This window comes from Colletes latitarsis, chromosome 5 (genome assembly GCF_051014445.1).
Source record: "Colletes latitarsis isolate SP2378_abdomen chromosome 5, iyColLati1, whole genome shotgun sequence".
NCBI lineage: Eukaryota > Metazoa > Arthropoda > Insecta > Hymenoptera > Colletidae > Colletes > Colletes latitarsis.
In genome coordinates, this window is record NC_135138.1 from 37,609,130 (window position 1) to 37,753,308 (window position 144,179).

Sequence of the window (144,179 nt, forward strand, 5' to 3'; positions counted from 1 at the left end):
GTCGAGCTGGCACCGGTGTGTCGCGAACGCGAGCCTTCGTTCGCCAGTTACGTACGCCTCCATGTTTATGTCCGCGGGATTGTGTTCCGCGAATATGCACGAGACCGTTTATCAGTCGGATTTATAGCGAAATCTTAAATTGTCCCGACATGGGATTTTACTATCTAATCGAATCGTCGGTGACACTCGGTCTATATGCCTTTCCAAGTAAATGAGACCGTTTTTTTTTTAAATTATGTGGTACTGTGCGTCCGCGAGAAGTTAGCTAGCGAAAGGAATGCGAGTTTGATTGGTACAATTCGTCTTGTAACTAGTTCATCGACGGTCCACGATCAGAGAAATTGTCCGGAAGGAATAGAGGATGTTCTAATTGAGCAGAAGTATTCCGCGAGGAATTTTTACGGCGCGACAACAATGCAGACAACGGGGCCAAGATGTGGCGTCGTTTCGCGGTTCCACAACAAGTACTCGAAGAACAAGACGCCTCGCTGCTCGCAGAATTACCCTGTTACGTTTGCAAGCTCGCAGAGAGTCGGGAGCACTCATTCTTCTTTGAAGAAATAGCGAACTTTCTCGAACGCCTCCAACTCTGTCGCGTCTCTGTCAGTCGTTCTCTGTGCGCCCCTCACCCTGTCCCTCTCTTAGCTACCACCCAAAGAGAGTTGCGCAAAGTTGGAGCATCGCTTCGTCTGTTCCATCTCTCTTCTTCCTCGCTTGTACGTACAGGATATAGTTGTCCCTATGAAAAGCTTACCACTGGTACGTACCGACTTTCATCGTGGATTAAGATCTCCGAAATTCGCTCGCGTTCAAGATATACGACCCGAAGCGAGTCGGGTCGCTGCGTCGAGCGTACAGACGCATACACTAGCACACACTCTGCCTTCTCTATTACGAGGAGCGTCTGGAAAATTAGGATACGATTAAAACATCTACGAAACTGCCGTTGGGAAATTGCGGAACGCGTCGAGGCAAAAAATTTGAGAAACGATGACGATATTCCGGAATTTTTAAATTAAGATCTGCGAGGAACTTCGATGAAACCAAATTTTATCCGAAAAGTTTTTTCTACCGAAATATTAAAATAGGGCACGCTGTAGATCCCGGACGAGTCGTGTTCGCGCGAAAGATTCAACCGGACAGGAGCGAGACCAGGGTTGAACGGTCTTTGTAGAGGAAGTCACGGGGCCGTGGCACTTTATTGCAGTAGTGTTTCAATTTAGCACCCGTTAAAAGAGTTTCGGTGCTTTTATCGCGAAAGTTCCGCGCGGCCAGGTAGAAAATAAGGCAAGAAAGCACGGTCGAGTCGAGCAGAACGAGGTTAGAGGACAGGCGGCTAGGTCGAACTCGGAAAAGAGGAAGAAATGGGATAACACGGTACCGTGCCGTGACGAGGCACGAAAGACGAACTCGCGCCGATTAACACCTGCCCGCGAAATTAACTTTCTATTGTACTAATTGCCCGGGGTATCTCCTCGTCGGTGTTCCAACTCGACGTTCTCTGAAACGACATCGTTCTGGCCGCATATCGAATGCAATTCCTGTGCAACGCGAGCCACAGTAGCTTCAATTTCACTCGTCTCACTGCAATTCCGATCAGTCAGAATTTTGTTATACCATAGAATGCGATATTAGCTGTGGAAATTGGTGGTCAACTGCGAAATTTGTAGAAAATTCAGTGCTTAGGAGCCATCGACGTCGTTGGTGAACGAATTACCCGTCCACTATACGATCGATCGTCGAATGGCGTTAATGCGCGGAGGAAACCGACGATTGGGAATATAAGTGCGATTTTGTGTCAGACGAATCTTATCGATTAATTGCCTCCGGAGTTGCGCTTCTACAAGTTGGCGGTATGGTCTGGGGATAATGTTTAGGGACCGACGTCATCTAGCCCCTGGCGAATTTCGATATTTCTCCGGCCAAATTTGCGGCTGAATTAATCCGTTTTAACAGGAATCCGGGGCAAGATAATGCGCCAGGTCCCGCGATAACTGTTCGCCACCGGCGTGTTAAAGCTCGCGGAAAGTTCGAAGACTTGGAGAGATATCCGCCGCGGAGCGAACGTGTACGTTTATCGGCCGAAGCTATTCCGCAACTTTTGCCCCAGAGTTTCCCGAAATAAACTTCTACCCGACGCGACGTTCGTTCACGGCGAACGTGCTACTTTGCATTCAATTTCCTGTCTCATGGTTTACCTATCGAACAGAGAAAACAAACGATAAAGTTGACTCGACAAGTTTCCTATCTCTTTTTTCGCCGGATTCGAGGCATTCCGCCCCGTTCCGGACAGAAATAAAACAGTTTTCGCGAAGAATCGGTGAGGGCCGCGAGTGAAACGTCGATCGCAGGTTCACGATTAATGTTTTATTGAATGTATAATTAGAATTTAATATTTACATTGACTCCATTTAACTCGGACGAGCGACGTCGACGATCGCGTACGCGTTAAGCTCGAAATCTGCGACGAATCTCCGCTCGTGATCGGAATCGATTCGTTGTATCCTGATTTCTCTGTTCAGAGAAATCGTCGAACGTCTGGGAGATTCCGGGAAGCGTCGCGACGCGTACGCCGTCCGTCTCGAGTTCACGCAGCAACTTATATCCTATGTGTGTACACAAATACAGGGTGTTCCGATTTAATCTTCCCCATTTGACAAATTTTACTGTGTTTCATTTTTTAATTTAGCTATGGTGCATAACACCAGAAAATTGAACGACCTGTAACGTGGGAGTCGAAGGAGAAGTAGGGCACGAACGGTGGGACTCGAACTCTTGACCCTAAGATTGATGAACAGACGCTTATCCAACGAGCCACCATCGATTTCTTGGTGTTATTGATTCCTTTTCTGTTCGAGTACGAGGGACCAGATCTGACAGTAATATTTGAGTTATTCGAGGCATCGTTGCATATATTTTTATTTCGATTTAAAATAAACGGAGATCTACGATAATAATAACGATAACTTTATACAAGAAGTAATATTTTCGCCTATTAATTTCTTCCAAATTTAAGAGTGACATTTTTTTAACACGTTGATTGCTGTTTAACCGGAAAAGGTAGTCTTGAAATCCCGAAAATACCACGGCTCGGGACAAAACCGCACCGACCGCACGATATCCCCCTGTAATCACGTTGAGTTTTATCCGAATCATTTCCCCGAATAACCAGTAGTTTGGAAGGTAATCGTGTGGAAAGATTAAACCGGTACGCCCTGTATATGCGTGCTTTTCGCGTACGTAACGAATATATATGTATTTATACATGTATAATGCACGTACGAAGAAAACAATTCACTCACCACGCACACGAAAAGATATCGACGAGTGAAAAGTCGTCCTCGAGCCGGGAGTTCCCACACGCGACAGAAAGTAGGACAGAAAGTGGAAGGAACTTCCGGTTCGTACGAGCCTCTCGACGTCACATTCTCTCACCGTTCGCAATACCAACGTGTTTTATCGCGCCGAGTCCTAGATCAATTCCAGAACAAGAGGATAATCGTTATTCCGAACGCGCCCACGGTCTCTCGAGGCAAAGAAATTGTCAGATTAAAGGGATTCCGGGGGCCGGATAGGGCAGCGGGGGAAAACAAGTATTGAAAATAAAGATCCTGGCCCGCGAACGAACCCTCTCGAGGAGGGTGCGCGAGTCCTGGAGTCTCTCGCGACAGACACCAAAGCCTGGGGAACACAAAGTTTGCGACGTGCACACGAGGGGGCCGCGAGGAAGGCGTCGATTCGTAATTTTCTCATTTTAGAGTTCACGTACACGTACACGGACGAGTCAGGCTCTTCCTTGTGGGCTCGAGTCAGAGTTATGGATGGAAAGACGACCCCCGAAGGTTTGCACGATCCTCGGAGTCGTCCTCGTGGAAGAAGGTGGACCGGGCTGTGGCGCCGCGACTAACGACGCTCGTTCCCGCGTGTTCAGCGGTGATTCACGTCGGGTAAAGGCTGGTGAAACTCGGTATCCTCCAGCTGACGGTCGCTAACAGGGACACTAAAAAGTTGCTCGCCAAAATTGCTGGGCTAAGGTTCCTTCTGTCGCCGCCGTGCATCGCCGCCGGTTTCTCCTCCTCTGAAACCAGATTAGAAACCTCGATTTTAGGAAATCACTTTTTAAGCCCGTTTTTAAAGGTTGTAGGCTTTTTAAAAGATTGCTAGATATTCGAGATACAAAATGATCTTCGTAGTTAGGGGTCGCTGGCCTAGCTGGGGACCTTGAGAGAGGGAGAAAAGAGAGGCTCTCGAAAAGGAGCAACGAGATGCCCTCGGGGGCGACTACCGCGTTTCAAACGAGCTCCAACCGCTTGCATGCTGCAAGTCGAAGCACGAGACCAGACTTTCCTCGTTACTTTGTCTCTCTTTTGCGACATTCAACGTTGCAGTCCGATCACGTGCTGGACGATCTTCAGAGACGCTGGGCTCTGCTTGTCGTACCCTTCGCTAGCCCGGATATCTATTAAATCTCTGAAATATCGTCGCTTTTCTGTTTTATTTACTATTATTTTAAGAACCCGTAGATTTTCTAATTTCCAGTAACAATCGGGATAGCTCTCGGAGGGGATTAAAGTGATTTCGCTTACCCTCGATCACGTGAACCACCACGTATGCAGGTTTTGCGTTGCTCGGCTCGCACGTGTAATTTCCTCCGTGCGACGGCTTCGTTTTGTTGACCATTAAAATCGATCCACTCTTCGTCAGCTCGACTTTCACGCCCGGCTCCTCGTCGTAATTGATCATTCGGCCCTGACGATACCAGAAGACGTAAAGGGGCGATTCCGCGGCTGCCATCAGTTGACACTCCAGCCGAAGGCTCGAGCCTTGCTTCACATGTAAATCGGGCGCGCCAGGTATGATCGAGTACGCTTCCGTGATTTTCAAGCGCACGAAGTTCCGTTGCACCGGATGCGACGTAACCTGAAATTTCGACGCGACTAGTTGCTTCGTCAGGATTGCGGCTTGATTATCGCGTATGCTCCGCGACGTGTAAATTTACGCCGTGGAATCGTTCTAGAAGACCGTCCTAATATTCTATCGGAAATACTACTCGCGAGCTTCTGATAGGGGAAGCTCGAGACATCGTTCGGTCTTCTCGGTGAAAATTGTGGCATGCTGTTAATCGTCATACCGCACTGGGTTCACCAGAGAACCATCTCGTTATTGCAGTAGTAACTCGTTGACTCGTTTAAGCATCTATTTTAGCTTCCATTAATTTTATGCAGTTTTAAGAAATCAACTTTCTTCACTCCTCAACTAGACAGAGTTCTTAAAGTTACTCAGAGTGTTGTTCTTATGGCTCGAATGAGGGAAAAGACACCTTTGATCTTTTCTGACCTTAAGCTCCTATTGACCCGTATTACCATTATTCGAGATGACATTTTAAGTGATATTTCCGATACGTCGCGCGACCGGAAATGTTCGGTTATTGCGATTATTACGTTTCGTTAATGGGATACGAAAGGAGTAATTAAAAAATCGCGACGCGGACACGCGTGCATTTTATTCGTGTATTTAGAGCGCGCCTTCGTTCTGTTTTCTGGCTTTGTGCGCGTAGAAAGAAATGTTTCATAAAAGTCAAAGTAAAATTGCGTCGTAAATTTAGTATACGGTCACGGTTTTACGGCCGAGTGAATGATATGCACGGCAGAATGTTGCAGGGCAGGGAAGCTGTATCGCGGCAAAGAAACGCGCCTTTTATTGCGCGTGGGATTCATTGCTGAGTATACCTGACACTCGTATATACCCGCGTCCTGCAGAGTAACCGCTCGTATCTGAAGTGCCCAATCAGTACTCGAATGCATTACGACGAATCGATTGTCGATCGAATGAGTACTAGTGCCGACGGTTAATAACCGCCTGCCGTTCCGCTTCACCCATGTGATCTGTAACAAAAAAACAAGCAAAAATCACGATGAAATGCGTATACATATATTTTTTATCACATTTCGCAGACATAAATTGGTACATCGCCTATGAAACGTGCTCGAGTAGAACGAGACTGCTTTGATCCGTGCAGAGTCCTGTCTGATAATCGGATAGTATACGCTGTAAGACGCGTTCCAAATAATTTGGGGCTGTAAACGAGTAGTGGCGAGATACATGTTAAAAGCGTTAGGCCATTTACGGTAACAATGTATAGGAAACAGCGCGTATTATATCAGGCAATGAGAGGGGGAGAATAAGCCACGCTTGCGTCCAATATTAATTACGGAGAGGCCATTAGCGTACCCTAATTTCGGGGCAATTTTCATTGCTGACCGTACTGACCGCCAAGCTTTACTCAATTTGTCCGACATCCGTCTCTACGCTGCCGTATCATCTCAGTATTCCTGAAACTACCGTCTTGATTATGGTGTGTCGAATTCACTGTCGATCTAATTTCCTTACGGCGAGTATCGAGTGAATTTTCATTCGTGCTGTGCCATTTCAGGTTCGTTCGAATTATTTTATTCACACGTTCACGAGCAACGGGGGTTATTTATAACAAACGTTTTAATAAAGCGTGTCAAAGTGTCGATCATCGGTGGCCGAAACGTCATTCACTTTGAAGTTCATTGTTTGCTCGATTCAAAAAACCTTTACTGCGCAACAAGCATTGTTACAGGAAATACGGGTTATTCAAAAATTAATTTCTGTAAAGTCTATTAAGTTTTCGTGTTCCTTTGTATTTACGTCCTGGCGAAATCACGGCATCAGTATTCTTTCAGTTGTTCGTTACACGAACGCACAGATTATGAAAAAATGAGAGAAATTGACTTTAAAACAGATTTCACGAGCATGCGAGTCAAGCTCGGCTCGTGCTAAACTTGCGGAAGTCCGCGTGCATGTTGGAGTACACGCTATTCGTAATACTGAAAGCAGCAACGAGTTTCCTGTGAAACAGACGCAGCTCGACTGCAAATATGTATATCAAAAGTACCGTGGCACGGTCTGAAACTTACGACGAGCCACGCTCCGAATTTTCGTGAAGCTCATGCATCACCGGCTTCTATTAATTCTGTCGAACGAACGAGCAACGCGACATCCATTTTTTGTTTCCCCGGTTAAACGACGATGCCGATGTAATTCGATATTAATTCGTGTTTATTTCATTTACCCGGCATCGCGTTACGATTCTACGATCCGCCACTTTATTCTCTGATAAAATAAACCAACCCTTTGACACGAAACGGCTCGTGAAATTTTAATTTGAAAGTTAATTATCGATACACGCGTTTATTATTTTAGTAAACGAGAACGAAATGTACTTGTTTGCTAGGCAGCGTTGAATATCCATGTAAATGAGAGTCGAACAAGAAAAAATTACATCACAAATTTCAACATCCCATTTCGATACAAGAATTAAATATGTCACAAAGTAAAATCCATTTATTTATATTCTCTCTGTTCGGAACTAACCTGACCAAAATCGTTTCCTCTCGCGTGTAGTATGCTTAGAATTCATGTCTTTGGCTCACCGTTTCTGCCCGTAAATATGATCGTCTAACCCTGTTTCTCTATGGACACGGTTGGCTCAACGTGACACAAAGGTGGATCTTACACCTCTGTCCTCAAGTGTATAATGTCTTCCACTCAGATACACGTATCTACGCAACGCGATACGCCTTAACTCTGGATTCCATGCCAACGACTCTCGCAGCACGCAAGTTGGATTCCTTCTGTCCATTCCTGTCTTTCGCCCCATTAAATTCTCTGGTTCCATCTCGCAAGTTACACCTAGCTATTTCATTATCATACCCGCTCTTATCCGCTCGATTCAACTATTTGGTCTTTCATACACTCGGTTTAAACCTCCACCAAAGCCATCTCTTTTTATTTCAAATAGAAATTCTCGAGACGCTGTTATTATTGTATTATCTCGAAAGGAATTACCATTTTCATCCCTCGAAAGGCACGATCGAACGTTAAGCAAGTCTCACGGTCGGTGATTCTCGATTCGTGTTTGCGCTTTAACTAGCTAACTCCTTCGTCTTCCGCAAGACGCTCGAAAGTCGGATAATAGACGTTCCAATCAGAATTAGATGCGATCGTTATCAATCAATCTATCCCTGGTTCGTAAACCGCCTACAATGACCCGCTTTAATGCTTAGCCCGCTTTAATCGTAGTAATTGCTGCGATTCCATCTAATTCGTCCGAAGGAAACTAGTTCCCAAGGATATGACACTCCAGAAACCGCCATAATCCTGGATGCTTCCTGTAATCCTGGATTTCACCTGAAAAGGACCTATCTCCTTGTGCCTTCGTACGATTCTGAATCCAATATTTCGATCGAATACACACCGCTCGCGCGTGTATATGTGTGCACCCGACTTTCGCATTTGCCAAGTTGCTACGAGTTATCAAGAACTTCAGTTTCCCTCGATCAGCAAGAAGTTATGCGAAGTTTGTCGGTGTCTTTCCGAATACATCGGACACGAAGTTGAAAAGGCAAAGACAAACTCTCGACAGCTAGCCCTCAGTCGTTTTAATCGACATCGTAGCCAACTGAATTAAGTGCAGGTTTGTTTGCAACTTTCGTCGAGTCCACTTGCTATATAATTCGGTTAGTCTAGCAAGAAGCTATCGAATTAGATACGCTTGATCCCCAGATAACCGACATAGAATCGAGTTTTCTCTTTCCACTTCTTCCGCGTAGATCTTTCATAGCGAAAAAACATATATTTTTCTTTGTAGGGTGGAGAATTTCAATGATAGCCGAATTAATTGCGACGGTTTCTGGCCAGTGTCCCAATTCAGCATAATATATTGCCCGAGGAGATCGTGGCTGATATTCGGATCTATTAAAGCCCTCGGCGATATGCAAATCGCGTACGACGCTAAAACGCCGACTTCATTACGCGACCTCTAATTTCCTTTGACATTGTTTCAACCATCGGTCTTCTTAGACGCGAATCGGGCAACTGATGTTCCGAGAATTCTCGGGGGAAGCTATTAAAACGTTCTGCAACAAGAAAGTCTTTGTATAACGCTACCTGTACGTACAGTGCACGTACAACGAACGCAGATGTGGATCTACACGCAGCTTTTCGAGGGGAAGTGGCACTACCAACACCGGTGAAAGCTTAATTGGAAACGGTTATCCATAGCATCCTCTCCTCTAGCTTCACCCCCACTCTCCATCCTCCATTCTTAATCTCTCGAATGGGAATTGCCATGAACTCGTAGAGTATGTCTCCTCCGCGATCAAGGGATAACGTTATGGTCGCGTTTCGTATCTGGGCTGGATCTTAACAAACTAGTTCGGAGAGCTAAGAGCCCGTTCGACGGCGCCATTATAGCCGGTGGGACGTTGCTGAAATTTCGCTTCGGTTGAATTATATACTAATTATGATAAGGTTTCCTTGCTTTAGGGGAACAAACAACCGAACACCAGCGCAAACACGCTTCAGCTTATTTGCTGATTAAACGTTTCTTTAAATGTAATTATACAGGGTGTTCGGCCAACCCAGGGAAAAATATTAATGAGAGATTCTAGAGGCTAAAATAAGACGAAAATCAAGAATACTAATTTATTGATTGAGGCTTCGCTGAAAAGTTATTAACAAAATTATTAATAAAACTTGTCCACCAATATGAATTTTTTCCTCGAAAGTGCGTAGGATTTCGCGGGTATGTCTACTCACCAAAAATGATTGAAATTGACCCCCGCAACTGAAAATAATTTTTTCAGAACGATTTAATAAAATTTGAAAAATTTCAGTGAAACATATCAATGGTATGGTCAGACATTTTCGGTAAGGAATTTTTTTCTCGAAACTGAGTAGGATTTCGAGGGTATGTCTATTGACCAAAAATGCTCGTAATTGACTCCCGGAACTGAAAATAATTTTTTTAGAAGGATTTGAAAAAAATTTTTTTCGTCGAAAAATTTTCCGGCCAATATGGAATTTTAAACGTTAATAACTTTTTAATGAAGCCTCAATCAATAAATTGGTATTCTTGATTTTCGACTTATTTTGGTCTCTAGAATTTCCCATTCAAATTTTTCCTAGAGGTGGCCAAACATCCTGTATACGGGGACCCCATAGAAACGTTTACAAAATAAAAAAGTCAAAGCGCGATTCGATCAAATACTCGTTTGTTGAGAAAAATCGCTTTGCAAGCTCGAATCGTGTGGCGCATTGATTCCTTCGTTTTTTTTTTTTTTTTTTGAATAGTTGTCGAATTATCAATATTTATTTTTGAAACGGTTTTCGACGCGAATCGAATTTTTGATTTAAAATTTAACGATTTCGCGATGAACAAAGCTGCAAATACTTTAATACAGTTCGCGACTCGAGCGTAAAATAAAACCACTATCCAATTACGCTGAAACAATTACTATCGTCGCCCGACGCGCGCTCCACATAATTCGCTCGGGAACATTGAAAGTTCAGCCGGTTATCAGGGGAACGGTTTCAAAAGTATTCCAGTAACGAGGAAAGTTTTCTCGCTCGCCGTTGAGAAATCGCATACACACATACACGTACCAGCGCGAACAAAACGCATGTGGTCACGTGCTGTGTGCATTACGATCGTCGTAATTTCGGGAAAGCAAACCCCTTTCAAAGGGTTAAGGACGAACATGTCGTGTCTTCGAACGACGAGTCTTTCGATTATTCGGTCCACCCACGGTTCAGGCATCTATGCATCCATGAAATCGACGAAACTGTTGCAAACTTGCGATTGGGGAGCGAAACAGACATCGATCTGACAGATTACACCGCCGAGACTGCTTTTTCGTTTTAGCATTCGTTCCGCAATCGTTCAGGTTCCACCTGAGAATCGATGTTGAGTCAGATACGATTTTCTTAGACAACAAACTTGATCTCTTAGCTTCAGTTGCGAGAATAAGACAGAACGAAGACAAAAGGAGGTGATTACTGCACACGCGCTTAGCCGACTCTCGTTCCACGGACGCTTTAATTTCTCAAAGTGCTTATTGTGTACAAAGTTTAATGAGGTCAGCTTGATAAGTATTTGTTCAGCAGTCCTGCGCAATGGTCTTTGCGAAACAGTGGTGGTCGAACGAGAATACACCTCCGTAAGAACCATCGTGTAGCAAAGTTTCCGGAGGTCATTGTATTACCTTGTACTTCATCCTCTTTCCGTAAATTCCAAGCTTGAGATTTCCTTCGTGTCTGTAGACACGTTGGGCATAATCGTTTCCTACGTTTAATCGTTTAATTGCCGAGTAAGGAGGTGAGAAATGCCTTACGAGATAATGCTCGTGTACTACAATACTGGCTGTAGTGTGTTTCTCTTATCTAACGATGGCGCTGCGGGGATTACGCTGACAGCGTAAAACGCGAAGGCGCTCTAACGGCAGATGACAGTTATGATCTTTACTGCATACGGTTCAGCACTTAACGTGTGATTTACCACCGTTGACGTTGTGTCGAACCCTCGACCCCCGTTTCGCGGTTTTCCAGTAAATCGGCGTGCATTAACCGTATACATTGAATAGGAAACGACAGATTTATGGGACGATAAAAGTTGCTTTCCCATTCGGCACCGGGCAAAAAGTTGTACGCGTATTTTGTGGCGTTGATTCGAATCAATTCCGACGCATCCGTTTTCGACATTGTCTCGTTTTCCGCGCCCAGTAACCTTCGAACTCTGTTACAGCTCGCGTGTCCTTTAATGTTTTCCAACTATGAATTAGCGTTCCGAACGTGACGTCGGGGATACATACATCGATTTTATCCGAAACAAAACAGTGGCTCCTCGTGCACAAACATTATTATGTTCAATGTTTTCGAGCGACGCATTAAGCCGTGCTCACGCAACGAATACACACTGTACAAACTAGAAGCACACACTGCATGCAAAGTTTGTGTACACATTGTCGAAACCTGCATCAACCGAATCAAACTCTACACTCGCATTGTAGTGCAATACTGGGTACGTTGGTCACGTTATATTCAAAGTTTATGAACCAGTCAAATTGCTAAAACTTACTCCTATAATATTAAACGTTCACGAAGATCTTGCAGAATTGTCCGGATCGAGCTTGTAAAGTTAATCCACGAAGACAAATCTGTTTCGCGAAGAAAGGAAGCCAGTTATCCGCAGTAACGTTTCAATGGAAAGGAAGCTCCGTTCGGACGATTTAACGAACGGCCTTTATTTCATTATACTTTTTAACTGTTGTTACGAGAGCAGCGTATCCGGCGTGGCAATTCGGAAAAAATATCCTGGCAAAGTTTGCCGGATAACGAATTAAGCACAAGCCGCGGAGTTCTCGCGTGCTCTCTCAAACGCGAATAGTAGTTCTCTGGAACAACATTAATCAACGTTACTTTGACCGGAACCCACTTAAGGCGTCTGTTCCTGGAAATTCCCTCCGGAAATCCGGCCATGGATTTCCCGTGATCGAGCAAATTATTTCCTTCCCGTAGTCCTGGGATGTTGCGTTTGTCTAATGTATAGATAAGGGTTCCTTAGTACCCCCATAATATTATTGGACGCAAGAATTCGACCGTAGATCCTCCTCGAATCTCGGAGTAGGAAGATCTTGCTCGTATCTTCGCTGACGGGCGCGATCAAAATTTCATTATTTAAAACTTGTCGAACATAGCGCCGAGATCGATAAACTCCTCGTGATTTCAGAATATCTATACCTGTACGGTTGTCGACGATTGACGCGTGCATCTGCGAACAAGGAGCTCGGGACCGTCAACTTTCCTTCGGGAGAAACATTTTGTTCGCCATTCTTTCTATACTTTGGCCGCGCAAAGTTTCTCGGTCGACGCGTGCCACGCGGTTTACGGTTCACTGCTTCCCGGGAATCGACTTTCGAAATTGTATTTCACAGACAATCCGACGTTTTCACTCTCCTTTTTCTGCGGTTCGGCTTCTTTATTTTCCCGTTCGACGTCGTAAGTTGCACGCAATTTCGCCAACTTTTATTGTTCCGTCCCTGTTCCTAATTTTCATTGCTATAGCCGTAGGACCACAGTGAAACGTTTCTAAACTTTCAAGACGCGTGATTGTATGCCATATTTCGAATATACAAAAAAAAGTTAAAAGCTGCTATTTAATTTTGGGCAGAATCGAATGCTTCTTTCTGTAGTTTTTGGCAGATAACGAGCGTATGAATTGTTTCGCGTTGTGTTATTTTATTGGGAGTGCGGTTCAATTTGCATCGTGACACACAGTTGATGAATATCTGTTTCTTGTTTGTGTGTCCAAGCCTTTTCAAAGCAAATGTTTAATTCGGTGTAATTCGAGCGTGTTTGATATATGAATTTAAACTGTGTTCAAATGCTAGCGAAGTATCTCGTAAAATATGTGTAGCATTTGGTAAATATACGACGAACGAACGTATTGCGCAGAAGTGGTTTACAAAATTTACTTCTAGAAATGAATCACTGGAAGTCACATGCAAAGTAGACAGTTTCGGAATAAAATGCAGGATGAAGTGGATGTGGCAAGGACGCAAAGTTGTATCAAAGCAGACTCGTGGTTCGTTTATCAACGATGTTCGTTTCTTTTTCGATATAATTGCTTTGTACTAAATTCGAAGAGAATTTCCAGAACAAAATAAATGAAAGCAAGAATAATTCTGTACAAGCTTGCATTTGTTCGAAGGAGATTTTATATTGCGAAAATGCTTATTTTAATGGATAAGACGCGTATACGTTCAATATTTTTATATAAATAAATTGAATCGAATAAATAGGACGTGTATCTATGGACGGTGAAATTCGAGGAGTCGCTATATTAAAAAATGTACTCTTGCGCGACTTTCCTCCCCATTATTTTAGTCTCTAAGCATGGTTCTGCTTGTTTATTTGGGTCAACTCGAACGAGCCCGTTAACTGGTTAACAAATGTTCTCGTCGACGGTACGCGAGACTTTCTAAACCCTCCGTAGTTATTTTCTACGAGCCGAATAGCGCGAGACGCAAGATTATTTCGAAATTAATATCTGGGCGACCGAAGCTCGTTCAAGTTCTCGCTTCTAAGGGCGTTCTTCCGTTCTTTTAACCTTTCCCGTGGCCTCGTTCGACCGACTCGCCTCCTAAGGCAACACCCCTTGTTTCTCTGTCTCCGGCTCGTACACAAGACATAGATGAATTCATGTTTTATTCATGCGCTCCGCCGGTGTAGGACCTACCGACAGTATACTTGCACTCAGACGATGGACAGAGAGTGTTTTACATAAGTGCCCGTAGGTTCTCCAGGTTTCTTCCTATTTTCCACGATGAGAGTTCACGGAATTCGTAATGCATAATTCGACAGCCAATAATGTGGCGCGGCGATACAAAGAGGCGACGAGATCAACGTCGAATTCCCAATGCAGTTCGGGGCCAAAAGAGCCTCGCCACGATACTTGTATATTTTTTTTACAATAACAAGAGTCATCCGAGTAACTTTTATTGCACGGTAACGTACTAAAAACAGTATTATATTAATTGGCATTGCGTATCCGTGCTCGCGATATCGCGAAATGCTTTTATCGAAACGCGAAAGAAGGTGCAGGCTATTCATCGTGTAAGTAGATTATGATTTTTCTCTTTCACCTCGAGGGACTGTTGTGTAGTAAAAAATTTACTGAAGATAAGCAGATTTCCTCGGAAATTCTCATAAATAACTTTTCATTGCATATTCCGAAGTTTTTCGGTACCTTTGGTAGTATCTGTGCATCAAAAATATCGGCAGGTATGTTTCCCTTTGATTTCTTCGTTCGAACGGTTGCAAACGTAAAGAAAACTGCGGAAGAGCTTAACGGGAAAGTAAGAATGAAGTTTGATAAAACTTGGTAGCATTGTAGCAGCTCAGAGGACTCGAGACGTCCCTAACTGCGAGTCACTGCATCGAAGTAGAATAAGTAAACGACTAGTCAGACGTCGTATTAGAAGTAGCGCGAACTACCGAACGGAGACCGGTCAAGCGAATAATCGTCGTCGTTAAATTATCCAACGTAGAAGAGCCCTGTTCGTAGCTTCCGCGATTGGTTGCCATTACTCCGTTCCATTCAACTCGACACTGCGCTTTTCCTTTCATTATATCTGAGAACCCGAGTACTTTCAGTGTCGTAAAACGTAACCGTAGATTAATTTTCCCATTGAAGATCCTGAGGGAATCGGACTGTTCCAACGAAGGGAAAATACATTATACACAGCGCGGCTTCTGTTCACGGAAAGACTTAAAGCTTTGAAAAGCGTTCGAACATAAGACCGTTTCACCGAAGAATTACCAGCTCGATTCGACAAGAATGTATTCCTTCCTACGAAAAGCATATCGAGTATTCCTTCCAATATATATATATATATATCCAGGGAATGAAAATTTCTCGAAAATCCGCTCGACCTGATCCGTTCTATAAAGAAATCGTTCGTCGCCGCGATGCCGAGCGGAATTTGATTCCGACATCTGGCTTTCGACGCCACCGGTATCGAACGAGACGTTCTAGCTTCCCGGCGTTCTGTGTACACAACCCGGATTTTCTGTCATTCCTTTTCTTCCCTCTGGTTTTTTCTCCCGCCAGGAAACTTGAACAGAGCACCTGCTACGGTATCGGTTTAACGCTGAAACCCCGTAAAATATTCTGAAATATTCCCGCGTCGCGAATACCAGCCAGAAAGAAGGCGAGATGAACGAAAACGAAAAAGAAAAGAGGAACGGGAGCGTCGCCAGAGACAGACCGGAAAGAAAGAAAGATGACGAGGTCGGTTCGAGCCGTTGGGAGAAAATATGAGATTCAGAAGTCGAAGCTATCGAAAGAACCGCGTTACCATAGTTGTCGACGATGATTCCAGACCTACATTTGCTTAAACAGTCTCTTTAGTTCCAAGCAGGAAATTTCCTCGAGCTTGCGATTCTTTTCACGGAGAACCATTCGACGTATTGGTTTGAACTTTGTAAACATGTTCCTTTTTGTCTTGCCAAGCAATAGGAATTTTCTCGAGTACAATACACTTGTAATACTGGAAGCTGTAGGATAGTTTAAGAAGGGAAAATAGAAGTTTTCGCCGTCTCCTACCTAGATGTAACCCTGAAACGCGAAAGACAGAGCGGGGGCGATCGATGAAGCGCCGTTTGCAAAAGTATCTAGCAAAGTACCGAATGCTTTTTCAGCGTTCCGGAACACTTAACCGTGTTTCATCGGTTGCAAGAATTTCGCGAGCAATCCGCGAAGGAAGAAATATAAGGGCAAGAGAAAGAACGGTGGCGAAAGGATCGCGGCGAGCGAGAAGAGACGGGTGGACAATTTGTCTAAAAGTTCGGGAAGGTAGGAGGAAAATTAGCGAGAGCTGTGGCCGAGCTATTTGTTATAGTGGTGGCAATAATGCTTCCCCCGGCTCTCAAGCTCTCGCTCGTAGAAGTTTCAGTCTTGGTGATAATTAAACTTAATAGCGTTACGCTGCCACCGAAACCAGAAAAATTCACCGGTGAGGAGCTGCAGTTTCTGCAATAAAAGCTTGCGACATTTCATACCGAATTATTTCTCGACGCTGCGATCCACGCGATCGACACCGTTTAACTTTCTTTACGATTTTATAACAATTAACTACGTTATCGTTGTCCATTTGAATCTCAATTGCACACCTGATAAATTAGAAATACATCTAATGTGTCTAAGAAACGATGAAATTTGTTTCCGACTGTTGGAATCGAGAGCTTAATGTACGTTTCTGTCTTATCCTCAGTTTCTTTCCAAGAGGAAAGTCGTAATTCTAAAATAATAACGAGTATTGTAAGAAAACAGAGAAGTTGTCGGGAGCGTAATTGCACGTACCGAAAGAAGAACAAGAACTAACTTGATAACGATCGAAAAGTACGGGACGTAGTAGATGTTAACAGGCAGTCAAAGGAATATTACAGCGCGTTTCGTAATGAAGCTGAGAGTTGAAGTATAATAATCTGAAGCATAATAATCGCCGGAGCTACCGGGGAAGTCTCGCGTCTAAGAAAGTTAGGTGATCCCAGAATTTGGAACGGCGATGCATTATCCGGACTGCGAAATTTCGCCGGGTCCGTAGAAAATTTGCAAACGTACACGATTCGCCCGCAGCGTATCGCAGCATGACACCGAATAACGGGTCGCACATGCACCGTTCTCTTGCACCCTGTGCACTCCTACAATCGTTCGAAACGAACAACTTCCGGAGTGAAATATACCGCGCCTCGAAACCACGACAATTTTTCGCAATCCGTTAGGATAATATTAACACGCGCCAAATGTTCAGAAACTAGCGCGACCTCGAAGGCAAATTTCCGCTGCGTTCGTTCATCTTGCAGGAAAACATATACGTATAAACGATACCGTGAATGTCGTTAAGTTATTTGTGTTCCCCTTGAAATACCTTTATTATCCAAAGTTTCGATGCACCGAAAATAACCGTCCTCCCTGGCCGCATTCTGTCACCGCTATTGGTGGAATCGAGACAAGTTCTGATATCACTAATATATTTACGACCCAAATTGGTATTTTTGTATCGGACCCTTCTGTACAAAATTTAGATCGTTGACTTTTTAACGTTAAAGGCATAATTTATAGGATTATCAGGAAAATTGCTCACGAATGAAGTAAAATGCAATATAATTATTATCCAAGTGATTATCGTGAATGCAATTGATTTTGAATTACATGGCAAGGATATATTCCTTGATATTCATATTTCGAGCTTACGAAGGCACACTATGCGATTACGATATCTGATTGTACACTGTCAATTATTGTCATTTCCATTGAAATAACGAGGTCATATTGCAAGCACACAACTTGCAATTGATCATGTGTACTAATATGCACTTATACGATGCAAATAATCTAAGTGCAAACTGTAATTATGAATGTAAATATTTTCTACCTTGCACTGGTAACTAATTAATAATCTAAATGGAGACCGTAATTACGGATGTAAATATTTTATATTCTACCTTGGGTAACTAATTTGCTTCGATAGTATACATATTAATTTGAATACTCGATTTAATTTTGATACGCGGAGGATATTAAATTCGCCGACAGCGCTTTAGAGCTAATTTTAACTCTCTTTGGGTTCGTGGTACGGTTCTTAATCACGAGTAATTAAAGTGAGAATTTTAAAAATGATATAAAGTAGAAAATTAAATTTCTTGTTCCGCATTAAAGGTAGAATGCTTTCTGTTTCACGGTACTGTAGTTAACTATTATTGCTCGTACAATAGTAATATCAACACGGTATCTTTCGAGATGGTAGCAACCGTGCATTGAGTAATTGTATAAAATTGTTGACATAAATCTGTTAGGGCGAATGTATGATAGATGAAGACGATTTCACTGTGGTCCATCACCATCGAAGCACTGTTGTATTTTTTTAAAGCTTCGTTTCGACTCTCGCGCGTGATTCAAGCTGCGGATAACAAGTTTCTGTTCGCGCAGTTAACGCGATAGATACCGGGAAATAAATGCTTCCAATGCCGAGCACATCGAAACGTGTCAGCGAGCATGAACGGTTAGAGCTTAGTCGAGCCGAGGTGAACGCTACTTCTCTTCGATTCGTGCTATATTTACCGACAAGTGACGGAAAGCACGAGCCGAGCCTCACCATGCGCAAGTCACTCAGAGTCTCTGCAAGTACCGCGTCAGACTCGCCGACTGACGCTCCGTGAAAAGCCGATTTTAACGTCATCCAGTCAAACTTTCCATAGTCGCTGAAAGCTGCTACAAATCGATAACCGAGGAATATACAATTTTTTTTCATGCGAGGCTTTCGGGAAAATCGATTTTATGCCGTTCGGGTCCAACTTTGTTAACGTGTCCGGCCATACTCATTATTTCTACTTGTTTTGGCCCCTGCAAACACTCACCGACAATGATGCTCGTATTACTCGTTTTTCGTAGATTTTATTATCGTGTATCTAGTCGGAACAATATCATTGGCAACGTTTATAAACTAGAATGCTAGTAGAAATGTCAAGGAATGGTCGGACATGCGAGCTGACATATCCATGTACAGTTATTCGCGTGCGAACCAAATGAATTTTCAAAACTGATTGTTGCGAATACAAAACCCCGTGCCGTTGCAAAATGCCCCGTACATTTAAACAAACTAAATTATATTACGATCAGACACGTTCGAGAGTCAATCTCACGCGAATCCCGCGAATAATTAAAATCAATTTTCTCGAAAACGGAGCATCATACGAACAATTTTCGAGTCACTTTTCCATGCAGATTTACCATATTGCCACTTTTATCATCGGCCACCGGACACTGAATATTCTGAATAATTTTTCATTCAGGATTGCTTGCTTAGGCCATTGTTACGCTACGACCAATTTAACGCGAACCGACCATCGCTAGTGGCGTTGGGCGACCACGTCGGTGGTGTTTTGTTCTGGGGATCTACATTGATCATAGTAATTGCTGGTCATCTGTTTGCTCGACGTCGTGGGATACTGGTTACGATCGCCAGCTTCCACGAGATCGCTCGCAATTCAACCACAACCTAAGCAAACAAAATTGGAGTGTAAATTTACAAGTATTCATCTTCAGGACTGAGAGCCTCTGATATTTAGTCGATTTATCTTCTTTACTTAGGCCAGGATCTGTCAGCTGTCAATTGAGTGGACAGCTGTCTATTCTGCGATCGAAGCACGATTGACATACTTTTTCCATTTTTCCTATACAGAGTTAATCGAATGTTACAAATAATTACTGGAAGAATCTGGCGAAGGAACCCGAGTTGACTTCTAATTGATTCCTCGCGTGACGTTCGATCTATAATCCCTTGAAGGATTTACCGATGCGGTTTGTTTCGGATTCGTTTGCGAGCTTCTCGTCGACGTAATAAGCGATGCAATTCCAATCAATTCGAATACGCGCAGAATCCGGCGCGCGTTTCGTCGCGACTCGATCGCAGCGCGAGGCTCTCGAGGAAATTGAATTTATAACTCAAAAGGAGCAATTTCGAAAATAGATTGAAAGTTTCAGAGGCAATCAACTTACAGTTAGAGGAACCCGACGTGTGTATCGTGGCAATCTATCGAACAACACTAGACGAAACTTTGCTTTGCCGGTGTTCCGCTTTGATGTTTGTTCTTATCGAGTTGTTCCACAGAAACAGTTCGTTTTGGAAAACAAGTGGTTTTGCACGCATTTTATTTTTACACGGTTTTTAGTACGCTTCCGAGGAAGCAGCGTTACTTGTTTCGCAAACTTTCAACCGGCAAGATGAAGGAACGCTCGTCCGGAATTAAGACCGGGTTTTCTTAACAAATAAAGCAACTTTAAAGCCCACAACAGAGGTAGAGAGTAGTAGCATCGCTAACGGGTATCGCGAGCATTCTCGTGGGCGAGAGATCGTTAAATATGCCACGTACCTCTCGATTTTTAAGATTCGAGAGACAGTTATATTAACTAACCATGAAACCCTTTTCTCTCGACTGCTTCGTGTGTGCCGTTTGGCAAGCGGAAATTAAATGAAAATCGCTCGTCCCGCTGCTCTGACGGGAAATGAAAATTGAATGGTCACGAACAGAGAGACAAAAAGGGGATGGCTTATAGAATATCGATACATATATGTAGAAAAAAGGGGGCCAGCGTAGATGTGTACAGATGAAAGCAGAAAAGAGCGAAACGCATACGGAAGAAACTCAGGATTTACTATCGTTTCAATTTCTACTGGAAAAATGAAGTTTTCGCTTGTCGATTTTCCAAACCGACAGTATTATTGGTTACGTTATTACATCGAAGTGCTCGTCGTATTATTTCCATCGCTCTATGGATTTCGCTCAAACTGGATCGCAGTCGGATACCTGACTGTCGCTATTTTCATTTCCCTCGTCTCGATTTTATTTTTTTCCCCTCGGTCGTAGCAAGTTCTGCGAAGTATTCGGGAATCGATATCGTTGTCAAAATAATCCTCGAATAGAAATGCAACGCGATTCGTGTCCGTGTTTTCGTTGGCAAAAAAGTAACCCGTGATCCTAAAGTATCGGCAATCTCAAGCATCGGCATGGCTATTAAGTTGTTAAAAATCAAGAAACGCGTTAAACGTAATCTAATATATTTCAATTAATAATAGATCCGAGAACTGTATCGCATAACGACACTTACGGTTCCAGCGCCAGGGTCGGTGATTTTGCAGGGTAAATTGGCGGTACTTCCGCTTTGCGCGAGGACTTCCTTGATGGGACCCTCGATGACATCGTCACTTTTATCTTCGGAGCCCTTCAACGGCACCACTTTGTTATTGGCGCTTAACGATCGTTGATGCTCCGCCTGGCTCCCTGGAAAAAAAAATATCGAAACCATGTACACGAAGTGTAAATAATGTGCAGCGTTTTATGTACTGCATTAGCGATGAGCAACCTTTCGTTTTTCGACGGGCTGAAATTGAAAACCCAATAATCCGCTCGGGCAGCTGCGACCGTAATTTTGAAAAATCTGGCATATAGATTTACAAATTTATACATTTTCTTAGTTGATTTATCGATTCAAACATAAATATACGCGCAATCGGTTGTCGGTTCAACAATTCCGTTATTAGATTTTAATTGACGAATTGATTTAACAATTTAACCTATCGAAAGTTAGATTTCAAAGGTATCTTAAATTTTGTATTCGTTGTTCACGGATAAAATTTGCATGAATCTGCGTGGCAATAATAATTATTAGTCATTAATTATATTACTCGACACTGCTAGGGCTTTGGTTTCTCGATTTTCATAGCACTTTAATGTAATCGCGTGTATTGTACACATAAAGGGTTGGCTGTGATTTATAATTAGCTACATACACATGAATCGTCTGTGACTGTGATAGTGAAACTAGTGGAATTGTTTATCGTTAACCCGGATAAATTTTCAAGACTATCCGGAAGCACTAAAAAACGATCGTAGACTCAAAAGCTCCGGAAGCTGCTGGCTCTAAGGCCTAAGCGAAGCTACAATCGGAGATTAAGGGTGAATTCTGTGGTTCTTGGTTGGCAATGGGCACAATAACGTCGCGGGTCGAGAGGAATTCTCTCTCGCCTCAAGATTAATGTAACCCGCGTCCCAACGATAACGCATAACCCGGGTGCAGCGTAAGTGGCTTAAATGAATAACTTAGTCAGGACAATTACGTGGCTTTGGTCCGCGTTTACTGCAACCGTGCTGTTACAAATCTACCGGAGCTTCTGCGGGAATTCACTTTGAAAACACTTAAACATCCAAAGCGTTTTCCAGGTATCATTCCCAGCGTCGATTGCTCCGGCGGCCGCGTATCGATTGCGCTTACGCTTACATGGTATGCGCATATCTTTCCCTGAAAATGCAGGTCAGGATCGGTTTCGCGAAACCGGCAATCGAACGTTACGAAAAGTCTTTAAACATGATTAACGACGCTTTTACGCGACAGTACGTTAAGTAACACCGAGATTGTAAATTACAATCTATCTATGACGGATGTTTCGAGCGCATTTCGGTCGTCAGTCTCGATTGCATTAAAATGCAATAAGTCGCGCGCGTTCGAAGTTCGCTCGCTGCATAATAAGATTCCCGTGGATGCATACTCGAGGCTGGTTGTTGTATAACGTATAACGAGCCTCTATTTATCCCGCGTACTTGAGCCGTGTACACGATGAAAACGTCGGCAATTAGCTCTCGTTACCCTGCTCGGGGCTCGTTCGACGGTTCGTTAAACCTGACCTGCTTCTCCGAGCTCGCGAATCGTCCCGCTCTCGGGGACCAAACGCTCAAGGAGGGATTTCGTCACGTGGCAGGCTCGGGATCGCACGCGAACGCGAACGTGGTCGCGGAAACGGCGCATGTGCACGCGATCGTAGATCGAGCCAGCGGTTTTCTTCCGAGACGACTGGCTTCGTTCTTTCTTCCGACAGTTCGGCCTAGATTCGCGGCTCCCCCGGAAACACCCGCGATTTATTGCGTTTTTATTGGCACCGTCGCGCACATTCGACCGTATAATTTCCTTCGACTCCGCCCTTGGGGTGCCCGGATAATTGAAAAGTACACTGGCGAACGTCTCCGACTCGGTTTACACGCGCATTTTATCGATCCCTTGTTTGTACACTCCCCCGCTGTTTCTACACGACGGAGTCTTAATTGTCCTTCCGAGGAATCGAGATTAGCGAACGTAGGACATTTTCGAACAATAACTTGAGGGCGTTGCTCCGCGCGCAGCCCTCTGAATAATTTCTATGAAGGCAAAGTCGTTTCCGGCTTCAGCCTCGTCGATGATACTTAACACCCTGGTATTTTATGCGAGCCCCGGCGTGTCCTGTCGCGTTACGAGCTCCCTCAGCCGCTGAAAGCACCTTCTCATTCGGCATTATCGTCTTTTTACGATGTACACACCGATATTGGCGAGGTACTGCCGTGTGCGGCTCCTGCGACGTACTTTGTAGCCGCACGTGTGAACGGACAATGCACGGTGCTCGATAAACTCGCAGCCAGCTTTTCCCTGGCTGCTACGAAACCACCCCCGTGGAGCTAGACGGTGTCGCCGATATCGACTTTTAGAGAGCTTTAAAAAAATCTCTCAAGGATAGCGTAAACCCTCGCAAGCGTCACGGAGATGTTTGTGTCCCGGTGGACACCAGTTCTCACCTCCCTGCATCCGACAGTTGTGTACGTAACACCCACCGAAATGTCGCGTGATATATTCAAATTCCAAGGGGAACAACTACCGACGGACATTTTTTTAACAAATTCCCACTCCCGTTTTTCGAATATAATTTTAAAACACCTCGGGTTTCCAATTTCCGACGAATATTTTTTACCGTACAATCAACGTAAATAAATGAATATTCATCAACGACAGGTTTTATAAAATGTTCTTTAAATGTTCAGAAATATAATTAATTGGAACCTTCAACAATGCAAACAAAAGCTTGTATTTTTACCTGTACTATTAGTTAACATGTCAAAATTGTCGTAAAAAACAAAATGTTTTCTGGATTAAAACTTTGACAGCAACAGTTTCGATGTAACGAAAAATGTTTAAATGATTTTGGTTTGATATTTTAGTCCGGTATTTTATACGTATACAAACATCACCACCATATGTATTCAAACTCCCATCATAAAACAAAGTTAAACGACTATCAAGTTTATTCGTATCGCGGTACTTTTAATTGATATTTGACTTCCGTTATTATATAACGGAAAATATAAATTCGTGCTAAATGTAAAGAAAAATCAAACTTGAACTCATATGGTATAAAATAAAAGCAGCGAAACGCGTCCAAATTTTTAGTAATATGGACCAACGCCTCTAATTCTCTTGAATTTTGCGAAAGATTGCGAAAGTTAGACGATTTAAACGGGATCCGGTAACAATTGCCGACACGACGATGGAACGGAAACCGATATATTCGGTTTAACGTTACGATAAAACACAATTATCCGTGGACACGTTCCAGTAATTGCTCTTTATTTATATTTTCCGATAACGCGACGAGGGATCTATGCGCTCGCGGAGCACGAAATCGAGTTTATGGCAGCTGGCTTCGAACGCGTCAATGATAACGAATCACTGCGTCCTACAGTCGTATCGTGCACTGTACGTTTTACGAGCCTTAAATCCTTAAAAGTGCTCCTCTCGCTTGCATGAGGCTTAAATCATTCCGATCCTTAACGAACAAAGGATTACTCGGAGGATGACACAAGTATCAGATCTAGGAAATTTATCGTGTCAGAAATGAATTCGCATCTCTCTCGACGCTGTATCAAACAGAATGTAAATCCCTATAACCAACATCAAAACAAAAATTCCTAAGTGCGAATAAAATCATGGAGAATTGGTCGCAAATCGGACGCGACTCTCGAAATGGAATCGTTCCAGGATTAGTGAAATTGCTTAAAATTAATTCCGGGCAATTGCGGATCGTAAAATGGCCGAGCAACGAAGGCTACTGCGAGTTTAATTAAAGTTTCAATTAGAATCGGAGTCTCCAAGGTGCTTTGCGCGTATGTAGATCGCCGTTTCGGGAGTCCAAGGAGAGGATTAAAAATTTGCCAGTCGTCGGTGATCGATCGACGAGGAACCGTGACCGAGGACTTTCCGCGAGTAGAATCGATAAAACGATCCGATGAATAAATTCCTGGCCAGGGTAACGACTCCGGCCGAGAAACGAATGGTTTATGGCCGTCGGAAAGTTTCTGTCGGTGCTAACGAGCCGAAAGTTTGTGCGGTCTTCAAGAACACGATAACCGGATATTACTTGTCAGCCATCAACTGGCACAGTGAATTAAGTGTTTTCTGTGTCAGCACGAAAATGACTTGCTGATACGCGAACGCGGAAGAGCTTCCCGTCGTGAAAGCACACATTCGAACTTCCCACTTCAGTCGACCGTGATTACTGCGAGACGTTGTTACATAGTAGATCGGCTCCCTTAAAGCACTGTTCCCGTCTAACTGACTCTAACGCTTCGCTTAGATGTATTACGCAATCTACATATACGTATAACGCTGATTACTTCGATAACTAGTGCCTTTTCAGGTGTTATTAAATCTAATATAGGGGACATTGTCGATCATAATCTAACCCTCTCTTAATTCACGATTTTTTTGCATTTTCAAGTTCAGAAACACCAGAATATAATTGCCTTCCATCGAAACGTTGAGCAGAACGAAGGGTTTTCATCGTACTATTTCGTCCAGTGTCTTCCAAAGTACGGGTCGCAATTCTTTGACAAACAAGACAACTGTCCCTGATTTATTTAACGAATTCCACCAAGGCATTCCCTTTGTTATAAAAAACCTTCTCGTAATAGATTTCTGCTCGTAGATCTCTCCGATGTTTCTTCTAAGGTAATTCTGAGTATCTTGTTTCTTACGCTAATGAAAAACATGATAAACGACAATACTTACCAGTGAAATGAAGATGTATTTCCAGGAAAATGCTCGCTAGGATCAGGAGCGTTCTCATGGTGACAATTAATTTGTAGCGTCGTTATTTCAGACGTTCATTGTACTTGTCTGCAACAAACAGAAAGAAATACAATAAAAATGAGTCCTTCGTTTCTCTACTCGACGTTTAACAACTTGTCTTATATTTTTAATTTATTAGCTGCAATTTGTGAGTCATGGAACATTCAACTTTGAAAACAAATTTCTGTCAATTTCAGAAGATCGTAGGAGGATAGAAACGTATGAAAACACGTCAGTGAAAATACATGTATAGTCACTACCGGTGAAATACCATCGACTACAAAACTATAACAAGTTTCTTGGCTCGCGATACGTTTCCTCTGCGATTTCGCGTCTCATCCTCGAGTGCGAGTTCAAGTCTCCTGTAATCGATATGGGTTTAAGTAGAAGGGCCTGTGACCCTTAGACTCTCTCTGTTCAGCTCCAAGTTTTCTCTATAAGTAGCTCGCTATCGTCAAGTGTTTTCGACAAGAGAAAGAAGAACGGAAAAATGGATCGCGGAAAATTCCCATGGACAACAAATCCTCGTTCGTAGTAAAGCCGAAAGGGGTAGTGATTTTCCGCGCGAGAGTAAATTGAAAATTTAGAATAAAATACTGTCATGTGAGGCTTTGTTGCCTGGAATGGTTATCTCGAAAATTCGCTGGGAAAATTGCGCGACAGATTTTTAATAACGCGGTGTTGGAGTTCATAGAGAAAACAATAAAAATCATGCTCATGCGCAGAACAAAATAACTCTACAGAATATAAGTGTTTTAATATAACAATTTGGAAGATGTGCAAAATTACTTTTGGTAAATTTCTGGTTGCGATATGGAGATTGTAGCATTATAAGAATCTTGCAACAGATTATTGGAAATAATATAATTCTCGGTGCGAATACGGAGGCAAATATTCAGAAGTAGGGTATGTGAAATCTAAAATCAAATTACAAATTCGTTTGGGGTGCCGTCGAACCAATGGGAATAATCGATACTCCTTTACCCTCGGGTCCCTTTAAATATTTAACAGGGCGTCTGATAGCGTGCCGCAATGGGTTAGGCCGTGGGGCCGCAGAAATTGCACGAGTTTTCTGATACTATTTACATAGAGTTCACGATCGATTCTTCTTGTAAACACGTGGCGAAGAGACACGCTTAAACTTACCACCAACACACCGTATCGTATGTTTCATTATACAAACGCCCCTATAAGTAGAGATACACCCCCAAAGAAGGTACAGAAATCTATTCCATTTCTTTTTCCAACCCTCCCTGTACACGAAGGGCCTCGACGCCATTCGACAATAGTAATTTCCCTGCCAGTATGGTTTGTAAATACAAACGTGTTCCCGGGTGCCTAAGATTTATAGAACTCGTAAAGCCAGAAAATTCATTGCGAGGGTAGATGTTGTGGCGGCTTGTTACGGTTGATTCGACGGGCGTAACGCTAACACCGTGTACACGCTCGTCGAGTTAACGCCAACAAATTGTACGAGCATTGCCAAACTCACACGAACGCGCAGTCAACAAATCTGCAAGGATCCAATAAATTTCGATTCGAAAAAATCTCGACGAACGGAGTTCGCAGGTACGTACGCGTCTATCGAAATTCAGCGTCGATTTATCACCCGCGTCAGGCACGTTTCAACCATTGCTTTGCACTGAGTTTTCACTTCGCGGGCTGCAATCTTCTTTGGCCTCTCAATATTTTGTATCCTTCCTCTTTTCTTCGTTAACTACGAAACCATTACACGAACAAACGTTTCTTTCGTATACCTTCGAACGGGGGTGACTTTTCTCAATTTTCAAATTACAGTTCCAAATTACTTTCGGGTAACTCACGATTTCTTTAATTTAAATTTATGATTGTTCAGCGTTTGTCAACGAATAAATTGATTCTTTTGATCTGAAACCTCTGTGACACCCACGCACAGTGTGCCGATGTACACGCTGCTTTCATTAACCGATGATCAAGGGTTTCCGTGGAACAGCAAGGACATTATTAGTACAGCTCGAAGGGACAAACACTTCTTGAATTGGATATTGACAGGCGTCGAGAATATCTGTCACTGACTCTGAGAACGTCGATGAACAGGAGCAGATACGATGATATATCGAAGCTATCAAAGTCACTAGGGTGTATTCGAGGCGATCCTGAAATCGAAGCTTCAGAACTTCTCGCGTTCATTACTCGATCGTTCCAAAAGTTGTATCGGCGAACAAGGAACATTTAGAATGCAGAGAAAGTTATCTATCAGTCAGATTATATATTTAAAATATAAATAATCTCTATAATAGAAAATAAAACGTCCAGAATATCAGCCCGCTCGACAGTATCAATTTCAACACTATTCTACCTCGCTCGTTCAATTTTTGATCGCGACATCAATTATTTACTTTCTCCAATTTACCTCAAATAATTCGCCTTTCCTATTAATCTGACGGAAAAACATCGAGCGTGAAATTTTTAGTAGAAATAATTGCTCCTGTCGGCAAAATGCGTTTTAATTCAAATCTCTGCCTCTTTTCACGAGCAGAACGAACGACGATGGCGATGATAAATCGCGAATTAAAGCAACGGCAACGACACCGACACGACATTTTTCCCGGCCTTCGAAACGTCTAATCGGATTTTTTTTACTCTCTGCCCGTCTCTAACAAACGGTCGTATCCCCGAATTCGCAGTTTCCCGTGCACACAAAAGGCGTCGGTGGCAATATTCAATAGCTCGACGGGCGAAAAATATCACTGCGGTGGGAGAAAAAATAGAAAAAAAAGAAAAAAAAAGGTAACAAAATATCGCTGGCTTATCGGTGTTTGCATCATCACGGTATTTCCCGTGAAACTAGCGTGTTCCCGTTCTCAATTTATTTCCGCGTTTACCCACACTTACCGTTCGAACGTTCCCGCAACGGTTCACGCTTGCGATTCGTGCGAACTTCCGAACGCGGCGTGCCATTATATCTGGTCATTGTATTCTATTTGTCGCGCATATGCGCAATCCTGCGGTTATTCTCGCCGCTGTCGAGTAAACACTCAAACCGAGACTTTTCAATGCCGTCTAGACAATTCCACGAAACAATTCCCAGCGTTTACAGCACCGGACATTTTCATTTCACGTACATTTCGTTTGAGCGTAGACTAAAACAGATTCTCAGAAAGAATTATATTTCATATCAAACATCTCGAGCAAACGTTTCCCCCATTTTCTGTAGAAACGAAAATAGTATAAATTTGTTCGCCTACTATCAGCAATTGTTCTAACGAGCAGAAAATCTTAAACGCAATTTCGTGACGCCATTCTGCTAGATCTTTGTCCGTGTAATCAACCCCTAGAATGTTTACTGCCAGTAGATAAACATCCTGCATAAATATTATTATTATACAGAGAACTCAGCAACAGGTGTCAGAAACTTTAAGGCGTTATGCACGAAAATAAGATGAAGTCAAGAGTGACGATATTGCGTTTGAGGTTCTTTTACTTCCCGACCTATATAGCTGAAAGCTGTTTCATAATCGTGGGAGGACATTTTTCAGTCGTGCCAACAACAGTTACTACGCCGTTATATCGCATGAAAACATGTGTGCTCGCTACGACTTGATTTATATTGGAAGATATAAGATCCGTACAAAATTAGACGTTTTACGTTGTACGTCGTTTCTGCGTATAGCTCGAACGTTTATCGTTCAACGAGAACGATGGAATAAATTATTTCTTCCACGTGTCTGTTATTTCCCTGCAAGCGAACCGTGCATCCGCGTCGGTCGAGGGATTCTTATTACGGAAATTGCAACTCAAAGGGGATGAATCCTTTAATAGCAACAAACACCGTATACTAAAACGCAAGTAAACTTAAGTACACTAACGCCTTTAACTCTCTAATTAATGCGGTACGCTCTCACGCGATAACCGGCTCTTTGATTCTCTGGGCGCGCTCTTATTTAACTGACCGTTTAACGAATGTCTTTGAAGTTTGAACTTTCAAAAATAATTAAAAATTTATAACGTACAACGTATTTATAGCGTAAATTGTTTTGGAAGTGATCATCCTGCTTTTTGTGTATAGAATTAATTTAAACACAAATGCAAGTGACAAAAATGCAGAACAAAGCCACGTACGATAAAATGTTATTCTATATTTTCGCTTCAGTTTTTCACGTAGTATCATTCGTTATATTCTTTAAAATGTAGCCTGGGATTTTATCGACATCTTCGCAACACTGACTAATCATAACGTTCTTTGCCGAATATTTTCCTTGTTCTTTCAAAACCGATATCAAAGCATAAACGTTCACTCGATTCTTTGTGCCCACCGATTCCCAAAAGTTTGTCATCCAATTCAGAGCGCAACGAAGGTAGTTATCGCGTTACTTTTTCTCATATTTTTCAACCTCGCGGCGGGATCACGAACGGAGCAGTCGCCCGGTGAGCTGAAATGCACTGTATCGAGCATGCAAAATGCATGCAAGTTGATAGTCGCGCGTGTTTGTGTAGATTATAAGGGCGCGGTCGGACGTGGATGGAAGGAACGGCGCTCATGGTAATGATCTCAGTCATACGGTTTCGCGGTGATAGCCACCGCGCTATTTACATACTGATACGAACGTCGTCGCGAAAGTTTCTGTAATCAACTCGTCGCGGAGATGAACAGGGAATCCCTGCTGGATCGTCGTCGGTAGAGTTTAAATTGTACGCGTGCAAAATATGCGAAACGAGAGGATGGAAGTTGGGACGATAACGAATGCGATGGACGAGTCGGTAGGGGTAGGAGGGCGACGATGGTGGACCGGTGTAAAGACATTAAGCCGATTTCAGGTTAAACGAGCGTCCCTGCTTCCGTTTTCCCTTCGTCTTAAACGCGAGCAGGCCTTGCGGCTCTGCCGGCTACGGATTAGTACTCGTTTTATTCGCTGAATAATTTAAATGGAGCATACATTTGTACTTTTGTATTTGCGCCCCAAACAGGAGCGGAAAACTTGGCTGAATTAAAAACGGCCACCGTGTCGAAACGCACTGGAAAGTTGAGGGCTGCACCAGCTAAAACGTTACGTCGGTGAAAAAATAAAAACACGATCGAGATACTTTTTCATTCAAAGGATATACTCGTGTTCCACGGTTAATCTCCGACTGCTCGCGCGTGCCTGCGTTCACGCTCGTGGATCCAACGTTTCAAATGAAACGAATTCTGCCCTAGGCAAGCGAACAGCTTCGGGCATTTTGGGGCCTACGTATTCAACCCCTGCGCCGCGTGTTCGCGTAAAACACCGAAACTCGTACGTTAATGCTTATTCGAGTGAGGAGAAACCGACGTTCAATGTCTCTCTCCTTTACACGACCCAGTAAAGAGCGTTCGACATTGCGCGGAACATTTACACGGGTGCATTATTAACGCGATCCGCGGGTTATTTGATTTAGAAACTCCGTAATTACACGGCGGTTCGCGGTAAATATCTCTGCCAGGCAGTACAACCCTTTCGGTGCTTGATAAAATTGAAAGGAACGGCTTTAAATGAAAATAAATACTTGAGCTTGAGCTTGAAGGGTTAGAGAATCTTTAAATAGCAATTTGAATCGTAGAAAAGGAAGATACTGTACATGAAAGTATTAGCGAACGCAATGGCAACACAATTCATCCAGTACAAAAATATGGCAGAGATACATTATGGTCGTGGAAAAGGCGATTATAAACACACGCGCATCGGAATTTATATCGCGGACTGATCGTTCGCGCGACACCCCCGCATGGGAATTGTTGCGAACGCGATTGCAGTGAAGATGATAAATAAGAACGGAATAACAAATGGTACCTGGCTGGAATTCTGTTTGCAAATATTTTAATAGGATGATAGTAATATTAACGTGATTCGAATTTATTATTGTATAGAATGAGTCGATAACATTTACTGTCCGAAACAACTTGTTGTTTATTCATTTTTTAACGAACAGTAACGTACGAAACGTATTGCGTTCGTTGAACCTCATCGATCGGATGTGTTTTTTGCGTTTACCGAAATATCAAGGCACTCTCGTATATATTAACACATCAGTAAAAAAGATATTTGTAAGAAAACGTAAACCATTCGATCGTTTTACCTTTCACGATTGCGTAAACATCGTACATATTAAATGTTTATTACTTGGAAAGCTTATAATATCGAATCAACGTCAAAGCTGCGCGGTTTTTACAAATAATCGTCCGTGTACTTTTAATTTAAATATTCCGCGATTGAGGCGAACCAATTTCAAACCCGATATGCAAAGAAAGCGTTCGGAAAATCAATAAGTATGGTTGTTTTGTTGCTCGCAGAGAACTGACGTCGTTTCTCGTGTCGTTTTTCAACCTATCCATTTCAGATTAAAGCACAAAAGCTACATATCCTGCGAGCGTGAATGCGAGTGGCTGCCAAACGTTATTTTTTTTGTGACACGAGTCGCAAGTGTCGATCGATCTACCGATTAATCTGTTGAAACCTTTGGAACGACCGTCATCGGTTAGGTGGGATTACCTTAATCTCTTGTCCACCCCCTGGACGAAGATCCGTACAGTTTTTGTGCGGTTTCCGCGCATTGACAACGTGTTCGCGCCATGGTTACCGAGTTTCTTCTGCGTGAACAGTGAACTACAACATTCACTGCCGGTAGATACCCCTCCAAAGAGTTTGATGCTCCAGGACGAGTTGATAAAAATATATTCCCCATCGGATGTGTCGTAGCAGGGAAACAGAAACTCAAATGCCCAGGGGTCTACGATTCAATTCTATAGCTTATATTTAATTTTACCTTCTGCCTTGACAATCTACTATTTGTTCTCATTCGTGGTATTTTGACTATTCTTCTAAATTTCTCCGTACATATTTTACTAGTTTCTAGCGCGGTCGTGTTTGGAGTAAGCACGGTATGATCTTCTCACCAAGCCAAATACCGTTCATTACTAGGAGTGCAGTATAAATTCCTACGGTAGCCTTCAAGGCGGGTCGCACAACAAACAGAATGTTTCGCATTTACGATTCCATTTAAAATCATTTTAAGCTGTATACCTCAAAGCTTCGCGGATTGATAACTCATTAATTTTTATTTGTTTACACAACCTAAAGGTAGCATTTTTTATTTATTAACCGATATTGCGGGCAATCTAGAACGAAATTAAAAAATGAGTACAAGGTAAGCTCATCCACGATAAGCTTCGCGAAAACATTGCGAGAACCAACCGTTCGGAATCGTTCATTAAGACCTCCTTGTACGGGCGTAATGAACGCGAAAGACGACGAGATATAACGAAACTTCCCTGGCGGGCCATCTTTTCATCGCTTCTCGCGGGCTAATTAAATTTGTACATGCTAATAGGGTGTACGAGCATGCGCGAACGTTGAGAATTTGCGTTACTGCGAGGGTTGTTCGTTAAGAAAGTTGGATAAGTTCCGACGTTGCGTGCAAAGTGAATTTTCATTGGCAACGGTAAAAACTTGTTAAGAAATTTGTTACGGCGCTCTCGAAATTTACATTACACCGTATTATTTTCGCGAGCCTCACGGTGAAACAGTCGAATATAGTTTCGAGCGTGCAGGATGCTAATTTCCCGCGAAAATTGCTACGCTTATTTGTTCGCCTCCTATTCCCGCCACGTTTTTATTTTCGTAAATGTTTCCTCGGGGAAAAGGGCTCGTTCAACGGCGAAATGGCGAAGGGAATAAGGAGGATGCGTTATCTAATTCGTTGATCGAAACACGCCTAAACGTGCTTACGTACCGTTCGCGCCAACGGGCTGATGAAGCCGTCGGATGGCCGATTCTCATCGCGTGAGCCATGATTGATAAGCGAAAGCTCGCGCGTCGAAAAGAAACGAGACTGCGAAGCCTCGTTTTATGGGATACCGCGAAATACTAAAGCTCGCGCAATTTTTTAACTCGTCGTAATGGCGGTTAACAAAATGCATACTCGATCGTTTCTTTTCAGCCACGATGAAAGGACTCCAGCGAAGAGCAAAGTTTGTTAGCAAATCGGTCCTTGGAAAACGTCGGTTCGTTTTCAATGCAAACGTCGCAATAAAAGCATGGAAAATATTGTTTCATCCGCATATTCCATTCATGTTTAATACAGCGCAAGTGCGCCTATATTGTGTCATTTATGCATACATTTTATTTCATGCGGAAAAATACGAAGCAAACGATGTTTCGTTAGGAGAGAGAATAATCACTAGTTTCGTATGAAAGAATGAAAAACACAATACGATAATGTTATTGTTTCCACGAATATTGACGATTTTTCGAACAAATGAAAATCTTTTTCCTTGATCGTACCACTTGTTTTTATAAATAGCACCGTATTTCTAGACCGTGTTAGAATAGAATTTCGTATTTTCTTCTTTTAAACATAGGTAGTACGCGAGCATATAAAACATTTTGCCCCTTGAGTGATTCGGTTGTGAGGTGGCGGAGTCAAATGGAACAATCAACTCGCGCTCGACTACCCTTTAACGAGTCGAAACGGTCCAATTAAACGTTCAGACTGTAGCAATCGAGAACTCGTTATCTATCCCACGAAAAATTTTCGACAAGCGGCAGCAGTGTCCCGCGATCAAGATAGAACGATGATACCGCGAGGGTTCGAAGAACATGGACCGGGTCACGATTAATCACGGAAAAAGTTTATCAGTTGTAAGCGAAGGGAGAAGTAAAACAAACAGAGGGGACTATTAATCTCGAGCTGATGAACCCCACGGCTGGTTCTCGCGACTTTAGAATTGGAGAACTTCTGCTCCTCGTCCGACTCGTCTTTCGACGCTGGCTCTGTAATTAAAGGGACCGGTTCTCCAACGAAAATAAAATCCGCCGTATCGAAAGGAGAAACTTTCCCCCTCGTTCCATCGTCGCTCCCGTTTCGTTCCTTCTTCGCGATTTCTCCGCGTATCTATTTCTAGTTTCATCTGCTGGAAAAAATTCTCGATGGCCAAGAGATCCGTAGCCCGTCACGCTGGGCACGTACGATTTAATCGAACTATTTCAATCGGGCAAAGAATTAATTCCGCGCGATGTTGGTTCAACATCGCGAAACGCCGTGCAAGTAAGCCGATCATCGCCAGTATTTTCCAACGGTCATTTATACGATGATATTGGATCGATGACGTCGACGAGTGGGAGGAAATTAGTTGTGTCCACATTCGGTAACCGAGGAACACAAAGAGAATACAATTTAATCGTAAAACTAAAGAAACGATTCTTCTTCGAATCGCGGTGGCTTAAAATTCTAAAAAATTTCTATTCGAGTGTGCATAATTATACAGCCCCGTAGTTGCAATAAAATTGTAATCCCTTTTTTTTTAAGAGACGACTCGTGGAAATTATTTCGACGAAAATTTTCAGTCCGCGAGTCCAACGCTGCTTAAACTACTAAAGCAGTCAGGACTTATTCCAGCGTAGTTTCCACCACTATTTAAGAAAGGGGAAAACCTGCTTAACGTTATTTATTCAGAGCTCCGACCCGTGGAGTCAGAAAGTAAGATTAGAAGATAAATAATCACGCCATTACGGTGGCCCAGATTCGCGAATTAACCCAGAAAGTCAGCCAGCGGCCCACCAAAGAAATTGAAGCAATCGTAACTACATGACGGGAGAAGCTATTTCTCCGTAACCGTACGTTTCATTGTTCCATTGAAAATGGGGTTTCGCGAGCACCGTGAACGTTAGTATTATTTTTATTATTATGGTTAATATCAGAGGGAATTTATCCCGTAAATACGAAAGTAAAATAGAAAACAACGATAAAGATACGTTTATATTTTACAAAAATTGGTCTATTAGTGTTAGAGTTTTTAATTATACCGTCTCGGAAATAGTGGTTTTGAGAAAAATGGCAGGAAAGTTGGACACCGCAGCACGCGACGCTTCCGCCTTCGCAAGCAACTATTTCAGTGCACTTACTGTAATAATGTCTGCTACTTAAATTCAGTGATTAGTCTAATCGCGTCGCGACCTTTGATAAATGCGAATAAAAATCCGCGAATTGACCACGCTATTAAAAATCGCGACAGTTAATTTGCAATTTAAAAAAAAATGGAATCGATGTCGCGTCGTTAAGGCGGGAGAACGGTTTCAGGTATGAAATCTTCGCGAATAAAAGCTGGCGTTCGCACGTTGCATGGAAAGCGATCGAGATCAAATAAAAGCGACGCAAAGCGAAAGTTATTCCATTCTTTCGCCATCGTGCGATACAGTGGTTTCCTTTACATCCCGTCCAACCATCGAAGGAATTCGTCGTTCGTCCTCGCGTATGAGAAAGACCAATCGTTCCTGTAGGATTTCTTTCCCCGTAAGAGGCTCGTACGCCGTGGAATTTGTTCCCAGTCTTCACAGAGAGCCATGAAATTCTTCGAGCATACAATCGAAGAATACCGTTAGATGGTTGCCCGCTATGGAACGAAGAAAAAAGAACGAAACATCGAGATTTTTCTGCGTCGCTTTGAAATCACGTTCGCGGAACAACGATACACAAACTCTTCTGCATTCCACCGTGAAGCTTTCCGCAATTCGATGCGTTATCGAACTATTATCGCCCATCGAGTTTCGTTCAATTATCAATATAGAAACGGAGTCAAATTTTGCAGTTCCCGCGCCAAAAATTTTAATAACCTCATAGGTCCAGAGTAATTGTTAAAGTGCAATTATCTACGGAAAATATTGTGATGCGTGTATCGGTAATAGTGTACGATTGTTTGAAAAAACCTACATTCTCGCTTCCTTTTTTTTCATTAGTATGTCGAGTTGAATTTCTGCAAACACACATAAAAAAATAGTCGATGAAGTGAAAAGTGTATAGAGCGTAAACTTAATAATTTCGAAACGAATAAATGAAATGTACACAGTCAAACGTTATTTTATAAATGAATGTTGATATTTGTATCGTACGTAAAAGCATTTCTAAAAATAATAGTTGAATTTTATAGAAAACATTGACGTACATTTTGAAGCACACATGCTTGCAATTACTATGAAAATTCTGTCAATAATTATAAGCAATGTTTGTTCATTGTTTATTTGATACAGGTACCATTATTTGATTGCTCTTCGCATGCTTGCCTAACCGTGTCAAACTTTTTTCACCGAACGAATTTTACAAAAATCAATGATCCACGAGAGATATATTTATTTCCGACACGCGAGGCCAACGGGTGTACGCTCTCAGTAAAAGATACGGGAATACATAGACGCCACGAAACTGCCATAACGGCCGACACTTTCCGGAGATTGCGCTTGTAGGCTCGCCGAAGTTCCTAGGAAAATTTCGCATACTCGGCTCGAGAGACTTTCTTTCGGAAATTTCGTTGGAAACGAAATTACTTCCCCCATTTTTACCTTCTTATTGAGGTACTGCTTCGCAAACGCATTACCCTACTTTGGAACTTTAAGTAAAATTTAATGTCAGAATTCACGATCGAGCTGAGAACAGGGATCGTTGTTTCGTGTGGAAACGTTTTCGCCCGGAATTACACTCTATTTTGATTCCTCTGCAAATTTAACAGCCTTATTTAAATAAGCCTCCAAAAATCCCATTAAACGACTTAGCGGATTATTTAATTAAATTAATGCGAGCTCCGTTCGAACGCGAAACTGAATATTTTGGTTATTACAAATAGTGTATCGCAGACCCAGGGACTTCTAATTAAAATATTATCGTACCATTAGCTTAACCCTTTCACAGTTTAGTCCATTAACTATTTAGCCCACTATGAATTGCACTATTACACGTACAGATTTGATAAAATATTGCTGCTTAGGAATGTTAAATTTTAAGAAAATGCAAGAATATCGATTGTCTTTCTAACTCTCTCGAGACTCTTAAACAGCAGTGCACTTATTAACCTAAAAAATGAGGCACAGCGCGAAGCGTGTTTCTTTCTCAGTTCTTTATCGCGAACGGAAGTAATTTAGAACATAAGAGAAACACTATTATTTAAACAGTTTCTCATAACCTTGCACCGCCTCGAGAGGATTAAAGCAGATACGAACACATACGGAAGCGGAAAAGCTCCGCGTTCTTCCGGCCGTCTACTCGACAAAAATACTCCGCGGATCTGTTTTAGCTTCCAGAGTCCCGTAACTTTATCTTCTTTCCGCATCGTTTGGTGAACGGCCTATTTTCACTCACTTCGTAAACCGGGGGGGGTTTAAAGACGCGCGACACGTGAACAAAGTTGCTCGCAGCGAGGCACGAGCGGAATTCATGTAAGCGATAATCTGCCGCGAAACTTCTTCGATGTCCCTGTTCCCCGCGATCCCGGAAACATCTTATCAGCACACGCGAGGAACGTCGCACGGTCTGTGTGCGTGTGGGTGCACGCAGGAAACGAGAACTCCCGAGTATCTTCCGTTCAATGACGAAAATCCGTCGACCTACTTTTCGCATGGAACTCGAACCGGGACAGTGTCGAGCAAGGAGGGTAAAAAAAAAAATGCCAAGGGAGATTCTTCCGAACAAATTGTGGGAGCCCAGCCCTGAATTACCGAGAAATTCTTTATGCGTCGGAGCCGGTGTGTGTCAGCCACGGATCTCTCAATTCGTCGCACGACCCGTCGAAACGAGAGAAACAGTTTTTACATGCGACGAATGGCCCAACACGTTCAATGGCTCTCCGGGACACATTTTTGTCGCGAATCGTTAATTACGCCAACGCTCACTCGTCCGTCGGAACGAGCCTACTCTGACGCATAAAAAAAAAAAATCCAGCCTATAGCGAGCAATCGATGGGTGAAGCGCACCGAACAAATTCTGTATTTATATCCTTTTCCCAAATCCGGCGTTTCTTTTTTCGCCCGGCGGTGCTCGCTGGAGGGGAAAAAACATATACTGGTGCTCGCGCGCCATTAGCGATAGTCGCTGCATCGCCCAACGACCGATATCAATTCCTCGCGGAATAATATTCGGGAAGAGAGAATACGAACCTTTGGTCAATCGGGATTAACGTTGTTTTGATGTCGAGGACATTGGGGGGATGTATTACTTTATTACAACTACGTGTATGTAAGTAATTAAATAAGAACTTTTTATCGAACGAAGGAATTCGTGTTATTGGTTTTAGCAAAGAATTAATTCAAGGTTTCAGCCGTATAAAATTGCTCGTTTTTTAATGACTTTGTTGGTTTCATTGTTGTCCAGAGCAAAGGTATCGATACAACGCCGTAATAAATCCCGATCGCTCTAATCTGTATATATTGGTGCAATAACTTTAACATCATCCCCCGAAAGTTCCGACTTATGTTATTATACATGCTAACGGGGGGGGGGGGGGGTTTACGCTTCGCAAGTTCCCAAACCGCCGAGAATATCTTGAACAGCGCTCGACTAGAAGTGTATGCTTCCATAATAATGCCGATATCTACAACAATTTATTCGCGTCTTGGAACAATTCTAAGATTGTGTATTCTGGAAACCAGTAAAATAGAATCTATTGAGTGGATGTTCTGATGTGGAAAAGTAGGAATATCGATTTCTCAAGTGTTTATAGTTTTCAAAATGTGTTCCCTTGGTATGCTATAACTTTATTGTTCAAGATTTGGTTCTAGTGGCGTAAATGTACTGCGTACACAGACGGGGTTTTCATACATAATAGACCACTTGAATGAAGAAGCTCTATCAATAATAAAGCCGATTTAAGGAGATTTAACTTCACATGATTTATTAGAGAGGTGTTTAGAGGTAAATACGCAAGATACTAACGAGAATCTCGATTCTCTAACGAGGACTCTTCTCAGAAGCACTTGAACTCCGAACAAGGAATAACATTGCAAAATTTCTAGTTGTTTCTATACTTAATGGAGGATTCTATTCTTAAAATTACGAACATAAGAGGAATTAAAATTTGTCCTAAAATAAAAGAAGATGAGTTGCATCGAAGTAGATCTGACCAGCACAAGTCAGACGCGGTATAAATGATTTGAATCTTTCGCAGATATGAATTTCCTTAATTACTACAGTATTTTTTAAACGGTTCTGGTTACGTTGAAAATTGAAACGAAAGCAATACGCGGATAAATAAAGTGAGCATTTCTGGTTACCGTTAAGGCGGTCTCGTTAATTTTTGCGCGGCCACGGAAGAAACGACAGGTCTCTCGTTTCAAAATCTTCAGCTAACTAGCTTCGTTACGTTACACGCTTCATCGTCGTTACTCGGCCAAGGTTTTTCTCAGCGCGAAAATAGAAGAGACGCCAACGATGTATCACCGGAACGCGATCTCGAAACGCTGTGCGCCAAGCCGTAAAACCACTGTCCGTGCAGACGAACGAGACGGCCAACTAATTTTGCTTCGAAACGATACCGCTAACTAGACAGTCAATTAGATGAGTGATTTATCGACGATATCATTCAGAGTCGCATTTTATTTCGCACCCGGCGCGTTGATAACGGGTCAGTGAATTTTTCGAAACACGCGCCTGCACAGAAACGAATAAAAAATGAACCTTTTATTTTAAAAATAAAAATATTACAAATGAAACGAGCGTTGGATACGAATAAAAAGGAATTGATTAAATTGGGGCGATTTTCATCTCCCGATCCCGTCTTCCTCGAACCAATTTTAATTATTTTCAAATGCATACAAATATTTTTTACCGTCACGCGAAATCTCCGAAACGGGAATGTTTTCCCGATGGCCTCGAGGAAGAGTTCCCGCTAAAGGAAGTAATTTAATTTTCATCGCATCCGTAGCGAACTCTATAGAGAAACCGAAATCCAAACGTTGCAAGAGGAACGGCGCTCGAAACAGTTTCGCTAAGTTAAATCCTGCGCTCGGCGGTCTGCTTTGAGGGCGCCGTTGAATCACGGAATAAGTAAATTTCTCAAATAACGTTAACCGTTGTCCGCCCTCGTTTCGGAATCTTGAGTTAACTGGTGATCGGTGCTCTGAGTATAAACACAGCCTCGCTTTAATAAGGTTCGCGTCCAATGAATTCTTCTCAGGGACGAATTTTCCGCGAGATCACCGGTACACGTATCCTAATGAAATTCATCGCGCGAAGGATTCGGGTTTTACGAGCTCGTAAAATTCTTACTAGCACGACCAGCGTTCCAGGAAACCGCCAACACCTGCAGGGACCACTACCCAGGGTCTGGCTTCACGTATCATTAAGAGATCCTTCCTCTCAGCTATTATGGGACGACTGTTGCACGTTTCGTGGAAATTATTTCGTCCGAAGCGAAAGCACGGATTATAATATACAGAGATTAGGCAAAGTGGTACAAGCACCTTCATTTCGAGCGGGTTAAAGACGGGGGTGGCTTTGCGACGATTCGGACGGCCATACTTCTATATTCGACCGACGCCATCTTGACTGTGGGTGGTCGTAACAGTGTCAGCGAGCATTTGGACATTTTAAAGGGTAGGATTTACGATACGATCTTTGTATTAATCCCCAGCAAAAGAAAACTTTCATTTTAGTTTGAAACTACTAATTTTCCCTGACTGAAATATTATTTATGAAATAGTCACAGCTTCGGAAAACCGATTTATCAAGTTCGAAAATGTAACGCAAAGATCAGAAACACGTAAAATGATTACATCCGCGTTGCATGTCATTATCGATTCGCCAATTCGTTTCTACGTTTGAGCGGTTAGGAAAATTGGACGAACGGCCGGGGCAATTTTTTCCCCGTTAATCCGTGCGACCCATTACAAGAAAGGAGCGTTCGATTCGAACGATTCCTACGATTCCGCAGATTTCGATTAAAATTCAATCAAAGTTTATGCATCGCGAACATGCGGTCGTCGTTGTGTCCTACCCGGTGGGTCGAATTTCGATTCTGCATAGGATTGCCGACTTAAATTTCAAACGGAGGCGAAACGAGGTCGCTCATCGACCACGTTCGAACAGCCTGTCCGTCGGAGCAGTCCGTGACATACTCGCACTCGCGATACGATAGCTATCTCCCCGTAGAAGGAGGGCCCGCGAGCCCGATCGCGTGAGTTTCGCGATGGCGATCGTCCCGATGCAGGCGAACGCACTTAAGATCGCACGATCCCGCCGCGATGATCGCGAGTCGATGTTCGAGCCGCGGGATTTTTACGACTGTAAAACGACGGCCGAGTTAGAAAATTGCCTCCGGCCGGGACTAATTTCTTCGCCGCGGTGGGAAAAAGGAAAAAAGGAAAACTCGCGGGCTCACGGACGAAGGAGAAACGTAACGAATCGCGGGCGTTTTTCTGACCGCAGCGGTTACGCGGTTCCGTTTGCGACGGCCTAATTCCTCGTCGGCTCGTTATGAGCCGCAGAGCCCGCGCGCACTTGTTACCCACGGCAAATTTACATTTCAAAACCGCGCGCCGCTCGAGCGCCCCGGCGAATGCACGTCGAAATTGACGTTGCACCAGCCGTCGATTGAACTCCTCCGCGAGAGCGGCGAATTATTACGGCCGACCCGGCCGCCGGCTTATTTTTCCCAGCGCAACGCTCATTTAATCCGCAATTCCCTATACTTCGTCCCATCGCTCCCGGTAACCGTATATTCCGCGCGCGAGTCGATCGCGCCGCCATTAACGCACGACGATGCCCCGCCATATTATTCGCGATGATTCCGAGTCCCTAAACCACGCTCGAAACGTCACGCTACGAAGACCTGATTATTCCCTCTCTTGCAATAAATTAATATTGCAGGGGATCGCCGGATACGAGTTATTCAAGTTTGATGATTGGTGTCCAAGAGCCCATAGTCTTTAATAAATGGGAAAATAATTTGCGGCCAAAGGCAAATGTGGGCCTATTTAAATTTTGATACCGGTGTCAGAAGCTGAATAGCTTTTAACGAAATTGCCACAGTGCGCGTGCTAGAGAATTGGAATCCCGCAGTGGAGAACAGAGATGTTGGAACACACGGAAATAATGATGAACAGAGTCCAATTTTCTCGATCTCTCTGGCAGAGACTAAGGATTTATTGAAAGGCACGAGAGTGTTTCAAGAGCAATTACTATCTTCGTTGAAAAGCTCTATCGAAGGAAATACTCGTTTAGATGCTGCAATTATTTTGATTATCGAGGATTTAAATCGACGAAGCAAGGTTCTCCGCGTTAAAGCTGATAACTCGTAATGTAAACAATGTTTTCCCCTTTATTTGAAACGCGAACGATCAAGAACCTCCGTTTTCAATTAATTTGAATCAGACGTTAACAAATAGCAATCTAACAAACAGCGGTTAAACCGACTAAATCTGATAGTACGAATTGGAATGAATTTGGGACTCGGTTTGATTTAATTGCAAAATTTAATAACAGAAATGGCGATTCATGTTTTGACCAGTTCGGATGAGTAGCTGGGATTTAATTTCAGTCAATTACGCGATGCTTTGCGCTGCCTTCGGTTTACACGTCAGGGATGCACAAGTTTTAGGTTTGTTCAGTTTCGAAATTGCTAACAAATATCTAAACAGACTGTTACAGATGTAGAAAATGAAATTGTAAATTTATCGTGGACATCGTTTAATAAACACACAACTCCTAATAGTTTAAAATAGTGAGATCGTATAACTGATAATCAACTTCCAAGCGTCTATGCTGATTTTGAAGATATTTTGCAGGTTTGTAGAGCAGCCAAAAATAAGAGATACGTATTTACTTAGCGTCCATAAATCTAGTTCAAAGGATCAGACTTTTGAGGATAGTTTCATCGCTTAAACTTGAGATACTACCTCCGAAAGAATACATACTCCTCCGCGAGCCTTCAATGTTTTATCAAAATCAGGGAAGAGAGTTTCAGAGTGGAAGAGATCGAGCGAGTGTTTCTACCAGAGTATGTAGAGCATGATGGAATCAAACTTGAATAGGAATTTCCAAATAGTTTTAAAGGTTAGGATTTATTTCTAGCTATTCTAGATATTTTTACGACCCATCTGAATGCCTAATACAATATTTGTAAAACCGAGTATATATGATATTCTATTCGATTCGATTCTGTTCGATGTCTAAATGCGTCCTGACGGGCGGCGTGGAGCTTTTGTTTAACGTCGCCTTTTGTATTCGGAGCTGCGATATGAAAGGCTGGCGGAAAGCGAAAGAGAAGGAAAGTTTCTGTTTTTCCTATCAGCGTGTATCTTCCAGGGATTCGTAGAAAGCAGCTCGTTACACGGAATTGTTCGAGTGGTCTGTTAGGTTTAGACGCACGCGATGTACATTGGTGTATTAGGTTAAATTCGTTCCACGAGAAAGTCATCAACTTCACCATCAATTAAGACGCTCCTACCAACGCTAGTAATTTCCTCTTAAAAGGTCAAGAATCAATTTCACCCAGCGTAGAACTGTTTAAGGTGGTAAAATTAGGTACGAATTAAAGTGTTCGGTAGCCCGTATTGATTAAGTGAATAAAACTGACTTTAGGCGAGAGTTGCTTCTTAAAGTAATTAGAAAACATTTTTTATGCTACCACCATTAAATACACACTTTGATTTACGAATTGGAAACTACGACGTTCCTCAGGTATTTTTTGCAACAGCAGCATGACAGCGGATTTGAGATCCGAATGCAAGGTTGCAGAATTTACTACGCTTTGACAGTTTTTTTTTGCCCGACAGCAAAACAACAACAGATTTGATGCGACTGCAAATAACACCATCGCAGATGCTCCGATATTCGCGGCGCGGTTAGAGCGTTCCATGCACACGAATATTTTCGATGTAACTACAGAGTAGTACAATCTCTACCACCGCCGCAAACATTTTTGTTCTCAGCGAAATCTGTCGAGGCGACATCCTATTCAGGCCACAGATCGTTCGGAACAAAAACGTTATGGAATCCGGGTTGAGTTCAGCCGTCTTCTCAACGAAAACAGACTTTTCGATAATTCCCGATAATTCAATGATCCAACGAGTTCAATACCATGCGTGGCTCTGTTCTCTATCGAGGAATAAATCATGTTCCTGCGTGACTTTATCGCCTTGGCGGCGGCCGTGCGTCCAGTTAATCGACCGGTCAGCTTCGAATCAGAATGGAGATCCCAGGACAGAATGCGTCCGAACGATTGGAAGGGAGGACGCCGCGAGCGTGCAGGGTATGAAAGGGCCGTCGTGTTTTATTGCTCCGTTGATACGCGAAAATGGGGGACCGGGCTGTCGACGATCGCGAGTCCGCACAATGGTCGACTCCTATACCGTTATTAATCATCGTTTCCTCTGTATTACGCACCGATTTTCGCCGAGTGTGCATCAATTCGCGTTCAGTATGTATTGTGCGTACGCGAGAAGTTGCCTAGCAGGACTTGCTCCTCTTATCCCCATTTTCTGTGAACCAATCAGACCCGTATTCCTTTCGCTGGTCAATTTCTCGCGATCAACGAGGACACACTGGTGTAACAGAACAAGCTCTGACTACACGATTTATCATATCCTCCGAGGTGGTAGGTTGCTGTTGGTAAACTTCTTCTTTTAGTTTCCCCCCCAAAGAAAAAAGTCTAATGGTGTCAGGTCCGGGGACCGTGCTGGCCAAGCTGTTGGTCCATTACGGCCAATCCAACGACTTAGGAATTTTCTATTAAGTACCTCAACAGCTGCACATGAATAATGAGCCGGACAGCCATTACGTTGTTACCACATAATTTCACAAACACTTAACACTAGACCTACCACGACTGGAACTGGACAAAATTTGGTATCAAATTCTGGTTAGCTTACAATGTAAATAGGAAATATATGTATAGCAAAGACGAAAGGGAAGAATTTTCAGTTTCCACTGTCTTAATACAGTCTAACAACGCGTATTAAAAATGTTAAAACTTTAGACGCGTGCAGTTCCGAAACTATTAGTGTTTTATTAATTATTGAGCTACTGTTAGCAGCGGCAAAGCCTCCTCTTTAAAATGGCTTTTCGTTTTTGTCGATCCGACTTTCCGTTTTCGAGATATCGTAATTTATATGAAGTGGTAATTTTTTAAATTCCGCTCTCCGTCTTACGAAAGCCCATTGACGCGTATTAAAAGTACTAAAACTTTAGATGCTTGCAGTTACGAAACTACTAGTGTTTACTCCATTATTGAGCCATCGTTAGCAGCGGCAAAGCCTCCCCTTTAAAATGGCTTTTCGTTTTTGTCGATCCGACTTTCCGTTTTCGAGATATCGTAATTTATGTAAAAGGTAATTTTTCTTAATTCGACTATCGCTGTCTCCGTCTGACGCGTCGCGTCGGACCTCCTTGTCGCACGTTGACCCACTGACCGAGTGAATGAGTGACGTCACGTTTACTATTTACTACGGTCACGTGCGGCCAACGGCCTTGCCAAGGCCGTAGTAAACAAACTCTTCGGACCCTTATATCTCCGAAACTAGCCACCGCATCGACGCGAAACTAAAATCGCTATATCTCCGGAACTAATAAAGCTATCGACTCGTACAAACGCTCATTTTAAAGGGCATTTCATCCTCTATCAAATGATCATATCACCTACTATAATTTCTCTTGTCTTCCATGTTTATTTTGACATTTACTTTGACCCTGCATTCCTAAAGAAGTTTCAGTAATTTCTACCGATCGTACGACTAGTGTATGATACAACTGGATTATAAATTGTTTATTTAATTGAAAACTAATTGAAATTTAAATATAGGATGTTTGCGTAATTACTTTCTATTCATATAATGTAAAAATTGGAAGTACATTGCCTCGTAAAAGAGAAAACCGGGCATGGTAGGAATGGGTTACATGAAGTACTGGTAGTTTTAGTGTTAATAGCACATTATCTAGGTCGATAAAAACGTTGTGTATCAATCGAAGATAATATGTTAGACTTATTCAACGTAATAAATCGAAACACCAACGATCGATAAAGGAATAAATGGCTAAGAATCGAAGGTCTAAAAGACTCAATCGCTAGAACGTTTCTATCAAGTGTCGAGTGTTTCGAATCCTTTCGATGCAGAGATTCGAATACCCATCGGTGGTCGACACTGAGTTCTCGTGCCAGGGGAATCTCTTCTCTCCGGCAGCTTCGATCGCGTTCTTCGTTTTCAATTAGCGACGACGATGCTGAGAATTTGATCTAATATAGAGAGAAGGATTTCGACTGCAGTGCAAGCTTCCATCACCTTCGAACCGGAACGATTCCGGGATTCCAAGGTAAACGTAATACCCGCGCAATTAATGGCTCGCGCACGCAACTCCGTCGAAATTTGCCTCTTGATTAATCGAGATTCGAAATTACTTTGCACTCGTAGCAACGGATTCAACGAAGAAGATGGTCGAAAAACAGGCATACGCTTTGCTTCTTCTTTGTTAGCCGGTCGCGCTGAATTTCCTCGACATGGTCTTCTCATAAGTTCCAAATGTCTCCTGCAAATTACATTTTTTCTTCTCTATTACCGACCGGTCCGGACCTTCCAAGATTCTGGTCGAATCTTCCGACTTTATCCGTTTCTTTTCTCCATCGCTCTTCCCTCCTTTTCTCGTAGTCTTTTTTCTGCCAGCCCATTTCACCGAGTTATCGAAAAAACGATCTGCCAGGATCCACAATTTCAAGACGGATCTCTTCGCTGAACTCGAAATGAAACGAGTGGGAATCGGAATTCTTATTACCGTTCGTTTCCCTCCTTTCCGTTATATCTCTCCTCCGCTCGAGTACGATAAGGAATCTTGTCGAATTTCGTGCTTCCTATCGGTTGTAAATTTGAATGCGGTCGGCCGAGAGGACGTTTCTCTCGTTTGATTAAATTCCTCGCCATTTTAATAGCCTGTCGGTACACTTTTCGACCGTGAAATTACAAACAACTCAACCTATTAGAACTTTTACAATTTCCATAGGAATTATTTTACCAGCATATGAATAAATAGAACGAAAGTTTCGTCTAATAGTGAAGCATTGTCGAAGCGTAAGAAGCTGACATCTCAAGAAGGAAAGTGTGAGCAGAGGTTCCTACGTGGAATAACTGAATTCACAACTTCTCAAGATAATGCTTTACGACCAGTAAACGGTGAGATTCTTCTGAAACTTTCGCGAACCTGGCTAAGATCAGTTGGGTTTTACGGGGAACAGACGAATTTCGAAACAGGCAAGGAAAAACTCGGAGCTATTTCACCGCTGCAGAATTTATTTCATTCGCTATGAAGCACGTTTGATATCCATTGTTTCCTCGCCGAGATTCTCGTCGAGTAAACGCCGCGAAAGCGTTTCCGTACGCATTAGATTGTTGATTTCTAAGCTGCGACTTCCCATTCGGAATAGGCTTGCGTTCCTCACGTCATTTAATTCCCGTACAGAATCTATTCCGAGGTTCCCTAGAGACGTGTATCAGAGAAACACCTGTGCGTGGAAGACTGACTTGCTAATAAAATAAATCGGAATTGGAATTGCCGATGTCGTATTGTTTAATGCTCCCTCGTTGGATGCAGTATTTTTATAATTCTGCAGTTATAAAGGATGAATCATGAGATTCGGAAAGTAAAGACGATAGATATTTCAAGGTGCCATAAATTAGGCCCATTTTGGTACCGGGGAGGGCGAGTTTGGCAACTACGACGCAGCAAAGGTTTGCGAGGACATCGGTCTTAAGGACTTTTCCTCATGGGAATCTCCGAGTTGGAAAAGTGGGGATCGATCTTCCGCCAAGAAAGACGACGCGGCCATTCTTGGTCCGACAACCCAGATAAACGCTTTGACCATTGTGCTATGATTGAAAACATAAACGTTTCTATTTTATTTTCTTACAAGGTACACGACAAATTGCATCGTTACATTTTTAACAACACAATCGTAACGGTTCGAAACGTTTCTATGACTCGCAAAACAAAATATTTTCGTCTTCGGTTATTTGAAGCATTTACGTAGACAGTTTTCTCTTAATTGACGCGTTAGCAAAAAATACCGGGAAATCATTCAGCCTGGGTAAAGCAACTTTTCCAGCGTTTCCGTTGGAGCGTTGAAAATTCCGGGGAAAAATGATGTTATAAATTCTCGGCGACGCAAACTAGCCAGCAGTTCGTTAATCATGGCGACGATCGAGTTAATTATGTAGTGAACTTGAAACCCGTAATGCCTTGAACGATAATAAGCCGCGCGAAGATAACGTCTCGTTTTCATCGAAGCTCGTAAATTATCGTTCGCTAAAGCGCATGCGAATCGAGCAACATTAATTACGGGGATTCGTCCGCGTGTTTTCCCAATACCCGGCTCTTCTTCGTGGAAAGTATTCATCGTTGCGCAAGCAAATGACACGAGGATACATAATTAATTACACCCGCCCAACCTCGGAGAAAATCGTTCCAGCCGGCGTATAATAATCGCGGAAGGATATGAAAGTCATCGTACGTTCGACGGAATTCGAACATCGAGCATCGGCGTGTTTACCTTTTTACGCGAGCTTCGTTTCCCGGGTTTCATCGATGCTCGCGAGCAGGAAAAGCCTAAAATAAATCTCTCTTGACGGGAAATATTGCCGTCGGAAGTATCGAGATCCGACGAAAAACGAGCGAGTGTTTTTCACGAGAGATCGCGATGGATCCTTCGTCGTCAGGGAACGCCACGCGAAGAGTCGAAGTCCGAAAAGTACTCGTACCAATTTATTAATATTGCGTTATATCCTCCTGAACTCTTGAAACTCTTCGTTGCGTTTGAGTAATTGCATCGTAATAAAATTTCCAACAAAAATTGGCTTCGCAGTCCATTAGAAAACAATTAGCAAAATTAGCTCGCACGAATAGAAAATCGCTCGAAAATGATCCGCGAAACGACAAAGACAGACGTTTATCCTCTGTCACCGTATTAGAGATAGCGCTTGCAACGGGCTAATGGAGATACATATTAAAATTTAAAATATTACCTTAGCCAAGGAAATTCTATTTTCCGACGCATATTAATTTTTAATCGTTAGAGACATTTTCGTACGGTTCAGAAAATTCGATATTGGGTGGCTATTTCGAGCACAGATAGCGGATACGGTTGTAATACATGTTCAGCGAAGTTAACACCGTCTTGGAATATTCGACGTTGTAATCTGTACGAAACGTGTCTCGATTGCACTTGGAAATGTCGGCCTTTACTCGTAACGAGCGTAAATCGACTGTGTCTGCTCGAAGATTTCTCGAAATTTCCACGACGATAGCACACCGCGGGTTCGGCGACGATTACCCGAGTGTTAGTCGAACGTGATTGACCCTTCGATTTCCCAGAGGAGGAAGACCCGGAGTTTCCTCTAAGACAAAGCGGACACGTTTGTGTCCTAATTAAATCAGCACTACTCCCTTATTTCACGAAATAACTCTTAAAGCAGTAAAATCACAGCACATTTGTAATCGTATAACTAGCATAGATTTTAAGTATATAATCTTGTAAAATTAAAATCTGTACTCGTCAAAAACAAACGGGATTCGAACTTATTAGTTTATTCGCGAGCCTCAAAACTGATGTTTTAATATTTTTATTTAGATATTCTTCAATTTCCCAACGTTTCAATAATATGCCTGTGTCGCAGGCTCGTTATAAAAATGATTAAATTAACGTCATTATGGATTTTTGCTCGTTAGACTGGTGATCTTGCTATATCTGTGCTTGTTACGATAGAGTTCGACCACTTATTTATTTACCACTTTTGATTTTAAAAATTCAGAGACTAGGAAAACTTGTTATTTCTCTGTACACTACGTTGCCTAAACGAAACACGATCTGGTCCGGCTATAGATCAATTTTTTCAATATGCCGGACCGCACATAAACGCGTCGGTATTCGTATTCCATTTGCCAGGCCGAGCGGAGAGTCTCACGTAGCAAGTCGAATTGAAACCGATCGATCGACAGAGAGATAGGAATCCAGGATCTCCTTGCCGTTATCTCGAAACCTTGCCATTTGTCACGGCATAAGCCACGGGATGGAAGCTGGATTCTGAACTGCGAGCCGTGCCTCGTGAGATCTCAGGGTGCAGGTGAAATCAAATCAAACAGGATTACTCGAAACAGTGCCGAGGCTCTTTCGCGTTAATCCTTCAGCGACCCGCCATGTTGGTCTAATAAGACGAGTCATTATCAATGAATGCACACTGCAGTTCCAAACGCTATCGTGATGTCGCGTTTACCGTAATTGTCACTCAGAACGCCTATACGATATCCGATAGAATGCACACATCCACATGAAAGGATAATCTAAACAACGTGTACTTTATTTTAGTTAGAAACAAATTTAATTATAACAAACTATCGATGTAGATGACGTTGGATCCTAGATGGCAAATAAACTCTGAACGAGATTCAGATAGAGCGTTTCGAAAGAATTCCTCCTATCGCGAAGCAATAGACCGCCAAGAGGTAAACGAATATCTGAATTTCAACGTGGCGTTCGTGCTACCATCAAAACGTTCTCGACGCTGTTCAACGCGATATTCAATGGTCTCGAAGTGCGAAAAGATAAAGGTATACGAGGAACTCGAGCGATTCGCGACACGGATTCCGTCCCAGTTTCTACGTTCTCTCGTCAATTGCTTTCGCGAGATGTTTATTCGTTGTGCGTGCGAATAAAGTCGACGAATTTATTACGTCTGTCGTCGCGGGAAGGCGCTATCATAGAGATCTTGGACTAGAATTATTTTTGGTCAGAAAAGCAGAGAAAATCTAAGCACTCTGGAGTTAATTGGGGGCAACTGGTCATTGCCTTTCGACACGGATCACTACGCCCGGGAACTTTGTCAAATTTTCGGGATTGCTACTCTAGTTTCCGTTTAATCATATTCAGATGGATACCGTTGGCCAGTAATTGCGCTACTCTTCGGTGGATCCGACATTGGATTCCGCAATGGCTGGTCGATTGGTCGCGGCTCTCGAGTTTCCCAACCGCAGCTTCAAACGGTACGAGCCGATAACAATGTTCGCGTCTTTTGACATAAATACAAATTATTCGACCGCATTCCTAATCGCCTAAATTTCGAAACACAATTTGATTAGAATTATAGTATTGGTACTCGAAAAAATATTAAGATAGACTTTGCGATATTCAAGAGCAATTAAAGCTACGTGGAAACTCAATGAACTTTCGAGGGCCCTTCTGCTCGAACTGGTCAACATAAAAGAACTGGATTGAAAGTATAAATTAAGCGGAAAAATTCGGAACAGTTGCAGTCAACGTATTAAAAGAGGCCACTTTTTTGTCCTGGCTTTTCGCGAAACGATGAAAAGTAACCGTTAGCTCCGTTAACGGAATCGTATTCGAAGTACCGCTTTCCCGGTAGTCTTTTCTTCGCGCATACCGACGGCGGTATAATATCCAAATTTCATTGTCTGACTTTTGCATAGTTAAAGTTGCAGAGGAAGTCACGTCCCCGCAAAAGCCCGGCGCATACCCCCTTGGTGCTTGAAGCCCGTTTAAACAGAACGAAATCCTCTGAAAAATTCCGTCGGTTCGTTTCGCCCGGCCACCGTATTGTTTTTCCATAAAAAAGTTACGAAATCGTGTGAAAAAGTCTCACCTTCCCGGGCTCATCCAACGTTCACCCGCGCTACCAGAGACGTTGAATAATTTATAACGAAACCGCATCGAGCGTTAGAATAATTTTTTTCGAGCCGCCTTAAATCTTGGAATTCATATTTTCCAAGCGGCGGACCGTGAAAAATTAATGCCGTTCCATTTGCCATTCGGTGCGCAGCGTGAAATGGGTAGAGAAAAAAGGGGGGAGAAATGGTTGCCCCGGTACTTCTCTTTCTTTCGTGGCCGCGCGCTCTCGCTGAATCGCTTCGTCGAAATTAGAACGACGCGCTCTCTTGAAACATTCATCCTTCCATTTCGGCTTTTACCCACTTTATTGAATTAAGTTAACGAACGATCGTCGGTCCCTATCGAGAAGATTTCTCGCGCTCGATCGATTAAAGGATTCCGCGTCGGATTTTCCCGCAATTTTTCGAGCCCTCGAGGTTCGAGCGTCGCGATCGAACCGCGTATAATCGAGCACCGAACGAAGACGCGCGAACCGCGAACACTGTTTCATTCGTTCCTCTCTTTCGAAGCGCACTCGTGGCGTCGCGGCTGCATCGAGCACTCGTTTCAGTCAAATAGTCACCCCTGTTCGATGCTACCGACCGAACAGGCTGCCCCTGCTACGCTCCGTTTTAATTGCGGTTGCACGGACTCTTTAATTTCGATTCTGAAGCACCACGGACCACCGACGCTGCCTTCCACCACTTTGTTACATCCATCGGATAAATTATACAGATCGATACGCTTCAACGACCGTCTGTTTGCCGCGCTGCAACTCCATCGACGTTTTTACCGCGCATTTTCCCCATCCATCAAAGTACGATCCGCACCAACCATGTCTCGATCCAGCGCAAACCTTCGCCAGGCAATCTGCTCGGTAGATCGGAAGAATCGATGAGCTGCCGTCGTCTCGATACCAGGTGTACTCACCTACACCGGGAATCCGCATTGTTAGATTAATCACCGCGCGAATCGGATTAGTCCAGCTCCATGGAAATACGTACTCGGTTTCTATTCAGACGTCGCTTCTAAGTTTCTTCGTTTACATCGAGAATTATTTAAATCTTCCTTGAAACGAAGATGAAGTTGTACACTGGATCTTACAGTTGGACGAAGATAGTACGCGATTGATCTTATGATAATTCGAAAGTGTCACAAACTAGGACGCCGCGTCAATCTACCGAATCTAATTAGCAACGTCTCGCGAGAGGGAACAGCGATATCGTAGACGAATTTAAATTAGATGCTACTATCGATCCGATTCCCGTCGAACGTAGGCCTGGGGGGATGCAAATCGATGAAAAACTGAAAAACTGCAAACACTTCGCAGCCGGAAAACGAATTATCACTTCCCTGACGGTCGTTTGATCTTGGACGGTGAGTCATCTCTCGCGTATACATAACTACGGCGTGCTATTGCGTTACAGGGCTTTACGGATCAAAGGGAGGGAAAAGGGAATAGTACAGCATACTTCCAGTCGCATAACGTCTTCTTGGTTTCACGTATTCCGTTTGTGAATCGAGGAAAATTTGGTGAACCGGCAACTCGTTCGTTTTCAAGCGCCTGTTTAGCTTGCAGTTTCAATTTCGAGTCTTAAAAGCATTGTACGACGAGGATTATAATGATGTTCGAAAATTTTAACAACGTTAAAGGACTTTCAGCCGAATGTAACAAGCTTTAAGAGGAATTCTCTCTTGTTTCGAGCTCTAAAAACATTGTGCGCTTTGAGCATATTTAATTACAAAAATACGATTACAACAATTTTCTAATGCGCGTATGCGATGCTTGACTAGATCGCGATGCTTAACGCGAGTCGGTACGTCAAATGCACACGAATGTGCATCTTTGTGAATGCAGAAATGCATATTTCGATGTGTATCACTATTACTCATCGACTAATGACGCACTTCCATTAGGCATAATCGACAACATTACCAACGCTATTTAGGTCGGAAATTTCTTTAGAAATACCTCACTGATTATTAACAATTGACCGTGTTTACACTAATTGTTCTTTACAGGACTGATATTTTAGGCTGTAGAATATTCTGTATGACATAAAAAATTAAAGTTTCGCTGTTTCCGTGTCATCGTTAAAAACGAAGTTACAGTTCTATAGCTGGAACTGTGATTCACGCAGAGTTTAGTTTAGACTTTGAAAGAGAGACGATCCAACCGGGACGACGAAATTAAACGAGGATGTGTAGAGTCGTTAGGAAGTTTGGATCCAGAGTCAGAAATGCAATTGCTTCCACGACGATGTCAGAAGACCATAGATCATCCTGCCTGAAATTCTATTCCTCCGCGGTTGGAACTTAATAAGTTAAGATTTCTTGATAGTAGAAAACTGATTATGATTAGACTACGCATTATTTAAACTACGCAACCGATGCCAAGTAATTGTTCGTTAAAACGCTTTTCAAGGAAGAAATGGTTCACGAGTATTTTAAAGCGGTGGATTTATGCGACTCGACCTGCATAGCGTGGCGCAACCGCGGAAGAAAAATCCTCGAGGACAAGCTGAACGTCTCGCATCTTCCCGCATTTCCACCGTTGGTCCAGAAACGAGTAAATAACGCGAAATCTCCGGGGAAAACAATGCGGCCCGCATCTCCGCCGTTCAAAATAAACTTTATCATTCGCATCCCATTTGTCAAGCAATTATCTCGTTCCCTGCATTCGCCAAGGTGCATACTTCTCGAGCGGTACTTATTCTTAGATTTTCAGCGAGAAGAAAAATTTTACAACGATTCTATCTTGTTATTATAATGGTGTTGCTCGCACGAAGCAAGTTGTATCGTGAATTTTAGTAAGAATCATTGCGTTCGCGTCGTTTTTAGAGGTCGTAGACGGAGATAGTTTATGCTGAATTTTCGGCAACACGTTTAACAGCTCGACAAAGCCAATTTCCGACGTCGAAGCAAGCGGCCGCGAAGAACGTCGAGCCACCCTCGTGAAATTCCTTCCTTCTAATACCCCATTAACCGCATACCGCGCTCCGCGCCATAAAACGAGCGATAAAAAAGGAGGAAGGACTCGAAATTAGCCGGCACATCTGTCGCCCCGATAGAGAGAATCCGGGGTGTGTCCCCGGGCGAGGATGGACGGTGACCGTATCGGCCAATCGGAGCATAATCTGTTTAGGTTTGCTCATTTGACACGCGTGACTAACCGCGATTCAACGCGGGTCGTCTTTCACCGCCCCTTGGGGGCCTATGACGGGGAATCGCTTATGAGCCCGACAGATGCGCCCACGGATCATCCCCAAAGTACACAGAATCTCATCTTGCATATTTTATCTGGTCAGGGGCTGGAGCACCGCTTTGCATTGCTAACCGTAACATTTCGTAATTTGATCTACGACATGCGTCTGTTGTTGCGCTATTCCTATTAGCATTACTATTATTGCTCTAGCAGGGAGAACCTACGCGTGACATTTTATGTATTAATATCTCGATGCCCTTCTAGAAAATTAGAACGAAAGAACTTCTATGAAAAGCTCTATTTTGTAGAATTCCGGTATCTCGAATGGAGATACAGTCCATCGAGCAGAATTAAAACTGGAAGTGACCCGGTACTAACGATACAGCGATCGAAAGCGGCGGTTCATCGTCGACTTAGAAAGTGGGTCGATGTTCTATTTCGAGGAAACGCAATGTCTTTTATAGATATTAGAAGCGGAAACAACCCCGATCGCGCGGTGTTTACGGAAACGGGTGGAAGCAATGTTTGCAAAAAGGTAGAATCAAGCGACTGCGAGCTGGTAGAACGCGTATTAAGGGCACGAAAGTTGGAGGAAAAGGAATTAACAATGCATTAAGAATAAAAGGAGTCTTGCGCGTTTTCGAAAAAGGAGAAAAGATACGATCGCGTAACACGGGAGAACCGTGAACAGAAATTTTCAACACTGCTCGCGCATTGCGCTCGTTCGCCGAGCTCTACTTTTATTGGCCTCCTTTCCGCGAAAACTGCATCGCAAAATTTATTTTCATCCCGTCGCGAAGCGTACCATCCGTTACATCACGACCGTCGTTTAACGACTTAAGTCGAAACAGGGACAGAAGCGACTTACCCCGGATTTGCGCGGGCGTATTTACGTGTGTACGCGTGGCCACGGCCTCCCAAAGGGAATCCATAGCCGAGCACCGGTGAGTCATCGAAAATTTTCAACCCCTATCGGTGGACAAACGCTCGCCCCCTGCTCGCGGGTTCTAAAGAATACTAATTGCTATTTTTTATTTGTCCCGCTGAGACGTAAGCCGAACAAAGCCGATCGGCTTACCGCCGCGTGTCCACGTTTAACCGGACGAGTGCACAAATTTTCATTAATTCCGCGACCTTGTCGCCCGTATTTCACCGAAATCGCAAAAATCGAATTTCGAATGAATGTATTTTCCAGTTTAATATAATTTCGCGTCGCGGGAAAAGGCTCGAGGACACGTTCCAATAACGTAACGCGTTTCGTAGTTTATGGCATCGCGTTCGAGATAAGTTCGCGAATACTTTATAGTGTGCAACCGCTGCGATAGTTTATCGCGTGGAGGCGCGATGTGTATATATTTTCGTGAAAATTTATGCACGCTACGCCCGTCGTTAATTAAAAATAGAGACGTTTAAGTAGGTTATTAAGGAGCGAGGGCGTCGTTTTTGCAAACGTTCGGTCTAGCGATCGCGCGGATGAATTTATTTCGCTTACTTTGGGCAGATTTATTTCGGAATTCCAGCAACGACGCGACTACGGGTACGCTTTCGAAGCTATGTTGCTCTATTTCTTCGGATGGTTGCCACGGTGCGACAATTCCCCGACGCGAATAACGTCACGGAAACGAAATATTCTTACGAGTTCAAGTTTCGTATCGATCTCGCGACGCGGTTACCGGCAATGGTCGCATCGAAGCCAGAAACCCGACGTGCTCGTACAGCGTCGGTGGAACGAATGGTATAAAAGATCGATCGAATAAGCTGCGAAGGAAGATCGAACGACGGGGTAAAAGGAATAAAGTCGAGAGGCGGTCTGTTTTCCGAGAAATCGAAAGGACGCGACGAGGGCTTCCGTCAGATTTCTTCGGGGGCGTAGGCGTATCATCTTGCGCGCGTGTATCAAGGAAAAGGTAATGTATCGACAAAAGAGGGCACAGAAATTCGCGAGAACCACTCTCGATATTGAGGACGAAATTATGTTCGGAAGGGGGTGAATAGAAGGTTACACGTTCGCTTTTCCCTTAAAGTGCGATCGACTTTATATCGAAAAACCACTTATCCATCGGCAATACCTTCTACCAGGCTTTCACTGTTGCCTCGATTGACGCATATCTCTGCCCTACAATGCTTTCTCGAAACCTTAGTCGGACCAATCCGGTTAATAACAATACCCCAACGTCGTTGCTCGATCGTTGACGAAATATATCAAAAATTTAATGCAAAGTATTAAAATTAAATTTGATATGCGGTAAGGTACCTTCATCCAGAACAGGATGAGGAGAGAGATGCAGAGAGCGTCTCGGGCGTTGCATAATTCCGATCATGTTTCGCACAACGAATGGCAAAACGACTTCAAATGAAGTCACTTTCTGCGAGGTTTCCCGAATACCGAAAGAGACGTAAGCCTGATATATTTAGCGGAATCCGATAAGTCTTCTCGCACGGTTTCGAGAAAAGGGCGCAGGTAGGCGCAGGGTGGCACGAAGGGATGGTTTCCCGCTGGGAACGCCAACGTCTGACCGTATGATTACCCACGTTATACCCTCGAGCTGGTAATTACCAGTCGAATACGATATTCGTCACGCCATCTGTCCTATCTCAGGAGGTCGCCTCGCCGCCGAAGTAAAATGGCGATTCGACCGGTTCCTGGGTGCAGCGAACGCCATCGAGATACGTGAAAATGAAATTCTATGCGGCAAACTCTCCCCAGAGATCACTGTAACTGTGACTTTTCACGGAAATTCCAGCAAATTAACGATAATAATATCGAACGTTTCAAACTGAACGTATTTATCGATACTCTCATGGTAGTTTATTGTCCAGATTATTCAGAAATGATTTAAATAGAATATTTATTCGCGTAGAATATGCAAAGAACGAGTGAAATTTATGCGCATGAAATGCACGCAAAGCATGAAAAATATGCTAAATATTCGAGCGATACGTACGATATATTACGTTTACTTCGTAGAACATTATCTAAACTACGATTTTATTCTATTTTCTGGATTTTATTTATCAAACGCAAAGACTTGGCGATCCCCATCGTTGACAATGATAAATTCCGGGTACAGTGAATTATTTATCGTCAAGTGCATACTTGTCCAAACAGGGACGAGTCACGGATAATGTCGAACAACGGGTCTGTTTCTCGTGATACGAGACCGCGAAACATAAACGTCAGTTCGCTTTAAAAGGTGGTGGAATGCAGGGGTGAAAGGTCGAGCAGGGGATAGGACACAAGAAGGTGGTCTCGCGCGCAATTTACAGACAATTTCGTGTAATAACTTTTGCATATGAAATTGCAGTAATACGTTTTCCCCGGTGGGTCGGTAAGTTGGCGTACGTTATGCAAAGGCCAGTCTCTTCCTGCTTCTCTCTTTCGCCCTGGATAATAATGGCCAACGTGTACCGCGGGGTCAACCTTCCGGATGCTACTCACTAGTGCTCCGCCATGCTCCTTCTTTCACTCTCGTTCGCTTTGCATCCGTTCACGAACCACTTTCCCGATATCATATCCCGTTTGTCCCCCTTCTTCAGGACTCTAATCTCGATAATTTAATTAACAGGTGTGGCCACATACGAGGTACACGAGTAGACTTTACATACAATGTACATATTCTCCACCAAAATACGCGTAATTTGCTTTTTTAAACATTAAAATCGACCAATCCGTTCGGTAGTTATGACGTTTTAAAGATTCGTATGAAAATTCAGTGAAACATATCGATGGTATGGTCAGACATTATATTTTTGGAAATGAATTTTTTTCTCGAAAGTGGATAGGATTTCGAGGGTATGTCTAATGACCAAAAATGATTGTACTTGACCCCAGAACCTAGAAATAATTTTTTTAAAACGATTTGAAAAATTTTTTTTTCGTCGAAAAATTTCAGCACTTACTTGAATTTTTTTCTCGAAAATGGGTAGGATTTCGGAGGTATATGTATTCACCAAAAATAATTGTAATTGATCTGTGCAACCGAAAATAATTTTTCCAGAACGATTTGAAATTTTTGAATTTAATTGTTAGTAACTTTTTAACGAGGCCTCCATCAACATATTGGTATTCTTGATTTTCGTCTTATTTTGGCCCCTAGAATCCCCCATTAAAATTTTTCCCAGGTGTGGCCGAACACCCTGTATATGGAATTGTACGCTGAATTCTTTCTCGAACTCTGGATAGAATGTAAATTTTGTTATGAGTCGAATAGATCCTATCGTGGTTACCGTGAAGCATTCCTCTTTCGAAGGTTAGAAGAACGCCTCTCTGTTTGAGTTTCTGTTATCTCTATCTCTCTTCCCTTGACACCTGCCTAAACTCAGCGATTAAGTTCCCCACTAGTCACCGATACCGCTCCCCTCTTTGTTTTCGAGGCGTACATAATCGTATTCATGGTCCTGTGTCCTCACCTCTGATCAGTCTCTTTCGTGTGTTTATCGAGTGATCATCGCGACGTTTAAATTTGATCGTGCGAAGTGACTCGTTGATAGAAACTGTAGTGACTATGGTGTTAATTACACAGCACTTTGTCGAATTATTTATTTGCGGTCCCGTAAATCTGAAGAAATAAAAGAAAGAAAAGTAAGCAGATATTATTACAGAAGACAGGGACAAAATAGGACACTGGAGGCCTGGATCTAACACAAGATAAGAATATAAGATAAGAATAATAATTAATGTAATGTAAAAAATGATTGTAATTGACCCCCGCAACAGAAAATAATTTTTCCAGATCGATTTGATCAAATTTTTTTTTTGAGCATCCATCTCCTGTCGTAAGGTGTAAGGTCTACTCGCGTACCTCGTCTATGGCTGTGACTCTCCAGAAGCAAGTTCGATTTACCTAAATTTGTCGGAATAATCGTTTTGAATCTATGGCTGCAACTGTACGCATAGTGCATAACGCGTAGAGCGCTCATTCGATAAACGAAACACTCTGCTCCCTTCAGAACTGCGAAACAAAAGTTCACTGACTTCCGCGTGTGCCTGGGGGTACCATTGCATCAGAGAAACATCATTTTCTACTCGATTTATCCGCGCACAAATTAATTCATCCGTGTTCGGTTTCGAGGAGCGCTCGAAACACACCCATTAACTTCGTTTCGCAGCTCGGATGATGCGAAATCGCTAGAAAATCTGTATAATGTAGCCGTCGGTGTTACGGGAGCCACAACGCCGAGGGGAAATGCGAGACTGTTCGTTGCTTCGAGTGTTTTCAACGTTAGGTTATATTTCCACGACAGCGGGCCGAAAAGGGGATAAACGAATGGAAAGGAAATCTGAGATTCATACGGACATCGACCGAAAAGGAACAAACCGATTGTTTTCATTCGAGCGAAGGTTGCTCTTTTGTCGGATCGTTTAAAAAGCAGATCGCGAAAGTCTGAAAGGATCGTTCGTGTGTCGTTTCTCTGACAATCTAACAGTGGTTAGATGTAATTAATTTTCTGACGAACCATCGAAATAGGAATTTTCAAATTTCTGTACGCTGCAATGAAACTACAGCACCCCGGTCATTCCACAATAAACAACGTCGTGAGAAATTCCAGAGCTTCCGGCGAACGAGCGGCGGACTTGAAACGAAATTTCACGCGATGCGAAAAGGAGGAGGAATCTTTTGTCCCGTATTAACGGAAATGAAACGGGAAACAAAGGTCCTCGTTAAGAGCAGCAGCTTTTTATTCGCGTCGCGTAAAAGTTTCAACAATCAAAGCTTTAAAAAAGGATCTCGATTTCGAATCAGCGTCACAGAGGGAACTTGCCGCGAGTTGACGGTCGTTTTAACCGGCGGTTTGGTACTCGCGAAGTAATTATCGCGCCTTCTAACGTACGAGGAAACGTTCAATATTTTAGCATCGCCGTGCCGGCCGGGGCGCGAAGGTGCGTGCATAATTTTCGCCGGTGGTTTTTCGTAATTGAAACACACCGACGCGCACCGAGCGTCGCTACAGTGATTTCATTGTCTGCTCGGACAGTGGCTTGGCCGCATACGCGTTTTATTTGTAAAGCTCGTCCCGGATTCCGTGCATAATAAATCCTGTCCCTTTTCGGCCATTCGGTTCCTCTTTGCTTATAGGGCGTGCCTAGATCGCAGATAAAGAAATCTCTTCCCTTTTACATTCCTTGAAATGCTTTAAATCTTAAAAGCATTCTGCTGAATGGTTTAAATACTCCAGAATTTTCAATTGTTATTTAAAAAAAATTTCGCGCAGTATCAGTTTTTCGATAGATCAGTTAAGCTTCGTTCGCGCGTGAATCCCAGAACGGAGATGAAAAAATGTGATAGTAAAAATACTGGGGTGATCCATAGTACAAGAGAAAATGGAATGAACCTTTTGTAAAGTGAATTAAAATGTCCCCGTACAGGGCTTTGTTTTCGAGAAAATGGACTGTGAATATTGGGGGGTTGCTCTTGCGATTCGGGACGACTCGGTTAACGCGTTTAACCATTGTTCAATATTTCAACTCGTTTCGGTGCTTGAAATCATCGGCAGTGGTGTGATATTAGCTGTTTTCTGTCGATGTTTAGCCCTTCTAACTAATTGGGTGCTCAAACAATTATTACCCTACACTGGAAATAATTGTAAGTAGAAATAATCAGTAATGGTCAGACGCGTTTAGAAGACAGTGATTATACGCGTAGTATTTTCAGTTCTGCTACGACAAGCTTTATTAGCTAGTTATACAACTGATCGCACCTCAAAACGATAATCTACCGCATTCTTACTCTACTAAGCATTTCTCAAATGGTTCACTTTTATTGCAGTATTACACCTATCGGAACGATGATTTCGCATGATGGGATTATAAAATTTTTAGAGCCACCGATAAAATTGTCGGATCTTAATAATCCTTTATTTTCTACTTAATGTGGTTCGACGTTCATTTCAAATACCTTCGAATTGCTGTCAGAGTACATTAATTGCTCGCGAAGTCTTTAACGAACAAATTGTTTTTGTCTCGAAGTCGATGCTCGAATTTAGGAACAATAGAGTCGTTCATCAGTTTCACATAATACAGACACGATGGTCGGAAGGTGGACAAATTATTTCGTATCAGGACACTCGCCACAGGCATCGGACAATAACGTATGCCGCGCCATGTCGCTTGTCATAATTTCGCAAGATTGAAAGCCCCGTATTACTGTAATCTCGCTACTGAATGTTAATTATCGCTGTGCTGTGCTTGATCTATAGTCTCAAATACGTACCTAATATACTGCCGTATCGTTGGGCGACCCACGATCGCGAGAATTTTAATTTATTTTGCTCTTGATCTATTCATCTTCGCACGTGATCGACGAACGCCGCGACAAATGGCAACTCGGAGGAAAGAGCGTTGAAAAATCAAAGGGGGCAACGACACGAACGAAAAGGGTTCGTTGAATCGAGTTGGAAAACCCGTCGGATGAGAGGGATTCGCGTCTCGCCGACGCGCCCTTAAAGAATCATTCAGAAGCTAAAAGGAAAAGGCAATTCCTTTGACCATCTCTAGATACCATTCGCGTGGCTACGATCTCGACGATCCAATTGAACCGCGGCGCAGGATTCAGCGATCGGTGTTAATGCAACGTAACATGCGTAAAGCTTCATTCAGCCAACGAGATTACGGTGGCGGGGGTGGGAGCTAATACACACGATAAGGATTATGGCGGCGGATCTATTCGCTGAATGAAATAGCCGGTGGAGAAATGGAGGTCACTGTGTCGTCGTACCCGGGATTGTTCTCGTCTTTGAATAATTAAGCTTCTTTGGCCCTCGGGTCAATTGCACCGCGTCCGGTCTCTGACTTTATCAAAGATACATTATTTATTCGCGAGCCATTGAATTAAACGCTTGCGAGCGTGCAAGCATCGAGTGTTTCGTGAATCGTCCGTTAGCTGCTTTTACGCCCACGGTTTCCCTTTGCGTCCATCCTTCTTCCACCGGAATTGGAATTTCCCTCTGTGTCTCGGCCACCGTACTCCAACTCGTTCGTCGACTTCGTTGTTTTATTTAGACTTCTCCGTGGCTGCCGTTTACTCCTTTGTTGCCTCGTGTCCATTCATTCCTTTATCTTGTTTCTTTCGTGCTTTTCTTTCCGTTTTTTTTTCTCCGTTCCCTTCTCTTGGAATTACTGCGAGAGATTCCGTTTCTGCTCGTCTTTGTATCTGTCCAAAGGTACGCGGTAGTTCGTTAGCCGGACACAACTTTCTCCTAATTATCAAAGAGCACCCGAGAAGAAACACAGAGGCGGAGGATACGGAACCGCGACTGATGTAATTACAGTTACGGGAACTAATCCGCCGCAGCTGCTTGTACTTCGTCATCGTGACTTTGTAATGTAATTTCGAGCCGCTTGTCAAGCCTATTGAAACGCAAGCGAGGTGCACTGCGATTACCTGTCCAGTTTGCTTGCGAGAACGATCCAAACGTGACCGGAAATCGACGAACGATTATTCGACGACGCGACCAAGCGATTATTCTAGCTTTACCTTTCCCATCGCCATCGAGAACAGCGCCGGGAAATCTTCACCCACGCCTTCCAAAACCTTTTACATTTTTTAATATTTCGTATACGCATAGAATATTGATGCCAGTAACGTGATTATAGAAACTAATCTAGAAGCTACATAAATCGATTTCTTTCGTAAATCTTTTAAGGGAAAGGGCGACAAAGTGTCTCGCTTTCTAGTGGTTTCTCGGAGCAGATGAATTTTTGAAAAAATTTGATAAGGGCTGGATAGACATTGATATATGGGATGCCATATTTTATTTCGCAGCGTATAGTTACGTTAAGAGGCGAAGTGAGTTATTTGTCGCGGATGAGCCAACAGGAATGGAGCCTGCTTCTACTTGGTTCGAAGCTTCAACTATTACGAGCAAAAAAATTTGATGCGTTCTAAAGTAATACTCGTAGAGTGCTATTATAATTTTTAAGTAGTGACGTGCATATACAGAATGTTCCATTTTAATCTCTCTGTCGTTATTTCCGTGCTTCGTAGTTTTTTTTTCACGAGTGTAAATGTTCTTTAATCTGAAATGGGACATTGACCGACAATTTAGCTAAATGAAAAAAATAAATATTAATTCCAGAATTGTATACGATAAAAAGTATGAAGGAAGATGTCGAGAAAAAAATTACATATGATGAAACACGAAAATTTGCGGAGCTAGCATAATAATAACTACAAAAGAAACACATATCATCTAGATAAAAAATGTACACCTGCGCGAAAACGTTCCTCGGTTTCGTTCCACAGTGCGTGTTCGAAACAAGTTTCACCTTTTTAAATTCATACAGAGATTCGTATTTCAATTCAACAAACACAAGGAGGAAAAATACTGATAACATAAATAGAAAAAAATAAAATGCTTTAATGCTTTGTGACAGCAAACCATAGAAATAGCCAAAGCTTTGTAATGTTTATAAACCTGGAAAAACTTGAAATTAACTTATTTGGAACAATCTTATATTAAAAGCAAACAAATGAAATTGAAAGAAAAAGAGAACCTTGTTAAAAGAAAACGATCCGTTCGCATACGTGCTGTGGAACGGAATGATACAAAAGTAGATTCTTCGGAAGATTCTCAAATGGTTTAGCAAGATGGAATATCCTGTCTGGAAATATCCAATTTTCCGTAAAATGTAACTATCTATCATTTTGTGATAAAAAACCCTAAAGTTTTTCAGTGTCCGTTACTTTTTTACATTATCGAGGTTCTCCACAGCCGTTCTCAGTCTATTTCATGTTAAATTTGATGTGCTTATAATAAAAATATTCTTGCAACTTAGTACTCAATGTTCGTTTCGTTTCGCCAGTATGAAATTTCTCACATTTTCTACGATTCAATCTATAATTCACATTGGACCTATCCGATTTGATAAGTTTATCCCTAATCGGATTAAATCTTTGAGATAGTTAATCGGTTTAAGGGCTGGAAAAATTTTCAAAAGGGAATTTTTATAAGGCATAACTGTAAGTATAGTTTGTCTAACTAACGATTTATACTTGGTTCTGGTTAACATAATGGAAAATAGAGAGAAAAATTCTTCGTCTTCCCGCGTTAATCCGATCGTTTCGATAGATTGATTTGGTCAAGTCTATAATTTATTCTATAAATATGGTAAGCTATTATACCGTTGAGCGCGACATATCGTTTCGTGTTGAATTAATTATCATTCTACATGGATACTCTGCGTCGTGTTTAACGATGCATTTATAATAATCTGTTAACGCGGATATAGCGTATGACTCGCGCGATATCAACCCACTCTGAGCGGTTTAATAACTTATGTAGACGATCCGTCAGCGAATTAAACTCTGTTTCCCCGATTGGGCCTTTTAATAGAACGTTACGGAACATCTGTTCCCTCCCCAAAGCTTTCGATAACATCGTTTTAGCAATCTTCCATCGATTTCGAACTCGCTGAACAGCTCCAGCGAATATACGGGCGCGTATCGCGTATCGCTGAGCGACTTTGCATTCGCCCACGCAACGCATACGGTACAAAACATATTCTCCGAGTATAACTTGCGTTCCTGATGTATTATCGTAGGTTAATCGATTCAAATTTGCATGTATATTCAAATGTAGTCCACGCTGTGGAATCAACGCGTTCTTCTATCTCCGACCTAATTCGAAATAGTTGACCCGTAGAGCCACCGTGATATTATTACAGGGATTAGTTGCCGCGCATCTCTGTACTTTTCCATTACCAGGGATTTCCCTGTCACGCGTATACCAGAACTTTATTACTATTAACACGGTAGAACTTTTATCCGGGAACCGGTACACACGTTACGTCGCGTAAAATAAAACGCAAAGTTCGTTCGGTTATTCGGGCTTACGTGTACATAAATGCATATACCTCGCGTATCTGCGCTTCCAGAAAGCCACCGCGGCATCTGCGTCCAATTACACGACCAACCGAATATCCACGAAAACCGGATAAAACACGGTGACCTATCAGAAATACCGTAATTCGGTGGTACGTCCGGCGAATTTCCACGAAAAACACGACGTTGCCCGTATCCGGCCGTAATACTCGCGTTGTCCGCGTATATAAAACGCGCCAAGGTGGAACAGAAAAAAAAAAAAACGCGAGAAAAATTGCTGTCGCCTGGGCGCCATTAGGCTGACAGTCGAACATCCGGCAGTATTCTCTCAGGTGAAAGAAAAGGCATCCGGAACGGCCAAGAATCATTATTGGCTCCCGAGCGTCAACGTCCACCGTTGAAATGGAATTTTTTACAACCACCGACACCTGCGGGTCACGTTCCAACGCGAGAAAGACGACCGGAAACGACGGGGAAAATGAAAAGCACCGTTACTGCGTCGCCTTTCTTTCGCAATTTACCCAGCTGGTCGCGAGTTATTCGAAACGCGTCTATGACAGAAACGGTTAAAATGACGGCATAATCGAATAATTATTAGGTCTCAGCGAACAAAACGTCCCGTTTCTTAACTTTCAATTTAAACCCTTATTTTATTAAAATATGTTGAACGAAAGGATAATACGCTGTAGAGAAAATCATGATGAATTGAAAGAGTTTTAATATTGAAAAGAACACGTGCTTATATTGGGTTTACGTATTGTAACTCTTCCCGAATAAGGTATTATAGAAAATTCGATATAACGTGCTGAATATAAAGATAGAATAGTGTGCAAAGTATTATAATCAATTGAAAGATAATAATAATATTGCAGAAATGAATATTTAGCGAAACGTCTATTTTCACGATCTGTCCCAATGTTTAATAATTCGAGTTTTCATTTCTTGTCAGACTATTTCAATTACTTTATCAAAAAGAAAATGAATTACCTTGCCAGCATCATTTCGAAGAAGAATATAATTTCCACTGAAAATTCATTCTATGCATTTTATTAATTCTATGTATTTTTCAGTGTTTTTACAAACGGAAGAATATAACAAATTTTTGTTCGTATAATTATTTCACTATATTTTATTCGGCGATGTTTCAAAAATAATTCTTTCCTCCGTAAATTATGGAAATAGTAATATCGACCATCGTGCCCGACCATATTGAAATAATTATCGCTGCTAAAAATTAAAATTCGTCTCTGTTTTTCCATTAAATATTTCGAGTAAATGTTCCTGCTCGTGACGGGAAATTAATGCTACTCTTGCTTGAATATTTTAACATGGTTGCTTTGTTGGGAAACTCGACGCAGATTCTTTAAATTATTTGCGACCATTGATTCCCTGCAAACTGAATATATTTCTATGAATTTATTCATAGATTTCTGTGAATAAAAATCGCAAGAACGACCAAATATGTAGCACCATTTTCACGTAACTTCACCCGCGCCGTTCGATCCTGGAGAATGAATGAAAATCTCGGTACAACGGATGAAACTGTTTCGTTTAGTACTTGCTCTCTCGCAGTAGACTTTGGCGCAATCGCGGATAAATGGAATCGCAATTAACAAAGTGGCCGAATTGTTGGCACGCGGCACCGTCTACGTACCGCTCGACTAATCGTAATCAAAGTAATTAATTATCTGTCCACTGTACCCCTTTCGTGATCGTGTCGATATCGACGGATCCCAGAAACGGCGAGATATCGTTCGGATTCCACGCGACCCTTTTATCCCCTAGGTCACACGAGCTTCCGCCAAGCTGCCTACGTATTATATTAATTCAATTTAGCTATCGTCGAGCGTTGCACGATCCCAAACGATTATCATCGACGTCCAGTAATAATGCGGGATTAGCAGTTATTAAAGGCTCGGGCTATTTCCACGTTTAATTAACACTGTAATTGCGAACTCGTCGCGAAAGAACGGCCGTTATCAAATCGCGGACGACTTCGTCGGGATTCGTCGATGATTTACGTCCCGAGGACGCGGCGCGCGGAATGGAACGGAGAATTTATTAATCTCAACCTTCTGGAATTCGCTGCATTTTCACAAACATCTCCAACAGAAATTAAACGAATCAAGAGCGATTATTAAATTCGTCGGTCTATCGTCAAACAACTAACGAATAAATTTTCAAAACGTCGGAGGCTGTCGGAGAAGTTGGCTTTTCGCGTTATCAAAAATCTTCCGGGCGCGAGAACGATGGGAACGTTCGGAAAGCGTGGAAAAATAATTTAAGCGACAGCGAGGAGGACTCGTCGCGCGTTTAACAAGGGGGTCCCAGAGCGCGACGGATATAAAATAGCTTCGCGATACGGGAGCGCTAATTAAATTTCCGCGTTATTCGCAATTAGCGAGCAATTTATTTCCGCGGCCGTGGAAAAAATCAGCAAACCGACGGCGTCCCCAGGGCGAGGCGCTCGAAAACCCAGCGCGATCGATTGTTTCTAAACTCGTCGTAGAACGAGCGGTCGCGTAATCTCCTCTTGGGCTGTTGTGCGAGAAAACAGCGTCGCGGCCGATGTCCGTCGTCGAAGCATTGTCTGTATTTCGAAATAACCGGGGTTCTGTTCGATCGATGAAAAGCAATTGCCGAAATTACGCTTCGAGAATGAAGATGAATTGTTGACAAGTGAATCGGTCCGGCTCGAGTGGACGTTATGCTCGAAATCCCGCCTACGCGGAACGATAACCCCCGTCGAGCTAAACTTCCGCCCGAAAAACTGGGCCTCTCCGGTTCCATCCGCCCCCGCTTCGCTTCGCGTCACGCACGGAGGAAGAATTACTGGAACGATCCACGCCAAATTACACGGCGAGTGTCCCTCCTAACGTTTCACGGTAATTGCGTCGGCGTGACTCGAGATTACGGTATTTATCGAGCACACCGGAATAAAATCGACCGATACGAAAAGCACATCGCGATCGCGAGCGAGAAACGCTGCACGAACGACCACCCACCCTTGATTTCAATTAATTCAGGCATTAAATTGTTCAGTTACTACGAAAAGTACTACACGCGATGGCTGATATCGATGTTAACTTGACAGATTCCAAGGGAAAATGTCTTTCGTACAATCTTTGACAAGGTTTTTCGCGCGTAAAAATAAGACAAGAATCTCGTAAAAGTATCATCTGTGTACAGCCAAGCACTATTCTATTACAGAACTTTTATGGATATTCTGTAACAACTGCTGAAGAACTACATACTATTAATTTAAAAATAGCTTTGACATTTCGGAGATCGCAAACTGTTATTTCGAGATCCAGATTTGAACATCTGTAAACGTAGCTAACTTCTGTACATTGTGATAAAATTAGCTTATTTTCTGGGTCATCGGCGTTACAGAAGCATACAATATCTATAATTCTAACGTAAGAGAAAAGCATAGTCATTATTCGCTCATTATTAACAAACTATGATAAATCCATCTCTGTCGCCTCGTTGCTCTTTTACACGTACTCGAGGGCCCTACCGTAAACAAACGAATAAATAATGTTCCTGGTAACAGTAATCTCGCAACTCGAAAAATACACAATTTCTTTTTCATATTTCTAATGTCGGTTTTTAATCAAGTATTTAGAATTCGCGTTTGCACGATATTTTTGTCTTATTTTCGGTTACAGAATGCGCTGTGCAGAGTTTGCTCGGAAACCTGTAGAACAGTCTGTTTAAATAACGCTAGACTCGCGCGAATTGCTTCCGCTGTTATTAAAATGAACAAATAGCGTAGCTCGGGAAACGAAGTAAAGCAAAATTCGGAAGCACGAACAAGTGTAGTGCAAATATTATCCCTGCGCGAGGAGCGAAATATCTTTTTACTCGTCTGGAATTAGACGGCGCTCAATCGAGCGCAGTTTTTTCAGTTTCGCCTGGCTACGGGCGCGATGAAATCTCGAGACGATTCAATCCCGTCATCAGAGAAAATTTTCCGGAGTGTATACATAAATTTCCGAGTGAGTCTCGCTTATTCAGCGCGTAGGCTGAATTGCTTATTCGTCGCGAAAATTTGCACGGACCGTGATAATTCGCGCTATATTTTTCACGTAGAAACGCGATCCCTTCTTTGAATAATTCCCCAGCCCGGGGGGCGAGATTTCGAAATTAAATCACGGGAACCGACTGAGAACGCTCGCAATATCGACACACCGAGCCCGTTGCATATTATGCTAATAAAGTGATTTCGTTGTTCAGCGGGAAACAAAGTTCCGTAATTAGTGACAATGTACGCCCGCGTTACGTAATATATTTGTTCGAGTTAGGCGGAAATCGTGACTTTACGGGCAACGTAAAGCATGTAATTGCGACGCTATGTAGTTCGTACGATGATAGCAATCGTGTACGTTCGAGCTTCTCTGATTTAATATTATCGTGTAATTCGCGTATATCGGAGTAACTCGAGGTGGATGCTTTTAAACGAAACCCGAATTATCGTCGAAACGCGTTTGACGCGTTACGAACCCAAACGGTCGACGTCAGAGTGGAAATGCAGCTTGTTTCGAGCGCAAGGTTCGTAACGCTTAAGAGTTTCCGTCAAAGGAACGAGCTCTGTGCCGTTACAAAGCGTTTTGGTCGATCGAATTGCGCGAGCGTTTCCACTTGACGACTCGCCGCGAAATAGTCGTACCTTCGGGGTCTGTTGGTCGTCGTCGGCGCGTAAGATCCAAAAAGCGACGTGGATGCAGTCTTACGCGAGGCCGATCGAAGTTACGCGCACTTTTTCGCGTCGTTCACTGCAGTGACGGTAACACGTTGCAGTACTCTCGCGATGACTTCCGGTCCACTTGTATCACAGCACTGTTGCGTCGTGCACGATCGAAAGACGCATTCGATCTCTCGCGAAGTTCCGCGCACCTTCGACTCGCGAACGATCGCTTCGATCTCCACCATGGAAGGATCACCAGCGTTCGAGGACGGTTTCCGTTATCGTCAGCTCCTTTCGCGAAACGCCTCGATACTTCCGGTCAGGGTCTCATCTCAACGTCACTCGGAGGAAGGTATACACAGAAGGGCGGCGAACACCTTCGATCGTTGGATCGAAACTTTGGTCTCTGTATCACTGACGAGCGTCTGAGCGGCAAGTTCCGCGTGGGGAACCGGAAGAGAGGAGAACCGCGCGCGGTTTCGTGTTCGAGCACCCGTCGGTGCGCGCGGAGGGCACTCGACGTGTCGATGGATGCGCGAAAGCGTCGGAGAAGACTGTGTGTAGCTGGGTAAACCGAGCGATCGCGATGCACGAGCGACGCGTCGTGTTGTTGGCAAGCGACTAACCCCCGACGCCGTTCTGCACCCCCGGACGCCGCGCATGCCCCCTGCCTTAAAGAACTCACTCACCCCTCTTCTCTGTGCCGCCCCAAAACCACGGTGACTTCATCTTTTTTGACGAGATGCCTGTGCGAGACCCCTCCACCCTTTTTCCTCCTTTCGTCCAACCGTCTCTGTTCTCTCGCGCCCTCTTCGTTCTCTTCTCTACGTCCACCGACGTTCTTTTTCTTCCTCCTTATCCCACCCGGTTCATCTTTGCCCGAACGAGCTTTTACCGCTTGTTTCATTGCTTGTTTTATGCGCGCTCGTAACTCGTTCTCAAGGGTGACGATTAGCGGTGGGATCCGGTTTAATATGTACTCCTGCCTAACGATCAATTTAATACCCGCGGTTGGTTACAAACAAATAGTTCGCTTAATGTACACGGCTAAAACTTGTACGAGTTTGGGGGCGACCAGGTAGACGCGAAGTTTCGAATCGTTACAGGCGAGCGTAGAAAACGGGGCGGAAAGTGTTCGAGGGAATTTAAGCTACTCTGAAAATTGTTTTTTTTTCAGGATAACACGTTTTGGAAACCATAAAGAGAAATAGATGTTGGAAGTTGTAACGAGGGTTGCCGATGATCTTGCCAACTATGATAACGTGTCTCTAATTTCGCGAAGAACGATGCGTTGGTAACGCAGTTTCCAGGGACACCAGTTAGGAAAATGTTTCGTGAAAAACGGCGTGGAAGTTGAACACCGCGACACACGACACTCCCACCCGCGTACTGCAACAAAGTTCGCTACTGGAAGTTGGTGATTAGTTTAATCCCATCGTGTCCTTCGCTTAATGCGAATAAAAGTACCAAAAAATTAACTGAATCACCTTCGCGTTGATCCCTTAAGCAAACGCTCTTAACTGTTGATCCCTTAAGCAAGCGACTTCACCCGCGCGCGGTTACGTTTCAATTTCCATAATTTCGTTAATTTGTCCGAATTTAGGATATGTATGAACGTGTGATCAGGAGCAGAATAAATCTGATAAAATTTTTGATTACCTTCGATATAATGTTCCACTTATTTTCGCAGAAACAGAAGCCTCGTTGAAGTTTCTTTTCTAATGTTTCGCGAAACAACGTCGAAAGTCGAAGTTTAAGTCGATAGAAATGGTCAGCGATCACGGTGGCCTCAACAGGTACAAACGATGGGAACGTTATACCGCAAGGTATAGCTCTCTTTCATTCGAAATACCTCTGCGACGTGTGTCAGGCAAAGACTGCAAATTATTCTTCGTTGCTCGTTTGCGGCGAGCCGCGCGTAAGTGTATTCTCTCGTGGACGGAACGAGGAGATTTTTCTCCAGAATTCAGCGAACCGTCGAGTCTCTCTGCTTCTTCGCGCAATAAATGTAACTTGCAAAATGAAATACCAGCGTCAAGGAAATTGACGCGTCTGCAACGAGTTGTACAAAATAATTCCGCATTCTGCAGGGCCGAGTCATCTATTTCCGTTCCGCAATAACGAGCTTCCAAAGTGTGCACCGGACAAGTCCTCATTACGAGCAATATTTGCTTCGTCCCGTTAAAATGATAAATATTACGCTGAAAGCCCTAAATGACGAGCCGGGGTGAAAGGGAACGTTTCTATGCTCGGTTATTAATAATCGGCTCCCACTTGCGAGCTAAGAGCGTTATCAGAAATAAATATTCCCACTAATTGTCGATAATCCATGAAGTAACCGGTAATTCGATTAAATTGCGTTTGAGCGAGGAACACAACGCTCGAAGGGGGAAAATATCGATAAAAGCTCTTTATAGAAACGCGATTACTGGGATTGAAATGCGAACAAACAAGTTAAATTCGTAGAAACACGACCGGTGCAAGAAACGTCTCGTTCTTGTTATCGAGAGGAACGGAGCACAGACTCATTGTGGAAAACGAAGTTGGTGCTATTTCGAAATTCGTTCGAGTACTATCGCCGTGATAATCGTCGTTATAGTCGTCGAAGTTTAAAAGGCGATCGAGAACTCACGTTTTATCATCCAACTGTTCGACCAAGTTCGACGCGACCACAGCACCGAAGTATTTCGTACACGAATATCGTACGTGTTAGAATTTTCGTTCGTGCTTTACGAGACGTTCGAGGGGACCGAATTATATTTGCTCGCGATATTATCGAAGCTTCGATTAAATGGTAATTAAAGAAAGGTATACATATCGCGTATTACTCGAGATCGTAACTCGGTATTTCGCGTTTATTCGAATCTAATTTCGCGTTTATTCGAATCTAATTTCGCGTATAAATTACTAGAAGTTACTATCGCGCGTACAAAATATTTCACGATATCAGAGATTTATTAGAGGCTAACAAAGTGGGCGCGTTCAACTCTAAATACATTTTGATCGTCTATTTTTGAGTAGAAAAAGAATGACGCTCGATTTATATTTGGACTGGATTCCGCTGAAGAATGAAATTACGAGTAACGTATTTAAAAATGCTCCAGTCTTTGAAAATAGCACGACAAACGCTGGAATTACTCAATTATTTTGTGTCAAACACAACACACGAATCAAATAAAATTCCCACACCATCTGCAAGCTTTCCGATCGTGATTCGTCGATATTTTAATAGAAAGTTAACGATTTCCCTCCGTTTTTTTATTGATAGTAGCGTGAAAAGGTATTACTACCCTCGGGTCATCTCCGATCGACGCTCGTTCATTTTTAAATCCGCCATATCGATTGTAAATTTTTGAACTCCTCGCTGCCTGAATAATTTGCAACGCTTCTGTTCACTTTTTCCAAATTTGTAATCGAATCTCAGACTTCTAGATTATTTCCATATAAACGATTCAATGCCCGACCGAAGCGTGACAGGGATAATAAATGAACGTTCAACGAATTACTCGGAAGCCGTAGATTCTTCTGTAGATCTTGCTCGTACGATACGACGAACGAGGGTCCTTTTGATGAAGAAGTAAACCAAGATCCGGCCAAGGTTAAAAGAACCCGATGCACGAGGCAAGTATTTATTCAAGAGTCTTGGAGATGAGTTTACTAAAGTCACGATCCATTGAACTGGAGGTAGAGGAATAACCCAGAGGACAAAGAGACCACGAGTACTTATTCAGACATTTTTTTCATCGTTCATCGCGAAGGAGCTATCGATTCGCTCGGTACAGATACTCGCTTTTCCTCGCAGCTTCCTTTCTGTCTCACGCTGTCTCGTCTCCCATTCGCTTTGAGGTCCTCCATAATTTTTCATCTCGAAATGATAACAATGCCATTCGTTAAACCACTCTTTACATAAAATTGTCGCCTGTCCATTGTGTTTTTTCTCTTTGGCCCCCTCCTCCAGCAGCCACTGTATTTAATGGTTGCTCTCGCTCGAAGCTTTGTCCCCGAGAAGATCTCGGGGCTGTGTCGTTATTATCGCGACAATGGCTATCGCGCAACGTGGCGCTCGAATAAAGCATACCAGGCCGTGCAACGTGATTTCTCAAAACGTTTCTGATCCTCAAAACTTCGTGCAGGACGCGTCTCAGTTTTATCGTTCCCATTTCAACGTTCTTTGGATTAACTCTCGGCTGCTGGTGACACTTTTCACGAAGTCGCTCTAACAAGGAAAACCGCCAAAATAAGACGAAAATCAAGAATATCAATTAAATTCAAAAATTTCAAATCATTCTGAAAAAATTATTTTTGGTTGCGGGGCTGAATTACAATCATTTTTGGTGAATACACATGCCCCCGAAATCCTACCCACTTTCGAGAAAAAAATTCGAGTAGGTGGACAAATTTTTCGGCGAAATTAAAATTTTTCAAATCGTTCTAAAAAAATTATTTTCAACTGCAGGGATCGATTACAATCATTTTTGGTCATTACACGTACCCCCGAAATCCTACGCACTTTCGAGAAAAAAATTCTTTTCCGAAAACATAATGTCTGACCATACCATCGATATGTTTCACTGAATTTTCATGCGAATCTTTAAAACGTCATAACTTCTGAACGGATTGGACGATTTTAATGTTTAAAAAAGCAAACTACGCGTATTTTGATGGAGAATATGTACAAATCGCAAAAATATTCGAAAAGTTGGTCCTTGACCTCGAAAAATGAGAAAAACCCCATAAAAAGGGTCCAATTTTCAAACAGCCGTAACTCCTACAATTGTGAATATATTTCAATGAAACTTTTCTCTGAAGTAGAGATCATGGGTACCTACAAGAAAGTATTAGACAACTTTTCTGTAGGGCGTCAATTAAATTATGAGAAATGAAAAACTAATTTTTAAGAAAAATCGACAGGGGGTAGGTGCCTAAATTTTTCGGCAAAAAAAAATTTTTCAAATCCTTCTAAAAAAATTATTTTCGGTTGCAGGGGTTAATTACAATGATTTTTGGTGAATACACCTACCCCCGAAATTCTACCCACTTTCGAGAAATAAATTCGGGAAGATGTGAAATTTTTCGATGGAAAAAAAAAATTTCAAATCATTTTGGAAAAATTATTTTCGGTTGCGGGAATCAATTACAATCATTTTATGTCAATAAACATTTTATCCTCGACGAACGCCAGAGACTAATTTTCCTATGTCTATATTCTCGAAACTTAATTGCAAATTTATATTTAATCATTTACATTTCAATTATGTGAATGTGAGTATTTTATTCTGAACTCTATATTCATATGTATTCGAAAATGTACACCAATAAAATTAATTGTAACCACAACAGCTTTGAATTGCAGCTGCAAAATTCCTCGCCGCAGGTAGAATTGTTCAAAACTTGTCCGTCCGCAAAACACAACTAAGATTTATATTTTAATTTTGCATGGTAATTTTCAACACACCTTTCTGCGAAATTCTCCGGAGTTGGATTCCTCTTTTTAACGGTGCATATTTTGAAAGTTTAAATACAAAGTAATTAAAACTTTCGGGTAATGCTAGATTCAAATCCTGGAAACTGAGACTGACAAGGGAACATCGTAGAGTGTAATCCTTATCAAACTTCTAAACAACGTGAAATTCAAGATAGAAAAGCACACTGTATTTGTTGTAATAACGTATTAATACCGTTGTCTTCATTTTTCTTTTCGTTATTAAAAATTACGTACGTAGTTCATCGATCAAAAACCCACAATCTTCGGATTCAAACTTTCGTTCCTCCACCTAATACTTTCCCAGATATCGGACGAAATACGTTCTTCGGTCTAAACTTCCAGGGGTTGTTTTCACTCCTTCAATATAGACTATTGCCAATAAGGAACCATTCCTGTAGAACTTTCTTTAAAGAACTGTATCGTATGAAAGTTTTATAAAAATCTGCGAAGTACACATTGGGGGATTCACCCTTGCGAGTCTGAGCGATCGAACCTGCACGACAGAACATAATATTTTCTTTGGACCAGCCAAAATAAGTCATGAATAACGTTATAAATGTAGCAATGTCGCTGGGAGGGTAGGAAAGGACGCCACAGGTCTGAATAAAGTACACTGATCTGAATAGGGCGAGCAAAGTTCCGTCTACGTGACATCGAGCCGTAACAGTCGCTTTGGCAGAGTCACGTACACTTGACAGCAGCCGTCAAAGCGTTAAAAAAGACTTCTTGCACGGCGTTTCGTCTCGACGGGAAGAAAACATCCGCCCGTGAGACGCGAGGCGATAATCAATTCGATCGGGCGTAGGAATTTTCACGGTAACGTTAAGCGAGAAGAGAGGGCGCGTTCGCGTAAAAACTTTTCAATCTCTCCCGGTGCTCCAGTCACGGATAAGAGGATTCTGTATGGCGGAACGATTCGTTTTACTCCCTTTCTCCTAGGCCCTTCGGTCGAGCTCCCGCGGGAGCCACGGTCGGTGTCGCGGCGAACTAAAGAGGGTAAATCACCCCACGGCACTCGCCTTAACGAGAGTAAACGGGCTCGTTCGGCAAATCCAGAAGCTCCCGGAGCAGGTGCTATCGGCCATTTTCGGCCGAATAAGGGAAGAAAAGACTCGGCGCGCGTTCGTGATCGCGCCGGAAGCTACATCACACTTCCCCAAAGTTCAAGCAGCCCCGAGGAAAAACGTCCTGGAAGTTAGCAGTTCGAGTTGTTTCTTCTCGAGAGTTCCGCGAAGGGAGACGAGAGGTCCCAGAATGAACGGAGAAAAAAGAATACAACTTTTACTATACCCCTGCGTCTCGAATGTAAACCAAACGTTCTCCCGCTCTCGGGTTATTGCCTCGGTAAACCGTGCTATTTTTGAATACACCTTCGCTGCCTCTACCGAACTTTAAACGCCCACGAAAATACCGCTTGTTATTCGAGTCGCCTTTAATTTCGGATAGAAAAATCGATCTTGCAGATTTAAATCATAGAAATTTCCTTGCAACGCGTCGATTCAGCGGCTCGAAGCCTTTTTTTCGCGTTAATCGATTAATTTGAATCCGTTTCGCATCACAGTTTGTCGACCCTTGGTCGTAAACATCGCGTGAGACTTGTCGTAGAAACTATTCGCTGCTCCATTGGTTTTACATCAAGCATCGTTTCGCTTTCGGAAGCCACCCGGCGGAACTTTTTCCAAGTTTTCTGTTGGCTTTTAATTAACTCTCTCTTGTACGCGATCATATCCGAGTGTTCCCGGCGCCGCGACCAAATAAAATTACCCGCTCGACATAACAGGCCACTTACATTTCGATTGCGGCGTAATTAGCGGTCAACGCGTTTCCGTCGAGTTAATATTAAATCGCGGTTCGCCCTGCAAATTCTTGATTTTACGGTATCCGAAATCCTTCAGAATCCTTTGAATATTCCTTGGTGCGTCGTGTAAAACGTACTGAATATTTGTTCGCCCTCTGTCGTGAACGTAAAAAATTTTGAAGTCGATAACTGCATTGCTTTCGAAGGTGTTTTGATCGCTCGAAAGTGCTGTTTCGAGAAAGCAGTTTTAAAGTTTCGAGCGGTTCCATTTGTACTTGCGCGCGGCTCTCGCTTCGAGTGGCTCTACAGGTCTCAATTTTTCCTATTTCGATTTTAAACTTCGCCAACGCATTTTTCGATGCTCGAAACTTTCAGAAAATAGAAAGAAAAAGAAGCTGTCGATTATTTCTAGCCAACGACGTCGAAGCCCCTTCACTTAAAAATATACAAAAGTGTTTTGAAATCTGTCTTTATCGGGATTTCGTCGACTCTTTCCAGTTCTTCGGGCATTATGCAATGGCGCGAATCTAGAAGTTTGCATCCACGATTCGAGACCCACGGATACCTCAAACTCCTCCGAAAACTTAACGGCCATTGTGTGGTGGTGTCTCGCGACAGCGGAGTCCACAAATTTCGCCAGCCCGAAATTACTGCATCTACTCAACCCTAAGACTCGAGGGTTAATGCGAAACGCGGAGTTCTGGCTGAAGGATTTTGAATTACAATGGTTGGGGGTATCGTCAACGGACAACGAGCGTCGCTCGATTAGATATTAAGCCGCATTCCTATCCCAGCTAATTTCTCGTCCCGTTGCCTTCTGCTTTACACACTTGTCCCTCGGATTATCATAAGTCATGGAGGGTCAACCACCCAAAAAGTTAGCCCTGCTTAATACAATTTCGAAACACGGTTTCTGCTTTCACAAATGGAACCAGTTGTATTTCTCATAACAATGTGTATTCCATAATTAAAACTCGTCCCAGGTTTCTTTCCCACGACGCGTCGCGAGCCGAGCAAACATCAAACATTCCCTAAACTGTGTCGCGGGCTTGACAAAGTTAAGAACCGGTGACCGTAATTCACGTCATCGCTGCGACACTCGTCCCGAAACGCCAAAGAATCCCGATTAAATTTTAGCCTTACCACCGAAGCGCCGCGACGCTCGATAAAGGTCACGACGCCGCTTCGGGTTACCAGAAGCTAATAAATTTCTCACCGCGAGTCTCACGACCCCGCCAGTGACGTCGCGTGAGCTGTATGTGTGTTACCAGACTCGGATACGACCAACGATTAGGCCAAAGGGGTTAAAGAAGAACAATCGTAATTTACCGTTGACGAAAGCACTTAATAGCAGCCGGTGTCGCGCCGGTAAAGCGTACAAATTCCGCTCCGTGATTAGCACAGAATTAAACTTTATCTCTCTCGCTTGGCGCACGGCACTCGAATATAATTCGTTTCGCTTAAATAGAACTCGTAGACGACGGGATAAAATTCTAGAAATCGTTCTTCTAAGGTAGTTTGCGTAAAATAGGGGTTAATTTTGTACGGAATGGATAAGAATATGGGAGGAAAATCGATAGGAAAAGCCAATCGTCGCGTCTGCAACAGTCACAGTTCTCGCGGTTGGGGGGATGGTTGAAACGCGCGGCCACGAATTTCGACACTGGCGAATTGCGCTAACCATTCGCATCCCTCGCATTGTCGGAGGGTTAATGCGAGACGTCTAGCCCCTCCGTCCATTCCGCTTCCCTCGCCAGGACTTCAGATTACAATGGTATCGTGGCAATGTCGCGGCGGGGGCACAGTTGTTCGTCCAGAAGTGCTTCTGTCGGAGCTCCGCACGCCTACGCGGCCCACCCCCGCTCCTAATCGTATTTGCACGCACACCCGTATTTATCCTTCGCTTTAAGAGACGATCGCGATATCGCGTCAACGTATAATTGCGCCTCATTGAAGAGGACCAGCGTGACTCGCATGAACGCCCGAATCCCGCGGGTCCTTCGTGCGAATCGGACCGGCGTTTAATCCTTTTGTTTAACAGGGCTCCTAATTTCCTGCGTGTCCGTGGAAACCTGATCATTCTCTTTCGATCGCTTTCGAGAACAATGAGATTCTTGGCGCGTTCAACGTCGGTGTCGAGCCGCTCAATGTGAGAATTTTACAATTCTATCAGTTTCTCTCTTTATTTAGAACGTTTCGAACGAAAGAATCTAGAATTGTTCTTCGTGGTTCGCGAATAAAATTCGTCCCTCTCTGGTCAAAGGCCAAATATATTTTCTCGCATTTCGTGGAAACGAGCGACGTTTGGGCGTATGCCCGGCAACTCTGCCGAAAGAAAACGCGAGAGGGAGGATCGTTAGGAAAAAATCGTTGGGACGGTAGACGATAAAAAACGAACGAAAGATGTAACAAAGCCTTGTCGAGTACTTCCGCGGAGACGTGACTTTGATCTCATTTTGGTATTCAGAAGCCATCGATGAAAAATTTCAGCTGCTCAGCTTTGATCGATCTTCCACGTCACGTCGTCATATGGAAGCCATTCTTCATCGTATCCTTGTCTTTGTATCAAAGTGGAACGAAGAGGTGATCGGTTCCCGAATGAATTCTCGCAGAGTCGCGTACGTGTTCCATATCCCTCATTTCGATGATTCACATTCGCGAGAGAGGACAAAACGGTCGTCCGAAAAAATCTTTCTTGGATTTTCTTGGCGTTATTATATCGTGGAATTCGGAAAATGGACTTTCAGCGTACCTTCATCGCATCGATCCGTAAAGAAAATTCACTTCTATAGTGAATTCAATATTGTACATTGTAAATATAATTATAAGCCGGTAGTTAGTTGAACGCGCGGAAAGAATTTAATATAAAATAACGAATTTTTAAAATACGGATATTATTCCGATATACGCGGAATCATTAAAAAGATATAGAAAGTTATTTCTGACAGTTGATACTGGTTGAAGATTTTCGGTGATTTTAATCCGAATTATATTTTCATTGTATCGTATTTCGTACATTAATTTTAATTAAATTCATGTATTTCTAAAAATAAGCCAGAGAAAATGCGGACGCGATTTAAAAGATTTTTGTTCGTTTCATGTATTAATCTGATGGGAATACCAAAAGTCTTTTAAATCGTGTCCGTATTTTCCCTGATTTATGGTTCTTTGAAACAGGCAATGGACTGTACAATATACACGCAAATGCGTTAGTTTTCGCATGTGTACGTTTTAGTTAACGCAAATGGACAGGTGTTTCTAAAAACTCGGCTCGTATAGGTAAATGCTTTCCGAGATATTTCATATTTTATGTCGAAATATTTCAAAATAAAATATAAAATATATATTTATCGCTTGAATGTCTTTTGAAAACAAATAGATGTACTCATTGAGCTCTTTAAATCCCCCAAACAAATTGTACGGTTCAATTTATTTGCTATAACATATGAATTTATGGATTAAAATGAAACACCCATTAAACAGGTAGACCTCGATGGCTGAATCTAGGTGCTGTCGAGCATCGCTAGAGTAGGTTGAACAGGCAAAGTACGGGTCGAAATCGACCTCATCTTAGCTTGGTCAACTAGGTTGTGGAAACTTAGTTTCCAGCACAAACTACATCGTACACATTAATAAGAAAAACACTGATACGATTGACTATAATGGCACCGCCCAGGTGATATTTTAAGTCATTCAGGTGTACGTCAGAAATCAAACTTTTTAGGGGGTAGTTTTTACTTTTTAATATGAAAGTTTACTTTACATGAATTCGCTAGGGGATGACTTCATACTTACTGGTTGTAAAACGAGTTACTTGTACGTTTAAACGTACTGAAAGCAACGAAAGCTAAATCCGAGGGTTGACTGTCTTGTAAAGTGGATCTAATCTACTCGAAGGCACCAGTACAGCGAATGGATGAAGATACGAGACTCTAGGGATATACCAGAGGTATATATTATACAATTTAAGCCATAGTTCGACTCTCATCTTCTCATCTATGTGTTCTAGAAGTGTAGCGGTCGTTGAACAGCGGAATTTACAAAGACATTGGAAAAGTGTAAAGGCGTTTAACAGCCGTTCGGTTATAAAATTTTTATAACCAGCGTGATTGGAATTGTAGAGGGAATGAAAGCACGGGACCGGATTATGGGAAAAATGGTACTACGAGTAAATAGAATGTCGGCGGTGTCGGAGTAATTTTGCCTCACGAAGGTCGACTATAACGTCTGACTTAATATGATTCGCACGGAAAGTCGTTTTTCTCCCTGGAATACTCTGCGTTTATGAGGGACGGGTAACTGACTAGCCCTTAATCCCCCCGGCTAGGAAGGTAGTCTCTAAATTCGTGTGTACACTAGACGACTGCACAATAAGTTTACGAGATAAGATAAAACGTTATTTGAACAAAGTTCATCACTCTCTATGTATTTTTAAGTCTCTTGCTTCTTTGATAAACGTTTAATTTTAATGAAAGCAACGTCTTGCACAATTAGCCAGGACGATAATACCTCCAGTCGCCCCAAAAAAAGAGCGTGTATCAAACGATCGTCGTATAAACTCAGGATCAGATTTAACATCTATGTACTCGACGGAAAACGAGAGCACAGCTCGTCAAAGTTACGTATTCTACTAATTCGAGACAAGATTAGACTCTGTTCTAATTCGTGAAACACGTGGGCCGAGATTGCACGAAACGTCTAGATTGGTTAATAACATGGCGGGAACTCCGAGTACGGAATATTTATGGGTTTCGGCGTCCAAAGGGGTAACCGTGAAATGGCCACAGGCAAAAATAGCCGAGTACCGAGACCACGGCGCGACAGACATCGTAAACACAAATTTATTAACGGGGTCTGCAACGGCCGAAAAAGCCGAGACCGCTCGAGACACGGAGGAGGGAGGCATTTTTCAGTTTATCAGAATTAAGGACCTCGGGAATGACTCGGCCGTAGAATCTCGCGGAAAATTAGCGAAGTGACGGTGTCACCGGTTCCAGCTGACGGCAACTGTTATTAAAAGGCGTCGAGCACGTAATTCATTTAGACGGAAACGCTGCTCGTCCCATAAATGTTGCTGTTATTAATTCCACCCGCTCGACGTTTCGAATCATAAACTTCCGTTGTTGAGGATTCTATTTTTCGTAAAGTAATGCGTAAACGATTCAGGATCGCTTGGAACCTTCCAACGAGCACGATTGTTTAATTCTCGGTCAAGTTGAGTGTTTAAATCGGTGGTAAGTTCAACGTCGAAATCTTCCTTTTAAATTCTGAGAAGAATAACAGAATGACATTACGATTTAATACCGTGGACTGTTCGAAATCGGTGCAACGTCTCTTTATCAGACAGTGAGGTTCCACTCGATAAGTCGAGGAGTCAAGTTCATTCAACTTTAAGAGGTTACACTAGATTGAAGACGTAAAGTATTCACGACCCTTGAAGAATTTACTGCAGCGGAACTATATGTTCGAAAAGTTTGTGCTCGCGCTACGCGAGTAGAACATTGTTCCTAAGGCACAGAAATATTTTTCTATCAGAATGTTCGTTTGTGTTTCAAACTATATTTTTAACGAAGCTTCACGCTTTAGCGTACCCAATTCGGGAAATGGAACGAGCACAAATATTAATTAAAACTGTATTATTACAGCAAAACCCTTAATCGTGGAAATCTTTTCCTTAATCGTGCAACCACTAGAACGTTTACCTCGACATGCAAATCGCTGAAAGTCGCCCGGATATTCCCACATTCCCGCGCTAGAAGTGGCAGAGCGCCTCTGAAATTACATTTCCAAAACGTTTCTATACGCTGTAAAGTAGTAGCCGTGTCTATACCGTAACTTTACACTCGGGGCATTAACGTGGATGCGAAACGACTCGCGCTGAGGAACCTCGCTAAAATATACAGTGTTAAAGACGAGTCGCGATCATTATTTCGGTAGATGTTTCCTTGTATCGTAAAACGATATTATGTCACTCGACGACGCACCAGGTATATCATTCCGCTGGCGGATAGCAAAGTTTTGATGAAACTTGTAACACCGTTTGGCTGCTCTTTGAAGCAATGGAGCCTCTTACTAAGCCACGCCGATGATCGATGAAACTGTCACATAAAACGGACGTTATTCGAAGCCTTACATCTGGAAAGAAACACTGTTTTAGCGTAATTCAACGGAGGATCTTTGTTCTCCTTTTTCAGAGTCTACCTAGCTCCGTGTCTTTAAAATATTAATAAATACGTGTACAAAGTTTGGAGTTGTTATATCCAGTATTTCTTTCGAAGACCAAGACAGATTTTAGAAGGGTTGACGGTAATTCTGTCCAAGTCGAGCACGCGTAGTATAACCTCGGTGGTATCTAGTCCATTACCGTAGGAATAAATTATTTCCGCGAATGAAAAGATTCCCGGTGACTTCGAAAGAGACTTCAAAGGCCTAACTACCGACGACCTTGTTTCTATAGATACCGTCAGCGATCGACTTTAAACCGACGGTGCTTTGTAATCATGTAATCCGCGATCTGTTCTCTAATGGCAGCCTTCTGCGGAGGTAGCACGGGAAAAAGTTTCCCATTTGTCGCGCGCGATTGACGATTCCATCAGTTGCGACTCTATTATCAGCGCAAAATCTGTCGAATTGTCGGCGATTAAAAATTTGTTCGACCGCAGATTCTTGGAGAAAGCTAATCGAACGGAATCACGGTCGTCTTTACGATGGGGTATTTCTGTAAATTCGTGAATAGAATCGAATTGCCGTCGATATTCTTAAACTCGTGCAAATCGATCGATTTGAAATTTCATCGCTGCGTGCCCGTTTTCGTGCACCATCGCGGTGCTTCTTCCCGAAGCACGTTAAATGGTTTTCCAATAATTTCGGACCTATTTGCTGCACTCGAGCAGCACTTCGATCTCGAATCTAGGCAGGAATGCATTAACTCGAAGAGCTGCTCGCTCTTTCTTGATCGTTAAAATGCGCAGCATTATCGGCCAACGGACTTGTTTGCGAGAGCAAATTGAAAATTATTATCCAATCTTTGGGCAATCAAAGATTAATAATTTTAATATCAAGAATTATAGTTCACTTTGTTCCCCGAATAATGACGTACGATATACTTTGTTGGTAATTAGAGCAACCGAAGATAGCAAATCTTTAACAGGTTAATACCAAGACTAGTAGAAACAACCGATAATGGTCAGACGCGTTACTTAAGTTTCCAAAATCGTATACAAAAATGTCTTTGCATACTTTCGATTATATTTTCTCGTATAGAACTTCCAGAATTTACCTTATCTCATTTAATATTCTTGTTGTGTCTTAAGTTTTCGAGAATTCAAGAGGTTGTTTTTGCTCCAAAGCATTCTTTGTTCCTAGCCGGGAGGAAGAAGCTCTGGATTCCGCGTTTCTTGCTTCCTTCTGTCCGGTACATATGCATTAAACTCGTCTTGAATCCACCCCGAGGCCCGTAGAGGGCAACTCCGGGTGAATTCGAGTAAACCGAGGGGCGCGGAGAGTTTCGGAAAGCATTGGTATCCGAATCGGATTTTAGGAGACGCGTGTTTGCGTAAATCGTCGTGTTTCCGTGTCGCTCGCACAAGCTCGGGAGCAAACATGGCCTGTTTGTCTGCGTGGAGACACGCAGTTGCACGAAGCATGGGTGCAGAGTTACGTCGGGCCATACCAGACCGTGGAATTCCCTCTTGGAATTCGAGCAGACTATAGCACCATCTCTAATTTCACTCAGCCGCAGAATAATGGCTCGCGTTGATAGCAGCGAATGTTTTGTCGGTGTTGCCGACTGACTTTCTACTTTTAAGGCAAACAGAAATAAAGATCTCTTTAAATTCTACGTCCATTCGGGACGATCTATTTTAGATTGTTCAAGGCCCCAATTTAATGTCGAAACGGTCGTAGCAGCGACAGTTGTATCATATATATTGTACGTAGGAATTGTTGAGAGGTCCGTATTTGCCGACTCGAGAGACGCGAAGGGCAATTTTCAGCTGCATACAACTCTTAGAGGACACATAGGGCAAGAAGAAACGAGGGAAGAAGGTTCAAGTGCACGCGAACAACCCCTCCCTGTTAACTCCGAGCATGTGGAGTACTGTTTCTCCGCATTTGTACTTCCGCGATTACACGAGCGAAGGAAAATTGTACCGTGCCTTCTCTATTAATATTAAAATGAATATTTTGTACACTAAATAAATTTGCACAGAAATCCGTGAACACACTGCGTGGCTTCTATCGGTGTAACAGTCTCGGTATAATTGGGTAAGTGTTAATTGTAAGTTAATAAATTCGTTGGTGCAGAGCAACCAGATACGAACCCCTGTTGCTGAGTTATAATTATATTACTACGTAGACACGACAACGTAGGTGCAACATTTTGAACGCAAATATGTCTGCACTTTGCAATGGTAAATCCCATTTAGTGATCTGTTGAAAACCAGCCAAGATATTCTAGAAATAATGAATTTACAGGATTTATCTAATTCATAAGTAAAATGAACATTTTAGTATTCCTCTTGTTGGTAAATCCCTTGTTTTTCTGTAGCTTCCTCCAAACTTTAAATCGCACCAATCTAACAACAAATGACTTTTTTACCAGCGAGAGAAAAGAGTTCACGCGCTCCCATAAACGTCCGTCACAAAGGATGAAGAAAATCTTGCGAACGAATAGCGATGGCGTGATTCGATTGTACGACAGCTGCCAGCCGACGCGGCTTCTCCCTGACGATAATTGCGTTTGCGTCATCGCGCGATTCGTTTTCGCGGCACGGATCCTCTGGGATCCATCTGTCGGTCGTGATCGCGTCGCTTCGACGGCGACGTCGGCGTCGTCGTCGTCGTCAAAAATAGTCGCGCGATCGGCCGACACCGTGAAAACAAGCGACACTGCTCGGCGAGCAAAGCGTGTTTTGCCATTTTCTGGTTCGTTTAACGCTGACCGCTCGTTATTCACGCGACGCGTGTTGATTTTCACGGGCGCCCGTCGTCCGGTTACGCCAATTAATTCCACGTCGAACGAATAATAATGATGACCATTCGATCGATCTTCCGCGACGACAGGCTCGATCGAACGGCGACGCGTCCCCCCGACTCTCGCGATAACGTAATCGCGATGATCGTTCGAGAAATGTAAAAATTGTTTTCGCGAGGACGCCGACGAGCCCTCGACAGATCCTATTTTTCGAGAGGCAGGAAACGTCAAGGTGGAAATTCGATTAACGCGGGTCGCAGATGCGCGCGTCGTTCGGGGGACGTCCAGTAAACACGTAACGCGATCTCTGCAGTCGCTGTGCTTTAAATACGAAACGCAATTAAATGTCAACGACGACGGTATGAATAATAGCTGGCAATTACGTAACTCCGAATGATCGTTCGACTACGAGGGTCGCGAGATTGGCAAGTTTGGTCGCGGAACGATCGTCGTCTCGTCGGAATTTTCGTGAAAAATCGCAAAGCGCTGCCCGAATATGTACTCCGAAGTCTCTCGATGACCCCGGGTCTCCGCGTCGGGGGAGGAGGCGAGGGAACCGTAGGAGTTACGATTGCTACGGATAAATAAATGCAACGGAGAGCCTGAGTACACGATGGACCTCGAAACGGAAACTCCTTCCACCGATTTCCACGATCCTCTCCATCCCTTTGTTTCTCGAGCTTGTTTATTGTGACACTGAACGGGAGAGAGCTGACTCTCCAACTTTGCCCCTCCGTTCCCTCTCCGCGTTTCCTTATCTGGCTTGGCCCGATTTCTTCCTTCCGCCGCCGACCTCCCAACGGGAGGAATGCTTCTTCGAATCTTCGCATTTTTCTTTCGTCTCGGTTGCATCGTTCCCTGTCCCCTGCCCGTCCCGCGCGCCCCCTCCGTTGCACCCTTTGTTCTCTCCGATGCACCGGATGCGCCGCGGTTCGCAGCCTCTCCCCTCGACTTCCTTCGTTCACCGATTATTGATCTTTCTCTTTCCACTCTTCGTCGCTGGTGCTCGCGAGACTCTTATCCGGAGGCATTCGCGACGAGTTCGCTACTAGCTCTCCTACTCCCGACCAGTTCGATATAATCAAATTAGATCTCGAAATAGAGAACATTCCGCACGAACGTTCGGCCCTCTTTTCGTTGTTCTTGAGACCGGTTGTTCCCAGGGAAAAATGCAAAACCGCCGGATCCCCGGATTGCATCGCGTCTAATCAACTAGCTGAATACGATCTCTGCCTATCCGTCACTTCCTCCAACGGCTAATTTGTTTCTTGGAATTTTTATTACTCTACAGACCGTACGGCATAGTCTTTTTATCAGAAATTACTTCCGACGTTCGATGCTTTTCGAAGCTTGTTGCAAATCCAAGACAATATGCTTTATCGTACGCGGTAAATTTAATTGTATTAATCGTATGAATATACTTGCTAATGATTACAGCGACGTTATCGATCCCCTCAGCGACTCGACTCATGAATACAAACGATCTTTACTGCGTGCTTTGCATCCGAACTTACCACTATTTATTTTTGCTGTTTCGTATTCTGATTTTACGTATAATATCTCCCTTGATACTATTTCCTCGTTTTCCACTTTTTTTGCATTTCTTCGCATTCTGCATTTATACCTTGCATTATGGATTTCGTAGTAAAAGGATTCCTCCCTTCGCAACAATGATAATAATACTAGTAAATGAGACCCCAAATAGAGAGAACTGTTTCTAAAAATATTAGTTATCGAAATGAATAAATAAACTGACGTTTCGCTTAATAGAAAGTATACGAAAATTTGCTTTTCCTTTTAGTCGGTTATGAACGCTCGAAATAACGTATTCGTATTAAAGTTTCAAGGGACGTTAGATATTATTAAATGCATTTTCTATTCCTGTTCGCGGATACGGCATCGACGTCACGCGATAACCCAATATTTGCGGAAACGTTCGCTCCACGCGAACGGCGGCGCTATTTCACGCGCGAGCTTCGCTGTTTCTGCATGCATGTACGGTCACGGGGTATCTTCTCCGGGGATCGAATGATTCGGAACAATCGGATTCGAACAGTTGAGATATCTTTGGAAAAGATTCCGCTCTGCCTAGGACGCGATCGCGGTCCGCGATGCATCGCGGCGTTCGCGCTAGCCGATTTCCATTGTAAATTGTCAGAGTGCTGGAAAGTTTTGCATACTTGACGAGCAACGCCTGCTTCCGCGCTCGACACAATTCCATTCGCGACCGTCCCGATCGAGAAAATAATAGAACTATACGCGAGACAGTGACGAAAGTCGGACGTACGACGAATCGCGTCCCCAATTCCTCCTCCGCGATCCGTCTCGTCGATTTGGGAAAAATTCCCAGCGTCGTTCGAATATATCTCGCGGATCGATTTATACATCGTCTCGGTGCGTTTAACTCGAGAACAGGTATCATCATTCACCGTCCAGTTTCGAGTTTCTTGTTGGTCAAGCGTGGATACTCTACGTCTGTTCCGATACTTGGCGCAACTTGATAGACGATCTCGACAAAGTTACTCGATCTCGCCGAGATTCCCCGGATAGACGGCTCGCGTATTCTACAGGTGGAAATAGATATCCGACAGAAATATTCTTCCGCTTTCTTCCTTCGCAGTACTCATCCATCTTTCGCGTCCGGGGTGCGTTTCGTTCCCACCCCGAGACGGAAACGATAACATAAAACACGTCGATAGATGTTTCCTCGACGCTCGTACGCGAGTTGATCTCTCTTTTCAATTTAACGCGCGAAACGACCGCTTATTGCCAGTCTTTCTGGCCGGCAATTACAAAGTTCCATAGTCGGTGCCTGCCCGCTCGTATTTTTTCTCGTAAATCTAGCCAATTCCGCGCGAACCACGGAAATCCGATCGGCTCGCGAATCGAACGAGTCTCCTCGGACTTCCGTAACGTGTAAGGTTTGAAGAAGCTGATCAGCTTCCTGGGTGCGAAGTAACGTTTCGAAATTTTCATCGATCGAGACGCGGCTGCGCGAAACGCGACTCCTCTTGAAGAATTTATGCCGCCGATTCACGGAAGAAAGCGAAACGAATCTCGTGGGCGTATCCTTGCGTAAAAAAAGAATAGCACTCGACCGGAACGCGGTCGTAACTCTTAGATAGTCCAGCGAACATTTGCGTTCCCATGGTTACCCGACGATCCGATGTACGCGACGCTTTTCCACGGATAATTCGCGGAGACTGTAAGAAACTAGACCGCGACGCGGTTTTCTCTCGCGCGACACCGTAAATTTTCGCGATTTATGGGCTTTAATAGCAGCGATACGGTCTCTCTATCCATGTAGGTACAGGCGATACGTAAAACCGATACATTAACGTCCGCCTTGAAATACGTTACGATAAATTTCAACTGCACGCAATGCGGTCGCAACTTCTTGCCTCGTACGTTTCGACCAGATATCTTAATTTCGAGGCTGCCATATCGAATGGAAGATTGCACTTTATGCGCAATAACAGCGGGAAACCTGTCCTCCGGAGAAGCGAAACGATTCGGTCAGATTTGCAAGATTTCTCGTATTCGATGCACGCTATCGACCAATTTCTATCAAAATCTATCGTCGATACAAGATGTTGATAGTATACTTTTTATAAAGGATCTTGTTTCTTTCCATTCGCGCAGGGATTCAAAAGTTCTGACCGTTTGTATAACTCCACGGTTACGACGGACTAACTTCGGGCTCTGCGAAGAATATCCAATATTTGCTCTCTGCGGATATTCAACGAAAACTGAGAGTGCCTCGATGGTTTCTTTATGCGTCCCGTTACAACCCGTACCAGCTTTAACAGAAACACGGAAATCCCGTATCGGTCGCTGGGAAACGTAAACAGGAAAATGAGATCAACTTTTCGCGCAACGGTGATCGTGAGCTAGGAAACAGAACGTCGACTTCCTGCAACCGAGCAATTATCCAATTAGATTCAGTCGTTGGGTAGCCGATTTCTTCGACTTCTAACGATCGGACGCAAATCGTAATTTGCCAGCGGGTAATCAGCTCCTTTTACCCAGTTGGTTTCCTATTTTCCGACGCGTTTGCTCGTTCGCTTTGATCGAACGTACAATTCAGTGATTAATTCCCTCCTTTTAACACTAGAGAATTATGCCGATCCGACTTTCCGTCTCTCTGTCTCCGGCTATTAACGCATATTAAAAATACTAAAACTTGCTATAGAAACTACAACTGCTATAGAATTATTTTAAAAATAATGTTGCATTAAAAAATCGTAACTCGACGTTGATCTTTGAAATGCAAAAAATTACGACTTGTCAGTGACCCGTGCCTCGAACCTTGACATTGTGTATTTGCTTTTCCTAGCGACGATGCGACTTTTCAGCGAGCGAATCCCCGGGGGTGGTTGGTCGTGCCAGTTACTCGGGGCAAGATTCTCGTTTCCAAGTTTTCTTGATAGCATCGCAGTCGCGGCGTTTATACGGAAGAACGGCCGTAGACGCTCACCGTGATGAGAAGAAGTCGACGATGAGTCGTTCCATCCGAAAAACGGAATTACTTATTCAGGAGGCCGAGGAGGCCTTCCTTGCAACAGAAAGGAGTCGACGGCAGTAGCGCCGGTCCTAGGATAAAAGTCTTTCGGACCAGAGAGCAAGCGGTAGGATACCGTTTGGCGCTGTTCCAATGTTTGTTGACTGGAAATTTAGCGGCCGGCGATTGTTTTGGCTGCGTGCCATTATCTCGTACGTGCAACGCGAATCGCGGACCACCAAGTTTCGCGAAGTGGCGACGACGACGACGTTGCAACGGAGAACTGCTTGCATTGCGTGCCCGTATCGCGCCAGATGTCGACATATAATTTCTCACGCGATCATTTTTATTCTTTTCGAGAATACCGTTTGCAGAAAGAAATGCTGAGAGCTTATTTATCTCGCGTTGCCTCCAACGTAATAGAATTAATCGTCCGAACAGTCTGTTAAACCAATTATGTACTAATAAACTATCGAGTAATTGGAGCCTGATCCATAAACGATTAATAACGACGAGGTCCATGGCAGGACCTGTTAGATAAGCCGTATTGATGAGCTCGACTAGCCGATTCCCAACAAATCGCAGGAATATTGTTATTTGTGAAACGTTACTGCAAACGTTACTACGAACGCACTAGAGGTGGACTGTAAAAGACGAGAGGTATGGGAATTTCACTTGCATCAACACAGACCGTATCTTGCTTTTTACCGTTACTAAAATTTATAGTTACGGGCCACTCGCCACGTTCGCTTCTAGGGTGAAATTATCGGTTTACGCAGCAGTAACTTCGGACCTACCCAGCCACGTTCATAAACACTTCGTGTCTGGAATTCTGGGATCAGTCGGGAGTGTTCCTCTTCGCTTATAGAAGTTTCGTCGCAAAATCTAAAGTATTGTCAGTCGTTGATTTGTCATAGAGACAGCCTTAATTGCAAGAATGATCAAAGAAATGGCGTTTCAAAGGGGAATATTAAAGAAATTGCTTATAGGGTGTGCTCCGACGCGTCGCGACGCTTATTTTCATAGCATTCTTTCTCCCTGTGTTGCACCGTTCCCCTAACCAACCCTCTTCTTCGATCCTCTTTCCCTCGTGCGTCGGTGGACGCGCAGAGCGCTCGCCCCAAAGCGGCGAATTACGTTGTGAATAATAAAAACAGCGGAAGAAGACGCCCCCGACTGTCGAGATTGGAGGTCGCGTTGGCCAAGAAATAATGCCGTGGAGAAGCGGCGCCGAGGAGAAGACGAACGACCGCGATCCTGCGAATTACTCTTCGCGTCGAGCGCGCGAAAGCTCATCTAGACTGATTTCTACTCGGCTTGTTCGTCTCTCCCCGAAAGCCAGCCCTCGCAAGATGTCGGCCCTGTCACCCTTCTAACGCGGAACAGGGGAAAAGGAAATTCGCTGGACCGATCTTTGCTCCCCTTGCTCGCTGAACTCGCGACGCCGTGGCTTTTAATTATTTTCGCCGCCATCTGTCGTTTGGTGCACCAAAGAATGCAGACTGTAAGCAGGAAAGATGCTTCAACGAACAGAGATCGATCGATGCACATTTTGTGGCAACCAGAAATGATCAAATATCTTTGGCGAAGAAGATGGAGTTAAAGTTTATTCATTTTTAATACACGAATGCAAAAGGTTGTTGCAACCGCTAAGTTTTTGGCGATTTAGGAGTGCGTGCTTCGCCATTTGCGGACGAGTTGGAAACTCGGAAAACTGTGTTCTCGTTCGATCCTCTCGCTATATTTAAATCATATTACAAATCGTACATGCTCGTGACACGTGTCGTCGGTACACTTTGCCCGAACTTAACGAGCACGTACGCACGAGTGCTTCGCCCCGGCCAAATATTTATTTTCCGCGGGCGGGGGCGGAGAAAGAAGTGTGGGCTCGTTAAACGAGCCAACCGTTTGGTAACGAATACGTTCCGACCATCTGAAACTTTAAACGAAACGGTCGGGACCCTAACGAAACGATGCGTTTCGTTGCTCGCTGGGATCGTTAGAAAAAAGCATGCTTTATAGGCTCGTCGACGAGCCAAAAATAAGCGAAAGACGTTTTATAGCGAGCTCGAGGGGCGAAACTACTCTCCAAAGTTTCAGACCCCGATGCTATCTCGAAAACTATCGGGCGTACGAAGTTTTTAACCCTTTCGCCTGCTATCAACAACTTCGGTCGTTTCGCCAGAAACAATCTGTGGATACTGGCTCGAAATATTGCGCACATGGCACGGGGATCGTTATACTGGACGCTTCTGAAACGACGTTACTTGGAATATTATTTCATTTAAGAAATAACGCCGACAATAATAATCGTATATTTGTGATAATAAAAGATTATTGCTGGGAAACATGGTGACCCGGTTGTTCCAAGCCGGTGTATAGCAGTTTTAAAAAATTTACCCTCTTTCGTATGCTGTTAAACTGATAGCACGAACTGCTTTAACCAAAAGAAACGTTTCCGTTTGCACGGTGCTCGAATGGAAGGCGAAACAAAATTAGTTCTGCGTAACTTGTTGACGATTGCACGTTCGACGCAGCAAATTACACGTATTATTAATACTATTATCGGGTTAGGAGGCGACGTTGGACATGCTTCTTCAGGTGAATGCCTTTGTCGGACCGCGACTGACGTAACGGCGCAATAAGACGTCGATTATATTGTGCTAATATTCCATGGCACGTTGGGGATTCCTGCTAATCCGACGTGCATGTTGAGGCATACATCAGCGTCGGTTGATGTACCGTGGCTGTTACTCGCGTATGCACGTCCGCGCGTTCAGCCGTGTACACGCGGCTAGGTGTATGCGTGCCTGTACGGAAGCGAGCGCATCTGTGGCATTTCCGTTGTCGCGTTACATCGGTGCCAGTTCCTTGTAAACGATCGAAACGAGGACCGTTTGCACCGGGGTTGGTTTAGCAGCCTTTCCGTCGGGACACGATTGCTACAACGCGCACAAATTTCTTCCCCTTGCGTGAAACAACTCGGTACAGGAATTCCTGGTATCCACTCGTCGATCGATCTTTACGCGTACGATGATATTTCCCAGTCCGATCCCTCGCCAGTGACAATGGCTCGTTAATTCGATATTAAAATTTACTATAAAATAATTTGGTACGATGGAGCAATTGAGTTATACAAGCATTTCGAAAATTAATTATCGAGGTAGTGGGAGCACAACCAGAGGAGAAGGTTTTTTTGAAAAGTATAAAGAATTTCACTCGGGGGAGGAAAAAATGGCCAGCTCCGTTTTATGCCCAACTGTTGAGCCTTCCATTGACCGTCGGTTAAATCTTCGTTTCGGTACTGGGATTCTGTTGGTCCATTCGAGCGCGTCATAAATTGGATCTCGCGGAGCAAGCTGTACGTTCTCTCGTCGGGGATTTGTAAAAATTTTTACGGATTTTTGTGCCCTTTTTTATTACACTTAGTTTTTCGACCGAAAACACGCGATCGATCGAAGGAACAATTTGTTACATTAGGGGTACAAGCAGAGATGCCAGATTCAGCACCCAGTGCACTACTCACACATACCAGATCACGCGTACGTGAGCTCGTAGAGTTTCGGAAAGCCAACAAAGGCAAACAGACACATGCCCTCTTTCTCGATTATTCCGAAGCTGCCCGAAGTAATTTCGGACACGTCTCATGGGAGTTAAGAGAGGCAGGCTCACATTTGCCTTCTCCCCTTGAACAACTGAAATCCGACCACACGTCTACGGCATACGATTCGGAATCTCGACTGCCCAGGTATTTTTACTTGCCTTTCCTAGAATTCATTACTGAACTCTGCAAATTATTCCAGGTTTCTATTTGCCTCTGATGACCCCTGATGACCAGTGCTGACGAAAGTACAGAACTCCCGACAACTTTCGACACCATACAGCGACTGTTACTGACTGCTCCTGATTACTGCTTGCCTCTGCTGGACTCTGCTGACCATCGTTTATATTTCTGGCAACGTACAACGATTACTACTGACTTCTGCTAACCTCTGTTGGTCTTTGCTGATCTCTGTCAGCGTGTGCTTGTCTCTGCTGAACTTTCCTGGCCTCTGCCGAACGCTACTGACCACTGCAGGTATTTCTGATAATCTATAACGATTAATACTTACTACTGCATGCCCCTACAAGTCTCTGCTTGCATTTGCAGGTTTCTGCTTGCCTGTGCATGCCTTTGCTGGCCTCTGCTGAACACTGCTGACCACCCCCGATGCTTCTAACATCGTATAACAATTACTACATGCTACTGATCGCCCCTCCTGATCTCTGCTTGCCACTGCATACCTCTGTTCGTCTCTGCTGACCGCTGCTGACCTCCTCTGATGGTTCTAACAAGATATAACGCTTACTACTTGCTACTATTCGCCCATGGTCATCTCTAGTTGCCACTGCTGGCTTCTGCTGACCAGTGGTTATATTTCTGACAACGTACAACGATTACTACTGACTTCTGCTAACCTCTGTTGGTCTTTACTGATCTCTGTCAGCGTGTGCTTGTCTCTGCTGAAATTTCCTGGCCTCTGCCAAACGCTACTGACCACTGCAGGTATTTCTGATAATGTATAACGATTAATACTTACTACTGCATGCCCCTACAAGTCTCTGCTTGCCTTTGCAGGTTTCTGCTTGCCTGTGCATGCCTTTGCTGGCCTCTGCTGAACACTGCTGACCACCCCCGATGCTTCTAACATCGTATAACAATTACTACATGCTACTGTTCGCACCTGCAGATCTCTGCTTGCCATTGCATGCCTCTGCTCGTCTCTGCTGACCGCTGCTGACCTCCCCTGATGCTTCTAACAAGATATAACGCTTACTACTTGCTACTATTCGCCCATGGTCATCTCTGGTTGCCACTGCTGGCTTCTGCTGACCACCCCTGATGCTTCTGGCAACGTATAACGATTACAACTTGCTACTGTCAGCCTCTCCCAGCTTCTGCTGACCTCTGCTGACCACCCCTGATGCTTCTGACAACGTACAACGATTACAACTTGCTACTGCTTGCTCCTGCTAGTCTCTGCATGCGTCTGCATCCCTCTGCATCCCTCTGCATCCCTCTGCTGGCCCCTGCTGACCACGCTGACCTTTGTTAACAACTTCTAACATGATGTACATGTATTAAAACTTTGTATAATGTAAATCTATGACAATAAATGATATAATTGCAAAGAATTCTATGTGTTCTCATCACTTTTACCATTCTTTTCCTTTCCCCATTATTCCCTTAGTTATAAGAAACCGTTTCTCTACTTAAAACTGGAATTCCTAAGTGCCCGGAGCGTTTTCTGAAATGCCGGTGACCTTGACCCACTTTCGAAACTGGGTCAAGGCCAAATCCTGATTCCCAAAGCGCCCAGAATTTTTCTAAGATTCGATGGCCTTGACCTACTTTCGAAATTGGGTCAAGGCCATCCGGATTTCCAAGTCGGCCCGAAGATTTCTAAAATTTCGAATGGCCTTGACCTACTTTCGAAATTGGGTCAAGGTCATCCGGATTTTCGAAGCGCCCGAAGATTTCTAAAATTTCGAATGGCCTTGACCCACTTTCGAAATTGGGTCAAGGCCATCCGGATTTCCAAGTCGGCCGGAAGATTTCTGAAATTTCAAATGGCCTTGACCCACTTTCGAAATTGGGTCAAGGCCATCCGGATTTTCGAAGCGCCCGGAATTTTTCTAAGATTCGAATGGCCTTGACCCACTTTCGAAATTGGGTCAAGGCCATCCGGATTTCCAAGTCGGCCGGAATTTTTCTAAGATTCGAATGGCCTTGACCCACTTTCGAAATTGGGTCAAGGTCAAGGTCAAATTCGGATTTCCAAAGTTCCCGGAACATTTCTAAAATGCTGGTGGACTTGCGAAGAAGGTGGTACGCATCTTAAAAGTAAGAGAAGGATTTGGAGAGGAAAAAGACGGTAAAAAATGATGAGAACACATTGAATACTTTGAAATTATATCATTTATTGCCATAGAGTTACATTATACAAAACTTTAATACATATAAACATATTATATTATATTACATCATGTCAGGAGTGGTCCAGCGGAGGTAGGCAGAAGTCAGTAGTAAACGTTATACGTTGTCAGAAATATAAGCGTTGGTCAGCAGAGGCCAGCAGTGGCAAGCAGAGATCAGCGGGGGCGAATAGTAGCAAGTAGTAAGCGTTATATCTTGTTAGAAGCATCAGAGGTGGTCAGCAGCGGTCAGCAGAGACGAGCAGAGGCATGCAGTGGCAAGCAGAGATCAGGAGGGACGATCAGTAGCATGTAGTAATTGTTATACGATGTTAGAAGCATCGGGGGTGGTCAGCAGTGTTCAGCAGAGGCCAGCAAAGGCATGCAGAGGCAAGCAGAAACCTGCAAATGCAAGCAGAGTCTTGTAGGGGCATGCAGTAATAAGTATTAATCGTTATAGATTATCAGAAATACCTGCAGTGGTCAGTAGCGTTCGGCAGAGGCCAGGAAAGTTCAGCAGAGACAAGCACACGCTGGCAGAGATCAGCAAAGACCAACAGAGGTTAGCAGAAGTCAGTAGTAATCGTTATACGTTGTCAGAAATTCCAGGAGTGTGTTAGGAGTTGTCAGCAGAGGCTGGGAGTGACTAACAGTAACCAGTCGTAATCGTTATACGTTATCAGAAATTCCAGGAGTGGTCAGCAGCGGTCAGCAGAGGCCAGTGGAGACCTGTTGACGGGAGGTCGTATATTAGTTGTTCAAGAGCTAGAAGGGAAGTGTGAGCCTTTCTCTCTGGACTCCCACGAGACGGTACGAACTTATTTTGGGCAGCTTCGGTGAATCATGAAAGAGGGCATATGTCATTTTGTCTTTGTCGACCCTCCGAGGTCTTCCAAAGTACCGTACAAGTGACGACGTTTACGCGAACTAATTTAGCGCGAAATTGTACTCCGGTGATGAGACAAGATAATCAGTGATGGTATCAAGTACCTCCCAAGTAAGTTCGAACGTCGATCGTGGTAGATTCGAAACTGTTCCAAGTACTTCGAAACTGTTATCGATATCTCGCTAGAAATTTCCCGTTCTTTCGAGTCGTCCTTTTACTACTAAAATAATTTCCAAAGCTCGATCCGTTTGTGGACACGTTAGGTCGATGTCTCTTGTTAATGATCGTTTGGCGGATACAGTGGCCGACGTCTCTGTTTCATCATGGTCAATTTAAGCATTCCCAATTTCGCTTTTGGAGGCGTCGTTTGGCCGTGCACGGATCAATGATTACCGTAAAGCCTTACACGTTGAATAGCCGAACACCGAATTGGAAATTTCGCGAGCCGTGCTCCGTTCGTGCCGTGCCATAACGATCAATGATATCCACGCGTAAATGGTAACACCTGGCGTACAGAGTGCCGCTCTCGAGCCTCGGGATATACAGGGCTTGTATAATAATAGAGTTTCGTCGATGGCCTCAGAAAATCGAAGCGGATTGACAACGTTGTAGGTCCAAGCGGAAATTCCACTTGGCGAAATTTTACGGTTATTCCGTTCCGTTTCGCGGGCTATGCCGCGTTTACCGTGGAAAACTCGCTGCGTCTATATTTCACCGGCAAACTTTACGGCGAGCCTTTAAAAATTTATGAAAACGCGACACCGCCGCGACTTTACTTTCGAGAAGTTACGACAGCGCGACGACGACGACGATCCGAAATAATGGAATCGTCGAAACACGCTGTTTGCCGTAACGCGGAAAATTTCAACTGTTACGAAACTGTTAACGCCCCCGGACTTACGGTTTTCGTTTCCCAAAATAACGACGGCTCGAATCGACTGTCGAACGCCCGGATAGATTCTCATATCGTGGCGAGCACCTTCATCAACCCAGGCGTGAAAACACGCGAGGCGGACTATATAAAATATTTTTTCGACTTAGACGTAAATCCACGTTAAGCTTCGTATCGCATGACTCGGATACCAGGGGTCTTCGCTTCCATTGCAAGAAACCTTTAACGATAGAGTAACGCGATATTTCAAATTGTTTAGACGCCCGTTAACGTCCCTTAATTGACTCGATTACAGACAAAGCACGATCAATTATAATTAAGATGATATCGTTAACTCGAAATAAATATTTGTTAACTGGACAGACATTGTATCGATATCAAAAGAATTCCTTCGCATTCTATTTGTGTCTCCAACGCTTGCTGTAACGTGTAAGCTCACGAACAGGGTTATAAATTCTATTTAAGGAAGAAGTTAGACGGTGCAGAATTTTCCTATATAATTTCGTTCCAACTTCGACTTGGAACAGAGTTATAGTCCGTCCTAGTTATCAAATACACCAGCGTACGTGTAACAGGGTACGTAAGGTTCCAAGTTTACTCAGAAGTGGAATTAAAGTATAACAGGTAGGGATATTAATTTTTAACTTGGAGTTAAATTCGATGGAACGAGCGTTGCCGAAAATATTCGTGGAAAATATGTTCTTTGCGTGCATTGTATACAACTGGTAGCCACAGTTGGACGTAACAGTTTGAATAACTTAGCACTTAACAGAGAATTTCTTTCGCGCGAAACGAATCTCGCGGGATTTAATTCCGGGCTTGGGCCGAGCGGATGAAACTTGCCAGAAAAGTTTCCCGATTCGGGAGAAGTTGTAACAGCCATGTGAATGACGGCCAGCCCGAGCCGGTGCTTTATCAAATTACCGAATCGAAACGAACACCGACCAGCGCGTAAATATTAACGAGACATCCAATTTATTTTTCAATTTTATTTCAAAATCCACCGACTACATTGAAAATTGTAATGTATCGCTGATGGTGCCAATCGGCGAAACTTGTTATACGAATGAATGTTTCGATATTCACCCGGAAACGTTACCTTTCGACGATGTACAAAATCAAATTTAATCCGACGCAAAACATCGCCTCTCGTTTAAATATCGTTGTAAAACGTACGAACGAGTGGCTAATCAAACGGATTAGCTTGTTTCATTAGGTTTCGTGTCTTTGTTGATATTCAACTTTGCCTGTTTGAAATTCTTTACATTTTGTTTCGACCAGAGAGTGGAAATTTCATACAGTCGAGGCCAAGATACCCTAATGATAAATTTATTTAATTTCGATCGCCTTCAAGTCTCGAAAAATGTGATCTCTAGCAAACCGTCGCGTGAAAAATGTCTATGGAGGGTTGTTCGCTAAGCTGAACGGTCGGATTATTAATAGCAGATAACGAGAACGGATCAGGATAACGAAAGGGAAGGAAGACAGGAAAGTTGGGAAAAATAACGATCGGAAGAAAGCCTGCGAGGCACGGGGGATACTAATGCGTTCGAGTTAGACTTTAGGGAGTGGTGTTAACCGAGCTCCAATCGAATTAACATACTGATGGTGCTGGGTTGAGCCAATGGCGAAACTTTCATTTCAGGCAACCAGCAGATCCGAACAACTTTTTGTTAGATTATCTTGTCGTTCCGCACCCTTTCGAGTTCGTTCGCCCGATTGGTTGGATTCTTTTTTTCCTAGGAAATTCTTTCGACCCTGGCTTTCTTCGGGCTCCGGGAAATTACGGTGTCGTTTCGCTTATTTTCCGGGGAAACTGATCAAGATTGACAGACGCGCATCCCGCTATAATAACTTTCGGAGTTCGAAGCTCTAACGATAGCGAGTCTCGTGTTATTTTCGCGACGCGTGGGTGAAATTTGGCGATCCCGCAGCTTCGTAATTTAAATGTCAACGAACCTCGATCGCTTTTCTTCAAACTTGGAAATAGAAAATCCAGTTCTCGACCAGTAACCTTTTCCGAACAAATACTACTGCTGTAAAGATTGAAATCCGTAATTGTAGTTAAATTCAACTATAAATATTACCGCGGATCGTATTTCAGACGAATATTATTACAATATTCTGGACCGAACTGACGGACGTAATGAATTGAATTCCCAGGAGACGGAATTAATAATGAAATTTCACTTTGGGTGAAAAATATTATTGGAGAAACTTTGATCGACTGTTGCGAGAATGGAATTTATTAAAAGTTGAGATAAAAAGGAGAATAACCGTTACGTTATTCAGTGTTGAAAGCTACTTTTATTTTAGCAACACAGTTGGGTGCTCAAGTTGACGAAACGTAAACGGTGATTCAAGCATCGACGCGAGGCAGTGGCGTATAAATAAACTTTGAGCATTCTGCTGAAAATGCGCATCTCCATTTGCGAATGCAAGAGGACGAGCGTTGCATTTTTGATATCGCGGGGGAGGTCGGGTGTTCGGTATAATCTTGAAAAAATTCGCAGCCGTAATGAAGCTCCATGGTGAAAAGAAAGTCCTCTTTAGAAAGACGATATTACACGGCGACGAGCTACGTAACTTTTCTAATCGAGCCTTTTCATATTCTCTTTTTTTATCGTGCGTAGGATAAGCGCATTTAATTCAGGGGAACCGAGGTCCACCTCGGTGTCCGTATTGTATTGCAGAAAGCACGCGAGAGGGTGGCTTGCGATAATATAAAGCTCGACGTCTCGACCGTGGTGGGTTCTCTCGCGCACAAAGAGCTCTGGATTTACGTGGCAGCCTTGATTTACCTGATGGTCAGGAATAGAGGTACCGGAGCCAATCACGTCGCGCTCTTATCGGAAAAGCAAATTGCCGCAGGTCGGTCCCCGCCCGCTATAGCGTACCTAATTATGGAACGTAATTACCTCCGGGTAAATCAATTAGCATCCGGATCGGCAGATACTGCGGCCATTCTTGACATATTTACGCGACAAGGAGCGAATCTCGTTCTTCCTTCTCGATTCGTTAATGAATCACGCCGACAACTCGAGAGGATCGCTCCATCTCGAGAGGCCAATTATTCGTAACCTATATTTGTCCAGCGGTCGAGAATTATTGCACAATTTCGCTCGCGTGTTTACCGAATCGACCGTTTTCAACACCAAAGTCGCAGTTGCTCGCTCGAGATTCTTCCCTTTCTCCGCGATTTAATTAATTCACCGGCGTCGGGACGCCCTCGCGCCCGCCCGCGTCCCTCCTGTCGTCGACCGAACCAGAGATACCGGAGATATACTACCGCCGCTCGCAACCAATGAACTGTCAGCTGTCGGTTGTCACTGACCAACGTTTGTCAACTGCTGTCAACGAGATATCAGCCAACGGCATCAACGGTGGCTGCCTTCGAGCATTTGACGGCTACAACTAAATTACACGCGCCGCCTCCTCTCAGAAACATCGTTTTTTTCGTTTCAACGCCATTTCCCCGCCTACGAGCTTCTACGAGGAAAATTAAATTCTTCGAAATTAAACGAGACGTACAAAGAACTAACACATCGAACGTTCATCGATTCTAGATTCTTGCATCCAATGTACAGCGTTAATCATTAAATATTCATGTAAAAATCGATCACGTATGACATTTTATCATGCAAACAGTTGATGGAACTGTCAAATTATAATGAATTTTCTCGACCTCACCTGTTTCGTTTTAAAATATGTCGGAGGTAGCACGTTCCTGAATATTTTTGTGTTCAAAGTATGATTAGTAAATTTTTTTACTTTTTAAATGTATGCCCACTGTCGAAAACACGAATGGTGAGCATTAGTGCTCACAACATGCCCGGTTGATTCACTTTTCTTTTCGAAACAATGAAAACTATGGAATACCCCGGAAACAAAAAAGAATCATTAACTCTCACTTCGTAGTTTTTCGTTAACGCGCGAAACTGTGCTCTTTTTCTGAAGATAATGAAAATAGACTCCGCCAAATGCTGAAATTTTTTACATTTTGGTCGAAAAAATGCAAAAACAAAAATCAGGTAAAAAGTCCAATGTTCCGCTATATCGATAAAAACAATCGCAAAAAAGAATTGAAAAAAAAAAAATAATCCGTACGCTTAACGATAGAAATTCCAATATCGCCTACAAAACTTCGCCACTTTTTGATTTCGGGTGGTTTCACCGATTGATTTCGCTGCTGCGAGCCAACGAAACTATTTACTTTCGCCAGAAACATACTATATCACTTTTATTTTGTCACGTTTAATTAATTTTACCACGTTCAATAGCCGTGTTTCCCTATGCATTCGTGCGTCATACGAGTTGACGATACTTCTCAACAAGATACACTGTACCGTACTACTTTTGAGAGATATGCAATTCTGTGGGCAATTATACCGACTGTAATGAAACTAGGTCGCGGAGAACACCTGCTTCTGACGTCTTCCTTAGTTGATACTCGGCCGAATACGAATAAAGTAAATTAGGAAAATTTTAGTTGCGAAGTTATCCGCGTTGTGGAAGCAAGACCATTACCATTTGACACTGACACCTGATGTAACCAGCTTAATTTTCCTACAGATTTCGGAACAGTTCGCAACTCTGACATACCTCGTAGTCGTTTCTAACATTTTCCTGGGTCTGTCGTCGCTTAAAACGCGTTGTCTTTAATTCTATCGGGATGCGATCTTAGCAGATTAAGCCCAAGTAATTATTACACGATACTAAACGTAATTTGCTCCGAGGTTTGGAGAATTCAGTCCTCTCTAAGCTGCAGATTCCTTGTTGCACAGTAAACGTACACTATTTACCAAGTACAAAGCGGACTTAATTGTCAGATAGAATTCGAATTTCGTACGATATCCACCTTTGAACGGTAAAGCGTCCGAGGAATATACTTTGAGGATATTGTAAAGTTTTCGACAACGTAGTAGAATCCTTTAGCGAAACAAGGTAGTACGTAATAGAACGGAAGACTGGTCGTCCAACAATGCTGTAGTGTCTCACAGTGGAGACGTACGAGGCTCAGAACTGACCCAGAATCCCAGGTTACGATGGTTCGCAGGCAATAAAACTGAACACTGAAAATTCCCGTCACGCGAGCGAACGTATGCACGAAAGTTTCGAATTGTCGCGCGCAACAGTTTCCTCGAGCAAAACTGTCGAACGTCGCGAAATCTTTGGCGCTCCGAATTAAATTAGAGCCCAAGTTCGGGGTAAAGTTACAAGCGTGGATCGGTCGTGGAAACAATTTTTGCAGGTCGAGAGTGTTCTTGCGATTCCCAGCTGCGACCGACGCAGAAAGAATGACGATCACCGACGTGGACGTCGTTTCACACGGTCGCGCGCGTCGAAAAGCGTAAAGTGGCGCGGTCACTAATACACCGTTACGCCCGGAAATGTCATTTCCCGCGGAAAAACGTCTTTTCCGCGGTTAACGGGAACCGCTACAGTGGGGGTGGCGTGGTCTTGATGGCCGTCCGCGAGACGAGAGAAACGGCCAGCGAAGAAAACGGAACTGGAACGCCGTGTAAAAAGCGTCCGACTGGAAAATCGCTCCGCCTCTAAATAGTCAGGGAGGAAGAGAGGCAAAGAGAGAGAAGCAGTTCGCCGAACCCGGCTCATAACTGCCTAAATTTTCTCTATACGGTTCGACCGTCCTTTGAGCTCGCCTGGCTGGGAGTCGCGGACGGGAAAGGCGGTCAAGAAACGCTGGACAAAGGACGGGAAAGCCCCGGTAATCGTTCTTATTAATTTTACTCGAGCCGGTGGCATGCAACGAGTTGCGTGACTGCGAGTACGAGGAGCTGATTAAATGAACTCTTCCAAACTGTTACGCCATGGCCGAGAGCGCCGGGAGAATCCCTTTTGCCTACGTACATGCTGGAATTCGTGTAGCCCCATCATTGCACCATACTGGGAACCGCTAGAGGCGGTTAGACAAGTAAAATTGGCCGCGTTGCGCAGCACATTCCGCCTCTTGTATCTCGGCGATACCGGCAAAAACAACCGTACCGCCGGATTCGTTGCTGTAGCCTCCGGGTTCTATGTTATTTTCAATACCGTTGGATTTCATGCGACGCTGCTGGAATTTTAGATACACGGGCTGCATGATATAAGGGGGAAGATCTGCTTAATAACGACAACCAGGGTTCGAGCAATATTGATCCCAGGCACCTGCGAACGACTATAATAACGAACACTACGATTCCAGGTGCGGTCAACTCAATCGATACAATCGTATCTCTCGCAATATTCAGGACGATTTCTCACTGTAAAATAAATTTGTCGAGGGAATACGATTTGGCTGGCGCGTCTGATCCGTACTCGCTGTTTCTACTTAGCAGTGTAAAGAGATTCAGCGACATTCTGGTGTAAAATTTAAATCCAAGTTAGATTAAATCGATTACTTAATTTAACGATGCCGTTCTCGTGTTAGCGGGTATCTGGTACTCGAGGTCAGTGTTCCTGGAGTTCTCTGTTTTATTCAAATCAGGCCACAGGCCACATCAAATTGTTCAGCGGACGTCATACGACCCGCCAGCCGTTTGTTATGCATTCCTGTTATAGAGCAAACTCACGCTATGGATTCTTTTCTCAGGCTGTCACGAATTGCTACAATACTTGCGTACCGCCGCTATTCAACGCACATACACGACGACCGTACCGCAAACTCTCTTTAGAATTATAAAACATCGCATCCATAATAATTCTACAAATTATTAGACTTCGCGACGAGTTTGTAGGTTAATAACGCGCGTCAAAATATCGTTTCGATTAAAATGTTATTAAAGCAACGTACTGCAAAGTACTGTCGATTTTTCATGTTTCACCGGAGGTCCCGAGGGGCAACGCGACCCACTTAAAAGTCGCTGTTTCCATCGCAATGTCCTAAATACGAGTCTCACGCGCCCACGGTGTCAGACGATGGAAAGTTGGTGTCGAAGATTAGAAGCACGGACGCATCTGTCTCAAGTTCCCCGATCGAATTTGCAATGCAATCGAGAAGAGTCGCCGTGTACGTTCGATTAATTAACGAACACGGCCGCGACGGAGATACGTGGGTCGGAAATTCGGCGCGCGAACTATAAACTCCAGTTAATCCTTGGTGGAATTACTCCCGCTCGAAATTCGAAAGTTGCGCGCGCGTTACGAGAAACAGAGAGAGAGGGAGACCGATAGAGAAAGAGAGAACGTCGAAGCTGCTCGATATATCCCAAGAATAATTTATTGCCTTCCGGGCAAAACTACCGGTGGCCTCGTTTCCTGGCGCGTGCACGATAAGGGAACAAAAATTATTCAAATCCCACGCGGATTTTGTTCCGGGCCACCGGCCGCCAAGAGGACGGCCCAACACACTCCGCTTCCGACGAAACTCGATACAAGCCGACGCAATGTCTCGCTTGTTTGCCTACAACTTTTATCGGTCGCGATAATGGCCGCGAAATTAACGAACGACCGACGTTCGTTTCCCCCGCTGCCCTTCGCGTATCGAGCCAATAACCACCGGCCTCATGATTTATTTAATACCCGTTAATGTGCGGATTAATAATCGTCGCTGGTCGCTGGCTGCTGGCCATCCACGGTTTCGTTGCGTCTCGTGTTCGACGCACAATGCCTGGTTCTCGATGACGTTAATAAGGCCCCTGTACGAGTGTTCTGGTCGAGGAACCGTTCAGATTTCAAACGCCGCGCGTGTACTGTCCGCCCGCGAGAAGTTGGCTAGCGAAAACAGAGCTGGAAAGTTGATCCTAGCAAACACCGATACCTTCTAAAAATCTCCTATCCCGACAAGCCGTAAACTTCAGAGAATTTTTATTATAAACGTTTCACTTAACCCGTACCTACGGAATTTGTTGAGAATTCTACAACAACTCGAAGGACTATGAAGCGTCTAAAGAACTGTTATATTGGTTCGGAAGTCTGTAATTACTGAAATATGCTTGACTGAAAGGCGAGAAGCACCGAAACTTTGAGCAAAGAACCCGTAGAACGCTTGTCTGATGCCTGAATTCAAACACAGGGTGGCTTATAAACAGGGCTAGTATGATCGAAGTTACTGCTACGTAAACTAATACTAGTTTCGCCGTAGCAGCGAACGTTGGCAAGTAACGAAGGAATTTAGAAACATTGTGACAAGTGGAAATAAATTTCCCAAGAAATCTGCTCTGCGGAAACAGTATTTCAAGAAAATCGCGAACTATTCGATGCTCCAGGATCGTAAAAGAGCATCTTTGGTGCGAGCGTTTGCGTCTAAAACAATATCGTGATTGCTGCCGTCGACGGGGAGGTTGCCCCTTAAAACAACGACCAGGAAAAGATAAAGGACGATCCGTCGTGTAACGCTGATCGATGGAATCGATTATCGTCGTCCGTGAATCCCGTTCCTCTCTGTTCCGCGACCACTTCCTTTTAATTACATCCCCGTTTTCGTCGCGTTTTTAATTATAACTTAACTCCGGCTCCCGCGAACTCGAATTACAGCGAGTTAAAAGTTCCCCGTGCCATTTTTTATCGTGATTTAATTCGTTTCGTATTTCGCGTTTAATGAGTTTGTTTATTGTTCAAACGCATTAATGACTTCGCGAGAATAATTCGCCGCTTGGCGAAACCCACGCGAACGTTATATTTTCGTGAAAATATGCCCGCGAGGTATTATCGCGTAGCGTCGAACGGCCGCTGAAAATAGGATATCCTCGTATCCGGTACCGTAAACGCGAATGAAATTCCCTGCTAGGCTTCGCCCCGATATCCCGATGAGAGACGTACGCGTATACTTAACGAGAGTTCGCCCTTCAAACTTGGGATAAAAATCGAGAAACTCCGCCCTATCCGTCCATTTACCTACTCGTACGGGAACCTACTCTCCGGAACACGGATATACTCCGCTAATGTACCTTCTACTTGGATTCACTTTAGCGTAAACCTCTCGAGCCACCAGCCAATCGAAAATCGAACGAACAGCCTCGAGTTCACCTCCGAAATACCGAAGTAACAATGCCAAATGGAACCAACTACCGTACCGGTGTCCCGTCGTCCAACTTGATCGTTGCTCGTCGAGATAGTCGAAGACTCCGTGAAATTCTTGCCGAGTTTACCAGCTGCCGAGGAAGCTGCCATTGTCTACACCACCCGTTTCTCCTACTTTGATTAAATCCTTTCCGCGGCCGGTTATCGAGCAATGTAAATATTAACTTCCAAGGCTGTTATATTGCCTCCAACGACAACGTTTGATTGCTAAAATTCTATTACCGACGTATCCGTATTCCGACGTCGATTAAATCCGCGGACGAACGAGATGAAATTTGCAACACACCTCGGATAAAATGAAACCGAGCCCCGTCAAGTCAACCTTTCAACGCTTCGCAACTTCTCTCAGCATTACTCGCTCAAACTTCTAGACATTGTTGCGTTTTTTCGAAGATTTTTTCATTTTCCGGAGTCCACGAATTCTTCTAGTTCTCGCGATTACGACAGAAAAATATTTAACGAGCATGTGAATCATTTTCAGTATAAAAATGGTAGAGAAGAGATTCGAATGAAATATTCTGGAGGTAAAATTGTCGAGAGGAAAGCGCGTAATACCGAACCTTGCCCGCAATTAACGTTGAAAAGACGAAGATTTAATCGTTATACTGTTTCAACTTCGACGACAGTACGCCACGAAGTCAGAAAACGACCAGAGTATTTTCCTTTGTATTTTCCTTGGATTCGTCGAATATTTTCGAGCGCGTGGAAATTTTCTTTCAATCGCTATCCACGTTGGAACGAGACGATCGACCCAAATCCCAATTTAAATGCGTGCTTCGTTCGAAGTTCCAGCGTCCCTTTGAACAAATATCGTCAAAGTACGTAAAGTAATTTACAACAAACGTAAGTAATTTAAAAAATTCTCCAAGGGGATTATATTTGCAGCGTGCAATCAAACTTTTTAGCTCGGTGATTATTTGCGCGTCGCAAAGGTCGGATTATTAACAACAATGACGACGTTCCGCCCAAGTGGCTTTATTAATTAGACGATTTTCAGAGCCAATTAAAGCGTTAACGAACGTCATGGATTCCGGTACAAATGTTATAATCCCATCTGGATGTGACTGTAGAATTGCATATGTTACGAGATGCATTTCCTTTAGAAACGCATTCTACTAATCGTCTCCTGAAAGTCGATGAACTTTTCACCCGAATCAATTAATTATCGAAAGTAGCTTAAAAGTGAAATCAAACGCCCCCGCGATCATCGGTACACCGAAAGGTTCGCGCTCGGAACGCAACGGCGTTTGATTTTATTCCGTGAATTCCCTTGGATTCCGAATCGTTTCTAGACCGTGACATTGTTATCATTGCCCCTCTTCGCAGCGATTGTATCGGTTATTTCATACGACCAAGCGGACGGAAGCTATCGAATCGATAGAAATGAATGGATATTGATTTGAATGCTAACTCGACTGTGCTCGAACAACCCTCCGTTTTGTCTTAAACGAGTCCGGGATAGACGAGAAAGAGAGGAAGCGCAAGATAGAACCGATGGCGGACAATTGTGGATAGATAGTCGTAGAGAAGAGGAAGATGGCTGGATCCAGAGACAGATAGAGAAACTGAGGGTGGCGCGAGCGCTGGGAGGGTAAAACCGGACGGTCGAGAGTAGAGCGGAGTGAATCCAATGTCTGCAGGGATCCAGGATAGGTACTCGATCGGAATCTATTTACCAGGTACTTAAGTGGACTCGAACTACCGTCCAGGATTAAATTGACCTGCAACCAGCTCCGCGCCGCTTCTCTATCTCGAATTTTCATCCCCGCCGAGTTTTCCACGTTTTCCCAAACTCGACGATTGGCCCTACGGAGGGATCCAGCCACGATCGGCCGCGAATCATGACGATCGCCAAGATCCATCGATCCCCTGCGCCGTCGACCTTCGATTCGAGACTAGCCCAGCGTGTATCGCGTTGTAACCGTCACACGGCGAGCGAAAGTCGAAAGTTTCGAGCGTCGGATTGTAGATATTAAAACGTTGCTAGCGAACGTTATTGAATTCATAGATAGTAAACCATATCAGAGTAATCAAAGGGGAAAACTAGTAAAAATTCAGTAAGTAGGAGTTTAAAGAGAGTAGACTGCGAGCGTGACATGACGGTCGGAACACCGAAACGGTTCGAGCGTTGGAACAAGACTCTTAAGAAAACGTTACGCTTTGAGGAGTCGATCGTGGTAGAAGATAAGGTACTTGGAAGATAGGGAGGAACCGACGACCAACAACGAGGATTTCGAGGGATTAAGTTGCAAGCCATGTAAGTTGCACCAACCCCGAAAGCACACGAGGGGTCGTACACGAATAGAGATTCCACGCAGTTGGGATCCAAAACTGTAATCGAGTCGTACGTGAACACTTGATGGCTATTACGCGGCAAATCTCTTACAGAAATGATGTATAAACGAAAAAGGAAAATTTAAAATGCTTCTACGGGAGGTGGAAACTTTGATAGAACAAAATGAAATGTTTTTTGTTGCAAGAATGGTCTCTGCTAAGGATTAAAGCAGGTTGCGATACTGTGATCGTTGACCGGAATAGAGCGACGTTGTCATTCCAAGATCAGTCTGCGAAAATTTCGTCCTACATTTTCCGTTTTACAATACCGCTGACCCGGACTGCTCTAACGATCGACAGATTCGTAAGTAACGAACTAAGCTGGGAACGCTCGGAAAGTTTCAACGTGTTCCCGGGACTGGCAAAAATAGACGTTTAGATTTACAGAGGAATCGGAGTAATCGCTGATGCTAGATCTAAGCATCTCGCGCACAATTCGCCCGGTACTATTGGATTATTACAAAGCCCATTGTCTTAATTGCAGACAATGGGAGAACTTAATGCGTCATTACTCGAGCGCGGTTCAACGCGAACGGCATCTGCGTCCCGCATTGCTGGTAGGACTGCTGGCTCTTCGGTATAATAACGTTCCGTTCGAATTGTCCTATCAAGATATGATGTCTTATCGTCGAGGGAGGGGGTATAAGATATACCAAATGCGATTAGAAATTCATCGATGTGGAATTGAGCGGAATGCGAGCGATTCTTGTCACCGAATATGCCTCGGAAGCACGAACCACTTTAATATTAATTCAACGTCCAATTACATTAGACACACGTAATTAGTTTGGTCTGCGATCCGGCGTGAGATCCAGTCGGATAAATGTCTGGAGCAACGATACCGCGCGAGTGTCCTTTTCATATTAAATTTTTACCCCGAAAGGTGCTCACCGAAAGCTGCGATTTATGTGCTTGTACGTTTATCCAAATGCAAATTTAGTTCGGAATATTAAAGCAAGTTGGATCAAATTTTTGTGATTCGCTATTCGGTGTAGCAATGCTAGATACTATGGGAATGGAGGATCAAGCGGGATTCGAACCTCAAGATCGACGTATAGCCGCTTACCTCCTAAGCCAGTACCGAATTGTTTCTACCCGGATGTAGACCTTTCCTCGTGGATTCAATTCTACCTTGCTCAGCTACTTGTAACGATACTGGATGTAAACGTCACGTACAATGTAGATGCGCTTAATAAATCGTAGGACTCTGGAGTCCTTACAATTGTATACTTTTTTCCGAATCCATTTCTACGTCTACCCGAACAACCAGCCGGTTGGCTCGAGGCGACGCGACGCTTCGCGGAGACACGTTCAGAAACGGAAGCGAGCCGCCGAAGCGGATAAAAGCGTCTGCTGGTTTCCAGTTTGAGGGCGCGGAAATTATGTATTTATGCAACACGGTAGATTAAACGGAGTGCTTAGCTTTTCTCCTCTTCTTCTTTTTTTTCTTCCTCTGTCTGGGTGGTCACAGTCACCTCGTCTTCTCGTTCCGCCACCACTTACGTACGCGCGCGGTAACTAACTCGAGTCGTGTCCTCGTCGTCCCTTGGTTCTTTATTCACCGGCACTTTTTCCGCCTCGACGCAATCGTGACGAATCCACCTCGCGGTAGTACTAATACGCCATTAGTTCCCTAATCTCGTGAAAGTTAAGAAATTAATATTATACCAGAGGAAATTACAAACGTAGGTACGAAGTCCAAGTACAGCTTTACGAGGATTCGGGACACTGAGATAGAAGGAAACAAAAAGTGTAGAATTAAAAATAAGGAAGATAGAAGACGAGGATGATAAGATAAAATTAAGGATAACTAATTTATGTCTGAAACAAGATTGGAATTTGTAAATAAAATATCTTTTCGAAGACCCCCTGGTTTCGTTGTATCACGTTCAGTTTCAGAAGTTTGCGTCTTCGTCGTTGGACTTCGTTCTCTCGTTTGGTTGTCTTTTGGACGGTCCTTTGATCGCTCCGGTCCGTCGGGTCGACTCGGTTAACTGCGCAGCGACGTCATTCGCGCGGTTACCACCCTTTGCAACTTGCGAACTTAATTGTCGAATTTAGCGGCGGCAATGCTTAGTCATTCAAGCGCGTCGGTAACGAGCTGCCAGCGGTCCAATTAATAATTAGAAGCGTCTGAATTCGGTTGCAGTAGGTATAGCGTGCAACCAGTCAGCCCCGGAGCTACTTAATTACGGAAATTACCTAAAGGGCGAGGCATTATAAAGTCCGCGTTCGAAGTGTACCGTTAGAAACGCTGATAATGCATTAGAATTAAATTACCCGGCAGAGATTCGCGCGAATTCGAGCCCGAAGAAACCCGACGAGATCGTTAACCACCCGTACCGAATGTCGCTAATCGAATTCTTGAACTCTTTCTGTCGCGTAAACGCATATAAACCAACTCGTGCAAAGACAATTAGTAATTTCGGCTAGAAATGCCGGACAAGGGTCAACGCGCCTAGCCTAAAGCCTAACAGTTAACCTAAAACTTTGCCAGACGGGGTACCAAACTTAGATTGCATGTATTCTTTCCCCTTGAAGCGCAAAGACGAAAGCGTTCTTCGAATATTTCGCGATGCAAGCTCGTTCCGAGTAAGTAGACCCTAAGGCATCTACCGGGTAAATGTATTATACATACACTGACTCCTTGTACACATCATGCACCCCATCGTGTCCGTGCACACTTAACCGGCCGAAGGGGAGGTCCGATCCGAGAGTAAGGCTTCGGCTCGTGCAAAGAATATCTCCTGTTAAAGTTTTAACTGGTAGCTCCGGGGCCACGGATACTTTTGTAAACGATATTCGAGAATATGGCTTGTTAAGCGATAACCTCGTGGAACGAGGGAAGAAAGGTTACAAGGTCTAGCGATGGGATCAAGTATCTCGCAAGTGGCTTACAACTCTGACCAGCTGGATTCGAAACTTTCAGAAGTATTTCAATGTACGAACCACTCTTCTCGATAACGAAACATCTACGAACGTTCTATCATAGATACTATTACTATTTTTATTGTTTCGATTGCAAAACACAGAGCGTCGGAGGGATGTTCTATCGTTCGAGAATATCGTGGAACGATCGTGGCTCCCTAGTAGTTTTGCTGCACTTGGAGGAAAACTCAAATCCGGATGAAATAAATTCAATCCCTCGATAAGTTCTTCGAGATACGAAAACTGTACTTCCAGGTAGAATCGAACTCTGATCGGATAGATTTGAAAGGTTTCTCAGCGTATTACCAGATATTGAGCGTTCTTTCAAGTGCTCAGCATCGATTACGGTGACCATAGACTGAAACTATTACACTACAGACTAACAATGGGCATTTTAGGATGCCGGAATTGATTCGACTTGGCGAGTACGCGTGGAGGTTGATCCCATCCGTACCCGGGACGAGGCGAATAAAAGGATCGAAGAGTTAAGCGACGATTGCAACGAGCGAAAAAGTTATCGGTGGATGGATAAATAGGGAGGTGAGGAACGTATAAGGGAGAGCCTGGAAAGTAATAGAAGAGTAGGAGATAGCAGGTTAAACATGCAAATGCTAATACAAAACGTAATGTCCGTAGCCTTACGTAACTGGTCGTTGCTCATGTCCTGGTATCCCTCTCGCCCCGCCCCGTTCCGTCCACCTCTGCCGTACGAACTGTACACGTAGAGCAGACGATAGGAGAACGATGCAAATTGCAATGTTGCATACATAATGCACCCGTGCAAGCACGAACCTTGTCGTGGTAGAAACCGGGGGTGGAGTGCAAGTGTCTAGAGACGGTAGATGGCTCGCGCGCGCGCACGATCGCATATCTAGGAACTCGTCAGCGATGGGAAAACAACGGAGAGATTGGACAGATGGAACGTTAATAGGAATCAAGGGGAAGAGAGGAGAGGAACGATCGAGAAAGCTGAAAGGAACCCGTCGATGTCTGCATGCGTAATGGACGAGGGTTATCATCGACCGGATAGAGATGAAACGAACCGGAAATCCTGAGTGACGTTATAATGCCGTAGAAAGGGCAGTATCCGAGATACCGAGCTAATACGAAGTGTATCTGTCCATTGTCTTCAGCGTCCGATTGATGGATTACGCAAACAAGAAGATACATCGATCTCTCCTAACGGCGACGCATTCTATGTCGATTGCGCGGCTTTCACGCCGGTTCAATGATCATTCGCCTCCGTATCCAGAATTCCAACCCTGTTATCCTGTTGATCGCACGCTAAGCGACCATACGATTACCGCTTGCAATGCGCTTCGCGATCCTCTGCTACCTCTAACTATGCACACTACTGTCCTCAACTATAGAGCCCATCTAGAAAATTTCCATCGATGAACATTTGTGTGGTCAGCATCGGTGGTCACTCACATTTCTGGAGATCACTGGTACTAATAATTATATTTGTGACGGTTTACTGTCCTGGGCCTGCTAGCAGACTCATCGGTAAGGTATTAGAAATACTAAAACTTTAGACGCGTACAGTTCCGAAACTGCTGGGGTTTTATTAATTATTAAGCCACTGTTAGAAGCGGTAAACCTTCCTCTTTAAAACGGTTTTTCGTTTTTGTCGATCGGACTATCCGTTTCCGAGATATCGTAATTTATGTAAAAGGTAATTTTTCTTAATTCGACTGTCTCACTGTCCGGCTTACGTACAATAGCCTATTCACGCGTATTAAAAATACTAAAACTTTAGACGCGTGTAGTTCCGAAACTACTAGTGTTTTATTAATTATTGAGGCATTGTTAGAAGCGGTAAGGCCTCCCCTTTAAAATGGCTTTTCGTTTTTGTCGATCGGACTTTCCGTTTTCGAGATATGGTAAGTTATGTAAAAGGTAATTTTTCTTAATTCGACTATCGGCGTCTTCGTCTAATGCGTCGCGCCGGACCTCTCTTTCTCGCACGTGACTCGTGACCGTCTGGCCCACTGACCTACTTTTCAATGTGCGCGCGCGGTCAACGGCCTTGACAAGGCCGAAGTAAACAAACACTTCGGACTCTTATATTTCCGGAACTAACCACCGCATCGATGCGAAACTAAAATCGCTATATCTCCGGAACTAATAAAGCTATCGACTCGTACAAACGCTCATTTTAAAGGGCATTCCATCCCCTATCCGATGGTCATATCAACTATTCTAATTTATGCTATCTTCCATGTTTATTTTGACATTTACTTTGACGCTTAACTTGAAACAAAAATTGTCATATCTCCGGAACTAATAAAGCTATCGACTCGTACAAACGCTCATTTTAAAGGGCATTTCATCCCCTATCCGATGACTCTACCAACTACTATAATTTTTACTGTCTTCCATGTTTATTTTGAAGTTTAATTATCAAATAATTTCTAATTAAGTTTTTATTTAAGTTACACGTTACAGATCCCAAAATTATTATATATTCTTACGTCGCGAAGAACTGATGTTTGCCCGTATTGTGGGTCGACGCTAGTCAGACACTCGAGCTGGCAATCGATGAGTTCTCTGACGAAACTATTACCGCATCGGGAATCGCTTCCGTGTAATAGCGTTACATATAAAGGGGGAAAATATTTAGAAGGTTTATAACCTGTTAAAAAATTGTTTCAAATGCTTTTCTTTATCGTGTAATTAAAAGATTCAAGAAATAAGAACGAACAATATTCCGAATTTCTTTAGTAATTAGTTTTGCCATTAGACTCTGAGTGTCGGGATAATTTTACGTTAATATGATCGGGTTCGTGGCTATCTACGCGTTATTAACGCCTGTCCTGCAACGTCTAGAACTCTCCATGGCCCACCGAAGTAGCAATGCGGGTTGATTTTGGGGAATTCAGATGCCCGGAGCAACTGCTTCCGAGCATCTCTCATCAATATACGAAAGTTTCCCAGTCGAAGTACCTTCGATTATACGACGGTGTGATTTACTGTGGTCCCGTGGGTGCACGTTAATCCCGGCGAATCGACACTTTCCCCGAACGTGCATAGCTCCAAGTAACAGCGTGCAAAACACGATACGTAAATCTCGAATGTTCCGCCGTGGACGTAAATAAATCTTTATTTACGTTCCATTTCGTATTCTCCGCGATCTTCGTTACCGGATGCACTCGTTCACGAGCGATTATCGTTCCGAACGGCTTAACCAGTTTTCCTTTATTTCTGCCTTTCTCTGGAACATGTGTCGAGATACTCTCTGCACACGTTTGCGTTAATCGCGACGTTACAACTACACAAACGCATTCCTTCGAAGCTTTTCACACCATCTTCTGCTTCCGGAGATGCTTAAGAAGCTGCTAGCAAACTCACAATTGCTAGATATATAATTTGAAAGTGGTACCGAAAACTGGTTCGACATCGAGAGAAAATTAATGAAAGTGCAAACAATTCTCGTTTCAATTACACGTTTGTCGAACCAAATATCCTGACCACAAATAAGCGAAGTCTTCATCAATGATAAACACTTGGAAATTAAATGGTATTTACGGTTCTACGTTTCCAGGTAGTTTTAATGAAATGTAACATTAATTCGGAAACAATATTCTCGTTCCGTACAGTTGATAAAACATGAACGAAATACGAGACATTTATTTTTCATCAGAGTGCCTGATTCCAATTTCGTTATTAAATGTTCAAAATAATGTCGGACGAAAGAATAAATAAATGTTTCAAAGTGCACGTGCATAATTTTAAGCATTAATAATTATTACTTCACGGTATATACGTTTCGATATTTTCCATCCTGTTGTTTATTTCATTAATTTGTCCTTTCTTTCGTCACGCTGACAGAAACGCGTTATTATTATCCGTAAACAAATGAAACAACGTATACAGCCTGCATTATTATAATAATTTCAAACAGAACTCCAGTTCGTAAGCCAATATAATTACTTCTATAAACATTGCATGTGTTGGTGAAAACGGATGTTCGAGAGTATAGATCAGCGTTTGATAATCTACGAATTGAGAATCGAATGAAAATTAAATTAAATGGTAAATATGTGTCTTGTAAATCGCACGAAAAATCATATACCCTGGCTCTCGATGCAGATACATATATTCGTTAATTTTCTAAAATCGGTGGAAAGAATACAAATTTCGCGATATTCCTCGAACGCTATCGAGTTCGCGTCTCTTCGTAGAGCTCGACATTTTTGGGAAATCTCAGCCGAGTTTCAGGTATGTACGTGTGTGGGTAAGTTGGTGGCGCATTATTACACATGTCTGGACTCGACCTTAGATTGGGCGTGGATAACCTGGGTTCCATTTCCACCGAGCATCGCGAAAATGAAAGGTACAGCTGTTGCTCGGTTTGCATGCAATCTGGTACAGAAACACCGTTATGGAGTAAAATCCCGAATATTCGTTGTTATGCAATTTCGTCACGCGTGCTCTGTACGAAGTCGAGTATCAGGACTTTCCGAGGGTTATCTATCGACGCGTGTCTCTCCTGCGACGCCTTCGGGCTATGCTGCAACGACCAACATCGTTCTTCTGCTGCCACGAAACATCTCGAGCATCGAGAATACAAAAATGCCTCGTAATAAACTGGCCGTGGGGTGAAAACCGTCGTGCTCGCGTTCGCCTCGTTATCGCTGTACTATTTGGGATACGAGCCTCGAGAAACAAAACGCCTAAACATCCTCTGCTTGGATCAATTATCTACAAAAGAATTATCTACACTTTTCATTCCACGGAGCCAAAGTTATCTACGCGGGGGTTATTGGAAATTCCTTCTACGGCGCGTGTTTTCGGAACGCGATACGGATTCTCCGATTCGCTATTTCGAGGACGTTGCAGAGAGGTCGGAAGAGTCCTGGATTCCCAGGAAATTCCTGTCGAGACGGAAGGTTTGCGTAACGCGTTTCCATTTTCCGATCCCTCCTCGACCTTTCAACCGAGCGGAGACACGCGGGCAATATGTCTCCACGAGGGTAAAATCATGCAGCGACCGCGAGGGATGAATCGCCTTTCCCCTTTTCTCTGTGTCTCGACCAACACACGCGAACCATCCGTATTCACGCATCAACGCAATAGTACGAAACTCTCTTAATGAGTTGCTGGAGTAATTTCGCCGTGAAAAACTGTCTGGAGTACGTATTGTTGCAGACTGTTACGACTCGTGCAATCAGGAAGAAGCAGACGAAGATCAAAATTAGTTAAAAATTTCATCCCGATCTTTTTCCTCGAAACAGAGAACAACGGTGGCCCTTTCAGTCGGTTTTACAACTCGAACAAAATAGGTTAAAAACAATAGTCGCGTTCAACGCCGCGAAAGGATACGTCTGTGCGACTGCTTTTATTTCCCGATGCGTTCCGCGCATTCCGCGAATAGTTTTTCACCGCACGCGCGTGCAATTCGCGAAAATGGCCCGTCGTTACCGAATGACGAATGCTTTCAGAGAAATGCAGTGACTTATGCGAAACGCTCGAACCATTAAAATACCAGGAAGAATGGGGATACCGGTGACGCAACCAGCCGTTATCCGGCGTGTTTACGCCAAGTTCGAGAAAGAATTTTTCGCGTAGCTCGTCCGATGAAAAAAAAAAGACAATAACGTCGCGATCCGGAGTAATTCCTTCTTTCCCAGACGCTATTTGCCGCAATTTCTGTCCAAAATGCAACAACCCTCGCGCGAATATCTCCGCTCAAAAGCGGCAGCGTTGAAAGCCGCGCATGAAATCTACGGTAAATGGGAAATTCTATTCCGCTCAGGGCTGGCTTCGTCCCCTGAATTCCCGGCGTCATTATAGCGTTAACAATGCGCTCTTCGAATCGACGTTGCGATTAGCGAGTAATCATCGTTGCGTTTAATTAAATGGGCTGTATCTATGTTCCCGTCATTGTTCCTCGATCCGACAGCGCTTACGCGTGTCTCTCCCGGCTTTCCTTCTTCCGGTTTTTGTTCGACGGGGGGAGAATGAGGCGTATCCAGTAAACTACCCCCTCGCGGTTCGTCCCGCGGAAGATTGATTTAAACGCAATTTCCGTCTACTCGCGACGTCGACCTATCTTTTCTCGCTTTCCTGCATCGCGCGCGCGAATCTTTGGTTCTCATTCCGCCAAAATTGAACGAACAAGGGCGGGAGGCCAAGGGGGAGGGAGAGCTAAAAATGCTCCAGAAGTTTTCTCGACGCAATATCGCGAAGCAAGCGTGACGCGTTCGCGTGCGACGAATACGAAATACGTGTTTGCCTAAGCGCACTCGTGGAAGAAACGAGGGGGAAGTTGAACCTGCAAATATTTGAGGGCGAATAATTGTTTGCGAATGTCAGTGCGAGCGAAGGCCACGAACGGACGGCGACGCTGCAACAATTATGCCATTCGAGCACCAAACGAAATGAAAATACATTGTCGCGAACGTTCCAGTTTTTCAACGGTTCCGAGGTTCTTTTATAACATCGAATTTTGCGCCGCACGCTACTCCAGAGAACCGGAAATTAAATTTGCTTACACTTTGGACGCTTAACTCGCAACGGTTTCGGTCGAAGCTCGCACACTGAATAACGAGCTTCGAATAAACATCGACCAGATATTACGGTATCTTGATACACATTCGTTACTTTAAGATATAACTGGATCGCAAATACGGTTAATCAAATAAATTGCACGTTATGGTCGCTGTGGCTTGCAAATATTATTTCGACCAAACAAGTACGTGTTATTAGTATTATAATATTGACATTTTGCATAAATATTCCGGGTCTGATTTAAAAATTTGCAAGTTATAACAGCCGCGGATGAAACACAACAACAAAAACCTGTCGCTTTGTACAACAGAAAATGAATTATGATAATTATATAACTTTTAATGAGATTTTTATTGTTGCGAAAGGAGTGTAAATTATTTTATTCCTTGCTTATATAAAATTCTCTCAATTAAATAGAAAGCAGCTGTCACGCGGCGTGAATACAATTGCATGGTGCAATAATAGAACGTGCTAACTGTTTCATCGAAACTCCTGTGACACCACGTAGATTTGTTTTACTCGATCTGTTAAAATTTTAACGTTAGTACTACTTTTAGACAAAATTTGGCTTGTAACCTGTCACTCGTTCAAACAAATCGATGAATACTCCAAAATAGTATCCAAAGATATCCAGTTAGGTTGCTCTGAACCTCCAGGGGCGTAAAAATTAGTACTATCGGCAGTTTCCGAGTCGCTAGGCGGGTATTAAAGGCGATTGACAATAATCTTGGGAATCTATGAAGTTGTTTCCATGAAGTTGGTTCGAATCGATCTATTAATTAAGCGCATTCCGTTCGTGTCGCTAAAAGGGAACTATCGTGACACGTGGATAATAAAAAGGACATTTGAGTAGCGTTCGTTTCGAGAGCAAAGCACCAGCCACTCGAAGAAAAAGAAAAAGTTGTCGGAAATAAACTCGAGCAAAAGAGAATAGAGATTTCCGGTTGCGTGGAGGAAACACGCGTTCGGCGAACGATCAGAGCCATTCGTTAGCTGGCTTTTATCCACCCTGTCCTCGACAAAGGTACTTTTCAGAACACGCGCTTGAGAATCACTCGAAAGGGGGAGGGGGACACGTTGCATAACTCGGCTTACAGAAGCGACAGAATCTATTTTTTCACGTTGTTCGTCCACGATCCTGTGTCGCGTACGCTTTGCTTTCGACATAATCGTGTATAAGCTTTTCGAAAATTCATTTTTATCGTCGCTTGGCTACGCGACTACGTGTCGAGCTAGAGACTGCGTCCCCCAAACCTGCCTGCGGGCTCCGAATCAGCCAAACTTCTCGTTCCCGCGTCTCCAACTTCGCGAGACTCGATATCTCACTCGACGGAAACAAGGAAATTTCTGTCCCCCGCGATGCTGGAACGTGCGAGACATCCAGTCGACTCGAATAGTTACTCGATCAATGCGGTATGCATCGATGTTTATTAAGTAGACTCTGCTCGTGACACGGGTCACTCGATTTCTTAAGCGGATTTATAAAAACTACGCGAATCGTAGCCATTGATTATCCAAACTTCTTGTTGATTTCATTCAAACTCAGACAAAAAAGCATACGTCGTGCCGATATTTATCTAATTTCGAAAGAATGATCACAGTTAGCAGTTTCATTCGATCCCCGGTTTTAAATAGACAAAACAGATGAAAATTCTACGTACATTTCTCTCAATTCAATTTTCTTGGATCTGCTCGTTTCTCTTCCTCATTTATTTTCGCGCGTTCCCCTTTTCTTCGATTGTCGTTCAGTCTTTCGCCTCGAACAAATAAACGCACAGGCTCGAATCGAGTTTCGTAGTTCAATATACTTTACACGCGCCTGCCCCGTACGACGATAACAGAAAAAATCTTTCCCGTATCCGCCAAACACGGGAAATACATAATTTCAAACTGCTCCAGCTCCTCGCAATTAAACCCATTAACCCGTCTACTTATCTTCGTACAGTAAGCGGTTCTTGGATAGAGCCACATTTTCCGGGGAAGTAGCTCTAATTGTGTAGAACGTCTACGAAACGAGCAATGAAATTTTAATGGAAGACCGGAAGAAGGTCGTTCGCTGTACACGTTTTCCCTTTCCTTTGGCTCGAATCTGCTCTCCCGACTTCTGAAACACGCAGTTTCTCAATCCCGGGGAATCCCGCGCAATTTAGGTCACGTTGATGCATAAATCTCGAAACGCTGTCAAATATTTCCACACGGATTCCAGAGAATACGACTTCCCCTCTAGCGTGCAGCTTCCGTTCCGCCCGGAAAAATTCCCACCGCGTTTTGTTGTTTCAAGTCCTTACGTTCTCGCGTAAAATCAGCAGCGACCCATAGATTTAAAAGATGTAAAGTTACGTCGACGACTGCGAATGTACGAAGAGGGAGGAGCTCGGGAAAACGAATTCCTGAACGATGTCGTACAAACGGTCAGCTACTTTGCAGATTTTCAAGAATTTCTTTCCGCGAAATTGCAATCCTTTAAGAAGCTTCTTAGACGCACAAAGTAACTCGCGCTTGCAGAAAGTAACCCAAGTGTTTGCCAAAGGTCGAGGAAGAGAAGAGCCCGGCCCTTTGACTCTGTCAAACAATGCCTTTGCTCGCGACGTAACGAGCCAAAGAAGTCCGTTTCCTAATTACTCGCGGTCTTAATGCCCCGCTAATTCCACAAAGCGAGACGAGTCGTTGTTAGCCCAGTGTCGCGAGTTATTTGTAAACGCGGAAGTTGCGATACTTAAAAAACAGATAACTTTTTTCCACCTGGTTTTTAACTATTCGTGGAAAACGTGCTCTTTCCCTGTTTTCAATCGCACCGGAGACCTAGTTTCCGCGAGAACAGGCGGCGCAATTAGTTCACGTTCGGGCACGGCCCGAATTAATAGTAACGCACCCCGGATTCAATTAATTTCGAGTTCGCTAATTCAGAACGAAACGAAGGCAGCCCCCGACGAACGCTTCGGGGACTTGGTGTTTTCTCTGTCGACGCTGGAGAAAATGAACGCGCTAACGACCGAAAATCTAATACGTTCTTCGCCAAACTAATCTTCAGCGAAATGAATTTGCTTCGTTAGCCTCGCAAAGTTCAACGTTAACTGTTTTACGCGCCATAACTGAAGGTGGTGATCCTGAAAAAAGGAACGTTCCGAGCCCGCGTTGAATCTCCAGGAAAATTAATACGCTTCCAAGTTGCGACATAATTGCCTATTGCGATCGTTCCATGCCAAAGTTGGCGTCAAATAATTTTCAAAGATTCGAGCAAACGTGGAAACAAGAGAAATTGCCGACTATTTTTTGCGTTCGTAGCTTGTATTCCGGTTGCAAAAAGTTCCTGGACGAAGCTGTTAATAAAGGAAGACACTCGCGCGAAAATCAACTACAAGTTTTTAATTAAACTGCACTTTGGTGCTATTATGAACGCTGTATTTAACGCTGTTAAAATAAATCAGAGACTTCCTCGGCGGTTTTGAGACAAAAGTCGGATCGATAAGTCCTTGCCTTTATTTCTGCTATAATCAAATTTTTTTGTACGAAACTCATTCCCGGTTCACGGCCTTTTCGTATCATTTTCGCTAATAACTACAAGATTGCCTAATTTCCACTGATTTCTCGTTCCTCGTACCAGAAACTTTCAACGAATTCGTTATCGCGTTTGTGCACTTCTTCGTTCTACTGGTTTCCGAGAGAGAATATTTGTGTCAACATAATTTGCATTTTGTGCAAGATATCGTACATTTCAATTATAATTCGTTGCTTGTACATTCCAGGAGATCGTTTCGATAGTACGTAATAGAAAAACGGGACCAGTTTTTGGCTTTGACCGCTACATTTAGCCTTTCGAGAGCTGTCCAAATCTTCCAAAACGCGGAACGCGGTCCAGCAACAAAGTTGACTAAAATTAATTAGTCTGTCTATTGATTCACGTTTGTTATCTACGTACGTGATCTTTCGTTTCGAGTGCGTCGTGTTTGCGTGTTTCAAAGGATCGATTCTCAAATTCATTGGAACCGATTGTTTCCCGCCGATCAATTCCGAACCACGAAATCAAATGCTAAAAATTACTGAATTGAAAATGAAAATTCTAAGAATGGGAGAACGAAGTTATTTTCAATTTTACAAAAGATTCGAAAGTTTACGGGAAATGAAATAACTATAGCTAAGTTTTTTCCGGAACGCGAAAAATGGTTTAGTCTACTTATTGTCACGAACTCGGTTCTTGCAGCAATTTCGTTGCTGGCGAAGCAGGTATTACTGCAAACGTTCGTAGTGTTTGCCGTGTTCTTCAGAAATGCAAAAATATTAAATGTTCGGAGACGAAATAGGAACCTTCGCTAAAGAAGCTGCACAAAAAACAACGTTTACGATTTGCAAAATTACAAGTGTGCTGGGAAAATAAATGGAATTGAGTCTCGATTTGCGAAAAGGAAGAACGGTGAAAGTTCAACGACAAATGGGGGTTGAATACTTTAGGCCGTTCGGTTATTCCGAAACGGATACACGGTACGATCAAAGGAAAATGAATATTTAATTTTAGTAAACGAAGAAATTAATACACACTCACACACGGAACAGATTACCGAAAATGACTTCATTTCCCAGCACGATAATACTGCAATTTATCCAGAACAAATTATAATAACATATTTTGCAACAGAGAATGTATTCGTTTTGTAGAAAATTGCTGTGGAGAATTTGCACGAACGAGCTTATGGAAATTCATTAATTATGAAAATCCATCGCAGAGAAACAGAACTATTTATCACAACACACGATTAATTTCCACTTAGGTAAATTCCTTTTCCGGACCAAGCATACGTAGCTACCGTCGTGCAATTCGATATGAACAATTTCTGAAATATTTTTTTATACTTATGGCTGCGTTAACCCGAGTAACCTTATTCGTAAATTCGTATATTCATCTGCGACCGGCAAACCGAGTTACCGCTGAAATCTTCTATGTACGTGACTTCGAAACGAACCCCGGAACCTCGAATCTTTTTACAGAAAAATTTCACGAATTCCTCCTCAAACACAGCTCCTCGTCATCAGCGTCTCTACATTTTTCCAAGGAACGCGAAACATTTCGCCTTCCAAGCGCCTTCGAAACTCGTCTCGCGGAAACGGAAGTCCGTAATTTTCCTCCCGTAAAACAGCCCCGAAAGAATTATCGCCGATCAAAAATTTAACTTCGAATATTGTTTAAAGATTGCATAATGCCTAGTGAATATCCTCTGTTTTTCTGTTATAGGAAACTGAAGCCTACCAGGGCATCCAGCAGCAATTAAAATTACTTAATTTTATTATGTATTTTTGATTTTTGTAATAAAAGGTCGGTCGAATAGACCGACGAAAATAAAATCAATTAACTTGTCATCACTCTCCTTTGAAATTCCAGTTCCTTTATCCGGACAACTTTTCGACGCGATCCTTCGTTAATTTCCAGGCGTTTATCGTCGTTTTTCCCGTGGAAACGATATCGCGAAACCAGAAGAAAGAAGCGGCTATCGGAACGAGGGAGAAAAAAGAACGAAAATCGAAAAGCTCCTTCCACTTTTTCAGGGGGCAGAAACGAGGGAACGATACGGAGGCGCGAGGGTAGTTTTCGTTCGAACGAACGCGCCCGATCATGCTCGAGGATCTCTCGCGCCCCGTGTTCCGGTATCCCCATTAACATCGATTGAAAACACATCGAAGGAATAGCAACCCCGTCGGTTCGTTAGGATTCACGGGTCCGCGAATAAAGAGAGAAAGAAGTTTAGCCTCGCAACGAGAATCCCCGTTTCGGAGCGGGCCAGCAACGGTTACGAGAGCATTCTTGCTAATTACCTCGCCTTTCAGCCGTCCGAGCTCCGATCTCCACTTTCTCCCTTATCTCTTTTTACCAACTCGCGCGTTTTTTTCTCTCTCCTCGTCGTTGCTTCATCGGACCCGACTTTCCCGCGCGATTTCGCCCCTTTCTTTCTCTACGGTGGCTGTGTATCGCGAATTATCTTATTCAAGGCCGAAGTTGCGCAAAACTCCGACGGCAGAACGCGAAAATAGAAGGGAGAGAGGACGAAGCGAAGTAATTAGCAACGCTGGCCCAAAGGAAAAACAGCTTGGACCTGGGCGGAGGGAAAAAAGGTAACAGAGTGTAACGTCTTTCGCAGCCCACGATTTTCTTTTTTCTACGGTCTCCTGTCCTGCGACACGCGTTCTTTTATGCGAGTCGCATGCTGCAGTATTTTATCCCCGCGTCGAGTGAGCGGTATTACGTCGTTTTATATAGCCCTGGAACTTGCAAAGGGCCGAAACTTGTATCATTCGCTAAACTTTCCTCGTTCCAGCGTTTCGAGTTGCAGCAGACGAGATTCTGAGTTACTTCGTCTTCCTACTCGCGTTACAAATGCACGTGCATAGTCCAATAATGTGAAACATTAAGTATACGTATATCTATATACACCATCGGTGAAAACTTTCAGTCAACTTTATATCGTGTTAACGATAGTCGTTATTTATATAATTTACTGTTTCGCGTGTAATTTCACCCTTTTCAGCTGAAAACTGTCCAACGTAGGGGCTGCAACGACGATCGACTCGCTCGTAAATTTCAAGGAGTATGAAAAATACACGGACTCAGTTCGCGTCGAAGCTTCAGCGAGGCGGATGTTCGATGGAAGCAGACAGTGATATTTTCTTTGTATATTGTTAATAGTTCCGAAGGAAAGTCTCGGTTTGACGTCGCAAAGTTTGACGTTGTTTGTAAAGTACACCTCAAGAAACAATTTTTAGAATTCTAATGGTCGGTGGTATTGTAAATCCTGGAAAGAAAGTTTTCGAGAAACGTTGGCTCTTCTATGCAAAGCAATGTTATCAAAAGGACTGTTTCTGAAAAAAGCAATGCTCAGAGAACATTCGTGACGTTTTATATTAAACGACGATCATCGTTGTTCGTCTCTGCGAGACTCGAGAAAATATGTAATAAAATTTGCTCCATCGGCTGACCATGTCTGACCGTTACTACTTGTTTGCCATTTTCCCTTCTACTTATTTAATCAACCATCTGATCTCTCGCGTTAATTATTCTGGATATTTTTTGCCAAGACCACACACGAGAGTCGAAAGAGTTATTCATGGTTATTCTAGAAACTGGGAAAAGCTGTAGCTCGTTTCTAAACAAAGTTACAAAAAACTCGTACTATAGTTGAATTCCCACGTGCGAGTCCATCTTCCAACGATATAATTTTTGCGAGTGCAACGTGCACTTACATTGAGAAATTTTAATAGGAGATTCTAGAGGCCAAAATAAAACGAACATCAAGAATATCAATTTTTTGACTGAGTTTTCGTTAAAAAGATATTAACAATTAAATTCAAAAATTTCAAATCATTCTGAAAAAATTATTTTTGGTTGCGGGGCTGAATTACAATCATTTTTGGTGAATACACATACCCCCGAAATCCTACCCAGTTTCGAGAAAAAAATTCGAGTAGGTGGACAAATTTTTCGGCGAAATTAAAATTTTTCAAATCGTTCTAAAAAAATTATTTTCAACTGCAGAGATCGATTACAATCATTTTTGGTCATTACACGTACCCCCGAAATCCTACGCATTTTCGAGAAAAAAATTCTTTTCCGAAAATATAATGTCTGACCATACCATCGATATGTTTCACTGAATTTTCATGCGAATCTTTAAAACGTCATAACTTCTGAACGGATTGGACGATTTTAATGTTTAAAAAAGCAAACTACGCGTATTTTGATGGAGAATATGTACAAATCGCAAAAATATTCGAAAAGTTGGTCCTTCACCCCGAAAAATGAGAAAACCCCCATAAAAAGGGTCCAATTTTCAAACAGCCATAACTCCTACAATTGTGAATATATTTCAATGAAACTTTTCTCTGAAGTAGAGCTCATGGGTACCTACAAGAAAGTATTAGACAACTTTTCTGTAGGGCGTCAATTAAATTATGAGAAATGAAAAACTAATTTTTAAGAAAAATCGACAGGGGGTAGGTGCCTAAATTTTTCGACGGAAAAAAAAATTTTTCAAATCGTTCTAAAAAAATTATTTCTAGGTTTTGGGGTCAATTACAATCATTTTTGGTCATTAGACATGCCCTCGAATTCCTCCGCATTTTCGAGAAAAAAATTCAGTATGGGCGGAACTTTAAACGTTAATAACTTTTTAACAAAGCCTCCATCAACAAATTAATATTCTTGATTTTCGTCTTACTTTGACCTCTAGAATCTCCCATTTAAATTGTTTCCAGGGGTGGCCGAACACCCTGTATGTACTGGCTAATATTGACAGAAAATATCAAATAATTCATGAATAATGAGGTGCACGATTAAATGTTAATTAAAATTTAATACAGCGAATCGAAATTCGTCTAGGGTACATAATCGCGTGAAAGTTAATTAATCGAGTAAATGTGTAAAATCACGAGCCAGCAGTTCCATTGCAAATTCCACCGAAAAAGACGTTAACTTTGCCGAAATTAAAGAACTTTCGCAGCATTCTATTAAAGTACTTTTACGTTTCTTGGAAAATGGAACGAATTGTCTGTCGTATAAAGAAATTTTATTGAAGAACGAAAGAAATTTCCCGTACCTTTATATTCCATTTAATGAGAGCAACGCGATATCATTTTTAAATGTATATTCCTTTACTAACGTTTAAAAATTCATGCAAAAAGTTATCGTATTCCATACGCGCAAATATTACGTTTCGAGGAGAGACATAAATTGAAACGTACCGCGTTGAAAGGTTAAGATAAAGGTTGTAACTAAAATAAAAGATATAAGCCATTACTAATAAAAATGAAGATACGATATTAACTTGACGGTATTAACAGTTACGGACGGTTAACGTTTTATTAAAGTAACGTCGTATAAAAATTAATACGGCAGTAATATGAGTATAATCGTCTCATCTGAATACTTCTATGAACAACCTGTTGCAGTTCCTCGACAAATCTCTTATACCTACGCTCTTCGCATCGTTTAGTACTCTTCGTATCAGTGAAAATATTCCTCCTGCGTCGTTCTACACGTTGCTGCGCTGAAATATAACGAAAAGAGTTCCGTTTTGCTTTTATCAGCTTGCATTCAACGTCCTTATAACGTGCGTACAATTTTTTAACAGATTTCCATGATTAAAGCTAAAACATTAGCTGCCAGATTCATTTTACCACGTACCGGATTAAAAATTCACGATGCGTTGCGTCGAATCACCTATTCCATCTATTATTAAATGTTCTGTTTAGGCGGGAACGCGAATCTCGTTAAAGCATTACATTTTTTAGTAATTCTGGTAAAATGATTTCCGAAAGATTGTAATATATTCGATAAGGAATCATTAACGAAGCGTGATCCAATAATTACGGTATCGATGACGCTACACACCAAATATTCGGAGTTAATCGATACCGAAACGCGACTGTTCGCATCCAATGAGAATTTTCAAGGGACCAATAATTGTAAATTATACCTATTAATATGACCAGCGTTGGTCAATATTGTTTCATCGGAATCGAAAATCATTGACTGAAAGAAATAGCCATGATTAATTTATGTTTCGAACCCATGCAAAATGGAATAGGATTTTGAAAATTGCTTTCCACCTGCTGGTGCAACGATACGTTAATGGACCGAATTGCTATCGTTATCTCTTCCTACTTGTATACTAATCTCTGGATATGCAGTTACTGCGATACATTAATCGCATTATTTGGTATAAGTTTCAATCTCTACATTTCTTCGCCCTTAAATAATTTTGCAGATAAGGGTTGAAGAATGTGCGGTCCATGGGACCAGCATAATATATATTTGGATTTCCATACTTTCCATTGCAAATTGAATAGAATTTGCCGTGTGGCAGTAAAGAGAAGTTGCATTCGAAGTGAAAATTATTATTGCAAAGGCAACGGTTCCGTGGCAATGTATCGAGATTACTCGGTAAACAGGCGAAACAATGGGAATCGTGGTTCGCGTCGAAGGGTCTGGTCAAGAGGCGACAGAGCATAATCGATGAATGGACGAAACGGCACGGCGTTCAGCAGACTCCGCTTAAGCGTCCGGCGCTATGATTTAATTGCACGGTAACCGCGCGTTTGTTTGCCGAGCCTAAACAAGCTTCGAATCGACGCGGACATCGACCATCTTGCCGGGCGTGCTCGCATCCCGAACGTTCTCGCATTCTCATTAGCCAGGCGACGTCATCGCGACCACTAAACCCGTAACTCAAACGAAAGTGCAGAGTAACGCCAGGCTTGCCTTCCGTTCCATGGAAATTTTCCGGTCAAAGTATTTACAGTCTCGCCCAGGGGCCGTAATTTCGCGACAACTTATCGTAACACTGACCGCTTGTCGCCTAACTTTCGATCTAATCGTGACGCTGCAACTGCCTCGCATTTTCGAAGTAACATCCTCGCCGACAACTTCGCGTCACCCGGAATTAGTTTACATTCGACCAAAGATAATTCCAATTCCCCAGTTTCATCAGTCATTTTTCAGCGTAAGTAGAAACGTCGAGCGATGGTCAGACGCGCGACGAATTTTCGAATTCAATTATCTCGAAAACGAAGCATCGTACGAAGAAATCTCTCCGCGCATTCTCGAAGCGTCATATTTCGCGAAATTCTCGGCCCGGAAGAAGCACGCACTTCTTTACGCGACGAAAGATAAAGAAGATTTATATTTGTCGGAATTCGAGAACGCAACGGACGAACGCGGAGGCGCGCTCTGTCCGCCAGAAGATCGGCGATAGGTGGGCTTGATGGATGGAAATTGCTTTGCATATTTCTTTTCCCACCTCCATCATCCGCGAACAACGGGTTCCCCGACGCCCACGCGAGAGATTCCGAGTTCGTCTCGTTCTCCGGAGGATGTCCTCTTATCGAGCCGACTGGGACAAGGACGGAGGCCTGGTTGCGTCTCCGTCTGGCGGTGTCTAGCCGCCGCGACGGATAAGTCTCGGTTTCGAAGCGGCGGTGTCCCCCGTTTCCTCGGGGTTTTCCGTGTGCTCGTTCGAAGGTGAAATTAAACCGGATAGAGAAGAGCCGACACAGAAGGAGGCAAGTGTCAGCATCATTGGCACGAATCGGGGGCCGTGTGCACTCGACTTGACGTTATTCGGATCGTCGGGGCGTAGCACGGCCCCGAAATGAAAACGTGCGAAACGAAACAAAAGCGAAAGCGAAAACGGAAGAACGTGCCGCGTCGACTGCCGATGAGAAAGGATTTTCCGGAATCGAACCTCCCCTTCTCTTATCGTTAGCGAACCGTCGGAGTTATTTTCTGAAATTGCTCGCGCGCGAGCGTCGACACCTTCGTCGAAGCACGTCCTAATCCGCACCATAATACGGAGAGAATAAGGCAGAGGCGCGAGGAAGCTTGCGTGTCGCTCGAAAGGAACGGCATTACCCTCTTTCCGTGCTGGAATTACCTGATACGCCGCGATCCATCTTCCTCCGAGCGGAGGCGAAAGCGACGTCGTTCGTTCTCGCAAACGGAGATTCGCGTCAGACTTTACCCCAGAACGTTGTAGCGAATATGAGACGGGGCTGGGTCCAAAGTTGATTTCCATGAAGGAAAGTTCGCCGCTCCTTCGTTTTCAGCGGCGAACGAATTTCCCACCCGACTTTCGACCGACGAAACCCACCGGTCCTGACCTCCGTGTACGTGAACGCCCAGCAAAACGAACGCGTCGAACTTTTATTACGGGACGTCCGAGTCTCGGTATCCGTCGTACGCGTCGTCTAACTCTTTCCGTCGAATGAGATTTCCAGGAAACTTCCACGCGCTTCGTTGGATCGAGAAATTTTCAGTCGACGTGTCCGTTCTCGGAAAAAAAGAAAACGGAGCAGAATTTTTATCGCTTATTTGCGGCCGGACACGGACGTCGTATCGATTGCTTCCGTGCTCGAAACGCGCCCATTTTATTCCCGCGAGCGACTAAAAAACTCCCCGGGAAAAAGATAGGTTCGTTGCGCTTCCCGTCAGATAACTTTTTTATTCCGCTTTCGGTAGAAACAGTGTCGAGTATTTACATTGCGCCAAGTTTAACTGTACCCTTTCTTATACCGATGGTATATTTTTACAAGACGAATAGAGACTGGAGACAAGTAAGAAGGAATCAAAGACGAATTTCGGTAATCCGAACAACAGGCTTTGCTCGTTAAACTTGTAAATGAACCCGGCGCAAATTACGGGGGCGAAATTGCAAGTAAGAGTAAACTCGGACCGACCGGGATCCGGCTTCGCTCGACGAATGTAAGCAAAAATAGGGAACGGAGGGAAGCCGAGTCGATGGGATCGTCGAGCCCTGATCACCGCGACGGGGAAATTAGCAAGCACAAGATGACAAATCGGCCGGAATGAACCTAACAGAGCGGATAATGCGCGTCAATCTCCTCGTTAGGCTCGTAATCCGGGCTCCGAGTTTTTTAATTTCGCTCGATCCGCGCCCCTTTCAGCGTCTACGATTTTTCGAAAGGCTGCCACTGAAAAATCACCTCGTCGAGCAACGGCTTAAATCAATCTCAAAGGTTCAAGGATGAACGAGATTTCTTCCTCGTCGGCCGACCGTGGGAGAATCGATTCCTTCGCGGATAAAGGACGACACCGAATTCATTCAGACGTTTCACTTTTAAATAAATATGCAGCAAGTAAAGTCAGGAATGAAAGCGGACGAAAGGGAAAGCGAGAGCAACAAACTTGGATCGATGGGATGCCAGTAAACATTGCGGTGGTATTCTTGTTGCATATCGGGGTGAGAGACCGCGAGAGACTGTTAAGAACGGACCAAGTCTCGCGGAGGAACGATAAGAATCGGTGAAGGTCGCCTATAAACGGAAGTACCGTCGATCCTGAAATTTCCTGGATAGACTTGGCCGGATTCCACGAGACACTTGGCGAGACGCCGCCCCGTTCTTCCTTCCGTCATCTAAATTCACAGTCCGACGCGGTATGGATCACGAAATTTACACGGTACAGCCGTATTTCATTATTCCCGGGATCTATGTAATCCGCCGGAAGTCGTTAATATTATTGGCGAAACGCGTAATTAATTTCCAGACATGTTAACTGCGCCCACGTAAAGCTATCTCTCGACTCGACGTAAGCTGCAAGCTCTGGAATATACGTACCCCGTTCCAACCGATCGAACGATCGAAGAACCACCCCTATTAGATTTGCATTAATATTTAAAAAATCGTGAAACTATCCAACAGGAAATACGTTTCGTTGTTTTTGCGTTGTCGATTGACCGCCAAAGTCTCGCGTGTTGAAATATATTTCTCTCGAGCACCGAAGGTTGGAGAAAAAGGGCGAGCACGATGTGGGAAGCAACGAGTTTCCGTAATTGTAACGCATTAACGGCGCAACGGGCACGGGAAACGTTCGCGAATTGCCGTTTTAATTGGCCCGAAGACCGTACAACTAAATAATGGGACGTCGTTTCGCCTACGCATGCACTGGCCTCTGCAACCCTTATCTTAACTGCCGATGGGGCACCGAAACGCTCGAATAAATCTTCAGCGGTTTGTCAGCCTCTCTTAAAACACTCGTCGACGAAGTTCCCGGGTTCGATCGTCGAGCCATTGTCGATCCTCGCGTGTCTGGAGACCACGAAACGCGAGGTTGACTCGCGAGATTGCGCATTTTCCGATCGCGGTGGGTGATAAGGCGCGCCAAGTCGCTTATTAGACGTCGTTGTAACTTTGGATCGCCGCGATTTTCGTTCATTCGCCCAGAGAAATTGCTGTGCTTTCGCGGAAAGTCGAAACGTTTAGAAAGCTTTGGATCTCCTCGTACTTGTAATTTTGTAATTGTATTAGTACAGTGCTTCTCAACAGGTGTGACTGCGACAAGATTTCTAACGAATCGATGGCAAGAATTCGTTCGCGAAAGAATCTCCAGACGAGAAACGTGTGAATCTAATAAGATTAAGCTTTTTGCTAGCCATGAATCAATTTGTACGTCGCGTCAGACCCGTCGAATTTAGCACGTTTATTCCGGTCTGATCGGATTAAAGGTTCGATCGGGCCGAGATACGCGATTAAAAATCTTCGTCGGACGCGTTTTACCTGCGAAATTATCTCGTTGCTCGGGACAGACGAAAATCCGAGCGATGGAGCACGGGGGCGGAAGCGAACCGAACCAGGGAGTTAATAAAGATAAAGTTTTCCTTGGCAACGTTCAGCTCAAGAGCAGCATAAAATGCTGTGCATACCGTCGTCGTAAGAAGTTCCTCTTTTCGCGTTACTTCTTTTCTGCCGGATTGTGAAATTCAATTTTGCCGCGAGCATTGCTGCGTTCGTGCGATTACACTGTGAATAGAATTTCTGGCTGCATTCGTCGCGTAACGCGGTTCGTTAAAATTTCGAAAAGACTACTTCGCTGAGAGATTACGCGACCCCCGTCCGAACAGAAGATTTTTAATGCGACGGATACGCGATACGATTCTTCGCTCGCGGCGTTACGCGATTATTCGATTAGCTATTCTCTTTGAGAGCGGCGTTCCTCCTCGAACGAGCTGCCCTTCAGCCTTTCACGGGAAAGAAACGACACTGTCGCTCCGGTGTCTTCTACGGGACCATTCCGAAAGGTAGCCCGAAATTTTGCATGTTTCAGGTATTCGATAAACAGAATAAAAGGCATGCAAGTCGCGTAAACATCAAACAAGTATAGTTGCACTTTGTTCTCAAGTCCTGACCTGTCCAAGTCCAAACCTGAGGAAAGTTTACACGCTTCTACCGACTGTCAAAACACCCTTGAACTTTTTTAATTTAATATTCCTTCAAGATCGCTCGAGTATATCGATTAATTCCACTTAAAGCATCGCCACACAGCCTGCGGTGTGCAAAGCTGTATCGACCGCATATGTAGGTTGGTGAATATCGCTTGCACTCGTTTAAAAGACCTCTGGTTTCACTGATACGTTCGGATAACCTTATAACGTAATTATTATATAGCGTGTTCGACCACTGGGAAAAATTTCAATGGGAGATTCTAGAAGCCAAAGTAAAGCGGATAAAAAGGTGGACAAATTTTTCGGCGAAATTAAAAAATTTCAAATCATTTTGAAAAAATTATGTTCAGTTGCGGGGGTGAATTACAATCATTTTTGGTCGATACACATACCCTCGAAATCCTACGCAGTTTCGAGAAAAAAAATCCTTACCGAGAAGATGTCTGACCATACCATTGATATGTTTCACTGAAATTTCACGCGTATCTTTAAAACATCATAACTCCTGAACGAATTGGAATATTTTAATGTTTAAAAAGGCAAACGACGCGTATTTTAATGTAGAATATGCAGGAATTATGACTGGAATAGTGACTTTACTAAGAACATTGAGGGGAAGAGAATTAATTTTAGAAAGATCCGACCACGTTTTCTACATTTTTAATGCGAATACGATCGTTAAATGCAAAGTATTTTAAGCGTGAATGGTACTTACGTGCGCTACGAAACGAATAATATGTATAATAAAAATCACAATAATGGTCGTAGTAAAGTTCGCTTTATTAAAACCTTATGGACCGACGCTGCGCTACCACGGATTGGACCTCATTAGTACATCGTCCGAGAAACTTTTTCAACTTATAAAACACGATAAAATGTGTCAGTTTCGAAAGTTACATTGTTTCCATATTGTTATTTTGTTTCAACATAATTATTACAACTCGGAGGAGAGCTCTAGAGTCCTGGAAAGTCAACTTATTTGCGTTCGTAATATTGTACCGAGTCGCTTTTTATTTTATTTTTCAGCTATTAGTATTCTCGTTACTCTAAAACTGATTTTCAGAAAATACGTAAGAAACAGAAGAATATGACCACTGTAGAGTGTACAATAAGAAATCAGAAACAATTCAACGTGCAACGGATGCAAGCGCGACAATAGACGCACCAGGATACAAACGTAGACCAATTAGAGAGTATCATACACCAGTAGCTAGCAATAGCGTGTAAATTAGTCGCAGAATACACCACTCATTATGCATACAAACCAGAGAAAATACTACGAAATGAATGCTACAACCCGTACTGGAACAGAACATACTAACAAACGGAATAATACCACAGGATAGACCAAATGTTTGATTAAGCAGCAAAGTGGACAAGAAAGCGTAAGAAAAGGAGAGATAATATAATTCTAACTAGATGCAGAGTAGTCGACGATTATATAGAAATTTATAATATTAGTAACAAGTAACGCTTGTAAATAATTTACGCTGAATTTATAACTCGATAAAATGAAATTTGCAAACGTGAAAATAATTTCTGGATTCGTGATTAATCTTTTGATTGAAATAAATGTTGAAACCACAAACGTGCGTCTAATTTTCCGTAATTTCATGTTGGTACTTCCACCGATCGAAACTGCAGCTACAATTCAGGAGTCGTAACATCGACGTTACAAAGTTGTAAGCCGCGAAAACGTCTGGTGTTTGCACATCGTGCAGGCGTTTTAACGTCAACGGTAGAAAATTGCTGCTCGTATTCCGTTGCGCGTCCAGGCGATACCGTATCCTTCCGTCTTACCCGCGTCTCATCCGTCTTGACGACGCCGTCCCCGTGAGCAAACACAAGTGCGTCAGTTTCCGGTATTGCCGCAAATAGCAACGGTTTGTATGCAATGGCGTTACGCAGAGCCGGGCCGCGGCTGCAGACGTTGCCATTTACACGGGCGGCGAGACGGCGCGTTTCCTCATTAGGTGTACTTAATTAGAAAACTTGAGCGCTGCACGATGCACGGAGCTGAAATCTCCGCGATGACGCCCGGTTACTCCAGCCAAGCCGTATGCCCGCGTTTTACGCGACTTGATCCGTCAAACGAGATTACAACCCCCTCAAACTCGACACTGAGCCTCCATCGACCGCAATATTCGGCAACAATCCTCGAAATCTATCAATTACACGCAATTTATGCCACCTTTGATCGTCTAGGCGATCACCGACTCATACAATGAGGCAAATAACGCTCGACAAACTCTCTCAAACTTCTGAAGCAAATAATTTGATCTCCGGTTGAATTTCTTTGTTTGACGTGGAATGTTTGAGTCGATTAAAGGGCGAGAAATTTTTTGCTGCGTTTCTGGATGATTCTGTCCATCTTTGTTCGAGAACCATGGACAGTGTTAACCTAATACCTCGTTCCATCGCGACTAACGACGTCAACGTTGCACTGTTACGGTCGGACAACTTCTATCGACAATCTAATTCCCGGGGTTCCGAGCGAGAGGACTTTTTTCTAACTGCTAGGAAAGTAGACCGAGAGAAGGAGCCGGATACAAAGGGTTACTTCCGGCCAGGATTTTTCCGAGTACTCGTGGCGGCTCTGGTAACCGGGGCCGAAAAGAGAGCTGTCTCGCGAGGCTTTAGGGTCGTTTTACGCGTTGCGTCGTCGGTTGTTAATCTTGCCAATTAACGACGGTCTGCAGCGTCGGCGTCGAGAGGAGGAGCGTCGCGCGGGGGCGGGAGGAAGTTTGAAATCCGACGAAGGGCGAAAGAAGATTGAAAGACTCGACGGTAATCCCGACGGCGTGAAGAGGGGAGGAGGGTTTAATTATTCGCCGCGTAGATCGAGCATGAGTGGGCGCGAACCAGGTGACGCTGAGACATCTTGAACCGACCAACTTTTTCATTCCTTTTGTAATCGTAGAGTCGCGTAATTATATCCAAGAGACTTTCCTTGCAGTTATATGTAAAAGATCGATCAAGGACAATATTTATTGCGTTTCTTTCGGTTACGTAAAATTAGAGAAAACAAACTTTTTATTATAGTTCCATATTTTCTCGTGGCGTCGCGAAAATGAGAACGCAGCTTTAATAGGATTCTCCACAATACGGACGCCGCTGGGAAGTTTTCCTTCCTTACGCTCACAATGGTTGAAGTTATTTCAACGTCTAGCGTTTAACCACCGTCCACCACTTCTCTTACAATGAAATTACTCGGAATCCACTATCAGCCGGATGGGCAAATATTGAAAAAACTCATTTCCCGTGCAAACACTTCCGTTTGCGGCCGGCGAAAGAATTCCCGGACAAAGTGAGACGTAATTAAGGAAAGGGAAGCGTGCGCTAATTAAGATCTAGCATTGACTAATGGCTATTAATCGTTGCCCCGCGTAAATGAAGTATAATTCACCGCTCGGCGCAATATACTTCAGCGTGGACGCGTTACATAAACCGCGCTTTCCTTCGGCGGCCTGCTGGGTGATTTAAGTGCCTCGAGTTAACGAGCCAACCATTGCATTCAAACAAACGTGATTCCACGCGTGATTTCCCTTCGATTTCTAACCTTCTACGATATCGATACTCGAACGTATACAGATCCAATTACGAAAACGTAAAATCAAATGTCTCTTTAAGGCAACAGAATGCTCAGAAAACTAATATTAAAGCTCGCATGCATCGAAGCGTACAGTGGGACGCAAAGAAGTTAATATCTCCGACTAATTACGTCTGTTAATTGAAAACGAACATACGCGTATGCGCGCAAACGCACCGCAAACAGAACGCGAACGATCGAACGGTTGAACAATCATTGGTTCGGTGATGTGAATCAGTTTCGAGACTAGCATTGTGCTCCCCTTTGTGTCCATCCTCGTGTCGACTTCTGCTAATTAATAGTACTGTTTATTCGAAAGTGGAGCACGTTAAGGGTTACTCATCGGCGGGATTATCCTGGTAAAACCTTGGAAGAAATTACCCTGTTCCCTTTAATTTCCTTTTTTCCTACTTTACTCGCGTAATTTCGTTCCACGTTTACGTTCCGCCGATGCATCTGGTGCATTCCCTGCGGGCCCAACCCTCCAGTTACAGTTGTAAAATTACTTCACGACGCAATCTGCTCCGTAACGTATGTAAACTTGCGATTCACAACCGCTGATATGTAACTAACGATGCACCGCAGATGCACCGTAACTCGCGGATAATAAGAAACATCTGCGTGCACGTTTGTTGCGAGCCCAAAGGAAACGAAATACGCCGGGAGGGCCGGTTACCGAGAAATTAAGCCGCATTTTTGCAGCGAACGTGCCTCAAAAAATAAACGGTGCTTTAAATTTTATCGAAAGCGTCGAAACGGCCAAGAGTTAAAATTAAATTCCGCATGTTCGGTCGCTTCGTTTGCTTGCTACCGACGATCAAAAATATTCCGACGTTCGTGTACCAAAATTGGTAACTAACGTTTTAAAAATAACCGAAGCGAGTTCGTGGATGTGCAGGCAAAGTTTCAAGAATATCGGGTAACGTACTGTCCGCGAGAAAAAGGCTAACGAGCGCTTAAATCCCCACTCTAGATTATATTCTGCCAACTCCCCCGCCATTGCAAAGGTTAAAAAAATCATTTAACTTTATTTCTGAACTCTATTCGTTAATTTTAGCGCGAGAAAGTTCCGCGAAATTAACACGAGTAGTCTGTTACGTACGAATATTTTTCAACGTTACTTCGTAGCCTTTTCCTCGGAGTTGCAAGGCTTGTATTTAGACTAAGTTGCTGCTCCGAGAGCTCAGCTGGCCGCACATGGCGAAACGTCATCAGAATTTTCCAGTAGGATTTCCATAGTAAAATCCCCACCGCGTTTCACACAGATTTCTCAAATATGAAAGCTAGAGGTACTCGTTTTGTAAAGAGTAAAACACTGCAAGATATAACAATTAGACGAGAATCAAAGTACATACTATTTTACTCTGAAAACGAGTCGTAGTAATTTAGAGAATCTTCCGTTTAAATTAACTACGATTTAACGACAGCTTCGAGGGATCCAGCCTCATATATTTCCCTCGCTCGAAGTTACGAGTAATAAAGTTTGGCTTACCTGGCTTCATCCAAGCGGTCCCTGGTATTAGCCAGGTTTCGTCCAGGAAAAGTAACCTATCCTGCGGCATCCGGTACAGAAATAACTAAGAGATTGAATAAAATTTGGCTAGCAAATATTCAAGTATTATTTTGAAAGTTTGTCGAGAATTTAGCCACGCGGGAAATTGTATTTAAAAGTTGATAGTCGAAAGAATTTCGAATGGCGTTTAAATCGTCGAAATGAAACGAAAGGTAGCTCGCTTTCTATTCGCAGCGTTTCCGTTTGAACGTTCATTCGAGGCTAATGGACCAGAATGTGTTAACTATAGAGCTATCCGCGAAATGCTTTGAATCTGGACCAAAACTCCGATGACAGGCGATGCATTCTAAAACCAGCTTATCGTTATATCTCGGGGAAAAGGCAGCTTAGTTTTTAAATTTGGCGTATTTGTAGCGAGGAACGACGTTCGAGCACCACGGAACGAAATTACCGATTCCACTCAGCAAGATTGCAGAAGAAATCTTTGATCTCTCCCGATGGAGATACCGGAAACTCGCGGTCTGAATGTTTTACGACTGTCGCGCGAGTCGGACGAAACCGCCATCGCAGACATTCGCGCTCGAGTACAGGATCTCCGATCTCTTCGTTGACACAACCAGTCTCTACGCGATCCTTTCTATTTACGTAACTATTCCCTTTGGAATAATAGTCTGCATGCTGCCCGGAAAATGAAACGTTCCGTTACCAAAGGCTGCACTCGTATTACCTCAGTTAATTAGGAAATCCTATCACAATATTGCTATTTACCTAATGAGATGCGGGAAATACGGATGAAAGGCGAACAACGAAAGCTAAGATACCAATCGGATGTCTGTGTCAAGTTGAAACAAGAAACAGTCGGTTGCTTGTTTCAAACAATACGAAAACCGTAACGGAAGCATCGAAATACCAACAACCCCCAACGATTCGTTCCAACCCTTGCTATTTTAACCGCTCGAAGATTTAAAGAGTTAAAACAGTCTATTGAAAATATAACTGAGAACCGAATAGTATAGTCTCTTTGTAGTTTCGAGGATTTTTAACTCCGTTAGAGGAAATACAGCGATATCGCTCTTTGCAGCTAAATATTTCTTTTCTCATCAGAGGTGAAATCGTTAGACAGGGCACATATCGTGGGCGTTGCTTGTTCCACGACCATGAAGCAAAAAGGATGGACAGAGAGGGTTTCGACTCGCTGGAAACGTTATCATTCCGCGGCTGTGCTCGACCTCCTTCGCGAGCGAAATCGGTAACGCCATCACGTATCGGGCATTCTGGATTCCAGCGGCTAAGACCCACGTCATATCCAGACGAAAATTGGAAAATGCTCTTCATTTTTTTGCTGGCAACGCCGACGAGAAGTTTCCAGTCGAATCTGCTGATTCTACTCCCCTTTGATCTTCCCCGATCCTCGTTAATGCCCTCGCGCCCGCCCTTCGCGGTAGAACATTTCCGTCCCATTTTCAGCGATTCTCAACGGAGTCGCGAAAAAATTCCGTTGCATAGCGATCGAGACGCCAGGAAGGAGCTTTCAGGGAAATTGCAACAGTAATTTGTCTCGTTCGAGCTCTGCTTTCGCTGTGCCAGACACGGAGACGAAATTTTTACGCGAATCTTTAATTCAAAAACCAAAGCATCCAGTTTACCGAGTACTGAATTTATTAGGCGGTCGTAAAACGTTGGATGTTTCTTTCTGTGTGATGCAAAGGCGAGCGTGGGGTGTGTCGAGTCGAGGTTAAGAGTAGGAATTTGCGGAGGCCCCGAGGGCGTCACCAGACAATGGCGGAGGCCTAAAAAGTGAAAATAGAAAAAGGTGGTCGAGGATGAGGATGGAAGAAAGGTCGTGGAAGGCAGTGTCGCGCGTTCGCCGGAGAATCTATGGGCGGACAAGGGAACTCCACGTGCTTTTATGGTGATAACCGTTCGCTCGGGGCTTTTATGACCGAGGCTTCATTGTCGAAAACAGTAATTGTAAGCTGTTTTTGCCACCGTGAAAACTAACCCCTGTTTTGTCCAAAATCCGCTCGCGAAATTGACTTTTCGCGTTCACGCGTACGTTTGTCGAATGGAATTTTAAACTACCAAGAGGATGTTTAGAGTTTGACGGAGTGACAGCATTTAAATTTCACAGAGTGGCCAGACCAATTTCTTTGGCACGTTTCCGACGTAGCTGGAAGCTCGGAATCGCTTTGTAACCGCGGCAATTAAGATCCGACGGTTCTCGATTAACTTGTCCGTGGCGGACAGTTTCGCGAGTTGGATAGCGATCGAGGGTTTACGGCGGGGACCTTGAAGGCCATAAGTTTCCCAAATCGAACCTGCAATACGACTCGCGCGGTGACGCAGAACAAATTAATCTCCGACGCGAGACCGGAAGACCAGGCTGGTTATAGAATTGGCCGAGCCGGCTGGCGCAGGCGACAGGGTGAGGGGGATGATAGCCTGAAAGGACTCGAGCTACAACGGGAACGTCGAATGTCGCTCGGAATGAAAATTGGTATAGACGTCGTTCGCTTGCACAGGCCCATATTGTATGACACCGCGAGATTCAGATGATTTATTACGTAATATCACGGCTACGCCGGGAACTCCAACCCCTTCTCCTCCCCCGGCCACCCCGTCGCTCGCGATCACTGTACCACCCTCTTTCTCTCCGATCTTTCTATTGACGCCGCGCTACACTTGGACACTTTCCAATTGAAAATTTTACTCGAAAGTGTCCATCGACTGAAAAAGAATCACCGCGCTTCCCTGGTTTATCACGAGAACGAGCTTCCCTACCCACGCCGCCATTTTTAACGCCGGTGGCTTGGCAGCTTCAGACGTCGTTACTTTTATATCGAATAATCTTTAGATCGCAGACAGTTAACGAAGAGGCCGTACAGTTAAAATTTTAGATTCGCTAATTCACGAACGACAAGTGCAAAACGAAATATGAAACTCACTTTTCCTAGGCAATAATTTGGTTCGTCAACAAACGCGTTCGTTGTCACGCTAAATTCGCCGACAAATCCGAGCCACGGTTCTCTGGTCACGGCGCGCGTATAGTGTGCTCTAAGAACAAACTGCATTCGGTGAAACTGTACTATGTGTGCTAATCTTAATCCCTTTTAGCTACAATATTATGAAGTCGAAAGTTCTAGTGGTCAGGGAACGAGGTCTCGGAGGTTTTCAGTGGCGTACAAACGGCAGAAAATTATTCGCGCGGGTGTAAATTGATTCCATCCGCGGAGGAAAGACTTAAAGAAGAACCTCCGTTGGAGTTCCAAGTGTTTGAACCGGAGAAATTAAGCTCCCCGGGCCGCTCTTCTTTGGAAAAGGCGACGGCTTCTTCCAGTCTGGTCGCTAATAGGTTGTTTCGTCGCCGCGCGGCTCGTAGGAACGAGCTTTTGAGGCTTCAACGTCCGCGTCTCCCTTTACCTTGATCTGCAAGGGTCGAGCCAAGCAACGAGACGACAAGTCGGCTTGCTTTGTTCGCCGAGATCCGTCAAGAAGCTTAAAAGCGAACAGAGTTCTGGAAAAATTTTTAATTTTCTGGATACTTCGGGGCCATCATCGAGAGATCGATACCTCCGACGACCTCGACCATTCCCCTACGAACCATAATTAAACCGTCGTCGCAAAGATTCTCTACCGCCTTTAGAAACACTTAGCGAGTCAAGTAGAATCTTTTTTATATTCAAATCGATGGATAGAATCAAAAAATCACAGGACAACGCCAGGCAGCCATTTTGAATAGAAATCAACTTTTGGAAAAAAACACAAATATTTTTCTATCCTACGCGGCATGCATATTCATGCAGCGTACCGGTTCGAATTTGTCGAACATGCAGTCGCGATTAATTCCCAAAGAATCGCAACTATTTCGCGACGCAACCCTTCAGGAACGATAAACATTTTTCATTTCGAGCGCGATTCGTCCTAACCGAGGTAAAATGTTTTCGCTGTCGCGTTTTATTTTTAATCGCCGCACGGTTTTTTGCTCGTCGACGAAACTAAGGATGAAAATAAATATTGTCGCTTCTCCAGTGTTTCGTTTTCAACCGTGCACGTCGCCGGAAGCTGTGTTTTCGATCTTGAAACGCACGCAATGCTGCGTACCCGT

The 144,179-nt window shown here is 43.5% G+C and overlaps 1 protein-coding gene across 1 annotated transcript; it reads right to left on the reverse strand.

Annotated features, from left to right (window-relative positions):
- Nucleotides 1-2,326: 2,326 nt before the first annotated feature.
- Nucleotides 2,327-71,569, reverse strand: LOC143341679 (limbic system-associated membrane protein). Its single transcript, XM_076764700.1, has 6 exons — nt 70,948-71,569; nt 25,796-25,903; nt 21,038-21,210; nt 5,730-5,885; nt 4,587-4,920; nt 2,327-4,078 (listed from the first exon to the last, which is right to left on the reverse strand). Exons 2-6 carry the CDS (start codon nt 25,851-25,853, stop codon nt 3,939-3,941), a joined length of 861 nt encoding a protein of 286 aa, XP_076620815.1. The 5' UTR covers nt 25,854-25,903; nt 70,948-71,569; the 3' UTR covers nt 2,327-3,938.
- Between the last annotated feature and the right edge of the window lie 72,610 nt (nt 71,570-144,179).

Bases quoted from the DNA above. Each gene is read 5' to 3' on its own strand.
- LOC143341679 (XM_076764700.1), bottom strand. From the start codon at position 25,853: ATGAGAACGCTCCTGATCCTAGCGAGCATTTTCCTGGAAATACATCTT. The intron at 21,211-25,795 runs GTAAGTATTGTC...TTTTTTTTCCAG, and splicing joins AATACATCTTCATTTCACTG to GGAGCCAGGCGGAGCATCAA. The intron at 4,079-4,586 runs GTAAGCGAAATC...ATCTGGTTTCAG, and splicing joins GGTGGTTCACGTGATCGAGG to AGGAGGAGAAACCGGCGGCG.